At 40.4% G+C, this 124,091-nt stretch overlaps 4 protein-coding genes and 1 long non-coding RNA gene across 5 annotated transcripts; 3 read left to right on the top strand and 2 right to left on the bottom strand.

Moving 5' to 3' along the window:
- Nucleotides 1-15,099: 15,099 nt before the first annotated feature.
- On the top strand, nucleotides 15,100-21,849 carry LOC311089503 (uncharacterized protein; the record flags this gene model as incomplete). The annotated part of the gene is made up of 5 exons (XM_084124225.1): nucleotides 15,100-15,213; nucleotides 17,974-18,173; nucleotides 18,294-18,381; nucleotides 19,325-19,495; nucleotides 21,187-21,849. 5 exons carry the CDS (start codon nucleotides 15,100-15,102, stop codon nucleotides 21,496-21,498), a joined length of 885 nt encoding a protein of 294 aa, XP_083980351.1. The 3' UTR covers nucleotides 21,499-21,849.
- Nucleotides 21,850-22,035: 186 nt separating this feature from the next.
- Nucleotides 22,036-23,938, bottom strand: LOC311089097 (putative nuclease HARBI1). Its single transcript, XM_084123547.1, has 2 exons — nucleotides 23,616-23,938; nucleotides 22,036-23,113 (listed from the first exon to the last, which is right to left on the bottom strand). The coding sequence occupies exons 1-2, from the start codon at nucleotides 23,850-23,852 to the stop codon at nucleotides 22,082-22,084; spliced, it is 1,269 nt and encodes a 422-aa protein (XP_083979673.1). The 5' UTR covers nucleotides 23,853-23,938; the 3' UTR covers nucleotides 22,036-22,081.
- Nucleotides 23,939-25,816: 1,878 nt separating this feature from the next.
- Nucleotides 25,817-99,455, bottom strand: LOC311089108. The gene is made up of 3 exons (XR_014607637.1): nucleotides 99,328-99,455; nucleotides 27,514-27,548; nucleotides 25,817-26,575 (listed from the first exon to the last, which is right to left on the bottom strand). It is a non-coding gene; the product is annotated as an uncharacterized lncRNA (long non-coding RNA).
- On the top strand, nucleotides 96,805-100,450 carry LOC311089090 (extracellular calcium-sensing receptor-like; the record flags this gene model as incomplete). The annotated part of the gene is made up of 6 exons (XM_084123540.1): nucleotides 96,805-97,013; nucleotides 97,166-97,454; nucleotides 97,536-98,291; nucleotides 98,405-98,632; nucleotides 98,776-98,899; nucleotides 99,060-100,450. 6 exons carry the CDS (start codon nucleotides 96,805-96,807, stop codon nucleotides 99,968-99,970), a joined length of 2,517 nt encoding a protein of 838 aa, XP_083979666.1. The 3' UTR covers nucleotides 99,971-100,450.
- A 3,507-nt stretch (nucleotides 100,451-103,957) lies between these two features.
- On the top strand, nucleotides 103,958-107,206 carry olfch1 (olfactory receptor C family, h1; the record flags this gene model as incomplete). Its single annotated transcript, XM_084123534.1, has 6 exons — nucleotides 103,958-104,160; nucleotides 104,363-104,651; nucleotides 104,748-105,572; nucleotides 105,661-105,888; nucleotides 106,003-106,126; nucleotides 106,296-107,206. 6 exons carry the CDS (start codon nucleotides 103,958-103,960, stop codon nucleotides 107,204-107,206), a joined length of 2,580 nt encoding a protein of 859 aa, XP_083979660.1.
- Between the last annotated feature and the right edge of the window lie 16,885 nt (nucleotides 107,207-124,091).

The raw sequence follows: 124,091 nt of genomic DNA, 5'->3' as shown, positions 1-124,091 counted from the left end.
CCAAATGAAAGGAGCCAAAATGAGATTTAATATTCTGTAATTAAAATTCAGAAATATTACTTTTTGTCTAGTGGGTTTACAAGGAAAGGCTCCATCGACTCATTGTGCTCCGAATACATTATTTTAACTGGTAAACTACCTCCTTGCATTATTTTTATTGTGTGGACAAAATGGGCACTTTTGCCTTGGCAAGATAAATAATTATAAGGGACTAAGGAGAATTGGGCCTAAAAATAAGGGATGTTGCTGCATTAACAAACAAACAACAAGAGTTGATGTGAAGAACCAGAGACAGAGAATAGAAGGCTGACAAGTGTTACGTCCCAGGATGTATGGATTTGTGTTTAATAATTATGGTGTATGTGTCATTGATGTACTGTGTGTGCTGCCAATGGACCCAACGACTTGCTGGAAGTTGTAGTTTTTATTGTATGTTGTTGTATGTTCTGTCCATTTTCCTGTGCTCCTCCCTGTCCTAATCTAGATGATGGGACCTATATCAGCTACTCCTCATCAATGGCAAGAGGAGCCAGTATTTAAGCAGAGCCAGAGAGAGAGACGTTGAGAGATTTCTTCTCCTAAGAGCTTTAGACTGTTGATGGCGCCAGTCCCAGACTGTTGCTCTTATTGGTGTGTTTTAAGCTTAAATGTGGTGTTATGGCTGAAGTGGCAGCTTTATGTGTTAAGCTTAAACTCAAGATCAAACTTAAATGTGTTCTGGCTGTAGTGTACAGCTTTGAGTTATTTGCCCGCTATTGAGTGTTGGAGCAGTTGGGAGACGGGTGCCATTTTCTTTTGTTCTCATCTTCTCCTGTTTTTGTCAGTCAGGAAGTAAGGTAAGAGTTCTGTTATTTATTTGTATTTATTTTTTGTAGGTTACTTAGATTTCCTTCTACCAGGTAGTGATCTTTTGTTTGTTGTTTTGGCTTTACCCGCTCCTGAAGAACACGCTTCTCTCCTTCTTATTATGTTGGAATTGATTGTTTATAGTTCTTTTTGCACTGCATTTATGCTATCACTTGTTTATTGTAAATACATTTATTGGAAATCTTACTTTGTGTACTGTGTGCTGGGACTGAGAACAGATCAAACCTTCTCTTTGTCGCTGCTAAATTTTGCTTTAAAATCTTACTTCCCTTTTGCCCCAAGAAACCTAATTGGGAACATAACACAATTGATAGGCACATTTAAAACACTGTTTCACAAAGTTTTGAAACCTGTACAAATCTTTTGTTTCAAACAAGTGCCTCTGAGCATATAAATATAAAATATATCAAATCACTTATGTTACGTTATTTCAGCAAACTAGGCTTTATCAATTTCAAAATGTCAGTGCTTGATGCTGTGGAATTAATGTACCAGTTTTAATATGTAGTTGTAACTGATGTCAAGTCAGTTTTTATAAGGTTTATAAACGTTATAAAAATGGAATATATATAAAAATATTAGGAAAAGTTTAATTTTCTATGAAGCGCTTCACATTCTGTCTGTAAAATGTAGTTAGAAACCTGTATTTGTAGTAATTTGTAGTACTTAAAAAAAGTTTTTAAAATGTATTAAAAGCTCAATATTCTATAGTTAATTTATAGGCATAATTGTCATGCACTGGCTTGACTTGATAATCCACAAAAGATGATTGATGCAGAAGAACAATGAAAACATTTAATAAGCACCAGGAACCAAACCGAGATACATACCAGTATGAAACATTAACAAGACCAAGAACAGACGAAAACTGAGTGTTTAAATACACAAGATGACAAGAGGCTAAATGAAGGACAGGTGTAGGTGATTAGTTGGCATGGTAACAAACAAATGTAACTCTGGACAACAAACAAACAAACAAACAAACAAACAAACAAGATGAAAATGGAAACAGGAACTGAAACCAGAAATCAAGACAATAGAACATCAAAATAAAAGTCCTTTGGTTTAGGCCCGTGTGGGGAAAGTGGGCCTAAAAACCAAGGCGGAGCTGGCAGTTCAGGGTGTCATGGCCAAGTTGGCTGTTCAGTGAGCCAGGGTGGAGCTGAAGACCACAAAGTTGGAGCTAAAGGTGCAAAACACCACCAAGGCGGAGCAAATGACCACCACAGCAGAGCAGGTGGGACTGAAGACCCCGACAGCAGAGCAGAAGAACACCGCAGCGGAGCAGAAGAACTGTCAATGTTGGATAATAATAATAAATAATAATAATATGTTACATTTATATAGCGCTTTTCTGGGTACTCAAAGCGCTTTACATGGAAGGGGGAATCTCCTCAACCACCACCAATGTGCAGCATCCACCTGGATGATGCGATGGCAGCCATATTGCGCCAGAACGCCCACCACACACCAGCTTATTGGTGGAGAGGAGACAGTGATGAAGCCAATTCGTATATGGGGATGATTAGGAGGCCATGATGGACAGAGGCCAAGGGGCAAATTTGGCCAGGATACTGGGGTTACACCCCGACTCTTTTTTGAAGGACATCCTGGGATTTTTAATGACCGCAGAGAGTCAGGACCTCGGTTTAACGTCTCATCCGAAGTACAGTGCTTTTTGACAGGATAGTGTCCCCGTCACTATACTGGGGCGTTAGGACCCACAAAGACCACAGGTTGAGCACCCCCCTACTGGCCTCACTAACACCTCTTTCCAGCAGCAACCTGGTTTTCTCAGGAGGTCTCCCATCCAGGTACTTTCCACCTCCTCGGCCATGACAGGACAGACAGGGAGTTCAGATTCAACCTTCTTGGCCATGACTGGGTACACAGAGAGTTCATTTCGGCCTCCATGGCTGTGACAAGGCAGACAGAGAGTTCTGATTCAGCCTCCTTGGCCACGACAGAGATAAGAGTGAGCATAGGTAAAACACAGTTCACAAGTGGACGCCACCACCTCTGGAGGAACTGTACTAGTCGCCGCCACCTCGGGAGGAGCTGTAGCGGTGTGTGCGGCCAAAACACACAAGATGGCGGTAGCCATCACAGATAACAGTGGCAGTAACTCTGGGATCACCTGACTCATATACATACATTTTATTTGAAAGGCGCCTTTCTGACACTCAAGGTCACCGTACAGGCATACATAAAAGTTAATACATAAAACAAATGATAAAATAATGCAAGAAATAAATTAAAAACCAGTTCAAATCAATTAGAATTACAGATGAATGGATGCTACAATGAATAGGCTTGTTTAAACAGATAGGTTTTGAGTCCAGATTTGAAATGAGGGAATGAGTCCATATTTCTGAGATGAGGTGGAAGGGAGTTCCAAAGGCGGGGAGCAGAGCGGCTGAATGCTCTGCTCCCCATTGTGGTGAGACGGGCAGGTGGGACGGACAGGTATAATGAGGAGGAGGATCTGAGAGAGCGAGATGGAGTGGGAACATGGAGGAGGTCAGATAGATAAGGGGGTGAGAGGTTGTGGATGGCTTTGAATGTCAGCAAGAGGACTTTGAACTGGATACGGGACTGGATAGGGAGCCAGTGGAGCTGCTGGAGGACAGGAGTGATGTGATGGATGGAGAGGGTTTGGGTAATGATTCGGGCAGCTGAATTCTGGACTAATTGAAGTTTACGGAGGGATTTGTGAGGGAGGCCCAAGAGAAGTGAATTACAATAGTCTAGACGTGAGGTGACAAGGCTGTGGACAAGAATGGCGGCAGAGTGGGGGGTAAGGGAGGGGCGAAGACGATTAATGTTACGTAAATGGAAGTAGGCTGACCGGGTGATGTTATTGATGTGTGATTGAAATGATAGTGTGCTATCCAGGATGACACCCAGACTCTTAACCTGAGGGGAAGGTGAGACGGAGGAGTTATCAGTTGTGATGGAAAAACTGTTGGTTTTGGATAATGTGGATTTGGTGCCAATGAGGAGAACCTCGGTTTTATCACTGTTAAGTTTAAGGAAGTTGAGGGTAAACCAGGATTTTATTTCAGCAATGCAATCGGTGAGGGTAGTGGGTGGGAGAGTGACTGAGGGCTTTGTGGTGAGGTAGAGCTGGATGTCATCCGCATAGCAGTGGAAAGTAACATTGAATTTACGGAGAATATTGCCAAGGGGAAGAAGGTAGATGATAAAGAGAAAGGGCCCCAGGACAGAGCCCTGGGGCACACCTGTAGTGACGGGGGAGGGAATGGATTTGAATGACTTAAGCTGAATGAACTGAGTGCGGCCAGAGAGGTAGGATGTGAGCCAGTTTAGTGGAGTGTGGGTAATACCAATGGATGACAGTCTATTGAGGAGGGTGGTGTGACAGATGGTGTCAAAGGCCGCACTCAGGTCAAGGAGGATTAGGATGGTGAGTAGTCCAGAGTCAGCTGCCATGAGGAGGTCGTTGGTGAGTTTTATAAGTGCTGTTTCAGTGCTGTGGAGCGGGCGGAAACCGGACTGGAACTGTTCATAGAGATTGTTATGAGAAAGGTGAGAATGGATTTGAGTGGCAACTGTTTTTTCAAGGATTTTGGAAATGTAAGGTAGGTTGGAAATAGGACGGAAGTTGTTGAAATCGGAGGGGTCAGCGCCAGGCTTTTTCAAGATAGGTGTAATGACAGCAGTTTTGAAGGATGTAGGGACAGTTCCAGTGGTGAGAGAGGAGTGAATGATGGCTGAGATGATGGGGAGCAGAGAAGGGAGGCAGGATTTGACAAGATGTGTAGGTAGAGGGTCGAGTTGACGTGGACAGTTTGGATTTCTGGATGAGTTCGGTGAGTTCTGAGAGAGAGGGCAGGTGAAAAGAAGAGAGTGTGTGTGTGGGTGGGTGGATGAAGGTCAGCAAAGGTGTGAAGATGATGTGAAATGGAGTCAAGGTGTTGATGGATATTGTAGATTTTAGCAGTGAAGAATGACATGATGGAGTTACAGAAGAAAGTTGTATACAAATGGGGAGGCAAAGCGTCCTGTGGTTGAGTGATATTGTTTAAAATAGTGAAAAGTGACTTTGAGTTTCCATGATTAGCAGTGATTAAACTAGAGTAGTACTGTGTTTTGGTGGTGGCAATGGAATCCCTATAATGCAGAATATGGTTATTGTACAGTTCTTTGTGTATGGTGAGACCAGTTTTCCTATACAGTCGTTCCAGTTGTCGTCCTTTTGCTTTCATGAGTCGAAGATCAGCGGTGAACCAGGGGGCGGAGACAGTGAATGAAACAGGTCGAGTTTTTAACGGAGCGAGGAAGTTGAGAATGTTTAGAAGTCCAGTATTGTAATGAGAAACCAGATCATCAGCGGTGGAGAGATTGTGGATGTTGAAGGTGGCAGAAGAGTCAATAGTTGTAGTTAGAGTGGCTGTGTTAATGTTTTTTATATTGCGAAAGGTGATATGACGTGGTGTCTTGGTGATTGTGAGGGTGAGTTCAGCTGTAAATGAGATGACAAAATGATCCGTTATGGGGAGTTCATCAGCTGTAATATTGATGGGGGTGACACCAGAGCAGCAGATCAAGTCTAGAGTGTGGCCTTTGGAGTGTGTGGGACATGTTGTATGCTGGAGGAAACCAAAACTGTCCAGGCAGGAGGTGAAATCTTTGGTGAGAGGCAGATCGGGATTGTCCATATGAATATTGAAATCGCCCAGCAGTATTATATTTGATGATAAAGTAGATAAATAAGTGAGAAAAACAGCAAAGTCATCTAAAAAGTTACAGTTAGGTTTGGGTGGGCGGTAAACAGTGGCGATGATGGTTGGAATTGAACCAGAAAGTAAACAGACCATATGCTCAAACGAGCTGGAGACAGGTGTGGATACTGGCGAGACTTTCCACTTCTCGCGGAAAAACATTGCGAGACCACCTCCCCGGCCGGTGCCACGGGGTTGCGATTTGTAAACAAATCCAGGTGGAGCAGTTTCGTTGAGCAGTGAAAAGTCATTAGGTTGTTGCCAGGTCTCGGTTAAACAGATAAAATCTAACTCACGGTCAGTGATGAGATCCCGGATGATCTGTCCCTTGTTTGACAGAGAACGAACGTTGAGAAGAGCGCACTTGAGTGGAGTATTGTCAGAGCTGGAAGTGTTAGCCGACCGGCTTAGGCGGGCTAACATGTTGTGGTTGACAGCACGGCTGACAGAGCGTGGACGTCGAGAGTTGGACCAGATGGACTTTATGGCTATAGAGCTGTGAGAATTGAGATTCCGACGGGAGCCTCGGTGGTTGTATCTCCGCCGGGGATGGTAGATGATGTCCGGGTGGAGATGGAGTACAGATGGCGGGGGGCCAAGCAAGTGACGTCGAAGCCGGATCAGGTCAGTAATTGTGTACTGGTATAAACCCGTCACTGGCAGGTGAACAGGTAGCAGGAGGAACCAGACACAAACGAACCATAAAAACAGTTGTAGCGGCATCTTAGGTTCAAAATCAATACAAAATTGGATGAAAGTTCAAAGTTTTCCGAACGAGCAGCAGCAATAGGTCATGCCAGCGTTCACTCGTCAGTGTTATATTATATTATAATATGCGCTGAGACCACCGGACTTGAGGGCGTTGTTGGGACCACTGGACTTGAGAATGCTGGGACCACCGGACATGGCATGCTATCTGCTTGCACTGACCTCAGATGTGGATCCATCACACAAGCAGTCAGTCTCCTTCATCCCGAGACTGATCCCGAGACTGATCCCAAGACTGATCCACCCCCAGCGTTTAAATACAGCGCTTAAAAACACTGAGCAAACTAAAGAGCTCATTAACCCTCTGAGGTCGGCAAACGCGCCGGCGCGTTTTGCTGGATTTTCTTCACATTGTAGCACAATAAACTTAAATTACTCCGTCATTTATGGTCATACAGAAAAAAGAAATATAAAAAAAATAATCTGTGATATTTCTACTTTTGTATGTGTCCACTTACAATCAAATCAAAACATTGTGCTTTTGTAAAATAAAGAAAATAAACAGGGTGTGCTTTCTGCCTCCCCGTCGCGGTGAACTTTTTTTTCTTGAGCACATCTATAAACTGAAACCAAACTCAGCAAATACTTGTCACATTTATGAGCCATATACCTTTATAAACATTTAAGTATGTACTTTTAAATGATCAGATTCAAACTGAAAACAAATATTCTCTGTTTAAGTAATTTGTAAAAAAAACAAAACAAGATGTCCAGTATCTCAAACGCTTGCTCATTAGTTTTAATTTGACCACGCCCACACGCGCAAAAGAGATTCACATGCAAATCTCCACACGTTACCTCAAAAATAAAGCACGAAAAAACTTCACAAGTCTCTGCTTTTCGTCGAGTTTGAAAGACGCGCCGTGAGCTTACATTGGATTTACCTCAGAAGAAGAAGAACGCGATTTGAAGACAAGAAAGATGTAAGGTAAGAAATTCTTGCATTAGTTTGTTATTGTTGCATAAATTTCACATTGCAGTTGAACTGTTGCTAGATATATGGTGAATATTATAATATTTAGACCCGTGTTTACTGTTACTGTGTTTGTGGATATCTGCTCAAACTATATGTATATAGATATGTAGATATGTATATGGTAACCATAATGTTTCATATTTTGCAGCGCGATCGCGTTTGAATGTATCATATTTTGGAACGCGATCGCATTTGAATGTATCATATTTTGCAGCGCGATCGCGTTTGAATGTAATATATTTTGGAACGCGATCGCGTTTGAAAAGCAAAACGCACCAAACGGCTTCATGTTTTTACTATTATCTCATTTCATATCATCATAACGAATGGAAACATTTGAAGTAACATATGATAATCAATATATTTTTCTCTAGCTTAGTTGTTACTGAAATCTTTTGGAAGATTTACAGGCTGCAATAGGTTATTGTTATTATTATTTTATGCAGCACTGCGCATAGCCTATGCCTACAAGGCACAACAAACCTGGTGTTCATTATATTATATATTGTTGGAAACGTGTGTGTGTGTGTGTGTGTATTTTGTGAAGTTTAAAAAGCAATTTTAACCAGAAAAATCTAAAATTTATTCCCAAAATCGTGCAGGCCTTTCTCTTGATATCAGTATGTTCACTTTTTTTTTTTTTTCAGGGCCCAGATGCCACTGAGTCCTGCTGACTTCAACATTCACATGAGTCTCTGTACATGAACATGGTAAAGTGAAAATCAAACACCTTGGAAATGAAAGGTATGTACAATGTTTTTAGGAATGGCACAAAGGACTCTGTCTTTGGATCATTGTTTTCAATAAGTGCTTTTTTGTCATTTGTTTTGTATCTTTGGATTATGTTGTGTTGTAAATAAATCCAAACAATCAAACAGCCATTCTTTTTTAAATCTCCTCATTCTTTGTGCAAGGTTGCTCAGAATGATAGGGCCTGATAGCTCCTAATAGGGCCGTTAGGGGAGGGTCTTTGTCTTTCTCAGGTGTGAAAAGCTTACATATTAATGAGCTCCCGCATAAAGCTTTCTTACACAAAACACGTCGTTCAATTTTTAAATCAATATATTGTCTTATCTGAATGAGCAGTCAGGGTGATTTTCACATAGTTTTGGAGCAAATATTCTAGGCTACGTGATACAATTTTCAAAAGTCTTGTGAAGAAATAATCAGTATGGGTTTCATGGCCTTATTTCAGTGAGAATGTTTTTTAGTATTTTCACAAACCACGCATAAATGTCATTATCTCAAAACTACAAACTTTTACATACATGCTGCTGATATATTATTGTAGCAGAGTTTGTGCTGAATACAGTGTAATCAGACTTTAGCCATGAAAATGTCACAAGTAACAGAAATAAGCAAAATGTCAGAGCATGTCAGAACACCTCCAGGGCCCAGAAAACAGCTCAGACCTCAGAGGGTTAACTAGACACACCTGTACAGAATAATAAATAAATCAGAAAACATGGTGATAAACAGGCATGAAACAGAGAATGACAGAACTAATTAACAAACTTGAAAATTCAGACATGAACAGGACAGAAAAAAGAGATCCAAAACAAACTCTAAACATGAACAAACAAACTCAAAATGTGACAGTTGAATAGGATGTTTCACTCACTGGAACTGACTCGGGAATTTCACTCAATGGAACGGACTCGGGAATTTCACTCGCTTGGCTGGTGGCTGGCTCATTGTCCTTCTCCTTGCTCTCCACAATGGTAAAGGGGGAGGAAGCCATGGGGGAGCAGCTTGTACAGGAGGCCATGAAGGAGCAGGGAACACTGGAGGCACCAGCTGGGAGATGAACCACAGGAGTGCCGACTGAGGGACGGTCACCTGGAATGCCGGCTGAGTGATGGTAATCTGGAGTGCCAGCAACAAATCGTCCCTCTGGAATGTTTGCTGACTAGAGGATGATTGGAACAGACTTGACAGGCCTAGGAACATACTGGAACAAACAAGGGACACAAGAACAACCCTTAAAGGAGAACTCCGGTCAATTTTAACATTGAGCTCCTTTTTTTGTAAATTTGGAGTGCTGTCAATACAGAGAACAACAACAAAAATCGGTGTTGCCTACACCATGTTATCCTCTTTTTAAAATTTGCAGCCTGTTGACTTCAATGGGGCAAGTTTTAAACCTGCTTTTAGCCTCTTAACATCCTTGATGTGTCATTACAAGTGCACAGCAATGTGAGTGATTCCTTCAGAGTGAACACGGGTGAATCTGACTGCAGTAGATGTGAAAGATATGAATAAAAATGATGTTATTTCAGCCAGCGCACATACCTGTATTTACATCCTGTTTCGATTGTCGAGTTCACGCGCATAGGTTTAGTTACCTATGATCACGCGCGTGAACTCGACAATGGTGACGTGGTGGCCATGACGTGGCGAGGCTCTGGCGTGGTGGTGGCCATGACCTGGTGAGGCTCTGGCATGGCGCCTCTGACGTGGCGGCCATCTTGGCTGAAGACTCAGGCGTGGCGGCCATCTTAGCTGAAGACTTACTTGTCAAATATGCTACAATAGACATAAGTAACACTTTTATTGTAATTGTTTTTAGTTTTCTTATTAGGGGTGAAGCACCGAAGGGGCTGTAGCCCCTATTGAAATTGTTAGTTTTCTTATAAGGGGCCAAGCCCCTATTGTATCCGTTAGTTTTCTTATTATTATTTTACCCAATGGGAGTCAATGGAGACACTTGTAGTGATGGTTAAGAAAAGTAATTTAATCAACTTTGGAGTGTCCAAGACAAACTCTATAGCATTCAAAAATTAGTTGGTTTGTTCGTCCTTTTTCGTTACAATCTGTGGTAACTTCTGTAAGGAAGTCCATTGGCCGGAAAATATGCAGTAATCCACTTTTAAAAAAGTACTTTAAGGATCTGGTGGGATATTCATTGGTTTTGGGGAAGAAGAACAATTTCTTCCTCTTATTATGCATAAAGCCTTCTCCACTGGTCTTCAAAATTGTGTTTTTCATCAATGGGCCAAGGCAGGAATCAGTTCGATATCAGACTTAAATAATAGGAATTCTTTGTTGTGATTTCAACAGTTACAAGAAAAGTTTGGGTTGCCTTCACATAATTTTTTGGTTTGTTTTCTTCAAATTAGAAATTTTATTGAGAAAAATCTTCCTTTGCCCCTGGATAAAGATATGTTTATGGAGTTAGATTTATTTTTTAAGCGTTCTCCCAATACAAGGAATTTTATTTCTAAAGTTTATACTCTGCCAGTTTCAAATTCAAAAAAAATTTGGGGAGCTACAGGAGGATGAGAGATGGTTGAATGTTATGCGAAATATAAACTGTGTACTGCTGTGTAATAAGGCTCAAAAATAGTCTGTAAAATACTGCACAGTGTACATTGTACTCTTTGGGCCCTATCTTGCACCCAGCGCAATTGACTTTGTACACCGACGCATGTATCATTCCTATTTTGCACCCGCGCACAGCGGACTTTTCCCTCCACAGACGCACGTCGGTAAATTAGGAAATTAACTTGCACTCCCGGGGGCGGTTCAGCACAAAGAGGAGGCGTGTTCCGGCGCAAACGTTCCCTGGTGCTATTTTGCAGGTTTAGAAAACAATTCCACCACTGACCAGGAAAAACCTAGTCTAAAGTCAGTGGCGCGTTGCGCATGTTATTCATATGGTATTTTAAGGGCGCATGCTTGGCCATAATCAATGTAGTGTGTGCACAACGCGCATGCACTTTGCTTATCTCATCTACACACAGACGCAGCAGTTCTCATTTTTAGAAAACCATACATTATTACAAGGAAAAATATTAACACACGAGGGAAATCATTGTTGTGTCCAGCTAGCTTACACATTTACCCAAATTTTTATACGCCTGTTTAACCGAAGCTAATTTGGGTGGGTTTCTCCCATCCCCATACAATGTCACTTCTCTGTGTTTGTGAAAAGTCACAAAGTATTTGCTTATATTTGTGTGCGTGTGTGTGTGTGTGTGAGGCGCGGGCGCGATCGAACAGTGGAAACATAAAAACATACTCCAAGGTACTCCATACTCATTTTGTTTATACAGGACATCATTCAAACTGCAAAGTGTTTAAGTTACTGTTAATTAACATTTTAAGGAAAACAAATATATTAATCTGAAATGTAGCAAATTAATTTTCAATTCATTCAGGTACAATTACCAAACATATCTCAAGGTCTTTTTGTCTTTTTATTAATTTAATTAATAAACTAATTATATAAAACTATTGTCAGTGCACTACAAATAAACTGGTTCTATGCCTTTACTATATTAATAAAACTTATTTAAAAAATACAAGGCTTAAGAAATTTATTTTCCATTGGTGGTACAGCCTGAGACATGCACAAGTTTTGCTTTTCCCTCCATTGTACCAAACTCGTACCGAACCGTGATGTCTGAACCAAGGTATGAACCGAACCGTGACTTCTGTGTACCGTTCCACCCCTACTTAGCATGGTAATCCGGTAAACATCCTAAGTAATGCTTTCGTGTGCTCATTTTCACAATGAAGGTTCTCCACAGCAGCCTGGTGAAGTCTGTTAAGCTGCCTACCCCGAACCGTTTAGGTTGTGGGTTTGAATCCTGTGTGGAACATTCCCAAACCGCAAGAGGTACTGTGGCTAGAAGTGGTGCAAAAGTTGTTTCTGTTTGCAGACAGCGGGCCTCATTTATGAATCTAACATAGAAGCAAGCGCAGATCAGAACGGAGAAATCATCTTACTACAGGGTTCACAAGTGATTCATGAAATCCATCGTACGAATGATCGGATGTTGATAAATGTGGTGGCTGAAAACAATCGTCATTTAAATATTATGCCCCTAAAAATTCAGGGTTTAGAAGCCTCACCCCTGGAGTTTACGACATGGAAAAACGTAACTCGGGCAAGAAGAGGATGTAATCTCATGAAAGAGAAACATCTCGGTTACGTATGTAACCCTATTTCCCTGAAGAGGGAATGAGACGCTGTGTCGAAACGCTGCGGGAACGTCATGCGTCATGCGATTGCGTCATGAAGCACGTATGAAACCAGTCCACTGGTGGGACGGAACGTCATGTGACGTCATCGACCAGGAAACTATAAAGCACACCTGAACCAAACAGCGTCAGCTTCTGATAGGCTGCAGCAAGTCGATCACGGGCATGCCGGGAGTATGGCAGGGTGATGCAGCGTCTCGTTCCCTCTTCAGGGAACTAGGGTTACATACGTAACCAAGACATTCCCTTTCAATGGAACTCGAGCTGCGTCGAAACGCTGCAGGAACGCTAATACCCATGCCGCCATAAGAGCAAGTGTCCGTCTGTATGAAATCAGTGCGCACATCTAGGTGAAAGCACCTGCGCCCCTGGATTGGAGCCGAGGTCCAGCAAGTGAAGCCTCACGAATGTATGCAGTGAGGACTAGCCTGCCGCATCACAAACATCTTGGAGGGAAACTCCTGACAGTAATGCTTTGGAAGCAGCCATACTCCTAGTGGAGTGCGCCCGTACAGCCAAAGGTGAAGGCTGACTGGCCGACTCATAAGCAATTGAGATGGCCTCGACTACCAACTTGCTCATCCTCTGCTTAAATGCCGGGCACCCCTTTGTCGGTACCCAAAGCAAACGAACAGTGTTCAGACTTTCTCCACAGTTCTGTGGATGTAAGCATCTAAGGCCCTAATTGGGCAGAGCAGATAAGGTTTCTCTAGGTCTGATGTCTGGAGGAGGACGGAAGACCTGCAGTACTCTAGGTCTAACAATATTAGTAGGAACCTTAGGAACTTAACCTGGTCTTAGGGTGAAGAAAACCCTTTACCATACCAGGAGCAAATTCCATGCACGAGGGAGATACCGAAAGTGCTTGAATGTCTCCAATTCTCTTGAGAGACGAAATAGCGAGGAGAAAGACAGTCTTTAGAGATATTCTCAGAAACTTCCTCAATGGGCTCGAATGGAGCTAGGGAGAGACCTTCTAGCGCAACAGCCAAGTCCCATGTCGGCACCCTCGTGCAGACTGCTGGCCTCAGCCTCAAAGTGCCACAAAGGAAACAAGTTATTAGTGGGTGTCTCCCCAAAGATCCTCCACTCAAAGGGACGTGGTAAGCAGCTAGTGATGCCACATGCACCTTCAGTGTGAAGGGGGATAACCCTGCGGAGAAGCGCTCCTGCAGGAACTCCAGCACCGCGCCCACTAGGCAGTTAACCGGGTCCAGCTGGTGCTCTCCACACCAGGATGTAAAAAAGTCTCCACTTCAAGGCATACAGTTTCCTTGTGAATGGAGCTCTGGAGTGGAGAATGGTCTCAACAACCTCGGTTGAGAGACCAGAACTTATGAGCTGGGCCCCCTCAGAGGCCAAGCCCACAGTTTCCACAGTTCTGGGCGGGGGTGAAGGATCGACCCACTCGCCTGAGAGAGCTGGTCCCTCCTGATTGGAATCTCCAGAGGAGAGCCGTTGAGGAGAGACACTAGGTCCGCAAACCATACTCGGGCCAGCCAGAATGGGGCTACTAACAGTAGATTGACCCCATCCTGGCGAACCATTTCCAGAACTCCTGGAAGCAGTGTAATCGGGAAATGCGGAAAGACGTGACCTCGCCCATGTCTGCGCCATAACGTCCAACCCCACAGTCAAACCAAAGTTCTCCCAAAGGAGCTCCACCACCTTGGGGTGGAGTCTCCACTCCCCGTGCCTTGGCCCCTACCTCGACAGGATGTCTGCCCCCTGATTTAAGTACCCTGGGATATATCGCTTTCAAAGAAAGTAGCTTCCCCTGGGCCCACAGTAAGATCTAGTGAGCCAGCCTGTATAAGGGGCGCAATCGCAGCCCCCCCTGATGGTTTATATAGGAGACCACCGATGTGTTATCTGACCGAACAAGCACATGATGGCCCCTCAGGTCTGGGAGGAAGTTTTTCAGAGCCTGGAACACCGCAACATTTCTAGATAGTTGATATACCACGAGAGATGATGGTCCTGCGATGGAAAGATGGAAAGCGAACCTCTGGAACTTCCTGTGTTGTGGAAGGATGGAAATGTGGAAGTATGCGTCCTTTAGATCTAACGTGACAAATCAGTCCTCGGACCTGATTTGTGACATGACTTGCTTAAGAGTAAGCATCTTGATTTTTTTATTGAGCTTCCCTACAGCACAGATCTAAAATCAGACGAAACCACCCCATCCTTTCTTGGGACCATGAAGTACCGGCTGTAAAACACGGACTCCCTGCTGGGCGGAGGAACCCGTTCTATAGCCTCCTTTTGCAGAAGAGCTTTTACTTCTAGTTCCATAACCAGAGCCTGCTCGGGACAACCACTGTGGGTAGGACCCCGCCTGCAGGACCCAGCGAGATATATTTGGTAGAAGTTTCCAATCTGCCAGAAGATCTACTAAGGATACCAGCCTCTCGAGACTGGCCTCTGGTGTATTTCGAACAGCAGGCACAGTGCCCTGAAGCAGCGTACTAGCAGGGAACAACTGGCCTGACTGCTCTAGAGCCCCGCTTGGAGGGAGCGAGCAACCTTCGGGTAAAAACCCTCTGCGTCCCGGCATGAAGGCGGGGTTGGCAGACGGGCACCGTATAATGAGGTGGAAACCGTCTTCCCCACGGAGGGGTGGATTTCAAACAGCAGGCACAGTGCCCTGAAGCGACACACCGGCAGGGAACAACTGGCCTGACTACTCTAGACCCCTCCTTGGAGGGAGCGAGCAACCCTCGGGTAAAAACTCGCTGGGACCCTCTGCACCCCGGCATGAAGGCGGGGTTGGCAGACCGGCCCCCTGAGGGCACCAAAGGGAGACGGGCACCATATAATGAGGTGGAAACCATCTTCCCCAAGGAGGGGTGTACCCTCAGACACATCTCGGTAGGGGTGTACCCCAACACTGCTGGCGTCAGGGCTTCTTGGCCTACTTAGAGATAATAACGATGCTCAGATCCGTTTTATCATAAGTACTGATATTAGTAAGGGCACGAAGCACTCGCCGCGTGCCCTTACCATAAGCATGGATTTTAAAAAGTGCATAGTATTTTATACAGCTAAAAAGCCAGAAAAATATTTCATTTAATTTCTCAAAATTAAATAAAACCATAAACACAGATTTAGAAAGGGCACGAAGCACTCGGCGCATGCCCTTACCATAAACATTGATTTTAGAAAGTGCATAGTGTCTTAAGCAGTTAAAAGCCCAAAAAGATATTTTATTTAATTTCTCAAAATTAAACAAAACCATAAACATTGATTTTAGAAAGGGCACGAAGCAATCGGCGCGTTCCCTTACCATAAACATGGATTTTAGAAAGTGCATAGTATCATAGCTTGCAAACACACATTTTAGTTGTGATAATAGGAAAAAGAGAGAAAGGGAAACTCCTTGAGCTTAGTTTCCTCCGCATTCTAAATATATTGCGGACCCATAATATGAGATCTGAGCCGTAGATTCTTTATGTTGACCCATAATCTATGCACTGCCTCAGCAAGTGTGAGATCTGAGCTAGTTAAGACTCAACAGGGGCGGAGCTAAAACTTCCTTATAGTGCATACTTCCTTATAGTCTTTTTCTACACATAGCGAACATTTTTATGAAAGAAACTGTCAGCCCACACTGACGTGCATGCACCGCCCCCAAACAAACACTTTAACCGAGTGTATACCCGCTCGTAATGTAGTGAGGGCAGGGTGTAGGAACACGATTCAAAAGGCTGTTTGATTACATGAAGTGGTGAGTCTGTTTCGATAACTACAACATTCAGCTCCTCAGAACTGGATAATTGCAGTACCGGTACCTCATTCGGGGTGGAAGTAACCACAAGGCATGCTTCCGACCACGAGATGAGACACTGGACCTGGCAGGTGAAGGCAGAGAAAGGGCGAACCCCGTCTCTAACCCCTCTGCCAGATCCATTTGCGAACCTCATGACTCGAGCCGCCGCTCTGCCTCGGGGAACGCGAGCCGAGGCGTCCTCCTGAAAGAGCGATTGGCCGGAGCACAGCGTTCGCAACTGTCTCACAACAATGCTCATATTCAGCCCCCTCGAAGGCTGATTGAGCGGGCTGCGCTCCCAAACGAACAACACCTGAAATGAACAACGTATACCCACCCGTGATATAGATTAGGTAGGGACGAACACACTATTGAAATGTTGTTCGCTCGCCATTATAAAGTTCTTTTTTTTTTTAAATGTATATATATATATACAGTGAGGAAAATAAGTATTTTAACACCCTGCTATTTTGCAAGTTCTCCCACTTGGAAATCATGGAGGGGTCTGAAATTGTCATCGTAGGTGCATGTCCACTGTGAGAGACATAATCTAAAAAAAAAAATCCAGAAATCACAATATATGATTTTTTAACTATTTATTTGTATGATACAGCTGCAAATAAGTATTTGAACACCTGTCTATCAGCTAGAATTCTGACCCTCAAAGACCTGTTCGGCCCTGTCCCAATACCTCCCCTTACCCTAGATTTCTGCCCTAACCCTTGTTTTTGCGCGTTCTCGTGTAGGGGTAGGGTGTCCCAATACTCTAAAGAGCAAGGGGGAGTGCTATTCTCCCCTTAAAATCAACCCTCAAAACATAGTGCAGTCCGATGCAGGCTTAAAACGAAGTGGAAGATGAAATTACCCAGGATACCTTGCGGCCTCAGCAAGCCGGTAATTTTTTTTACACAAGATGGCGGACACCGCTGGAAAGGAACAATTGAATTGTAAGTATATTTTCGCAAATAAGCATGTTTAAATTTCTAAATATGTTGGAATATGTTAGTTTGATGAACATCCAATGGACTGTTAAGTTTTGAACACTAATATTAGAAAATATTTCGCGAAGCTATCTATCTGACGATGTTCACGATATCTGCCGAGTGCTTCGAGAGAGTCTGCCCATCAAATATACATCTGATTTGGGTAGTTCATCTAATTTTATTTTCGATTTTGGCTTCCAAGGATTATAAAAAGAAGATGTGAGGTAAAACTATTAAAAAATAGCTGCGTTCGTCTAGTGCTTCATCTTTTTCTTCACAGCGCGCTGTCACTTCTCCCTAACGTTAAACCCAAACAGCTCTGAGCACAATCAGTGATTGTTGTAAAATGCAGTGTCTGCTGATTCTAAATTGCGGGAGGTGTTTGATTGTAAAAAGAGCTATTATAAGCACAATTATCCGCGCAAGAGATGTACGTTGAGGGCGGCGGCGCGTTCGGAAACGGACTGCAACTAGACAAGCAAACTATTCTTTGGGTTTCATGTGCGCGTCTAAACGATCAAATACAGACAAAAATATGGCTAAATGACAGGTTTGGAGATTCACTTTAACACAGTGTATGTCTTAAATGGGAGTTAGTTGTGGAATAGTTGGGAGAAAATGTGTATTATTAGATCTGCATTCGGTCTTAAAGTGGCAGCGTCTAATAAACCTGCTAATGATTACACCTTTAATGTGAATAAAACAACTAGCCTAAAGGCGAAAAGAAAATTACTCCCAGCTCTTGAATGAATAACTTTAGCTTTAATAAGCATTAATCTATCTATAATAAACTATGCTGTGTTATTTTACATTTGCTTACTTTATTAGATTTCTAGCATATTTTTATGGATGCTTATATCCTGATCATAACTGGGATAGTTATGTGCATGTATTCACACTCATCAGATTGTATTGACCAAAAATCTGTTTAGTTCTCTCCTGTTAACTTGCAATTTACTTAGCGGCAACTGGTCTCTTATTTCAGGGACTGTCGAGCAGACCTTTGGCCTCATCAGGTTCTGGACTGAGAATGAGGAGAAGTTTACCAAAAAAAAATTTGCCTCCAAACTGTTATGGGAGTGAGTGACCAGATTGTACAATTCAATAACTGATAACAATATCAATGTCTGATAATGTTCTAGCCCCCAGGCAGCTACAATGCATTTTGACAGCTATTCTCATATTTGTATGTTTTTTAGGAAAGCAGTGAAAGACCTGGGCCTGGAAAGAAGGATTACAGGAGAGAAGGCAGGCAAGAAGTGGGAGAATCTAAAGAAGCGTTACAAGGTAATTCTTTGGATCGAGATCTGTTGCATGTCTTCATCACCTACATCTTACATCCTTTACACTAGGGCTGAACGATTTTGGAAAATAATCTAATTTCAATTATTTTTACCAATATTGCGATTGCGATTTAATATGCGGTTATTTTTTAAGCTCTTTATCTTTTCTATTATTCAACAAAGACAAGCAATAAATCTTGTAAAATATGGATGAGAATCTTTAGGCACCTCATGAGCCGATCAACTTTTTTTCTTATTAATTAATCTTATTAATAAAACTTAAAATATTTATTTAGTTACATATGTAGTTATAAGTAGGCTACTTTTGAAAAATAATTACACATTAAAAAAATAAATTAATACAATAACATGTTAAGAATTTTAAATAGGCTATATAAACGAATAGCTTCAAAACATAAAAGCTATCAATAACAAAGAGGGGAAAAAAACATTACAAGCAATAAACAAAGACTGCTTTCAGTATTTAAGAGTAGGCTGTCTAAACGTTTTTGCATTCAAGAACTGTAAGTGATTATTCTTTCTCAGTTTAGACACGAAAAGCTGCATTCACACTAATGCACAGATCTCTTTTGAAATATAAAATGTGGTTTGTCCTGTCTGTTTAATAACTTAAGATATAACTGACTGTTTACATTTTTGTGCCATAAAAGCATTTTGAGATTCAAGTACATTTAACCGCGTAGACGGAGTTGCTCACAGCCGCATGTGAGAGCGCTCTGCACAAAGTGCGTGTGAGTATTTGAAATTGAAAGCCTTTTGTTGATGGTTTTCATATTTTTATTTTTAATATACAGGCCAACTGCATTCCAAAAGACATATGCCTTTATAGAGCATTTGTAAGGAAAATACCGGCTTGGCCACCCTTTTGGCCACCCCTCTCACAACTGCTGTTTCTGTTTCTCTTTTTCTTTTCTTTTTTATTGTAGGACCTGAAAACACCAAAGACAGGCTCAGGAACAGAAAGTGGAGAAAAAACGGTATCCAACTGGCGATACTTCGAGGCGATGCATGCCGTTTTGGGGGGAAGGCCAGCTATAGATCCTCCTGTGATTGTGGCCTCTTTCAAGCCGGCAGAGGACCCCACATTATTGCTAATGGTAAGTTGATACTAGTAGGAACTAGGGCTGGGTATTGACACAAATTTCACAATTCGATTCGATTTCGATTCACAAGCTTGCAATTCGATTCGATTTTGTTTACGATTCGATTCGATTCAATATTGATTATTTTGTATATCAGGTACAATACATTGCAAATTTTCTCAAGGAAAACAAATCTCTTTCTATTATTGTAAACTATGGGAGTCAGTTGTAGCCTATAGGCTTCATTAGCCTACTATAATATTGAAGGTAAAAATTAACTGATTTGTATACAAACACTTAAAATACACTTATTTATTATTCACGCCACAGCGCCAAAACGGTAATTATGTTTTTGAATTTCATAAGAAACTAGACGCAATTTGAAATCTGAAACTTTGGTTCATATCAATAATAACAAAGCACAAAGATTATTGCGATTTATTGGATGGGATGCACGCAACAATGTTCCATTCATTCATCAACTGAAAACAGGATGACTAATCGATTCTTGGGATTAGAGCCAATTGGTAGGGGTGTGCGATATGACGATTTTTGATCGTGGACAATTAAAATGTCTCCACGATCTGCTTTTGAAGAAATATCGTAGTATCGCGCATTCTATCAGTTGCTATTCTGGCGCCCATCATTCTGAACAACGCGACGTATATTCACATAAAATGTTAACACAGCGGAAAGGGACACTGCAGTTCACAAAAGTTCATAATTTGCATGTGCTTTGATGCCTTGTCAGTTAAACATTTAATTCGCGTGCTGATGCACTGTTCTAACATGTGTTTCTCAGCGCGTACATCATGTGAAGCTCATATGCACTAAAAGCCTGTCTACCAGCGCCTGGATACTGGACTAAGTTATCTTTCGAGTCTTATTGTGCTAATACTGTCAAATACACACAAGGTTTACATAAACAAATTCGGTGATGTCTAAAGTGAAAGCAAACTTGAGAAAATTGAGAGAAAATCTGCTTGTCAAATGCGTGTATATTAGACACGTTGCGCGCAGCTCTTAAAGAGACAGTAGTAATAGTAAACACGTTGCAGACTGTCGTTCAGCCGCAGCATTAACGAGTCACATAATGGATTTAGATCGCTAAATAGTAGGTTTAAGAAGGCAGGCAGCAACTGATAATTGAAAATGGTTTGATGTAGCTTGATGGAAAGAATTTAAAAAGTGCAGGTAAAGGGATAAGCAAGCTGACATTGCAATTATAAGGTAGTTTACAAGGCAATGTAGGGACTAATTATATTTTGATGTTCCTCTGTTCTGTTGTGACAATAAAAGAAACAAGTTTCTTTTTAAAATGCAATATCATATCATATTATTTTAGTTAAAACTCATAAATAACTACAAATAACTAATGTTAGGGAAATCTGTTAATGTTTTGTTGCGCATTTCTGAAAAAAAAAAAAAAATATATATATATATATATATATATATATATATATATATATATCAGCCGATATATCGGAATATCGGATTTTAAAACCAACAAATATTTTTATCGGTATCGGCCTTCAAAATCCTTTATCGGTCGGGCTCTACTTGGGATTTAAGAATCGATATCGTTTCGTAAAAATGAGAATCGATTAAAATCGAGAAATCTATATTTTTTACCCAGCCCTAGTAGGAACTATCACATTTTCAAAAATAGCCTATGGTGCAATACTTGCAATACTTGTACCCCCCAGGCCATTGTCGCACCTGAACACGAACCCCTTGAGGAAGACATCTCTGAGCCCGTATCTACTCTTCATCCCACCACCCCAGTTCGTCCCACTACACCAACCACCACTTGTCCCACAACTCCAGCTACTACTCGTCCACCCACCACTCCAGCTACTCCGAGCTCCTCTAAGAGGAAGAGAGGAAATAATCTCATTCTGGATTTTCTTCAAGCAGAATCTGTTAAGGAGCAGGAAAGGCACAAAGAAACGGAGACCCAAACTGAGAGGTTTTTAACCCTCTTTGAAAAACTTGTGGACAAAATGCCCCAACAATAGTTATGTTGTGTTTGTGGACAAAATGCCCCAACAATAGTTATGTTGCGTTTGTGGACAAAATGCCCCAACAATAGTTATTATGTTGTGTTTGTGGACAAAATGCCCCAACAATAGTTATTATGTTGTGTTTGTGGACAAAATGCCCCAACAATAGTTATGCTGTGTTAAGATGTCATTAAAATGTTCAATATTTTTTTGCATGTCTAGATCATTATAAAAGAAACCATCACCAACATGTTTTCAAAATATAATTAAGTTTAATAGAACTAAAGTTAAAATGAACCATATGTACACACACAGTGGTTCCCAAACCTGTCCTGGCATACCCCCAACACTGCACGTTTTCTTTGTCTCCCTAATCAAACACACCTGATTCAACTCATCAGCTCATTATCACATGGGTTAATGAGCTGATGAGTTGAATCAGGTGTGTTTGATGAGGGAGACAAAGAAAACGTGCAGTGTTGGGGGTCCTTCAGGACAGGTTTGGGAACCACTGCACTAGAACAACCCAAAAGAACATGGGCATGTAAAAAAAAAACACTCAGAGAGTTGAACTATTTACAATTTTCATCAGAATTGTCTAATGAGGGGCTTGTGCGCTGATCAAGGCAGCAAGTCTGTCCCTTGTGGCATTCCCTGGTGTCTCATGTGCCTCAGGAGCTTCTTGTAGGGGAGGTTCTGGGTCCAGGATGTCCACTGCCACATCATTGTCAGGTTCCAGGACATCTCCATTGTCAATACAAACATTGTGCAGGAAAGCACAGGATGCGATGACCTGGGGTGCAAACGTAGGACTGACCTCCAGGGCCCTGAAAAGTGTGGACCTCCAACGAGTCTTCATGATTCCAAAGGCCCTCTCTACAATCGAACGTGCCCTTGATTGGTGGTAATTGAATTTCCTTTGCACTGGGCCATTCACAGGTTCCCTGTATGGAGTGATGAGGCAGATTGGTGTCTCCAAACAAGGATATCCGCCATCTCCCAGGATAAAGTATCCATTGGGTGGATAATTTCTGGCCAGATAAAAAGAACTGTTTTTCAAAATGCGTGTGTCGTGTACAGAACCAGGATAGCCTACAAAAATATCCAGGAACTTTCCAGCAGAGTCACAGATGGCTTGCATGTTTATGGAGTAAAACCCTTTGTAATTTAAATAGTCCAGGCGATGAACTGATGGGGGCTTAATTCTTATGTGACAGCCATCAATAGCACCTACGGCTTTGTTGAGGACGGGCGTTCCAGAACACTGGGCAAATCCATCAGCCACAGTGTCCAGGTCTGCAGGCTTCGGAAAGGCAATGGCTCTATGTAGATTATCCCAAATGAACTGTGCCACCTTGTGAATAATTCTGTGAACAGTGGATTTGGGCACACTGAAAACTCGCGACACCACACGATAGGAAAGTCCATGGGCAAGCCAATAGACATATATCAGGACTTCCAATTCATTGCCCCATCCATGGTCCTGCTCTCTCTGCATCAGGCGCTGCAGGGCATGCATGGCCTGCCTATTTAACCTGAAGTCATGTTTTATCTCTAACTCCACATCAAACCACAGGCGTAGGATGGGCACAAGGGTATTCAAACTGCAGTATGTCACTGGACGGTCACTCTGGAAAACAATGAACAACAAGTAGCCTAATAAAAACATGTTTTGCATTACACATTCCACAGTCAGTGTAGATTGGTGACATTTACAACAATAACATTTTTAGCATTTAGTCTTTTATTTGTAATAAACACTTTAAGTGGGCTATTTAAAAAGTGTTATTTATGTTAAATTACGTTTTTTTTTAAACATACACGCAGAGTGTTAACTTATGTAATATTGTGTTCATAGAAAAAAATCATCGGCAGCCACTCAAAAGTGTATGAATAAGATACATTTTTATTGTATCAGCACCCCCAACCTAAAACCACCTCCCGCACCCCTGGATTTAACTAACGTTATACGACCTGAATGTGTAGGTCGTGTTATTTTATCGACACAAACAACAGGTAAGTTAATTCTATTTGGGCTAGCGTTAAATCATCAACAGCTGAGGTAAACTTTTTTTTTTTTTTTTCCTGAGGTAAACGTATAACGTCAAAATATTTAAACAAATCGGACATACCTGAAATAAATCCTCAAGGCAAAGAAGACGGCGAATGCGTCTTCTATATTCCACATGTCTTCTCTGTTGATTCATCAGACGTAGATAAACGAACACAGCCCACACAACAGGCAACACAACAGCTGGAACCGGCATTTTTCTGAATGAAAATAGTAGTAGTAGACGACGCTGCGCGTGACGTAGTGAGGTTTCCCTCGTTTGCCGCGCTAATTTGCATATAGTGGTGTCCCATTTCATAGGGAAAGATCTTCAACTCCACTTCCCCTCGTTGAGGGGACTTACTTTCAAGGGCACTCAAAACCAAGTGGAAGTTTTAAGGGGGGAGAAATGGGACAGGGCCTTAGTCTGCCTTTAAAATGTCCACCTCCACTCCATTTATTATCCTAAATTAGATGCACCTGTTTGAGGTCGTTAGCTGCATAAAGACACCTGTCCACCCCATACAATCAGTAAGAATCCAACTACTAACATGGCCAAGACCAAAGAGCTGTCCAAAGACACTAGAGACAAAATTGTACACCTCCACAAGGCTGGAAAGGGCTACGGGGAAATTGCCAAGCAGCTTGGTGAAAAAAGGTCCACTGTTGGAGCAATCATTAGAAAATGGAAGAAGCTAAACATGACTGTCAATCTCCCTCGGACTGGGGCTCCATGCAAGATCTCATCTCGTGGGGTCTCAATGATCCTAAGAAAGGTGAGAAATCAGCCCAGAACTACACGGGAGGAGCTGGTCAATGACCTGAAAAGAGCTGGGACCACCGTTTCCAAGGTTACTGTTGGTAATACACTAAGACGTCATGGTTTGAAATCATGCATGGCATGGAAGGTTCCCCTGCTTAAACCAGCACGTCAAGGCCCGTCTTAAGTTTGCCAATGACCATTTGGATGATCCAGAGGAGTCATGGGAGAAAGTCATGTGGTCAGATGAGACCAAAATAGAACTTTTTGGTCATAATTCCACTAAACGTGTTTGGAGGAAGAAGAATGATGAGTACCATCCCAAGAACACCATCCCTACTGTGAAGCATGGGGGTGGTAGCATCATGTTTTGGGGGTGTTTTTCTGCACATGGGACAGGGCGACTGCACTGTATTAAGGAGAGGATGACCGGGGCCATGTATTGCGAGATTTTGGGGAACAACCTCCTTCCCTCAGTTAGAGCATTGAAGATGGGTCGAGGCTGAGTCTTCCGACATGACAATGACCCGAAGCACACAGCCAGGATAACCAAGGAGTGGCTCTGTAAGAAGCATATCAAGGTTCTGGCGTGGCCTAGCCAGTCTCCAGACCTAAACCCAATAGAGAATCTTTGGAGGGAGCTCAAACTCCGTGTTTCTCAGCGACAGCCCAGAAACCTGACTGATCTAGAGAAGATCTGTGTGGAGGAGTGGGCCAAAATCCCTCCTGCAGTGTGTGCAAACCTGGTGAAAAACTACAGGAAACGTTTGACCTCTGTAATTGCAAACAAAGGCTACTGTACCAAATATTAACATTGATTTTCTCAGGTGTTCAAATACTTATTTGCAGCTGTATCATACAAATAAATAGTTAAAAAATCATACATTGTGATTTCTGGATTTTTTTTTTTTAGATTATGTCTCTCACAGTGGACATGCACCTACACTGTAAAAAAAAAATCCCGTAAAAAAACGGTAAATCTCTGGCAGCAAAGTTTCCAGACGGATTCCGTAAAATTACAGTAAATAACCATTTCACAAAATTACAGGCAAAAAACGTAAAAATACAGAATTGACTTTACGGTCAAAATTAATTAAATTACAGTACATTACTGTTGATAATGGCTTATTAAACCGTGGAAAAACTGATAAATTATGTCAAATTACATAAAAAGAACATTTAACTTTAAGGTTAAACTGTAAATTTAGGGTTTTATGAAGTTATTTTATAATAATACTCTGTCTATCTACAGTAATTATCTTTTAATATATAGTTTTTCTGTGTAAAATAACTATGAAGTTATGTATAAAAATGCAATAAGTACATAAATTCAAATACAAAGTTTGTATATTTACAGCTTTAATTTTTGCAGATCCAGTTTCACAACTTTGACCAATCTCTAATTAAGTACTTAATAATCGCAAATGTACAGTCAATTTCTTTTAAATTAACTAAACGTACAAGTACGGAATACCTGCACATTTACAGTATTACTCATTAAACAAACACTGAACATCAAGATACGTGAATGATAGGAAATACAAGCTTAGTATATAATTTAGAACATGTAAAAATATCCACATTAAAAGACAATTGCTGTATACCTTTATACTCTAATATAACTTATTTTACACATTTACAATTACATTTTATCCAAAGTGACTTAAAATTAAAATTAAGAGAACAATAGAAGCAACAAGTGCAGTAACAAGTCCCAGTTAGTGTAGCACAGTACACAAGTTTTTTTTTTTTTTATTAAAACAAAGATTTAGTATTATTGGGTCAAGTGTTTATGAAAAGATGGATCTTTAGCGGTTTCTTAAAAATGTGTTGAGTTGGGCAGGTCATCCCACCAGCAGGGAACAGTCCAGGGAAAGGTCAGTGAAAGTGGTTTTGTGTCTCTTTGGGATGATGGCACCACAAGGCGCCGTTCACTTGCAGAACACAACTTCTGGAGACACATAGATCTGAAGCAGTGAGTTTAGGTCTTGCTGCAGCATCTGGATCAGTTGCAGAGGTTTGACTGATGCTGGAAGGCCTGCAATAGTCCAGTCTGGATAGAACAAGAGCTTAGACAAGGAGTTGTGTGGCACCGATAGGAAGGGCCGGATCTTTCTGATGTTGTATAAGGCAAATCAGCAGGATCGCAGCAAGGATGGTTTGGCTGAAACCATAAGCAGTTCTGTCTTGGCAAGGTTGAGTTGAAGGTGTCGGTCATTCATCCAGCAAGAATTTTCCATCAGGTAGGCTGAGATGTGAGCAGGAACCGTCAGATCCTCTGGCTGGAATGAAAGGTAGAGATATATGTCATTAAGTGATAGGAAAAGTCATGTTTCTAAATGACAGAACCTAGTTACAATACAAAAAAAAAATTAATAGATGGGTGTAATCTAACACAATCGTGGTCTAAAGGCTTTTTGCTGTTTTTACGAGCTCGCAGATGATTTTTTTCACTCGGGAGAAATCGAGTGGAATCGGTGATGCTCGCATGGTCGCGGCTCGCAGCATGTGAGAGGAATTACGAGCCGAGCCGAGCACGTTATGAGCACCTCCCCGACCTCCCGATCATTTTTAAACATGTTTAAAAAATTCGGGGAGTCGGCCCGATTTTCACCAGCTGTCCCCTATTGCTAATCATACACAACCACGTGGGGCTATACCTCAGTGGCAGCAACCATACAGCGTGCGCATACACTGTCACTGTCACACACACACACACACACACCTCTCTCTCTCTCTCTCTCTAGTTTTTATGTTGAAAGGAATGGCTACTGTTCTCTGCTTTACAACAAATCATTTGCACACACATTTCTGTCCTTTTTTCTATCTGAAGCTTTGCCTGCATGCAACATTGACGGTCTCTGTGTTTAGCGCGAAAGCTCACGTGATTGCTGCCGGCTCGGGATAAAATTCGTGCAGGACAGTCGTGCCGTGTACCAGCTGCTTTGACGCGATTATCAGTTAAACTGACTCGCAACGTGTGCAATATCTCACGACCTCCCGAGTGTCCGATCCTGGTCTGAACTCGCACCGTGTACGCCCGCCTTTACTGTAGTAAAACCAAACCTTGTGCAGCTCCAGTGGCCTCACAAGGGTCAAATGAATATTCACAAGGGAAAATACAGTATAAAATAAATTATATTTTCTGCCACTTTTAGTGCAATCATATGGAATCAGAAGACTCGACCATTACAATATTTTAAATGACTTCTTCCCATACCTTGTTTGCCATGATCATTCTGCTTTCCACTTGACCTGAAATCACAAAAAAAAAAAAAAAAAAAAAAATATATATATATATATATATATATATATATATATATATATTTTTTTTTTTTTTTTTTTTTTTTTTTTAACAACTCAGTATTACATTTACACATGTCAGAATATGTTCCACTGGGATAATGCAAAACCTCAACTGACTATGATCTGGAAGCTGAGCAGGAAAGGCTAACAGTGAAGTTTTGAGCTGAGACACCTAGGGGTGTAACTTTCTGTTCATCTGGATCAATGCAATTTTCATAACCAATGATCAAAAGTATCCTATGAAAAAGGCTACTATGATGACCCCAGGCCATCCAAAGTGTAGATAAGTTAATTTCTTCATCAGAACGTACATTCTATCATTTTTTATGTTATAAGCCTAATATATGCACATATATGCATTCTATAGCTACATTTTGGCAAACAGATGCAGCCAGAATATGCAATTTATCATGTTGTGTTCATATTCTAGTCTCATGTGCTTTCCTGTATCAACAAAAAGTACAGTATTTATTGAATTCGTTTTCTTAACAGTCTTGATAGCCACGTTAACCCTTACGAAAATTAACTATGGTTTAACCACAAAGAAAAAACAAACAAACATGGTAGGCCTATTTGTAGTATAACTGTGGTTATTAAAAATGGTAATACAAATCCGCCAAAAACGTGGTTACTATAATTTTACTATAATTAAAACCAAGGATATTTTTTAAGAGAAGAGTTTTCAGCTTCCAGACAGTGTTTCAAAATGTCCCGCCATTTAAGAGATTGATTTACTGACAGATACTATCGCGTATTAACGAAGATTTTACCCATATGAAAAAAACCTGCATGGTTCATATACAGCAACCATATATCTTCCTTACTTAAATCGGCCGGAATTACCTTCTGTGTTTCATATAAGGCCAATATATGTCCTATACAAAATCAGACCGATTATGGCCACTTTCATACTAAATAGCACACATACAACTTGTAGGGGATTTTTGCGTTATATATGAATACTGTTAAAAGACTTATATGAGTTTTACATGACAAAAGTATGCAAATGTGTATGGTATTAGTAGAAATATATAAAACTCATATAAAATCCATATATAAATCATTTAAAGTTCTCACATTGAATCATATGCTAGTCAAATTAAAGTCATATAGAATTTATACACATTTTGTGTCATTTGTTTATGTGTTTCATACAGATTTCATGTTTTGATGACCAACATCTGATTCACTTATATGCAGTTGGCAAATTTTTAAAGGGATACTCCACTTTAAAATTAAAATTCTGTCATCATATATTCACCCTCATGTTGTTTCAATCCTTTATGAATTTCTTTCTTCTGCTGAACAGAAAGGAAGATATTTAGAAGAATATCAGTAACCAGACAGTTTCTGGTCTCAATGACTTTTTTTCCTACTATGGAAGTCAATGAGACCAGAAACTGTCTGGTTACTGATATTCTTCTAAATATCTTCCTTTCTGTTCAGCAGAAGAAATTCATACAGGATTGAAACAACATGAGGGTGAATATATGATGACAGAATTTTCATTTTAAAGTGGAGTATCCCTTTAAATTGTACACAGTGCAGAAGCCGGTTCGAGGATTACTAGCTGTCAGAATATCACTGACCTTTATGAAGACTGTTAATTTTCCTACAGGATTTGAAAGAGCAGTTATAAAGCAATGACATTGTAAGACCGTGCATTTACATTAATTGTGAACTGTCTGGGCCTGTTGTTTGTGAACAAATCATAACATATTATTGCAAATGAACAAAGTTGAGTCAAATATGTTTCTAGATCAGTGATTAAAATGTTGAAAATTGGCTGGAATATGCTTTTGTATATGAACTCTGGTGGTGATGCACTCAAAAAACTTTTAATATTATTTACTAAATTTTTTTTGGTGAAACATTTTTACACTTAAAATATTGATTAGATTTTTAAGCAGTGAAATAAATTACATACACTGTATTAACTGAGTAAATGTAAGTAAAACTAATTAAATAGATCTGAGTAACTGCATTTGGTACATTAACAAATAAAATTGAGTAGAAATAATTTGGGGAGAACATTTAAAAACAAATATTTATGAGTAATATTAACTGTGTTTATATGCCAGTAATATTAACTTTTTTATTTCCTCTAAACCTTTGTAAAAAATATTCCATACAACCACCGGTATAACTACATGACATTGGCCTTTATTGTCAATGAGTAGCCTACAGCAATACAGCATATTTTATAATCTTTTTAACACGTATACAATATTTAAACTCATGCAAGAAACATTTTCGAAGTAAAAATTAAACATTTAGGCCTAAACATTCAAGTAATTCAAGTGTAATCAACCGGTCTGTTATCCAGTATCCACCGGATCAGCGCTGGTTCCCATCCCGGAGACGGACTCGCCTCTGCGGGGAAACTTCTAACTTTACACCGCCGTTCTGCGTCACTCACAGCCGAAATATGCTGCGACGCGACTGACTCCATCACCTGCCAATAAACAAACAGTGCACAGTTCTGAGGACATTTTATCATCCAAATTAGTTATATTCATTATCTTTAGGAATATAGTCGTGTGTTTATGCACGCCGTTACAATCATGTGAAAAGGCAGACGCGAGCCGACACTCGGTGAGTAACATTGCATCTCTGTATGTTCTTTCGCATTAAATAAAATGATTTAAAGCACATTAATGATTATACAGATCAAATAAAACATGCACACACCTGAATTTCACAGAGGAAATGCACCAATTCTGCGCTGCTGAGAAGAGAAGAACTCTCTGAAGACTGAAGAGAATTCAAACAGCGCGCTCACTCAACCGTTGAGCTGTCGTCTGGTCACGTCAGAGTGGAGGGGGGAGGGGGAGGTGCGCGCATTGTTTTAATTGAGTAAACTTAATTTCTTATGCGTGTTAAATATTAATAATATTGATTTTATTTAAGTAATATTTGTGGTTCTTGAAACAGATCATTTTAATTATCCATTCTCAAATATGGTGATGGAAATTTCACAAATATATTAGCTCAGTGTATTTTAAATAAATTATTGGTTAGTCAAATACTAAATTATTTTAGTGAAAAACTTCAAACTTAAATATAACTGTAAATTTCAGACAAAATTAATTGTTGGAGTTTTAGTCAATTAGCCTATTTCGGTATGTTCAACTCAAAATATCAAGTAAATGATATTCAGAGATTTTATTAAGTGAATAAAGTTAATTATTGCTGTGATATTTACTAAGCCACTGAATTATTTTTTTTAGAATTTATTTTTTATTTTACCCATAAGAATCACTTCGACATTTAGGAAAGTTATATGTTAAGAATAGAACTGCATGTTGTATACCATAGTAGGCATACTGTGATAATGTTTAGAGAAATTTTCACAAATGAAAATGAAATCTGGTGATGCAGGATTTAAAATGAAAACTATTTATATGTGAAATATGCAACTGTATCTTGTAGAACACACTCTAATAAATGTGTGCTTGTTAGTGTAGTTTAAATGTTGTGTTTCATCTAAGGCTGATTATACAGTAGGCCTATATACAGTAACCATGATTGACTACAGGCATAGGGCTTGACTTAGGACAAGATAAGAACAAGCATGAGTGAAGTACAGCCTTATACTGATTAGTAAACTGCACTGTTTTATACACATCCATGTTGGACATTCATATTAAATTAAATTAGCATTATTTTCCTATGTTTTTACATCATGAAAATCTATATGGCTTCAGTTGTATGTAGGACATATATGACATAATATGATTAAAAATACACTAATATTATACAATTTATGTATGTGGTTTTTGCAGCATATATGTCCCTTACAATATTCTGTTGGAACATATAAGAATCACAGGAGTTCCATATGGGTATACACATTTATTCGGACTTTGATATGTATAACAAGTCTACGAAAGCTTGTTTTAGGTATTTTGAGATGTGGGTTCAGCTGATCTTTCTTAAAACAGATGGATGGAAAATGTAAAGACGCATATGCTACATTTTCAGTGTTTTGCCCTCCAGCGTAACACAAATGTAATATAAATTAAAGCTGCAAGCAGCATTTATCGGGGTTCAAGCAGTTAAGGCCTTTAAGAAATTTAAGCACAAAAGCATCAAAAGTTATTAAGATTTATTTAGCAAGCATATAACCACTGACATAATAGATGGAAAAGACCATTTACAGCCAATACAGACAGTTTACCATGGGATATATATGGTTTTAAAGCTTTTTAACAGTTATAGCGCCACCTATGGTCAGATCTCCATAAAATTGTTTACTGTGACTTCAAATTGAACCCATACACATGTGTACTGAGTTTGGTGAAGATATCTCATTTTGAAGATATCTCATTTACTTCTTGAGTTATAGCCATTTTAGTAAAATAGGATCCTCCCACAACAATTTACCACATTCTAGTATTATTTACTGTGATTCTAGCATGATTTGCCATATTCTAGCATGATTTACCATGATATACTACATTCTAGTATGATTTAACATTGTTTACTGTGATTCTAGCATGGTTTACCATAGTTTATTATGATTTATCATAGTTTATCATGATTTATCATAGTTTACCATGATTTACCCTGTTCTAGCGTAGTTTACTATGATTTACCATGTTCTAGCATGATTTACCATGATATACCACATTCTAACATGATTTACCATTGTTTATCCTGATTTATCATGGCTTACCATGATTTATCCTGTTCTTGTCATGATCCTGGTTCTGTCCTTCTCTTTTTCTTTCCTTTGTCTCCCTCTGCTGGCTGTTTTACGTCTCACTACCTCCTCTCTCACACATTTACGCACACACTCATTAACGCATCACCTCATCTCTATCAGCTGGTTCTCATTCACATCCCTCTTACACACCTGTTCTCAATCTTTCTCTTTTGTCTTCGCTATATCTAGCTTTCTCTTTCTTGTTTGTGTTGTCGGATTATTGTTTGACTGTGATGCACGTCGATTGTTATAGCTCTGAAAAGAAACCTAAGTCCTGTCCTGTCCAGTCCTGTCGGGTCCTGCTGTTAACTGTGCAACTGTTATCATTTGCTGTGAGTTACCTATTCTGTGCTGTACCCAGTGTTCTCCATGGAGAATAGCAGAGGGTTCCACTGCTCACCTGCTTCCCAGTCCTCGCTGCCCAGGAGTGGCCAGATCGACAGTATCCTCAGTTTCTTCATTCAATGAGTTGATCTACAGCATCCTCTGTTTATTCATATTCTGAGAGAAGCAACGAACTAAGTCTTTGTTTCATTGTCTGAGAAGTGACTTTCTGTTATCAGCCTGCACGGCGTTATCTTGTTTCAATTAAAAGAGAACATTACCTGCTTTTCGTCTCTGGACCTCTCTCTGTTTTATCACAGTTCTAGCATAGTTTACCATGATTTACCATGTTCTAGCATGATGTACCATGATATGCCATGTTCTAGAATGATGTACCAGGATTGTAGTGTGATTTACCTTGATACACCACATTCTAGTATTATTTATTATGATTTACCATGTTTTAAGTGTGATTTACCATGATTTACCACATTGCTAGCAATTATGTGAAGTATCAGTAAAAATGAAGTGATAAACTCTGACAAAATATGTTTGTGCTACAATAGTAATTGTTATATAAGTGATTTTTTGTGTTTTATTGTTATATAAGTGATTTTAGTGTCTAATGAATGCAAAAGCATATGTGAGTAGACTTCATTAATGAGTAGAATGGCCAGCAGAGGGCAGTAGAAGACCACATATTGGCTCACTTTCACTTTAAACTTCTTGATTTTCACCATTTTTCTGCACTAAAGCAAACCAGTTTTTCCATTTTAACTCCATAATGCATGTTTACATACACACACACACACACACACACACACACACACACACACACACACACACACACACGACAAATGTTGTTGTTGTTTTTTCAATGCTATTGGGATATGTCATTATGAAAATATATTTGAGTGGTCTATAAACATTTCACAAAGTCTTTGCAAGCTATTAATCAGATGATTCAGAATTTATTCAGAAACCTAAGACTACACACACACATTATGTTGTAGATACAGACATTTGAACTGTATGATGTGATCAAACTGTCAATACTAATACTTTAACAGATGGATTTTGACTAAATGTAATTGTAAATGTTAAAATAGTGATTTTATAAAGTCTAAATATAAATTATAGAACAATATGACAAAATGACTATTTTGAACAGCAGGGGGCAGTAAAATACCACTTATTGGCTTAACATGCCATTATAATCATATCATTTTCACCTTTTCAACTGTTATAGAGGCAAATTTTGTCAGATCTGTCTGAAAATTTTCATGCATGTTCAGAGTGATATTTCACATGTTCTGACTTGTTTTTATGAAGGTTTGAACATTCATTAAAGAGATATAGGCTTTCGGGGACACTTGGTAAAGGCTACATTTTGAAGTGAACCTATTATAGCTATCCAAATGAAGTAGTTCAACTTTTTCTGACAATTATTGATCTAGTGAGTCCAGAGAATTCTATTGCACTAGTTTTGAACATTATGATATGAAAATTATATGATCAGAGATGGAAAAGACCATTTACAGCCAATACAGGCAGTTTACCATAGGAAATATATGGTTTTAAAGCCTTTTAACTGTTATAGCGCCACCTTTGGTCCAATCTCCATAAAATTGTGCATGCTTGTTTGTGATGTTATGTCACATATGCTCACCAATTTTTGTGAAGTTCTGAGTTTTCATTTAGGATTTATAGGCTTTTTAGTGTATTTTGCCACGCCCATTTTATAAATGACCCTATTACAGCCATACAAATACAAAAGTTCAACTTTTTTTTGATAATTATTGATCTAGAGAGTCCAGCGAATTGTCCTAGACTGGTCTGGTTCCGATCGGGCGAAAAACCAGGGACTAGTTCGCAAAAGTAGGTTTTGAACATATTCATGAATATTTAATGAACTGTTTGATTGACAGCAATGGTTCTAGAGGCAAAGTTGTTCATCATGAGCAGATCTATCAAATGATATGCATTTTGTGATAATATGTGTAACACCACGTGATTACAGAGCCATAAAACTCGTTAGCGCCAACTAGTGGCCGATTTCTTTTAAAATTCTTACAGACCTCCAGGGCCATGAGTCGAACATGCCCATCGAGTTTCGTTCCGATCGGCCTCCGTTAACCTTGTCTAATAGGTGCTCAACTTCATTGGCCAATGGCGGCCATGTTTTTTGAGATACGCCAATGTCCTCATAGACATACATGGCACCTTGGACCAAGACACTGCATACCAATTTTCAAGTCAATCGGACTAACGGTCAGGTGGTTATAGCCCTTTTCATGTTTTTTTCATATTATAGCGCCACCTAGTGTTCAATCGCCGCGATTTTTTTACTGTGACCCCAGACTGAACCCATACACATGTGTACCGAGTTTGGTGAAGATATCTTATTTACTTTTTAAGTTATAGCCATTTTAGTAAAATAGGCTCCTCCCACAATGTTTATTTTGCGCCCCCTAGCGACCAGGAATCGAAATTTCAACTTTTTTTCGATAATTATTTATCTTCAGACTCCAGAGAACATTTCTGCACTGGTTTGGTTCCGATCGGACAAAAAACCACGGACTAGTTCGCAAAAGTAGATTTTCGACAAAATTCAAAATGGCGGAAAATCTATCATGACGGAAATGAAATCGGAGATATACGTTTTGTTCGACGGGCTTCCAGCTTTCCAATGATATAAGACACTTGAGTCTACGACATACGGTCTAGGAGTTATGAGCTGTTTTGCGCTTTTGGTCGCTATAGCGCCACCTATGGGCCAATCGGGGTCATAATCTCTGAACCTCTCCTCGATTTTTGTACTACCATCTGGCAAAGTTTCAATGCTCTAGCCCTTACGGTTTGGGCTGCACGATGCGTTTTACGGCAGAATAATAATAATAATTAAAGCTGCAAGCAGCATTTATCGGGGTTCAAGCATTTAAGGCCTTTAAGCACATAAGCATTTAAGACATTAAGGTTTATTTAGAAAGCTTTTAACCACTGAAATAATAGATTGAAAATTCCATTTACAGCCAATACAGGCAATTTACCATAGGAAATATGTGGTTTTAAAGCTTTTTAACAGTTATAGTGCCACCTTTGGTCCGATGTCCATAAAATTTGGCATGCTTGTTAATGATGTTATGTGACATATGCTCACCAATTTTTGTGAAGTTTTGAGTTTTCATTTAGGATTTATAGGCTTTTTAGTGTATTTTGCCATGCCCATTTTATAAATGACCCTATTACAGCCATCCAAATGCAAAAGTTCAACTTTTTTTTGATAATTATTGATCTAGAGAGTCCAGAGAATTGTCCTAGACTGGTTTGGTTCCGATTGGGCAAAAAACCTAGGACTAGTTCGCAAAAGTAGGTTTTTAACATGTTTGCGAATATTAAATGAACGGTTTGATTGACAGCAATGGTTCTTGAGGCAAAGTTGTTCAGTATGAGGAGATCTATCAACTGATATGCATATTGTGTGGATGTATGCAACACCACGTGATTACAGAGCCGAAAAAACTCGTTAGCGCCAACTAGTGGCCGATTTCTTTCAAAATTCTTACAGACCTCTTGGGCCATGAGTCGAACATGCCCATCGAGTTTCGTTCCGATCAGCCTCCGTTAACCTTGTCTAATAGGTGCTCAAACTTCATTGGCCGATGGCGGCCATGTTTTTTGAGATACGTCAATGTCCTCATAGGCATACATGGCACCTTGGACCAAGACACTGCATACCAATTTTCAAGTCAATCGGACAAACGGTCAGGTGGTTATAGCCCTTTTCATGTTTTTTTCAAGTTATAGCGCCACCTACTGTTCAATCGTCGCGATTTTTTTACTGTGACCTCAAATTGAACTATTACACATGTGTACCGAGTTTGGTGAAGATACCTCATTTATTTCTCGAGTTATAGCCGTTTTAGTAAAATAGGCTCCTCCCACAACGTACGTTTTGGTGCCCCCTAGCGACCGTGAATCGAAATTTCAACTTTTTTTCGATAATTATTGATATTCACACTCCAGAGAACATTTCTGCACTGGTTTGGTTCCAATCGGACGAAAAACCTAGGACTAGTTCGCAAAAGTAGGTTTTTGAGAAAATTCAAAATGGCGGAAAATTTTCCCAGGCGGAAATGAAATCGGAGATATACGTTTTGACCGTCTTGAGCCAAGGATTACAGTGATATAAGACACTTGATTCTATGACAAACCGTCTAGGAGTTATGGCTGATTTCATACTTTTGCTTGCTATAGCGCCACCTATTGACCAATCGGGGTCATACTTTGATAGGTTCTCCCCAAATTGAGGACTACCATTTGGCTGAGTTTCAAGTCTCCAGCATTTACGGTTTGGGCTGCACGATGCGTTTTAGGGGAAAATAATAATAATAATTAAAGCTGCAAGCAGCATTTATCGGGGTTCAAGCAGTTAAGGCCTTTAAGGCATTTAAGCACAAAAGCATCAAAAGTCATTAAGATTTATTTAGCAAGCATGTAACCACTGACATAATAGATGGAAAAGACCATTTACAGCCAATACAGGCAAATTGCCATGGGATATATATGGTTTTAAAGCTTTTTAACAGTTATAGCGCCACCTATGGTCCGATCTCCATAAAATTGTTTATTGTGACCTCAAATTGAACCCATACACATGTGTACTGATTTTGGTGAAGATATCTCATTTACTGCTTGAGTTATAGCCATTTGAGTAAAATAGGCTCCTCCCACAACGATTTGCCACATTCAAGAATTATTTAATATGATTCTAGCATGATTTACTATCATATACCATGTTCCAGAATGATTTATTAGGATTCTAGCATGATTTACCTTGATACACCTCATTTCAGTATTATTTACTATGATTTACAATGTTTCTAGCATGATTAACCACATTACTAGCAATTATGTGAAGTGTCAGTGCAAATGAGGTGATGAACACTGACAAAATATTATTGTGTTATAATAGTTAGTTATATACGTGATTTTTAGTGTGTGTCCAAGTATGAATGCAAAAGCACATGTAAAATATTTCATTATTAAGTAGAATGGCCAGCAGAGGGCACTAGAAGACCACTTATTGGCTCACTTTCACTTTAAACCAGTTTTCTGCACTAAAGCAAACCAGTTTTTCCATGTTAACTCAATGCATGCTTACACACACACACACACACACACACACACACACACACACACACACACACAGCATAGTTAACCATGATTTACCATGATATACCACGTTCTAGTATTATTTACCAGGAGATAAACGACAATCTAGTATTATTTACTTTGATTTACCATGTTTCTAGCCTGATTTATCACATTACTAGCAATTATTTGAAGTGTCAGTGCAAATAAAGTGATTAACACTGACAAAATATGATTGTGTTATAATAGTTATTGCTATATATTTTTAGTGTGTATTCAAGTATAAATGCAAGCACATGTGGAAATATTTAATTAATAAGTAGAATGGCCAGCAGAGGGCACTAGAAGACCACTTATTGGCTCACTTTCACTTTAAACCTCATGATTTTGACCAGTTTTCTGCACTAAAGCAAACCAGTGTTTCCATGTTAACTCAATAATGCATACTTGCTACATATGCTACACACAATAATGCCACACACACACACACACACACACACAAATGTTTCAGTGATATTGGTGTCACATTCACCTTCATCACATTCACCTTCTGTCTTCATCACATTCACCATCTGTCGTCATCACCTGCACCTGCTCCTCATCACCCTCCTCATCATCACCTGCTCCTCATCATCATAACCGTCACCTGTTGTCCTTGTCTTGATCTGTGTATTTAAGTTCCCCTCTCATCCATTATCATTGTCGGTTATTGTTTGTGCACTAGCACTCTGTTATGTTTGTTTTCATGTTGGAAAATAAAACCTTTGTTATATTTGTACCACACACACACACACACACACACACACACACACACCATCATTTATCATGATTTACCATGGCTGATACCAATACCAATATGAGAAAATGACTATTTTAAACAGCAGGGGGCAGTAAAATACCACTTATTGGCTTAACATGCCATTAATTCATATCATTTTCACCTTTTTAACTGTTATAGAGGCAAATTTTGTCCGATCTGTCTGAAAATTTTCATGCTTGTTCAGGGTGATATTTCACACGTTCTGACTTGTTTTTAAGAAGGTCTGAGCATTGATTAAAGAGATATAGGCTTTCGGGGACACTTGGTAAAGGCCAGATTTTGAAGTGAACCTATTATAGCTATCCAAATGAAGTAGTTCAACTTTTTCTGACAATTATTGATCTAGTGAGTCCAGAGAATTGTATTGCACTAGTTTTGAACATTATGATATGAAAATTATATGATCAGAGATGGAAAAGACCATTTACAGCCAATACAGGCAGTTTACCATAGGAAATATATGATTTTAAAGCTTTTTAACAGTTATAGCGCCACCTATCGTCCGATCTCCATAGAATTTTTCATGCTTGTTAATGATGTTATGTCACATATGCTGACCAATTTTTGTGAAGTTCTGAGTTTTTATTTAGGATTTATAGGCTTTTTAATGTATTTTGACACGCCCATTTTATAAATTACCCTATTACAGCCATCCAAATGCAAAAGTTCAACTTTTTTTTGATAATTATTGATCTAGAGAGTCCAGAGAATTGTCCTAGACTGGTCTGGTTCCGATCGGGCAAAAAACCTAGGACTAGTTCGCAAAAGTAGGTTTTTAACATATTAATGAATAATTAATGAACAGTTTGATTGACAGCAATGGTTCTTGAGGCAAAGTTGTTCAGGATGAGGAGATCTATCAAATGATATGCATATTGTGTGGATATTTGTAACACCACGTGATTACAGAGCCGTAAAACTCGTTAGCGCCAACTAGTGGCCGATTTCTTTCAAAATTCTTACAGACCTTTAGGGCCATGAGCCGCACATGCGCATTGAGTTTCGTTCCGATCGGCCTCCGTTAACCTTGTCTAATAGGTGCTCAAACTTCGTTGGCCGATGGCGGCCATGTTTTTTGAGATACGCCAATGTCCTCATACACATACATGGCACCTTGGACCAAGACACTGCATACCAATTTTCAAGTCAATCGGACTAACGGTCAGGTGGTTATAGCCTGTTTTATGTTTTTTTCATTTTATAGCGCCACCATGAGGCCAATCGTCGCGATTTTTTTACTGTGACCCCAGAGTAAGCTCATACACATGTGTACCAAGTTTGGTGAAGATACCTCATTTACATCGGGAGTTATAGCCATTTTAGTAAAATAGGCCCCTCCCACAACGTACGTTTTGGCGCCCCTTAGCGACCGTGAATCGAAATTTCCACTTTTTTTCGATAATTATTGATATTCAGTCTCCAGAGAACATTTCTGCACTAGTTTGGTTCCAATCGGGCAAAAAACCAGGGACTAGTTCGCAAAAGTAGATTTTTGACAAAATTCAAAATGGCGGAAAATCTATCATGGCGGAAATGAAATCGGAGATATACATTTTGTTCGTCAGGCGTCCAGCTTTCCAATGATATAAGACACTTGAGTCTACGACATACGGTCTAGGAGTTATGAGCAGTTTCGCGCTTTTGGTTGTTATAGCGCCACCTATGGGCCAATCGGGGTCATAATCTCTGAACCTTTCCTCGATTTTTGTACTACCATCTGTCAAAGTTTCAAAGTTCCAGCTCTTACGGTTTGGGCTGCACGATGCGTTTTACGGCGGAATAATAATAATAATAATAATTAAAGCTGCAAGCAGCATTTATCGGGGTTCAAGCTATTAAGGCCTTTAAGGCCTTTAAAGGTTTTTAAGCACAAAAGCATCAAAAGTTAAGTTTTATTTAGCAAGCATGTAACCACTGAAATAATAGATTGAAAAGTCCATTTACAGCCAATACAGGCAATTTACCATAGGAAATATGTGGGTTTAAAGCTTTTTAACAGTTATAGTGCCACCTTTGGTCCGATGTCCATAAAATTTGGCATGCTTGTTAATGATGTTATGTGACATATGCTCACCAATTTTTGTGAAGTTTTGAGTTTTCATTTAGGATTTATAGGCTTTTTAGTGTATTTTGCCACGCCCATTTTATAAATGACCCTATTACAGCCATCCAAATGCAAAAGTTCAACTTTTTTTTGATAATTATTGATCTAGAGAGTCCAGAGAATTGTTCTAGACTGGTTTGGTTCCGATTGGGCAAAAAACCTAGGACTAGTTCGCAAAAGTAAGTTTTTAACATGTTTGCGAATATTAAATGAACGGTTTGATTGACAGCAATGGTTCTTGAGGCAAAGTTGTTCAGTATGAGGAGATCTATCAACTGATATGCATATTGTGTGGATGTATGCAACACCACGTGATTACAGAGCCGAAAAAACTCGTTAGCGCCAACTAGTGGCCGATTTCTTTCAAAATTCTTACAGACCTCTTGGGCCATGAGTCGAACATGCCCATCGAGTTTCGTTCCGATCAGCCTCCGTTAACCTTGTCTAATAGGTGCTCAAACTTCATTAGCCGATGGCGGCCATGTTTTTTGAGATACGTCAATGTCCTCATAGGCATACATGGCACCTTGGACCAAGACACTGCATACCAATTTTCAAGTCAATCGGACAAACGGTCAGGTGGTTATAGCCCTTTTCATGTTTTTTTCAAGTTATAGCGCCACCTACTGTTCAATCGTCGCGATTTTTTTACTGTGACCTCAAATTGAACTATTACACACGTGTACCGAGTTTGGTGAAGATACCTCATTTATTTCTCGAGTTATAGCCGTTTTAGTAAAATAGGCTCCTCCCACAACGTACGTTTTGGCGCCCCCTAGCGACCGTGAATCGAAATTTCAACTTTTTTTCGATAATTATTGATATTCAGACTCCAGAGAACATTTCTGCACTGGTTTGGTTCCAATCGGACGAAAAACCTAGGACTAGTTCGCAAAAGTAGGTTTTTGAGAAAATTCAAAATGGCGGAAAATTTTCCCAGGCGGAAATGAAATCGGAGATATACGTTTTGACCGTCTTGAGCCAAGGATTACAGTGATATAAGACACTTGATTCTATGACAAACCGTCTAGGAGTTATGGCTGATTTCATACTTTTGCTTGCTATAGCGCCACCTATTGACCAATCGGGGTCATACTTTGATAGGTTCTCCCCAAATTGAGGACTACCATTTGGCTGAGTTTCAAGTCTCCAGCATTTACGGTTTGGGCTGCACGATGCGTTTTAGGGGAAAATAATAATAATAATTAAAGCTGCAAGCAGCATTTATCGGGGTTCAAGCATTTAAGGCCTTTAAGCACATAAGCATTTAAGACATTAAGATTTATTTAGAAAGCTTTTAACCACTGAAAAAATAGATGGAAAAGTCCATTTACAGCCAATACAGGAAATTTACCATAGGAAATATATGGTTTTCAAAGCTTTTTAACAGTTATAGCGCCACCTATGGTCCGATCTCCATAAAAATTTCCATGCTTCTTTAGCATGTTATTTCACATATGCCCATCAATTTTTGTGAAGTTCTGAGTTTTTATTTAGGCTTTATAGACGTTTGAGTGTATTTGGACACGCCTATTTTATAAATGATCCTCTTATAGCCAACCAAAAGCAAAATTTTAACTTTTTTTTGATAATTATTGATCTAGAGAGTCCAGAGAATTGTCCTAGACTGGTCTGGTTCCGATCGGGCGAAAAACCAGGGACTAGTTCGCAAAAGTAGGTTTTTAACATATTCGTGAATAATTAATAAACTGTTTGATTGACAGCAATGGTTCTAGAGGCAAAGTTGTTCAGCATGAGCAGGTCTATCAAATGATATGCATTTTGTGATGATAAGTGTAACACCACGTGATTACAGAGCCATAAAACTCGTTAGCGCCAACTAGTGGCCGATTTCTTTCAAAATTCTTACAGACCTCTAGGGCCATGAGTCGAACATGCCCACCGAGTTTTGTTCCGATCGGCCTCCATTAACCTTGTCTAATAGGTGCTCAAACTTCATTGGCCGATGGCGGCCATGTTTTTTGAGATACACCAATGTCCTCATAGATATACATGACAGCTTGGACCAAGACACTGCATACCAATTTTCAAGTCAATCGGACTAACGGTCAGGTGGTTACAGCCTGATTTATGTTTTTTTAATGTTATAGCGCCACCATGTGGCCAATCGCCGCAATATTTTTACTATGACCTCAGATTGACCTCTTACACAGGTGTACCGAGTTTGGTGAAGATACCTCATTTACTTCTGGAGTTATAGCCATTTTAGTAAAATAGGCTCCGCCTTCTTTAAACATTTTGGCGCCCCTTAGCGACCGTCAATCGAAATTTCAACTTTTTTTCGATAATTATTGATATTCTGACTCCAGAGAACATTTCTGCACTGGTTTGGTTCCAATCGGACACAAAACCAGGGACTAGTTCGCAAAAGTAGGATTTGGACATAATTCAAAATGGCGGAAAATTTGCATACCGGAAATGAAATCCTTGAGGCCTTTTTTGTTCGGCTTGACCCAAGGATTCCAATGATATAAGACACTTGAGTCTGTGACAAACGGTTAATGAGATTTAAGCAAAAATATGATTTTTTTTTGTTTTTTGTACTGTAGCGCCACCTATGGGCCAATCGGGGTCATATTTTGATAACCTCTCCTCGATTTTTGTACTACCATCTGGCAAAGTTTCAAGTCTCTAGCACTTACGGTTTGGGCTGCACGATGCGTTTTACGGCAGAAGAAAAATAATAATAATAAAAATCAGTACAATTACAATAGGGTTTCAGCACTTCGTGCTTGAACCCCTAAAAATCAGAGCAATTACAATAGGGTTTCAGCACTTCGTGCTTGAACCCCTAATTAAAGCTGCAAGCAGCATTTATCGGGGTTCAAGCATTTAAGGCCTTTAAGCACATAAGCATTTAAGACATTAAGTTTTATTTAGAAAGCTTTTAACCACTGAAATAATAGATGGAAAAGTCCATTTACATTTCACAAAGTCTTTGCAAGCTATTAATCAGATGATTCAGAATTTATTCAGAAACCTAAGACTACACACACACATTATGTTGTAGATACAGACATTTGAACTGTATGATGTGATCAAACTGTCAATACTAATACTTTAACAGATGGATTTTGACTAAATGTAATTGTAAATGTTAAAATAGTGATTTTATAAAGTCTAAATATAAATTATAGAACAATATGACAAAATGACTATTTTGAACAGCAGGGGGCAGTAAAATACCACTTATTGGCTTAACATGCCATTATAATCATATCATTTTCACCTTTTCAACTGTTATAGAGGCAAATTTTGTCAGATCTGTCTGAAAATTTTCATGCATGTTCAGAGTGATATTTCACATGTTCTGACTTGTTTTTATGAAGGTTTGAACATTCATTAAAGAGATATAGGCTTTCGGGGACACTTGGTAAAGGCTACATTTTGAAGTGAACCTATTATAGCTATCCAAATGAAGTAGTTCAACTTTTTCTGACAATTATTGATCTAGTGAGTCCAGAGAATTCTATTGCACTAGTTTTGAACATTATGATATGAAAATTATATGATCAGAGATGGAAAAGACCATTTACAGCCAATACAGGCAGTTTACCATAGGAAATATATGGTTTTAAAGCCTTTTAACTGTTATAGCGCCACCTATGGTCCGATCTCCATAAAATTGTTTACTGTGACCTCAAATTGAACCCATACACATGTGTACTGAGTTTGGTGAAGATATCTCATTTACTTCTTGAGTTATAGCCATTTGAGTAAAATAGGCTCCTCCCACAACGATTTGCCACATTCTAGAATTATTTAATATGATTCTAGCATGATTTACTATCATATACCATGTTCCAGAATGATTTATTAGGATTCTAGCATGATTTACCTTGATACACCTCATTTCAGTATTATTTACTATGATTTACAATGTTTCTAGCATGATTAACCACATTACTAGCAATTATGTGAAGTGTCAGTGCAAATGAGGTGATGAACACTGACAAAATATTATTGTGTTATAATAGTTAGTTATATACGTGATTTTTAGTGTGTGTCCAAGTATGAATGCAAAAGCACATGTAAAATATTTCATTATTAAGTAGAATGGCCAGCAGAGGGCACTAGAAGACCACTTATTGGCTCACTTTCACTTTAAACCAGTTTTCTGCACTAAAGCAAACCAGTTTTTCCATGTTAACTCAATGCATGCTTACACACACACACACACACACACACACACACACACACACACACACACACACACACACACACACACACACAGCATAGTTAACCATGATTTACCATGATATACCACGTTCTAGTATTATTTACCAGGAGATAAACGACAATCTAGTATTATTTACTTTGATTTACCATGTTTCTAGCCTGATTTATCACATTACTAGCAATTATTTGAAGTGTCAGTGCAAATAAAGTGATTAACACTGACAAAATATGATTGTGTTATAATAGTTATTGCTATATAAGTGATTTTTTTAGTGTGTATTCAAGTATGAATGCAAGCACATGTTGAAATATTTCATTAATAAGTAGAATGGCCAGCAGAGGGCAGTAGAAGACCACTTATTGGCTCACTTTCACTTTAAACCAGTTTTCTGCACTAAAGCAAACCAGTTTATCCATGTTAACTCAATGCATGCTTACACACACACACACACACACACACACACACACACACACACACACACACACACACACAGCATAGTTAACCATGATTTACCATGATTTACCACATTACTAGCAATTATTTGAAGTGTCAGTGCAAATAAAGTGATTAACACTGACAAAATATGATTGTGTTATAATAGTTATTGCTATATAAGTGATTTTTAGTGTGTATTCAAGTATAAATGCAAGCACATGTGGAAAAATTTAATTAATAAGTAGAATGGCCAGCAGAGGGCAGTAGAAGACCACTTATTGGCTCACTTTCACTTTAAACCTCATGATTTTGACCAGTTTTCTGCACTAAAGCAAACCAGTGTTTCCATGTTAACTCAATAATGCATACTTGCTACATATGCTACACACAATAATGCTACACACACACACACACACACACACACACACACACACACACACACACACACACAAATGTTTCAGTGATATTGGTGTCACATTCACCTTCATCACATTCACCTTCTGTCTTCATCACATTCACCATCTGTCGTCATCACCTGCACCTGCTCCTCATCACCCTCCTCATCATCACTTGCTCCTCATCATCATAACCGTCACCTGTTGTCCTTGTCTTGATCTGTGTATTTAAGTTCCCCTCTCATCTATTATCATTGTTGGTTATTGTTTGTGCACTAGCACTCTGTTATGTTTGTTTTCATGTTGGAAAAAAAAACCTTTGTTATATTTGTACCACACACACACACACACACACACACACACACACACACACACACACACACACACACACACACACACACACACACCATCATTTATCATGATTTACCATGGCTGATACCAATACCAATATGAGAAAATGACTATTTTAAACAGCAGGGGGCAGTAAAATACCACTTATTGGCTTAACATGCCATTAATTCATATCATTTTCACCTTTTTAACTGTTATAGAGGCAAATTTTGTCCGATCTGTCTGAAAATTTTCATGCTTGTTCAGGGTGATATTTCACACGTTCTGACTTGTTTTTAAGAAGGTCTGAGCATTGATTAAAGAGATATAGGCTTTCGGGGACACTTGGTAAAGGCCAGATTTTGAAGTGAACCTATTATAGCTATCCAAATGAAGTAGTTCAACTTTTTCTGACAATTATTGATCTAGTGAGTCCAGAGAATTGTATTGCACTAGTTTTGAACATTATGATATGAAAATTATATGATCAGAGATGGAAAAGACCATTTACAGCCAATACAGGCAGTTTACCATAGGAAATATATGATTTTAAAGCTTTTTAACAGTTATAGCGCCACCTATCGTCCGATCTCCATAGAATTTTTCATGCTTGTTAATGATGTTATGTCACATATGCTGACCAATTTTTGTGAAGTTCTGAGTTTTTATTTAGGATTTATAGGCTTTTTAATGTATTTTGACACGCCCATTTTATAAATGACCCTATTACAGCCATCCAAATGCAAAAGTTCAACTTTTTTTTGATAATTATTGATCTAGAGAGTCCAGAGAATTGTCCTAGACTGGTCTGGTTCCGATCGGGCAAAAAACCTAGGACTAGTTCGCAAAAGTAGGTTTTTAACATATTAATGAATAATTAATGAACAGTTTGATTGATAGCAATGGTTCTTGAGGCAAAGTTGTTCAGGATGAGGAGATCTATCAAATGATATGCATATTGTGTGGATATTTGTAACACCACGTGATTACAGAGCCGTAAAACTCGTTAGCGCCAACTAGTGGCCGATTTCTTTCAAAATTCTTACAGACCTTTAGGGCCATGAGCCGAACATGCCCATTGAGTTTCGTTCCGATCGGCCTCCGTTAACCTTGTCTAATAGGTGCTCAAACTTCGTTGGCCGATGGCGGCCATGTTTTTTGAGATACGCCAATGTCCTCATACACATACATGGCACCTTGGACCAAGACACTGCATACCAATTTTCAAGTCAATCGGACTAACGGTCAGGTGGTTATAGCCTGTTTTATGTTTTTTTCATTTTATAGCGCCACCATGAGGCCAATCGTCGCGATTTTTTTACTGTGACCCCAGAGTAAGCTCATACACATGTGTACCAAGTTTGGTGAAGATACCTCATTTACATCGGGAGTTATAGCCATTTTAGTAAAATAGGCCCCTCCCACAACGTACGTTTTGGCGCCCCTTAGCGACCGTGAATCGAAATTTCCACTTTTTTTCGATAATTATTGATATTCAGTCTCCAGAGAACATTTCTGCACAAGTTTGGTTCCAATCGGGCAAAAAACCAGGGACTAGTTCGCAAAAGTAGATTTTTGACAAAATTCAAAATGGCGGAAAATCTATCATGGCGGAAATGAAATCGGAGATATACGTTTTGTTCGTCAGGCGTCCAGCTTTCCAATGATATAAGACACTTGAGTCTACGACATACGGTCTAGGAGTTATGAGCAGTTTCACGCTTTTGGTTGTTATAGCGCCACCTATGGGCCAATCGGGGTCATAATCTCTGAACCTTTCCTCGATTTTTGTACTACCATCTGTCAAAGTTTCAAAGTTCCAGCTCTTACGGTTTGGGCTGCACGATGCGTTTTACGGCGGAATAATAATAATAATAATAATTAAAGCTGCAAGCAGCATTTATCGGGGTTCAAGCAGTTAAGGCCTTTAAGGCATTTAAGCACAAAAGCATCAAAAGTCATTAAGATTTATTTAGCAAGCATGTAACCACTGACATAATAGATGGAAAAGACCATTTACAGCCAATACAGGCAAATTGCCATGGGATATATATGGTTTTAAAGCTTTTTAACAGTTATAGCGCCACCTATGGTCCGATCTCCATAAAATTGTTTATTGTGACCTCAAATTGAACCCATACACATGTGTACTGATTTTGGTGAAGATATCTCATTTACTTCTTGAGTTATAGCCATTTGAGTAAAATAGGCTCCTCCCACAACGATTTGCCACATTCAAGAATTATTTAATATGATTCTAGCATGATTTACTATCATATACCATGTTCCAGAATGATTTATTAGGATTCTAGCATGATTTACCTTGATACACCTCATTTCAGTATTATTTACTATGATTTACAATGTTTCTAGCATGATTAACCACATTACTAGCAATTATGTGAAGTGTCAGTGCAAATGAGGTGATGAACACTGACAAAATATTATTGTGTTATAATAGTTAGTTATATACGTGATTTTTAGTGTGTGTCCAAGTATGAATGCAAAAGCACATGTAAAATATTTCATTATTAAGTAGAATGGCCAGCAGAGGGCACTAGAAGACCACTTATTGGCTCACTTTCACTTTAAACCAGTTTTCTGCACTAAAGCAAACCAGTTTTTCCATGTTAACTCAATGCATGCTTACACACACACACACACACACACACACACACACACACACACACAGCATAGTTAACCATGATTTACCATGATATACCACGTTCTAGTATTATTTACCAGGAGATAAACGACAATCTAGTATTATTTACTTTGATTTACCATGTTTCTAGCCTGATTTATCACATTACTAGCAATTATTTGAAGTGTCAGTGCAAATAAAGTGATTAACACTGACAAAATATGATTGTGTTATAATAGTTATTGCTATATATTTTTAGTGTGTATTCAAGTATAAATGCAAGCACATGTGGAAATATTTAATTAATAAGTAGAATGGCCAGCAGAGGGCACTAGAAGACCACTTATTGGCTCACTTTCACTTTAAACCTCATGATTTTGACCAGTTTTCTGCACTAAAGCAAACCAGTGTTTCCATGTTAACTCAATAATGCATACTTGCTACATATGCTACACACAATAATGCCACACACACACACACACACACACACAAATGTTTCAGTGATATTGGTGTCACATTCACCTTCATCACATTCACCTTCTGTCTTCATCACATTCACCATCTGTCGTCATCACCTGCACCTGCTCCTCATCACCCTCCTCATCATCACCTGCTCCTCATCATCATAACCGTCACCTGTTGTCCTTGTCTTGATCTGTGTATTTAAGTTCCCCTCTCATCCATTATCATTGTCGGTTATTGTTTGTGCACTAGCACTCTGTTATGTTTGTTTTCATGTTGGAAAATAAAACCTTTGTTATATTTGTACCACACACACACACACACACACACACACACACACACACACACACCATCATTTATCATGATTTACCATGGCTGATACGATACGATTACGATACGATACGATTCAACTTTATTATCATTTAGCAAAGTACAGGTACAGGGCCAATGAAATGCAGTTGACATCCATCCAGAAGTACAAAGAAGCATTAAGTACCAAGTACAAGTTGAGTATGTCTGTGTAGACAATAAATATGAATTTATAAATAAATAGAGATAAATAATGTACAGTGTATAGTTGGACAATACAAGTTTTCCAACCGACATGTCTACCAATATAAGTGGCAGTATAAACAGGTAAACAGTGCAGTAATAAAAAGTAAACAGGTAAACTAGCTGAAGTGCAATACTAGACAGGGGGTGAAGTTTTATTCAGCAGAGTTACAGCCTCTGGAAAGAAGCTGTACCTGAGCCTGCTGGTGCGAGAGCGCAGGCTCCTGTAACGCCTGCCAGATGGAAGTAGACTGAAAAGACCATGGTTTATGTGGGTGGGATCCTTAACAATGGATTTTGCTTTATTTGTACAGCGTTTGTGATATGTGTCGTGGATTGATGGGAGTTGTGAACCAATAGTCCTTTGAGCAGATTTCACTACTCTTTGTAGTGCCTTGCGATCAGCAGTATTGCAGTTGCCATACCATACAGAGATGCAGTTAGTGAGTATAGTCTCGATGGTACAACGGTAGAAGTCTGTTAGAATCTTAGGGCATAGGTGTGCTTTCTTCAAAGTTCGTAGAAAGTGAAGGCGCTGATGTGCCTTCTTCACCAAACTGGAAGAATTGAGAGACCATGAAAGATTTTCAGTAATGTGTACTCCAAGGAACTTAAAGCTAGACACTCGTTCCACCTCAGCACCGCTGATGTGGAGGGGGATATGTGCCCTGCTCTTTGCTCTCCTGAAATCCACAATGATCTCCTTGGTCTTCTGGGTATTGAGTGCCAGGTTATTGTTTTTGCACCACAGAGCTAGGTGCTGCACTTCATCTCTATATGCTGTTTCATCATCCCCTCTGATCAGACCCACCACTGTGGTGTCATCTGCGAACTTGATTATAGCATTGGAGCCATAAACAGGGGCGCAGTCGTGGGTGAAGAGGGAGTAGAGCAAGGGGCTCAACACACAGCCCTGTGGCACACCAGTGTTCAGGGTGATGATGGATGAGGACAGACAACCTAATTTAACAGTCTGGGGTCTGTTAGTAAGGAAGTCCATGATCCAGCTACAGAGTGAGTTGCTGATGCCGAGCTGGCTGAGCTTGCAGATCAGCTTAGAAGGGATCACAGTATTAAATGCTGAGCTGAAGTCAATAAACATCATCCTGACATATGTATTGGGGCTGTCCAAATGAGTGAGTGCCAGATGGAGTGCTGTGGTAATGGCATCCTCTGTTGATCTATTGCGTCGGTAGGCAAATTGATATGGGTCCAGTGTAGCAGGCAGACAGGATTTCAGTTTTGAGAGGACCAGCTTCTCAAAACATTTCGCAATGATGGGTGTCAGTGCAACCGGACGGAAGTCATTCAGTTCTTTGGCTGTAGAGTGTTTAGGCACCGGAACAATAGTCGCAGATTTAAAGATGTGTGGGACTGTTGAGTGTGTCAGAGACATGTTAAAGATGTTGGTGAAGACACCAGCCAATTGCTCAGAGCAGGCTCGCAACACACGTCCGGGGACTCCATCAGGGCCAGCAGCTTTCCGAGCATTCACCCTGCCCAAGATGTTGCATACCTCTGAGGTGGAAAATTGGAGTATGTCCTCGTCCGGTGAAACAACTGGCTTACAGGCAGTCTCATTGTTTTCTCGGTCAAATCGAGCATAGAAATGGTTCAGCTCGTCTGGGAGGGAAATACTGGAAATTAGAGGAAAGTTACAAGGGGATTTGTTGGTAATTGCATGTAGGCCTTGCCACATACGCCGGGGGTCAGAGGAGCTGAAGTGCTCTTCAATCCTTTTCTTGTAGTGGAGTTTGGCCCTGGATATTCCTTTCCTCAGGTTGGATCTGGCTGAGCTGTACGCCTCCTGGTCCCCTGACCTGAAGGCTGCATCTCTAGCCTTGAGGAGAAGGCGAACTTCTTTGTTCATCCATGGTTTCTGATTAGGAAATAATTTTACTGTTTTATGTGTAGTCACTCCCTCTACACACTCATTGATATAATCCAAAACAGAAATAGTATATGTGTGAATGTTTGTTTGGGAGTCTATAATGGCGTCAGCAGTAAACACATTCCAGTCAGTGTGCTGGAACTGTTGTTGTAAAATGAAGTCTGCATCTTCCATCCAGACCTTAACGGCTTTAGTTGTTGGTTTCACACGTTTGATGACCGGGGTGTACTTGGGCAGGAGAAACAAAGAGAGATGATCAGACTGACCAAGGTGGGGGAGGGGTGTGACTTTGTAGGCACCAGTCACATTCGTGTAAACGTGGTCCAAGGTTTTATTGTCTCTAGTGAAGCATGAGACATTTTGGTGAAATTTAGGTTGCACAGTCTTTAGGTTGCAATGATTAAAGTCCCCAGTGACAATAAAAGCCGCGTCTGGATGTTGAGTCTGAAGCTTGTTAATGGCAAAAGAAAGTTCTTTCATTGCTGCTTTGCTGTTTGCATCAGGTGGTACATACACAGCAATAGCAACAATACAACTGAACTCACGTGGAAGGTAGAAGGGCCTGCATTTGATGACTAAATATTCCAGTTCAGCAGAACAATGGTTACTAACAGTGACGCAGTCTGTGCACCAAGTTTTGTTTACATAAATACATAAACCGCCTCCTCTGCTCTTACCCGAAGCCTCCGCTGTCCTGTCCGCCCTGAATACAGAACGTCCTTCCAACTCCACCACGGAGGTTGGAATGTCTTTGTTAAGCCACGTTTCAGTAAAAAACATGATGTTACAGTCCATAAGTCGTTTCTGTGTGAGGGTCCAGATCTTAAGTTCGTCCAGCTTATTTAACAAGGAACGCACGTTGGCAAGAAATATGCTGGGGAGTGCAGTTCGGTGCGGGTTAAGCTTTAGCCTCAATCGCACTCCACCACGCTTTCCCCGTTTCTGTTTACGATCGCGTCGCCGGCGGTGAGCATTACCGCTCGGGATGAGTTGTTCCTCTGGCCGCGCTTGTCTGATTAACTCCAGAGGTATTTGATCGAAGCTGAATGGATGATCCAAAACAGAGTTCTTGCAGCTTTGTTGAATATCCAATAGAATGTATCTGCTGTACGTACGGTTCGCCCGAGTGTTTCGAGTGAAAACAAGCAAAATAGCCAGGTAAATAAACACTAAATTGTAAATACTGGAGAGACGTCGAGCCGCTGCGTCTGTACGCGCCGCCATGTTCCTAAAAAACATGGCGGCGCCATGTTTTTTGATACCAATACCAATATGAGAAAATGACTATTTTAAACAGCAGGGGGCAGTAAAATACCACTTATTGGCTTAACATGCCATTAATTCATATCATTTTCACCTTTTTAACTGTTATAGAGGCAAATTTTGTCCGATCTGTCTGAAAATTTTCATGCTTGTTCAGGGTGATATTTCACACGTTCTGACTTGTTTTTAAGAAGGTCTGAGCATTGATTAAAGAGATATAGGCTTTCGGGGACACTTGGTAAAGGCCAGATTTTGAAGTGAACCTATTATAGCTATCCAAATGAAGTAGTTCAACTTTTTCTGACAATTATTGATCTAGTGAGTCCAGAGAATTGTATTGCACTAGTTTTGAACATTATGATATGAAAATTATATGATCAGAGATGGAAAAGACCATTTACAGGCAATACAGGCAGTTTACCATAGGAAATATATGATTTTAAAGCTTTTTAACAGTTATAGCGCCACCTATCGTCCGATCTCCATAGAATTTTTCATGCTTGTTAATGATGTTATGTCACATATGCTGACCAATTTTTGTGAAGTTCTGAGTTTTTATTTAGGATTTATAGGCTTTTTAATGTATTTTGACACGCCCATTTTATAAATTACCCTATTACAGCCATCCAAATGCAAAAGTTCAACTTTTTTTTGATAATTATTGATCTAGAGAGTCCAGAGAATTGTCCTAGACTGGTCTGGTTCCGATCGGGCAAAAAACCTAGGACTAGTTCGCAAAAGTAGGTTTTTAACATATTAATGAATAATTAATGAACAGTTTGATTGACAGCAATGGTTCTTGAGGCAAAGTTGTTCAGGATGAGGAGATCTATCAAATGATATGCATATTGTGTGGATATTTGTAACACCACGTGATTACAGAGCCGTAAAACTCGTTAGCGCCAACTAGTGGCCGATTTCTTTCAAAATTCTTACAGACCTTTAGGGCCATGAGCCGAACATGCGCATTGAGTTTCGTTCCGATCGGCCTCCGTTAACCTTGTCTAATAGGTGCTCAAACTTCGTTGGCCGATGGCGGCCATGTTTTTTGAGATACGCCAATGTCCTCATACACATACATGGCACCTTGGACCAAGACACTGCATACCAATTTTCAAGTCAATCGGACTAACGGTCAGGTGGTTATAGCCTGTTTTATGTTTTTTTCATTTTATAGCGCCACCATGAGGCCAATCGTCGCGATTTTTTTACTGTGACCCCAGAGTAAGCTCATACACATGTGTACCAAGTTTGGTGAAGATACCTCATTTACATCGGGAGTTATAGCCATTTTAGTAAAATAGGCCCCTCCCACAACGTACGTTTTGGCGCCCCTTAGCGACCGTGAATCGAAATTTCCACTTTTTTTCGATAATTATTGATATTCAGTCTCCAGAGAACATTTCTGCACTAGTTTGGTTCCAATCGGGCAAAAAACCAGGGACTAGTTCGCAAAAGTAGATTTTTGACAAAATTCAAAATGGCGGAAAATCTATCATGGCGGAAATGAAATCGGAGATATACGTTTTGTTCGTCAGGCGTCCAGCTTTCCAATGATATAAGACACTTGAGTCTACGACATACGGTCTAGGAGTTATGAGCAGTTTCGCGCTTTTGGTTGTTATAGCGCCACCTATGGGCCAATCGGGGTCATAATCTCTGAACCTTTCCTCGATTTTTGTACTACCATCTGTCAAAGTTTCAAAGTTCCAGCTCTTACGGTTTGGGCTGCACGATGCGTTTTACGGCGGAATAATAATAATAATAATAATTAAAGCTGCAAGCAGCATTTATCGGGGTTCAAGCATTTAAGGCCTTTAAGCACATAAGCATTTAAGACATTAAGATTTATTTAGAAAGCTTTTAACCACTGAAATAATAGATTGAAAAGTCCATTTACAGCCAATACAGGCAATTTACCATAGGAAATATGTGGTTTTAAAGATTTTTAACAGTTATAGTGCCACCTTTGGTCCGATGTCCATAAAATTTGGCATGCTTGTTAATGATGTTATGTGACATATGCTCACCAATTTTTGTGAAGTTTTGAGTTTTCATTTAGGATTTATAGGCTTTTTAGTGTATTTTGCCACGCCCATTTTATAAATGACCCTATTACAGCCATCCAAATGCAAAAGTTCCACTTTTTTTTGATAATTATTGATCTAGAGAGTCCAGAGAATTGTCCTAGACTGGTTTGGTTCCGATTGGGCAAAAAACCTAGGACTAGTTCGCAAAAGTAGGTTTTTAACATATTCATGAATAATTAATGAACAGTTTGATTGACAGCAATGGTTCTTGAGGCAAAGTTGTTCAGGATGAGGAGATCTATCAACTGATATGCATATTGTGTGGATGTATGCAACACCACGTGATTACAGAGCCGAAAAAACTCGTTAGCGCCAACTAGTGGCCGATTTCTTTCAAAATTCTTACAGACCTCTTGGGCCATGAGTCGAACATGCCCATCGAGTTTCGTTCCGATCAGCCTCCGTTAACCTTGTCTAATAGGTGCTCAAAATTCATTGGCTGATGGCGGCCATGTTTTTTGAGATACGTCAATGTCCTCATAGGCATACATGGCACCTTGGACCAAGACACTGCATACCAATTTTCAAGTCAATCGGACAAACGGTCAGGTGGTTATAGCCCTTTTCATGTTTTTTTCAAGTTATAGCGCCACCTACTGTTCAATCGTCGCGATTTTTTTACTGTGACCTCAAATTGAACTATTACACATGTGTACCGAGTTTGGTGAAGATACCTCATTTATTTCTCGAGTTATAGCCGTTTTAGTAAAATAGGCTCCTCCCACAACGTACGTTTTGGCGCCCCCTAGCGACCGTGAATCGAAATTTCAACTTTTTTTCGATAATTATTGATATTCAGACTCCAGAGAACATTTCTGCACTGGTTTGGTTCCAATCGGACGAAAAACCTAGGACTAGTTCGCAAAAGTAGGTTTTTGAGAAAATTCAAAATGGCGGAAAATTTTCCCAGGCGGAAATGAAATCGGAGATATACGTTTTGACCGTCTTGAGCCAAGGATTACAGTGATATAAGACACTTGATTCTATGACAAACCGTCTAGGAGTTATGGCTGATTTCATACTTTTGCTTGCTATAGCGCCACCTATTGACCAATCGGGGTCATATTTTGATAGGTTCTCCCCAAATTGAGGACTACCATTTGGCTGAGTTTCAAGTCTCCAGCATTTACGGTTTGGGCTGCACGATGCGTTTTAGGGGAAAATAATAATAATAAAAATCTGAGCAATTACAATAGGGTTTCAGCACTTCGTGCTTGAACCCCTAATTAAAGCTGCAAGCAGCATTTATCGGGGTTCAAGCAGTTAAGGCCTTTAAGGCATTTAAGCACAAAAGCATCAAAAGTCATTAAGATTTATTTAGCAAGCATGTAACCACTGACATAATAGATGGAAAAGACCATTTACAGCCAATACAGGCAAATTGCCATGGGATATATATGGTTTTAAAGCTTTTTAACAGTTATAGCGCCACCTATGGTCCGATCTCCATAAAATTGTTTATTGTGACCTCAAATTGAACCCATACACATGTGTACTGATTTTGGTGAAGATATCTCATTTACTTCTTGAGTTATAGCCATTTGAGTAAAATAGGCTCCTCCCACAACGATTTGCCACATTCAAGAATTATTTAATATGATTCTAGCATGATTTACTATCATATACCATGTTCCAGAATGATTTATTAGGATTCTAGCATGATTTACCTTGATACACCTCATTTCAGTATTATTTACTATGATTTACAATGTTTCTAGCATGATTAACCACATTACTAGCAATTATGTGAAGTGTCAGTGCAAATGAGGTGATGAACACTGACAAAATATTATTGTGTTATAATAGTTAGTTATATACGTGATTTTTAGTGTGTGTCCAAGTATGAATGCAAAAGCACATGTAAAATATTTCATTATTAAGTAGAATGGCCAGCAGAGGGCACTAGAAGACCACTTATTGGCTCACTTTCACTTTAAACCAGTTTTCTGCACTAAAGCAAACCAGTTTTTCCATGTTAATTCAATGCATGCTTACACACACACACACACACACACACACACACACACACACACACACACACACTTACCATAGTTTATCATGATTTACCATGGCTGATACCAATACCAATATGACAAAATGACTATTTTAAACAGCAGGGGGCAGTAAAATACCACTTATTGGCTTAACATGCCATTAATTCATATCATTTTCACCTTTTTAACTGTTATAGAGGCAAATTTTGTCAGATCTGTCTGAAAATTTTCATGCATGTTCAGAGAGATATTTCACATGTTCTGACTTGTTTTTAAGAAGGTTTGAACATTCATTAAAGAGATATAGGCTTTTGGGGACACTTGGTAATGGCCACATATTGAAGTGACACTATTATAGCCATCCAAATGAAGAAGTCATACTTTTTCTGATAATTATTGATCTAGAGAGTCCAGAGAATTGCACTGCACTGGTTTTGAACATTATTATATGAACATTATGATTATAGATGGAAAAGACCATTCACAGGCAATACAGGCAATTTACCATAGGAAATATATGGTTTTAAAGCTTTTTAACAGTTATAGCGCCACCTTTGGTCCGATCTCCATAAAAATTTCCATGCTTCTTTAGCATGGTACGACACATATGCTGACCAATTATCGTGATGTTCTGAGTTTTTGTTTAGAATTTATAGGCTTTTGATTGCATTTTGCCACGTCCATTTTCTTTATGACACAATTATACCCATGCGAAAAATGCAAAAGTTCAACTTTTTTTGATAATTATTGATCTAGAGAGTCCAGAGAATTGTCCTAGACTCGTTTGGTTCCGATCGGGCAAAAAACCAGGGACTAGTTCGCAAAAGTAGGTTTTTAACATATTCGTGAATAATTAATAAACTGTTTGATTGACAGCAATGGTTCTAGAGGCAAAGTTGTTCAGCATAAGCAGATCTATCAAATGATATGCATTTTGTGATGATAAGTGTAACACCACGTGATTACAGAGCCATAAAACTCATTAGCGCCAACTAGTGGCCGATTTCTTTCAAAATTCTTACAGACCTCTAGGGCCATGAGCCGAACATGCCCATTGAGTTTCGTTCCGATCGGCCTCCGTTAACCTTGTCTAATAGGTGCTCAAACTTCATTGGCCGATGGCGGCCATGTTTTTTGAGATACGCCAATGTCCTCATACACATACATGGCACCTTGGACCAAGACACTGCATACCAATTTTCAAGTCAATCGGACTAACGGTCAGGTGGTTATAGACTGTTTTATGTTTTTTTCACTTTATAGCGCCACCATGAGGCCAATCGTCGCGATTTTTTTACTGTGACCCCAGATTGAACTCATACACATGTGTACCAAGTTTGGTGAAGATACCTCATTTACATCGGGAGTTATAGCCATTTTAGTAAAATAGGCCCCTCCCACAACGTACGTTTTGGCGCCCCTTAGCGACCGTGAATCGAAATTTCCACTTTTTTTCGATAATTATTGATATTCAGACTCCAGAGAACATTTCTGCACTGGTTTGGTTCCAATCGGGCAAAAAACCAGGGACTAGTTCGCAAAAGTAGGTTTTTGACAAAATTCAAAATGGCGGAAAATCTATCATGGCGGAAATGAAATCGGAGATATACGTTTTGTTCGTCAGGCATCCAGCTTTCCAATGATATAAGACACTTGAGTCTACGACATAAGGTCTAGGAGTTATGAACAGTTTCGCGCTTTTGGTTGCTATAGCGCCACCTATGGGCCAATCGGAGTCATACTCTCTGAACCTCTCCTCGATTTTTGTACTACCATTTGACAAAGTTTCAAGTCTCCAGCTCTTACGGTTTAGGCTGCACGATGCGTTTTACGGCAGAAGAAAAATAATAAAAATCAGCACAATTACAATAGGGTTTCAGCACTTCGTGCTTGAACCCCTAATAATAATAAAAATCAGCACAATTACAATAGGGTTTCAGCACTTCGTGCTTGAACCCCTAATAATAATAATTAAAGCTGCAAGCAGCATTTATCGGGGTTCAAGCTATTAAGGCCTTTAAGGTTTTTAAGCACAAAAGCATCAAAAGTTATTAAGTTTTATTTAGCAAGTATGTAACCACTGAAATAATAGATGGAAAACACCATTTACAGCCAATACAGGCAATGTACCATAGGAAATATATGGTTTTAAAGCTTTTTAACAGTTATAGCGCCACCTTTAGTCCGATCTCCATAAAATTTGGCATGCTTGTTAATGATGTTATTTTACATATGCTCACCAATTTTTGTGAAGTTCTGATTTTTCATTTAGGATTTATAAGCTTTTAAATGTATTTTGCCACGCCCATTTTATAAATTACCCTGTTACAGCCATCTACATGCAAAAGTTCAACTTTTTTTTGATAATTATTGATCTAGAGTGTCTAGAGAATTGTCCTAGACTGGTCTGGTTTCGATCGGGCAAAAAACCTAGGACTAGTTCGCAAAAGTAGGTTTTTAACATGTTCGCGAATATTAAATGAACGGTTTGATTGACAGCAATGGTTCTTGAGGCAAAGTTATTCAGCATGAGCAGATCTATCAAATGATATGCATATTGTGTGGATGAGTGTAACACCACGTGATTACAGAGCCGTAAAACTCGTTAGCGCCAACTAGTGGCCGATTTCTTTCAAAATTCTTACAGACCTCTAGGGGCTTGAGCCGAACATGCCCACCGAGTTTCGTTCCGATCGGACTTCGTTAACCTTGTCTAATAGGTGCTCAACTTTATTGGCCAATGGCGGCCATGTTTTTTGAGATACACCAATGTCCTCATAGACATACATGTCACCTTGGACCAAGACACTGCAAACCGATTTTCAAGTCAATCGGACTAACGGTCAGGTGGTTATAGCCTGTTTTATGTTTTTTTCATGTTATAGCGCCACCTAGTGTTCAATCGTCGCGATTTTTTTATCGTGACCCCAAATTGCACCCATACACATGTGTACCGAGTTTGGTGAAGCTATCTTATTAACTTTTTAAGTTATAGCCATTTTAGTAAAATAGGCTCCTCCCACAATGTTTATTTTGCGCCCCCTAGCAACCATGAATCGAAATTTCAACCTTTTTTCGATAATTATTGATCTTCAGACTCCAGAGAACATTTCTGCACTGGTTTGGTTCCGATCGGACGAAAAACCACGGACTAGTTTGCAAAAGTAGATTTTTGATAAAATTCAAAATGGCGGAAAATCTATCATGACGGAAATAAAATCGGAGATATACGGTTTGTTCATCAGGCGTCCAGCTTTCCAATGATATAAGACACTTGAGTCTACGACATACGGTCTAGGAGTTATGAGCAGTTTCGCGCTTTTGGTTGTTATAGCGCCACCTATGGGCCAATCGAGGTCATAATCTCTGAACCTCTCCTCGATTTTTGTACTACCATCTGGCAAAGTTTCAATGCTCTAGCCCTTACGGTTTGGGCTGCACGATGCGTTTTACGGCAGAATAATAATAATAATAATAATTAAAGCTGCAAGCAGCATTTATCGGGGTTCAAGCAGTTAAGGCCTTTAAGGCATTTAAGCACAAAAGCATCAAAAGTCATTAAGATTTATTTAGCAAGCATGTAACCACTGACATAATAGATGGAAAAGACCATTTACAGCCAATACAGGCAAATTGCCATGGGATATATATGGTTTTAAAGCTTTTTAACAGTTATAGCGCCACCTATGGTCCGATCTCCATAAAATTGTTTATTGTGACCTCAAATTGAACCCATACACATGTGTACTGATTTTGGTGAAGATATCTCATTTACTTCTTGAGTTATAGCCATTTGAGTAAAATAGGCTCCTCCCACAACGATTTGCCACATTCAAGAATTATTTAATATGATTTTAGCATGATTTACTATCATATACCATGTTCCAGAATGATTTATTAGGATTCTAGCATGATTTACCTTGATACACCTCATTTCAGTATTATTCACTATGATTTACAATGTTTCTAGCATGATTAACCACATTACTAGCAATTATGTGAAGTGTCAGTGCAAATGAGGTGATGAACACTGACAAAATATTATTTTGTTATAATAGTTAGTTATATACGTGATTTTTAGTGTGTGTCCAAGTATGAATGCAAAAGCACATGTAAAATATTTCATTATTAAGTAGAATGGCCAGCAGAGGGCACTAGAAGACCACTTATTGGCTCACTTTCACTTTAAACCAGTTTTCTGCACTAAAGCAAACCAGTTTTTCCATGTTAACTCAATGCATGCTTACACACACACACACACACACACACACACACACACACACACACACACACACAGCATAGTTAACCATGATTTACCATGATATACCACGTTCTAGTATTATTTACCAGGAGATAAACGACAATCTAGTATTATTTACTTTGATTTACCATGTTTCTAGCCTGATTTATCACATTACTAGCAATTATTTGAAGTGTCAGTGCAAATAAAGTGATTAACACTGACAAAATATGATTGTGTTATAATAGTTATTGCTATATATTTTTTGTGTGTATTCAAGTATAAATGCAAGCACATGTGGAAATATTTAATTAATAAGTAGAATGGCCAGCAGAGGGCACTAGAAGACCACTTATTGGCTCACTTTCACTTTAAACCTCATGATTTTGACCAGTTTTCTGCACTAAAGCAAACCAGTGTTTCCATGTTAACTCAATAATGCATACTTGCTACATATGCTACACACAATAATGCCACACACACACACACACACACACACACACACACACACACAAATGTTTCAGTGATATTGGTGTCACATTCACCTTCATCACATTCACCTTCTGTCTTCATCACATTCACCATCTGTCGTCATCACCTGCACCTGCTCCTCATCACCCTCCTCATCATCACCTGCTCCTCATCATCATAACCATCACCTGTTGTCCTTGTCTTGATCTGTGTATTTAAGTTCCCCTCTCATCCATTATCATTGTCGGTTATTGTTTGTGCACTAGCACTCTGTTATGTTTGTTTTCATGTTGGAAAATAAAACCTTTGTTATATTTGTACCACACACACACACACACACACACACACACACACACACACACACACACACACACACACACACACACACACACACACACACACACACACACACACCATCATTTATCATGATTTACCATGGCTGATACCAATACCAATATGAGAAAATGACTATTTTAAACAGCAGGGGGCAGTAAAATACCACTTATTGGCTTAACATGCCATTAATTCATATCATTTTCACCTTTTTAACTGTTATAGAGGCAAATTTTGTCCGATCTGTCTGAAATTTTTCATGCTTGTTCAGGGTGATATTTCACACGTTCTGACTTGTTTTTAAGAAGGTCTGAGCATTGATTAAAGAGATATAGGCTTTCGGGGACACTTGGTAAAGGCCAGATTTTGAAGTGAACCTATTATAGCTATCCAAATGAAGTAGTTCAACTTTTTCTGACAATTATTGATCTAGTGAGTCCAGAGAATTGTATTGCACTAGTTTTGAACATTATGATATGAAAATTATATGATCAGAGATGGAAAAGACCATTTACAGCCAATACAGGCAGTTTACCATAGGAAATATATGATTTTAAAGCTTTTTAACAGTTATAGCGCCACCTATCGTCTGATCTCCATAGAATTTTTCATGCTTGTTAATGATGTTATGTCACACATGCTGACCAATTTTTGTGAAATTCTGAGTTTTTATTTAGGATTTATAGGCTTTTTAATGTATTTTGACACGCCCATTTTATAAATTACCCTATTACAGCCATCCAAATGCAAAAGTTCAACTTTTTTTTGATAATTATTGATCTAGAGAGTCCAGAGAATTGTCCTAGACTGGTCTGGTTCCGATCGGGCAAAAAACCTAGGACTAGTTCGCAAAAGTAGGTTTTTAACATATTAATGAATACTTAATGAACAGTTTGATTGACAGCAATGGTTCTTGAGGCAAAGTTGTTCAGGATGAGGAGATCTATCAAATGATATGCATATTGTGTGGATATTTGTAACACCACGTGATTACAGAGCCGTAAAACTCGTTAGCGCCAACTAGTGGCCGATTTCTTTCAAAATTCTTACAGACCTTTAGGGCCATGAGCCGAACATGCCCATTGAGTTTCGTTCCGATCGGCCTCCGTTAACCTTGTCTAATAGGTGCTCAAACTTCGTTGGCCGATGGCGGCCATGTTTTTTGAGATACGCCAATGTCCTCATACACATACATGGCACCTTGGACCAAGACACTGCATACCAATTTTCAAGTCAATCGGACTAACGGTCAGGTGGTTATAGCCTGTTTTATGTTTTTTTCATTTTATAGCGCCACCATGAGGCCAATCGTCGCGATTTTTTCACTGCATACCAATTTTCAAGTCAATCGGACTAACGGTCAGGTGGTTATAGCCTGTTTTATGTTTTTTTCATTTTATAGCGCCACCATGAGGCCAATCGTCGCGATTTTTTTACTGTGACCCCAGAGTAAGCTCATACACATGTGTACCAAGTTTGGTGAAGATACCTCATTTACATCGGGAGTTATAGCCATTTTAGTAAAATAGGCCCCTCCCACAACGTACGTTTTGGCGCCCCTTAGCGACCGTGAATCGAAATTTCCACTTTTTTTCGATAATTATTGATATGCAGTCTCCAGAGAACATTTCTGCACTAGTTTGGTTCCAATCGGGCAAAAAACCAGGGACTAGTTCGCAAAAGTAGATTTTCGACAAAATTCAAAATGGCGGAAAATCTATCATGGCGGAAATGAAATCGGAGATATACGTTTTGTTCGTCAGGCGTCCAGCTTTCCAATGATATAAGACACTTGAGTCTACGACATACGGTCTAGGAGTTATGAGCAGTTTTGCGCTTTTGGTTGTTATAGCGCCACCTATGGGCCAATCGGGGTCATAATCTCTGAACCTTTCCTCGATTTTTGTACTACCATCTGTCAAAGTTTCAAAGTTCCAGCTCTTACGGTTTGGGCTGCACGATGCGTTTTACGGCGGAATAATAATAATAATAATAATAATTAAAGCTGCAAGCAGCATTTATCGGGGTTCAAGCTATTAAGGCCTTTAAGGGTTTTTAAGCACAAAAGCATCAAAAGTTATCAGGTTTTATTTAGCAAGCATGTAACCACTGACATAATAGATGGAAAAGACCATTTACAGCCAATACAGGCAATGTACCATAGGAAATATATGGTTTTAAAGCTTTTTAACAGTTATAGCGCCACCTATAGTCCGATCTCCATAAAATTTGGCATGCTTGTTAATGATGTTATGTCACATATGCTCACCAATTTTTGTGAGGTTCTGAGTTTTCATTTAGGATTTATAGGCTTTTTAGTGTATTTTGCTACGCCCATTTTATAAATGACCCTATTACAGCCATCCAAATGCAAAAGTTCAACTTTTTTTTGATAGTTTTTGATCTAGAGAGTCCAGAGAATTGTCCTAGACTGGTCTGGTTCCAATCGTGCGAAAAACCTAGGACTAGTTCGCAAAAGTAGGTTTTTAACATGTTTGCGAATATTTAATGAACGGTTTGATTGACAGCAATGGTCCTTGAGGCAAAGTTGTTCAGGATGAGGAGATCTATCAAATGATATGCATATTGTGTGGATATTTGTAACACCACGTGATTACAGAGCTGTAAAACTCGTTAGCGCCAACTAGTGGCCGATTTCTTTCAAAATTGTTACAGACCTCTATGGCCTTGAGTCGAACATGCCCATCGAGTTTCGTTCCGATCGGCCTCCGTTAACCTTGTCTAATAGGTGCTCAAAATTCATTGGCCGATGGCGGCCATGTTTTTCGAGATACGCCAATGTCCTCATACACATACATGGCACCTTGGACCAAGACACTGCATGCCAATTTTCAAGTCAATCGGACTAATGGTCAGGTGGTTATAGCCTGTTTTATGTTTTTTTCATGTTATAGCGCCACCATGTGGCCAATTGCCGCGGTTTTTTTACTGTGACCTCAGATTGACCTCTTACACATGTGTACCAAGTTTGGTGAAGATACCTCATTTACTTCTGGAGTTATAGCCATTTTAGTAAAATAGGCCCCTCCCACAACGTACGTTTTGGCGCCCCTTACCGTCCGTGAGTCGAAATTTCAACTTTTTTTCGATAGTTTTTGATAATCCGACTCTAGAGAACATTTCTGCACTGGTTTGGTTCCGATCGGGCGAAAAACCTAGGACTAGTTCGCAAAAGTATGTTTTTGACAAAATTCAAAATGGCGGAAAATCTATCATGGCGGAAATGAAATCGGAGATATACGTTTTGTTCGTCAGGCGTCCAGCTTTCCAATGATATAAGACACTTGAGTCTACGTCATACGGTCTAGTAGTTATGAGCAGTTTCGCGCTTTTGGTTGCTATAGCGCCACCTATGGGCCAATCGGGGTCATACTTTGATAGGTTCTCCCCAAATTGAGGACTACCATTTGGTCAAGTTTCAAGGTTCCAGCTCTTACGGTTTGGTCTGCACGATGCGTTTTAGGGGAAAATAATAATAATAATAATAATAATAATAATAAAAATCAGTACAATTACAATAGGGTTTCAGCACTTCGTGCTTGAACCCCTAATAATTAAAGCTGCAAGCAGCATTTATCGGGGTTCAAGCAGTTAAGGCCTTTAAGCACACAAGCATCAAAAGACATTACGTTTTATTTAGCAAGCATTTAACAACTGCCATCATAGATGAAAAAGTCAATTTACAGCCAATACAGGCAGTTTACCATAGGAAATATATGGTTTTAAAGCGTTTTTACAGTTATAGCACCTTCTTGCCTGAGTCTTCTTACAGTCTTGCCTGATCTCCACCACTTTTATTAGTAGTACTCAAAGTGTGCCCATATATATGTGTCAAATTTGTTGTAAATATGTAATTTTGATAAGGAGTTTAGACAATTATATTCAGTGGTGTAACGAGCCAACACCGGGCCCTTAAGTAGGATTATCAAGGCGGGCCCCTTGATGACGCAATTGATGACATTGATGACGCAATGTCCGCGAGTAGGCTACCATGAATAGGGCAGGATATGATCATACACAGCATATAAGAGATGAGATGACTAACAAAATCAGGAGGAGCCTACGCTCACCAAAAAAAAACACAAAAAAAAAACACTGGTGACAGCGCACCATAACACATTGTTAGGCCTAGGTCCAAATACATAAAAAAGATGCTCTCTTACATTATAGCGGGATTTTCCGGGCTTTCCTATGTGCAACTGCAAAGTTGTCGATTAGATCAGGATTGTGCGCACGAGCATTCTCAATTGACCCTTCGCAGGGAGTTTGATTTACAGGTGATCTGACTAATCATAATCCGCCATTTTGTCCCACAAAGCAGTCAGGAGAGTTAGTAGATTAACTTTGGAGGATTTAAATTTGAAAAACAAAGTGTACTGACGTCTTAGCACTTTAAAACAACATTCCTTTTATGTTCATTCATGTTTATTTTAATGCTATAAATGAACTAGAAGGAAGAGATGATCGGTTCACGAGCAGCTTTAACTGAGCCTTGAGTCTACAGCGATCTGTCAGACACATTAAAGAGTCACAAAACGGTATTTATTGTTTAAATGTCTCTAAAAATGACTACATTTGAAAGGTGAGACTTTTGCCGCTTTTCCATTACCAGTACCAGCTCAACTCAACTCGACTCGACTCGACTCGGCTCGCTTTTCGCTCCGTTTTCCATTGCAGATAGTACCTCCACAATAGTACCTGGTCGTCATAGCGACGCCGCAGGAAACTGCCGTGACTTAATCTTCTACGCGAGATACATCCGCTGCCACACACAATGGACAATGGAGGAAATCGAGTGTATGCTGTTTTTGGATGTTTTTGTTTTTGCTGTTTTTTATTCAGGATACTCCGTCTGGCGCGTGCAATGATGACGCAGTGAATAGTGACAATTCTCTCTGACCAATCAGCAGTCTGCCGTGTTTTCACGTCACATTTTAGTATCGCCTCAGCTTGCCCCAGCTCACTTAGAACCTCGCCGGAGGTGGTACGAAAAAAAGTACCTGGAAGCAGGTACAGGTACAACTTTTACACAGTGGAAAACCAAACAAAGCCGAGTCAAGCCGAGCCGAGCCGAGCCGAGCCGAGCTGGCTGTAGTGGAAAAGCGCCATTTGTTTCATATCAAAAGTACTTGTCTGTCAGCGCGCAGTCTCCTCTCTGATCCGCAATGTATTTTTCACTGCGTGAGAACTTGGTGTGGTGTGAGAGTGGCGTCGCTTGACAGACATAGCAACAGTAACTAAAGTGGGCGGGTCTTTGCGAATGGTCATTGACAGTATGGACGGGGATTCGCCAGTCCCAATTCAAAACAAATTTCATGACAATCCATCATTGTTTGTTTCAAACATGTGAGAGCATCAAAATGATCCATGGGTGAAATTGATTGGATTTAATTCATTTTTTTGTCAGTTCCTATCATAATTTTAACATTTTGGCGTTATTGTTTAGCTATTTACCTATGTTTTCAAATTTCCTGTGTTTTTTTGTTGTTGTCTCGATCGGACTAACGGCTTTGAAGATAAACACAATTTTGTAAAGCTCTAAATGACACTTGCAAAAACCATAAGGCGAAACCTGGCATGTTTGGTATTGTTGGACTCTGCAAGGATTCAGGAGTCTTAGGAGGTCACTCCTGTGAAAAAACACTGGCTTGAAACTTCTAAGGCTCCTTCAAGGCATTGTGCCAATGACGTATACTGAGTTTTTTGAGATACACCAATGTTCTCATAGACTATCATGGCACCCTGGACAAAGACAATGCGTGCCAATTTTCTGTAGACTAACAGTTGGGTGCGCTTATAGCTATTTTCATGATTTTTTTCACTGTTATAGCGCCACCAAGTGGCCAATTGTCACGATTTTTTTCATGTCAACTCAGATTGAGCTTATGAACATGTGTGCCAAGTTTAGCGAAAATATCTCTTTCCGCTCACAAGTTATAACCATTTTATAGTGCCACCAAGTGGCCAATTGTCATGTCTTTTTTTCACGTGACCTCAGAATGAGCTCATGAACATGTGTCCCAAGTTTTGCGAAAATATCTCATTCCGTTCACAAGTTATAACCATTTTATAGTGCCACCAAGTGGCCAATTGTTGCGATTTCTCTCAAGTGATCTCAGGTTGAGCTCTGGAAGATGTATCCCAAGTTTAGCAAAAAAATCTCTTTCTGTTCACAATTTATAACCGTTTTAGTAAAAGTGGCCATGGTGCCATCAAATATTTTGGTTCCCCTTATCGACCGTTAATTGAAATTTTGAATTTTTTGGATGATTATTGATTGACAGACTCCAGAGAATACTCAGGCAGTGGTTTGGTTCCGATCGGGCGAAAAACCTAGGAGAAGTTTGCAAAAATAGGTTTTTCAAAAAAATGCAATTTACTCGAAATTGGCGAAGGGCGAGCAAATCGGAGATAGCCATTTTGTCCGCCTCGAGCCAAGGATTCCAACGATATAAGACACTTGATCCTGGGACAAACGGTCTAAGAGTTATGAGCGATTTTGAACTTTTGGTTGCTGTAGCGCCACCTATGGGCCAATCGGGGTCATACTCTGATAGGTTGTCCCCACATTGAGGCCTACCATCTGGCCAGGTTTCAAGTCTCTAGGCCTTACGGTTTGTCCTGCACGATGCGTTTTACGAATCCTTACAATTACAATAGGGTTTCAGCATTTCATGCTTGAACCCCTAATAAGAATGAAGGCTTTTTGCCAGTTATAGCGCCACCTATGGTCCGATCTCCATGAAACTCTGCATGCTTCCTCACCGTGTTCTGACACATATGCTCATCAATTTTGGTGAAGTTCTGAGTTTTCCTTTGGGATTTATAGGCTTTTGAGTGTATTTTGCCACGCCCCTTTTCTAAATGACCCTGTTACAGCCACCCAAATGCCAAAGTTCAACTTTTTTTTGATAATTATTGATCTAGAGAGTCCAGAGAATTGTCCTAGACTGGTTTGGTTCCGATCGGGCGAAAAACCAGGGACTAGTTCGCAAAAGTATGTTTTGGACAAAATTCGACATAGCAGAAATGTTTCCCTGCCTACATCCAAATCGGAGATAGCCATTTTGTCCGCCTCGAGCCAAGGATTCCAACGATATAAGACACTTGATCCTGGGACAAACGGTCTAAGAGTTATGAGCGATTTTGAACTTTTGGTTGCTGTAGCGCCACCTATGGGCCAATCGGGGTCATACTCTGATAGGTTGTCCCCACATTGAGGCCTACCATCTGGCCAGGTTTCAAGTCTCTAGGCCTTACGGTTTGTCCTGCACGATGCGTTTTACGAATCCTTACAATTACAATAGGGTTTCAGCATTTCATGCTTGAACCCCTAATAAGAATGAAGGCTTTTTGCCAGTTATAGCGCCACCTATGGTCCGATCTCCATGAAACTCTGCATGCTTCCTCACCGTGTTCTGACACATATGCTCATCAATTTTGGTGAAGTTCTGAGTTTTCCTTTGGGATTTATAGGCTTTTGAGTGTATTTTCCCACGCCCCTTTTCTAAATGACCCTGTTACAGCCACCCAAATGCCAAAGTTCAACTTTTTTTTGATAATTATTGATCTAGAGAGTCCAGAGAATTGTCCTAGACTGGTTTGGTTCCGATCGGGCGAAAAACCAGGGACTAGTTCGCAAAAGTATGTTTTGGACAAAATTCGACATAGCAGAAATGTTTCCCTGCCTACATCCAAATCGGAGATAGCCATTTTGTCCGCCTCGAGCAAAGGATTCCAACGATATAAGACACTTGATCCTGGGACAAACGGTCTAAGAGTTATGAGCGATTTTGAACTTTTGGTTGCTGTAGCGCCACCTATGGGCCAATCGGGGTCATACTCTGATAGGTTGTCCCCACATTGAGGCCTACCATCTGGCCAGGTTTCAAGTCTCTAGGCCTTACGGTTTGTCCTGCACGATGCGTTTTACGAATCCTTACAATTACAATAGGGTTTCAGCATTTCATGCTTGAACCCCTAATAAGAATGAAGGCTTTTTGCCAGTTATAGCGCCACCTATGGTCCGATCTCCATGAAACTCTGCATGCTTCCTCACCGTGTTCTGACACATATGCTCATCAATTTTGGTGAAGTTCTGAGTTTTCCTTTGGGATTTATAGGCTTTTGAGTGTATTTTCCCACGCCCCTTTTCTAAATGACCCTGTTACAGCCACCCAAATGCCAAAGTTCAACTTTTTTTTGATAATTATTGATCTAGAGAGTCCAGAGAATTGTCCTAGACTGGTTTGGTTCCGATCGGGCGAAAAACCAGGGACTAGTTCGCAAAAGTATGTTTTGGACAAAATTCGACATAGCAGAAATGTTTCCCTGCCTACATCCAAATCGGAGATAGCCATTTTGTCCGCCTCGAGCCAAGGATTCCAACGATATAAGACACTTGATCCTGGGACAAACGGTCTAAGAGTTATGAGCGATTTTGAACTTTTGGTTGCTGTAGCGCCACCTATGGGCCAATCGGGGTCATACTCTGATAGGTTGTCCCCACATTGAGGCCTACCATCTGGCCAGGTTTCAAGTCTCTAGGCCTTACGGTTTGTCCTGCACGATGCGTTTTACGAATCCTTACAATTACAATAGGGTTTCAGCATTTCATGCTTGAACCCCTAATAAGAATGAAGGCTTTTTGCCAGTTATAGCGCCACCTATGGTCCGATCTCCATGAAACTCTGCATGCTTCCTCACCGTGTTCTGACACATATGCTCATCAATTTTGGTGAAGTTCTGAGTTTTCCTTTGGGATTTATAGGCTTTTGAGTGTATTTTGCCACGCCCCTTTTCTAAATGACCCTGTTACAGCCACCCAAATGCCAAAGTTCAACTTTTTTTTGATAATTATTGATCTAGAGAGTCCAGAGAATTGTCCTAGACTGGTTTGGTTCCGATCGGGCGAAAAACCAGGGACTAGTTCGCAAAAGTATGTTTTGGACAAAATTCGACATAGCAGAAATGTTTCCCTGCCTACATCCAAATCGGAGATAGCCATTTTGTCCGCCTCGAGCCAAGGATTCCAACGATATAAGACACTTGATCCTGGGACAAACGGTCTAAGAGTTATGAGCGATTTTGAACTTTTGGTTGCTGTAGCGCCACCTATGGGCCAATCGGGGTCATACTCTGATAGGTTGTCCCCACATTGAGGCCTACCATCTGGCCAGGTTTCAAGTCTCTAGGCCTTACGGTTTGTCCTGCACGATGCGTTTTACGAATCCTTACAATTACAATAGGGTTTCAGCATTTCATGCTTGAACCCCTAATAAGAATGAAGGCTTTTTGCCAGTTATAGCGCCACCTATGGTCCGATCTCCATGAAACTCTGCATGCTTCCTCACCGTGTTCTGACACATATGCTCATCAATTTTGGTGAAGTTCTGAGTTTTCCTTTGGGATTTATAGGCTTTTGAGTGTATTTTGCCACGCCCCTTTTCTAAATGACCCTGTTACAGCCACCCAAATGCCAAAGTTCAACTTTTTTTTGATAATTATTGATCTAGAGAGTCCAGAGAATTGTCCTAGACTGGTTTGGTTCCGATCGGGCGAAAAACCAGGGACTAGTTCGCAAAAGTATGTTTTGGACAAAATTCGACATAGCAGAAATGTTTCCCTGCCTACATCCAAATCGGAGATAGCCATTTTGTCCGCCTCGAGCCAAGGATTCCAACGATATAAGACACTTGATCCTGGGACAAACGGTCTAAGAGTTATGAGCGATTTTGAACTTTTGGTTGCTGTAGCGCCACCTATGGGCCAATCGGGGTCATACTCTGATAGGTTGTCCCCACATTGAGGCCTACCATCTGGCCAGGTTTCAAGTCTCTAGGCCTTACGGTTTGTCCTGCACGATGCGTTTTACGAATCCTTACAATTACAATAGGGTTTCAGCATTTCATGCTTGAACCCCTAATAAGAATGAAGGCTTTTTGCCAGTTATAGCGCCACCTATGGTCCGATCTCCATGAAACTCTGCATGCTTCCTCACCGTGTTCTGACACATATGCTCATCAATTTTGGTGAAGTTCTGAGTTTTCCTTTGGGATTTATAGGCTTTTGAGTGTATTTTGCCACGCCCCTTTTCTAAATGACCCTGTTACAGCCACCCAAATGCCAAAGTTCAACTTTTTTTTGATAATTATTGATCTAGAGAGTCCAGAGAATTGTCCTAGACTGGTTTGGTTCCGATCGGGCGAAAAACCAGGGACTAGTTCGCAAAAGTATGTTTTGGACAAAATTCGACATAGCAGAAATGTTTCCCTGCCTACATCCAAATCGGAGATAGCCATTTTGTCCGCCTCGAGCCAAGGATTCCAACGATATAAGACACTTGATCCTGGGACAAACGGTCTAAGAGTTATGAGCGATTTTGAACTTTTGGTTGCTGTAGCGCCACCTATGGGCCAATCGGGGTCATACTCTGATAGGTTGTCCCCACATTGAGGCCTACCATCTGGCCAGGTTTCAAGTCTCTAGGCCTTACGGTTTGTCCTGCACGATGCGTTTTACGAATCCTTACAATTACAATAGGGTTTCAGCATTTCATGCTTGAACCCCTAATAAGAATGAAGGCTTTTTGCCAGTTATAGCGCCACCTATGGTCCGATCTCCATGAAACTCTGCATGCTTCCTCACCGTGTTCTGACACATATGCTCATCAATTTTGGTGAAGTTCTGAGTTTTCCTTTGGGATTTATAGGCTTTTGAGTGTATTTTGCCACGCCCCTTTTCTAAATGACCCTGTTACAGCCACCCAAATGCCAAAGTTCAACTTTTTTTTGATAATTATTGATCTAGAGAGTCCAGAGAATTGTCCTAGACTGGTTTGGTTCCGATCGGGCGAAAAACCAGGGACTAGTTCGCAAAAGTATGTTTTGGACAAAATTCGACATAGCAGAAATGTTTCCCTGCCTACATCCAAATCGGAGATAGCCATTTTGTCCGCCTCGAGCCAAGGATTCCAACGATATAAGACACTTGATCCTGGGACAAACGGTATAAGAGTTATGAGCGATTTTGAACTTTTGGTTGCTGTAGCGCCACCTATGGGCCAATCGGGGTCATACTCTGATAGGTTGTCCCCACATTGAGGCCTACCATCTGGCCAGGTTTCAAGTCTCTAGGCCTTACGGTTTGTCCTGCACGATGCGTTTTACGAATCCTTACAATTACAATAGGGTTTCAGCATTTCATGCTTGAACCCCTAATAAGAATGAAGGCTTTTTGCCAGTTATAGCGCCACCTATGGTCCGATCTCCATGAAACTCTGCATGCTTCCTCACCGTGTTCTGACACATATGCTCATCAATTTTGGTGAAGTTCTGAGTTTTCCTTTGGGATTTATAGGCTTTTGAGTGTATTTTGCCACGCCCCTTTTCTAAATGACCCTGTTACAGCCACCCAAATGCCAAAGTTCAACTTTTTTTTGATAATTATTGATCTAGAGAGTCCAGAGAATTGTCCTAGACTGGTTTGGTTCCGATCGGGCGAAAAACCAGGGACTAGTTCGCAAAAGTATGTTTTGGACAAAATTCGACATAGCAGAAATGTTTCCCTGCCTACATCCAAATCGGAGATAGCCATTTTGTCCGCCTCGAGCCAAGGATTCCAACGATATAAGACACTTGATCCTGGGACAAACGGTCTAAGAGTTATGAGCGATTTTGAACTTTTGGTTGCTGTAGCGCCACCTATGGGCCAATCGGGGTCATACTCTGATAGGTTGTCCCCACATTGAGGCCTACCATCTGGCCAGGTTTCAAGTCTCTAGGCCTTACGGTTTGTCCTGCACGATGCGTTTTACGAATCCTTACAATTACAATAGGGTTTCAGCATTTCATGCTTGAACCCCTAATAAGAATGAAGGCTTTTTGCCAGTTATAGCGCCACCTATGGTCCGATCTCCATGAAACTCTGCATGCTTCCTCACCGTGTTCTGACACATATGCTCATCAATTTTGGTGAAGTTCTGAGTTTTCCTTTGGGATTTATAGGCTTTTGAGTGTATTTTGCCACGCCCCTTTTCTAAATGACCCTGTTACAGCCACCCAAATGCCAAAGTTCAACTTTTTTTTGATAATTATTGATCTAGAGAGTCCAGAGAATTGTCCTAGACTGGTTTGGTTCCGATCGGGCGAAAAACCAGGGACTAGTTCGCAAAAGTATGTTTTGGACAAAATTCGACATAGCAGAAATGTTTCCCTGCCTACATCCAAATCGGAGATAGCCATTTTGTCCGCCTCGAGCCAAGGATTCCAACGATATAAGACACTTGATCCTGGGACAAACGGTCTAAGAGTTATGAGCGATTTTGAACTTTTGGTTGCTGTAGCGCCACCTATGGGCCAATCGGGGTCATACTCTGATAGGTTGTCCCCACATTGAGGCCTACCATCTGGCCAGGTTTCAAGTCTCTAGGCCTTACGGTTTGTCCTGCACGATGCGTTTTACGAATCCTTACAATTACAATAGGGTTTCAGCATTTCATGCTTGAACCCCTAATAAGAATGAAGGCTTTTTGCCAGTTATAGCGCCACCTATGGTCCGATCTCCATGAAACTCTGCATGCTTCCTCACCGTGTTCTGACACATATGCTCATCAATTTTGGTGAAGTTCTGAGTTTTCCTTTGGGATTTATAGGCTTTTGAGTGTATTTTGCCACGCCCCTTTTCTAAATGACCCTGTTACAGCCACCCAAATGCCAAAGTTCAACTTTTTTTTGATAATTATTGATCTAGAGAGTCCAGAGAATTGTCCTAGACTGGTTTGGTTCCGATCGGGCGAAAAACCAGGGACTAGTTCGCAAAAGTATGTTTTGGACAAAATTCGACATAGCAGAAATGTTTCCCTGCCTACATCCAAATCGGAGATAGCCATTTTGTCCGCCTCGAGCCAAGGATTCCAACGATATAAGACACTTGATCCTGGGACAAACGGTCTAAGAGTTATGAGCGATTTTGAACTTTTGGTTGCTGTAGCGCCACCTATGGGCCAATCGGGGTCATACTCTGATAGGTTGTCCCCACATTGAGGCCTACCATCTGGCCAGGTTTCAAGTCTCTAGGCCTTACGGTTTGTCCTGCACGATGCGTTTTACGAATCCTTACAATTACAATAGGGTTTCAGCATTTCATGCTTGAACCCCTAATAAGAATGAAGGCTTTTTGCCAGTTATAGCGCCACCTATGGTCCGATCTCCATGAAACTCTGCATGCTTCCTCACCGTGTTCTGACACATATGCTCATCAATTTTGGTGAAGTTCTGAGTTTTCCTTTGGGATTTATAGGCTTTTGAGTGTATTTTGCCACGCCCCTTTTCTAAATGACCCTGTTACAGCCACCCAAATGCCAAAGTTCAACTTTTTTTTGATAATTATTGATCTAGAGAGTCCAGAGAATTGTCCTAGACTGGTTTGGTTCCGATCGGGCGAAAAACCAGGGACTAGTTCGCAAAAGTATGTTTTGGACAAAATTCGACATAGCAGAAATGTTTCCCTGCCTACATCCAAATCGGAGATAGCCATTTTGTCCGCCTCGAGCCAAGGATTCCAACGATATAAGACACTTGATCCTGGGACAAACGGTCTAAGAGTTATGAGCGATTTTGAACTTTTGGTTGCTGTAGCGCCACCTATGGGCCAATCGGGGTCATACTCTGATAGGTTGTCCCCACATTGAGGCCTACCATCTGGCCAGGTTTCAAGTCTCTAGGCCTTACGGTTTGTCCTGCACGATGCGTTTTACGAATCCTTACAATTACAATAGGGTTTCAGCATTTCATGCTTGAACCCCTAATAAGAATGAAGGCTTTTTGCCAGTTATAGCGCCACCTATGGTCCGATCTCCATGAAACTCTGCATGCTTCCTCACCGTGTTCTGACACATATGCTCATCAATTTTGGTGAAGTTCTGAGTTTTCCTTTGGGATTTATAGGCTTTTGAGTGTATTTTGCCACGCCCCTTTTCTAAATGACCCTGTTACAGCCACCCAAATGCCAAAGTTCAACTTTTTTTTGATAATTATTGATCTAGAGAGTCCAGAGAATTGTCCTAGACTGGTTTGGTTCCGATCGGGCGAAAAACCAGGGACTAGTTCGCAAAAGTATGTTTTGGACAAAATTCGACATAGCAGAAATGTTTCCCTGCCTACATCCAAATCGGAGATAGCCATTTTGTCCGCCTCGAGCCAAGGATTCCAACGATATAAGACACTTGATCCTGGGACAAACGGTCTAAGAGTTATGAGCGATTTTGAACTTTTGGTTGCTGTAGCGCCACCTATGGGCCAATCGGGGTCATACTCTGATAGGTTGTCCCCACATTGAGGCCTACCATCTGGCCAGGTTTCAAGTCTCTAGGCCTTACGGTTTGTCCTGCACGATGCGTTTTACGAATCCTTACAATTACAATAGGGTTTCAGCATTTCATGCTTGAACCCCTAATAAGAATGAAGGCTTTTTGCCAGTTATAGCGCCACCTATGGTCCGATCTCCATGAAACTCTGCATGCTTCCTCACCGTGTTCTGACACATATGCTCATCAATTTTGGTGAAGTTCTGAGTTTTCCTTTGGGATTTATAGGCTTTTGAGTGTATTTTGCCACGCCCCTTTTCTAAATGACCCTGTTACAGCCACCCAAATGCCAAAGTTCAACTTTTTTTTGATAATTATTGATCTAGAGAGTCCAGAGAATTGTCCTAGACTGGTTTGGTTCCGATCGGGCGAAAAACCAGGGACTAGTTCGCAAAAGTATGTTTTGGACAAAATTCGACATAGCAGAAATGTTTCCCTGCCTACATCCAAATCGGAGATAGCCATTTTGTCCGCCTCGAGCCAAGGATTCCAACGATATAAGACACTTGATCCTGGGACAAACGGTCTAAGAGTTATGAGCGATTTTGAACTTTTGGTTGCTGTAGCGCCACCTATGGGCCAATCGGGGTCATACTCTGATAGGTTGTCCCCACATTGAGGCCTACCATCTGGCCAGGTTTCAAGTCTCTAGGCCTTACGGTTTGTCCTGCACGATGCGTTTTACGAATCCTTACAATTACAATAGGGTTTCAGCATTTCATGCTTGAACCCCTAATAAGAATGAAGGCTTTTTGCCAGTTATAGCGCCACCTATGGTCCGATCTCCATGAAACTCTGCATGCTTCCTCACCGTGTTCTGACACATATGCTCATCAATTTTGGTGAAGTTCTGAGTTTTCCTTTGGGATTTATAGGCTTTTGAGTGTATTTTGCCACGCCCCTTTTCTAAATGACCCTGTTACAGCCACCCAAATGCCAAAGTTCAACTTTTTTTTGATAATTATTGATCTAGAGAGTCCAGAGAATTGTCCTAGACTGGTTTGGTTCCGATCGGGCGAAAAACCAGGGACTAGTTCGCAAAAGTATGTTTTGGACAAAATTCGACATAGCAGAAATGTTTCCCTGCCTACATCCAAATCGGAGATAGCCATTTTGTCCGCCTCGAGCCAAGGATTCCAACGATATAAGACACTTGATCCTGGGACAAACGGTCTAAGAGTTATGAGCGATTTTGAACTTTTGGTTGCTGTAGCGCCACCTATGGGCCAATCGGGGTCATACTCTGATAGGTTGTCCCCAAATTGAGGCCTACCATCTGGCCAGGTTTCAAGTCTCTAGGCCTTACGGTTTGTCCTGCACGATGCGTTTTACGAATCCTTACAATTACAATAGGGTTTCAGCATTTCATGCTTGAACCCCTAATAAGAATGAAGGCTTTTTGGCAGTTATAGCGCCACCTATGGTCCGATCTCCATGAAACTCTGCATGCTTCCTCACCGTGTTCTGACACATATGCTCATCAATTTTGGTGAAGTTCTGAGTTTTCCTTTGGGATTTATAGGCTTTTGAGTGTATTTTGCCACGCCCCTTTTCTAAATGACCCTGTTACAGCCACCCAAATGCCAAAGTTCAACTTTTTTTTGATAATTATTGATCTAGAGAGTCCAGAGAATTGTCCTGGACTGGTTTGGTTCCGATCGGGCGAAAAACCAGGGACTAGTTTGCAAAAGTAGGTTTTGGACAAAATTCGACATAGCAGAAATTTTTCCCTGCCTACATCCAAATCGGAGATAGCCATTTTGTCCGCCTTGAGCCAAGGATTCCAACGATATGAGACACTTGACCCTGGGACAAACGGCCTAAGAGTTATGACCGATTTTGAACTTTTGGTTGCTGTAGCGCCACCTATGGGCCAATCGGGGTCATACTCTGATAGGTTGTCCCCAAATTGAGGCCTACCATCTGGCCAGGTTTCAAGTCTCTAGGCCTTACGGTTTGTCCTGCACGATGCGTTTTACGAATCCTTACAATTACAATAGGGTTTCAGCATTTCATGCTTGAACCCCTAATAAGAATGAAGGCTTTTTGCCAGTTATAGCGCCACCTATGGTCCGATCTCCATGAAACTCTGCATGCTTCCTCACCGTGTTCTGACACATATGCTCATCAATTTTGGTGAAGTTCTGAGTTTTCCTTTGGGATTTATAGGCTTTTGAGTGTATTTTGCCACGCCCCTTTTCTAAATGACCCTGTTACAGCCACCCAAATGCCAAAGTTCAACTTTTTTTTGATAATTATTGATCTAGAGAGTCCAGAGAATTGTCCTGGACTGGTTTGGTTCCGATCGGGCGAAAAACCAGGGACTAATTTGCAAAAGTAGGTTTTGGACAAAATTCGACATAGCAGAAATTTTTCCCTGCCTACATCCAAATCGGAGATAGCCATTTTGTCCGCCTTGAGCCAAGGATTCCAACGATATGAGACACTTGACCCTGGGACAAACGGCCTAAGAGTTATGACCGATTTTGAACTTTTGGTTGCTGTAGCGCCACCTATGGGCCAATCGGGGTCATACTCTGATAGGTTGTCCCCAATTTTGGTGAAGTTCTGAGTTTTCCTTTGGGATTTATAGGCTTTTGAGTGTATTTTGCCACGCCCCTTTTCTAAATGACCCTGTTACAGCCACCCAAATGCCAAAGTTCAACTTTTTTTTGATAATTATTGATCTAGAGAGTCCAGAGAATTGTCCTAGACTGGTTTGGTTCCGATCGGGCGAAAAACCAGGGACTAGTTCGCAAAAGTAGGTTTTGGACAAAATTCGACATAGCAGAACATTTTCCCTGCCTACATCCAAATCGGAGATAGCCATTTTGTCCGCCTTGAGCCAAGGATTCCAACGATATAAGACACTTGACCCTGGGACAAACGGCCTAAGAGTTATGAGCGATTTTGAACTTTTGGTTACTGTAGCGCCACCTATGGGCCAATCGGGGTCATACTCTGATAGGTTGTCCCCAAATTGAGGCCTACCATCTGGCCAGGTTTCAAGTCTCTAGGCCTTACGGTTTGTCCTGCACGATGCGTTTTACGAATCCTTACAATTACAATAGGGTTTCAGCATTTCATGCTTGAACCCCTAATAAGAATGAAGGCTTTTTGCCAGTTATAGCGCCACCTATGGTCCGATCTCCATGAAACTCTGCATGCTTCCTCACCGTGTTCTGACACATATGCTCATCAATTTTGGTGAAGTTCTGAGTTTTCCTTTGGGATTTATAGGCTTTTGAGTGTATTTTGCCACGCCCCTTTTCTAAATGACCCTGTTACAGCCACCCAAATGCCAAAGTTCAACTTTTTTTTGATAATTATTGATCTAGAGAGTCCAGAGAATTGTCCTGGACTGGTTTGGTTCCGATCGGGCGAAAAACCAGGGACTAGTTTGCAAAAGTAGGTTTTGGACAAAATTCGACATAGCAGAAATTTTTCCCTGCCTACATCCAAATCGGAGATAGCCATTTTGCCCGCCTTGAGCCAAGGATTCCAACGATATGAGACACTTGACCCTGGGACAAACGGCCTAAGAGTTATGAGCGATTTTGAACTTTTGGTTGCTGTAGCGCCACCTATGGGCCAATCGGGGTCATACTCTGATAGGTTGTCCCCAAATTGAGGCCTACCATCTGGCCAGGTTTCAAGTCTCTAGGCCTTACGGTTTGTCCTGCACGATGCGTTTTACGAATCCTTACAATTACAATAGGGTTTCAGCATTTCATGCTTGAACCCCTAATAAGAATGAAGGCTTTTTGGCAGTTATAGCGCCACCTATGGTCCGATCTCCATGAAACTCTGCATGCTTCCTCACCGTGTTCTGACACATATGCTCATCAATTTTGGTGAAGTTCTGAGTTTTCCTTTGGGATTTATAGGCTTTTGAGTGTATTTTGCCACGCCCCTTTTCTAAATGACCCTGTTACAGCCACCCAAATGCCAAAGTTCAACTTTTTTTTGATAATTATTGATCTAGAGAGTCCAGAGAATTGTCCTAGACTGGTTTGGTTCCGATCGGGCGAAAAACCAGGGACTAGTTCGCAAAAGTAGGTTTTGGACAAAATTCGACATAGCAGAACATTTTCCCTGCCTACATCCAAATCGGAGATAGCCATTTTGTCCGCCTTGAGCCAAGGATTCCAACGATATAAGACACTTGACCCTGGGACAAACGGCCTAAGAGTTATGAGCGATTTTGAACTTTTGGTTGCTGTAGCGCCACCTATGGGCCAATCGGGGTCATACTCTGATAGGTTGTCCCCAAATTGAGGCCTACCATCTGGCCAGGTTTCAAGTCTCTAGGCCTTACGGTTTGTCCTGCACGATGCGTTTTACGAATCCTTACAATTACAATAGGGTTTCAGCATTTCATGCTTGAACCCCTAAATATCGTTCACATGTAACTTAGTATAATGAGACTCTTACCTCAGCCGGTGATCGGTTGGCATGATGTCCGCTGTGACGAACCAGGCTCACTGAAAAGGGCGTTATTTCCGAAGAATCCAAACGGACTGACTGACAACAGAACTCTGCTCACGGCTGCTCGATTGCTTTGAACCACTGTTGATCTCACAAATTAATCCACTTCACAAGAGTAGACTGAATTCAAATCTCCCGCTTGCCCAAACTCGACTGATCAGCTAACGTTAACCGTTGTGGGCGGGAGTAAACAGCGGAAAAGTAATGGCGGCGAATTTGAATCTGCGTCATCGCGCGCGCACGCACACACACACAAAGCCCTGAATGTGCAGCAACGGAGATTTGGAAAAATATTCATAAAATATACATGAAATTATGGTAGAATAAGACAATGAAATGATGATCAAAATGAGTATAAAATAAAATGTGAAATAAAAAATAATTCAATACAGGCCTACTGTAGCCTATGTAGGGTACTGTATGTACAAATACTATTATTTAACCTAAAAAAACCCTCACTTTAACCCCCACATGCTTAATAATCTGTAAGGAAAACATTGAATAGATGCAGATTTCCGCAGTTATACCTTCTTTTCTTTGTTTTCTAATGTAGCAACACTGGGTTGTACATTAACAAATAGCTCAAATGATCTATAGGGAAGTTTAATAATTAATCATGACTATGATTAATATTTTGCATATTACAGTTACATTAATTTATTCGAAGTTGAAAATAGATCGATTTGTATATATGAATAATCAATCACAACGAATTATAATTCATCATTCATATATCAATAATCCTATTTCAGATCGATTATGAGATAACCCTTAATGGAAAATTAATGTAATTATCGAACCGTTGTTTGTCCCGCAAACGACCATAAGATTAACTTACCAACTTTCTCAATAAAGTTATCACTTCTTATAATTTCAAAAAGGAATAGCTTCTGGCCATGAAACCATTCTTTTTGTCCTTATAAAATTTAGGTTACTAAACCATAATCAAATTGTAAAGCCTGTAGCTAGATCAAACATTTCAGGGACTCGTAATGTGAGAATTATAGACAGGATCAATCAAGTATATATGGAATTTTAATAATTGGACTAATACATTGAACTAAGGAATACAAAATACTACAATTTACACGAGTAAATATGTATGTACAGGACACGTAAACAAAATACAAGACTAAACGAATAACAGATGAGAGAGGGAGAGGATGAAAGGGAGAAAGTGAAACTAAAGTTCAGGATGAGAGAGATCACCGAAATGATCTCAGCATGGCAAAATCACAGGCAATGTAACCTTGAGAGACAGCAAGGAATCAAATCACATTAAAAGTTCAATAAACTTATCTTGCAAAATGGTTCTCTTTGTTGCTGAAGAACGCAGAGTCGTGCGTGTGTCTCTTTAAGAAAGCAGGGCTTGCTTCGGTGAGCGCGGCCGTGGGATGTTCAAGTCTCTTTAAAGTTGAGGTTGCCGGCTACGTTTGCTTCGCTGAACGTAGGGAGAGTCCGAAGACGAAAATAAAGAAAAGACTTAAAGAGAAAGGAAAACGGAGAATGCTCCCAAAAAGGGAGCCATATGGATCTTCTCACTGACGAAGAGGGTTCGTAAAAGTGCTCCCGGAGAGACTTCGGTGTCAGTCTCTTATGGAGAGGATGGGTTCACGCCTCTGTTCGCACGAACAACCAATGAACGTCCAAAGATCTGAAGCGGGAAAAAGTTCCTTTGTCTCTGGGGGAGACACCCACTCGAGGGAGTTATGGTGTTGTCAGAATTTGAGCCTTTATACTCTAGTAAGACAATTCATATAGTAATAATCATATCATTGCAATCTATTATCGAGATTCAACTCCGTTAAGTCTCAAGATTTAAAATGATATAAAACATGTCATATGAAAGATTATAGGAATACACAAAGTTACATAAGATATACATAAGCATTTTAAAGTTTGTTACATGGCTAGAAATAAGGTTTATCCAAACTGTGATGTGCACTAGGCTACAAATGGAGATTAAGCTTGAAGGACTAAACACGGTACACACCTGATTGGTCTAACCTTATTACCAGAGTTTACAAGAATACACAAACTACACCACGTAAAAGGAAAATGATGAGATGGGAAATTACGTCCATGTTTACACATTTCTCAAGTGGTTATACATATAGAAAATGTAGGATTTAAGTAGAAAATGTAGGATTTAAGTAGGAGTAAAGATTAACACTTTAATGCTGCTCCACTCCTAAAATCTCAGTTGCTTGACATTCCATTAGGCAATAAAACAAAGTGGGGGGGGGAGGCAATTGCCAGAGAATGTTGGTGAACATTCTCTAACTAAGACACTATTGATTAAGGAATACATTTCAAAACCACACCTCTATTATAAAGCAAAACTAATCACACATACATATCGGAAGGTATACATTCAAGAGCCATATTTCTATATGAAGTTGCACCCAAAGGATGTTTTGTGTGTGTGTGTGTGTATGTCACATAGAAAGTTTCGTTATCACTCTGTGGGTCCTTTTGAAGCTCCCCACAGGGAAGAAGAATGTTGGTTTCAGGTTTCTGGGGTATCTCTGAGGTGCAATTAAGTCTCGGGGGAGCCGTAAAAGTTGCCACAAGCGCAGACCTAGTGGCTCCAGGGCTATGAGTTACATTTACAGGTTAAACGTTAAAAGTTTTCCCAAAATTTATAATGACAAGGCTTCTGGAGTTTTGTGTACAGGGAAAACAGAATCATGATTCTTGCACATTCGTTACACTAATTTCACAGAATAAATCTGTAAAATATTACTTAATAATTTCTGTAAAATTACACATAACTCTGTAAAAATACAGACAAGTTCCTTTTAAAAACCGTAAAATTGATGTAAAACCAAAATACAAGCAATTACCTGTAAAATTAACAGTGGACCTTTAAATTACAGCAAATGCCTTTTATTTTACAGATATTTGCTGTATAATGACAAAACGGTAAAATTCTGTAAAAAAATACAGACAATTACCTGTAAAATTACACTTTTTTTTTACAGTGTACGATGACAATTTCAGACCCCTCCATGATTTCTAAGTGGGAAAACTTGCAAAATAGCAGGGTGTTCAAATACTTATTTTCCTCACTGTATATAAGCCTTATATATAAAACAATTTGCAAGCATACGCAATTTGTGGAAAAAGACAAAAAAAAAAATTCAAGTTATTTCAAACTCTGAACCAATTCTGTAGTGTGTGTATATATATATATATATATATATATATATATATATATATATATATTTATTTATATACACACTACAGAATTGGTACAGAGTATTTTGAGTCTCTTTTGCACTGATAAGAAAAAAGCAAGCCTATCGGGTTAGCTGACCCCAGGGGGTTAAAGTCAATGCTGTGCACTTATTGTGTTGAAACGGGTAAAGAGTGGGTGGATGGACAACCCTTATTAATGTTGGCCATAAGGAGCACAGTGCAAGAGTCCTTAGGGTTCAGTCCAGCTGAACTTGTGTTCGGACACACAGTTCGAGGACCCCTGAAATTGATAAGTGAACAGTTTCACTCCTAAGATCCTCCCTCCGTACCAATTTTAGAGTATGTGAGTTTGTTTCGTGAACAACTCCACAACGCTTGGGAGGTTGCTAAACAGCATCTTGTTGAGTCTCAATCTAAGATGAAGTGCATACTCGGTTTTCTGGTCCATAAAAAATAGAGAAAAAACTGAGTGATACTAACTACACAGTTCTAACTCCTGATCGACGACGCAAAAGCAGAGTCTGCCACGTAAATATGCTAAAAGCGTATGTTTCCAGAGATGTGCCTGATGTTAACCCTGTAGTTGAAACCGTGTCTGCTGTTAATGCTATTGATCTGCCTTCCATTTATGTGTTAGAGACAGATGGTTTAATTGGAAAGGATGCTCAAGCCTCTTGTGGGAGACTTTCGAACTCTGCTATTCTGGCCAACTTGCTGTCTCACCTCTCTTATTTGTCTGAGAATCAGTGCAATGATATTGTTGAATTGATTTACAACTATCCTACGTTGTTTAACGATGTTCCTTCCCAGACAAATGTGTTAAAGCATGATATCGAGGTGGGTCAAAGCACACCAATTAAGCAGCATCCATATCGTGTTAACCCGCACAAACATCAAGCCATGAAAGACGAATTTGGGTATCTGGTGCATAATGGTTTTGCTGTTGCCAGCCAGAGTCCATGGAGCTCGCCTTGTATACTTGTGCCCAAGTCTGACCGCTCTTTTCGATTCTGTACTGATTTTTCTGAGTTAATAATGTTACCAAAGCTGACTCATTTCCTCTCCCCCGAATGGAGGACTGTGTTGATCATGTAGGTTCTTCACGATTTGTAACCAAACTCGATCTCTTAGCCTGTTATCTGCAACCCCACTTTTGAAAAAAACAGTTCATGAACCCTTGGTACTAAAAGCACAAGTATGATCTCATTTGAAAGCTGACACCTGGCAGTTTATTGTAAATGTAGAATTAATTATTGTCATAATGAAAAAAATTGTTATAAATAGCTTCAAAGTTTTGTAAAGTTATTAGAAATTTATTTTTATAAAACATCTTCATGAAAATAAAATTGAAGTTGGCACTGTATCAATCTAGAAATGCACTGCAGCTAAAGCCACATGTCTGACCATGTTATATTTAAAATCTGAAGATGATAAGTCTAAAACTCTGTATTTAGTTAAATGTTTTTCAAGATCATGTCATATGACTTTATTTTGATTAGACTCTAAAATGCTACTGATGTTTAGTCATCATCTAAGCATCCATTCAGTCTATTGTCTCTATTGTTTTGTGGTGCAAACGAGCCCCATTCAGTCTCAGTTTCCCCATGCACACATTCACACCTCTCCAGCCTGGTTATGGCTCTAAATATGCATTTATTTTGTCTGCATTATAATTATTAATGACTGGCTATTCACAGGCTATTCATAGGGTTTCAATCCCTAATTTCTTTTATCAAAGTTCCCACTTCACATTTGAAACTGTATAAAATGCCCTTCTGGAATAAAGAAACATTTCAGTAAGCATTCCTATTTAGAAAAAAATCATAAAATAACTGCTAGGTGGCAGGTGCACCTTGGGCTAGCTAGCATGTTAGCTTAGCACACCATCAATACACGACAATTTATGAGATTAAAACCATGTTTGTGCTCCAAACTTACTTTATAGCGCAAGTCGAGTGTTTTAAATAATCTTCTGTGATCTAATTTGGCTTCAGATAAAAAAAATCTGACAGAAAATATATTATTTTATAGTATTGTGCACGATGATAAAGTCTATATCGATTAGCATTACATAATAAATATAATCTATTATTATGAAAATACCTGACATGGCTCGAAGAACACAGCCAAATCAAATATCATTGCAATCATGTTTATTGTCTTCAAAACGTCTTTATCTGCATGTTACAGCGATCTCTGTTAGCTGTGTATGTGTTCGGGGCTTCCTGGAATGTCACATGATTATGGCTCTTCTTCATCTGTTCTATATATGGACTAATACTGTGCATATGGTTGCCCTCAGGCTGCTGGTATGGATTGAAAACACAGTACATCAGAGTATCAAGCGCTCATAATGATTACATCGACGCATTTGGGTATAAATTCAATAAATATTGTTTTTTCTACAGTAAACAATCTCCTGAGGCCAAAATCATCTTTATCCACTGAAACCACAGTGGAGCGATGCAACAGCTTCATTGACTTTTTTAGATCTAAAGTCAATAACATCCGCTCTTCAATATCTGGCTCTCCATTACTGTCTCCACCGTCCTCCAACCACCTGTCCGGCGGATTGACAATCCTGCCATACTTTACCGAGGTTCAGCAGAGCCATGTTGAGGAAACCATCAATAAAATGAAGCCGTCCGCCTGCATCTTGGATCCCATCTCGACTGTTTTGCTCAAGTCACTCATTCCCAGTGTCAGCTCAATTATCACTGAGTTTATTAATCTCTCACTAAAAACAGGTGTTGTCCCTCCTGCCCTTAAAGCTGCTGTCATTCGTCCGATACTTAAGAAAACAACCCTAGACCCAGAGGTCCTGGGAAATTACAGGCCAATCTCTAACCTCACCTTTCTGTCAAAGGTTCTTGAGAAGGAAGTCGCCATTCAGCTTCACAACCATCTATAACACAATAACCTATATGAGGTTTTTCAATCAGGCTTTCGTTCGGCCCACAGCACCGAAACAGCTTTGCTAAGGGTGACAAATGACCTTCTCATGGCAGCTGATTCAGGATCACCATCGCTGCTCATTCTACTCGACCTAACAGCAGCATTCGACACAGTGGACCATACCATCCTTCGGGACCGCCTCCACAATACAGTTGGACTATCGGGAACAGCACTGCAGTGGTTTCAGTCCTACCTTTCTGGCAGGACTGAGCGAGTTATATTAGGAGAATGTGAGTCCAGGCAGCGCCCTGTTACATGTGGTGTTCCGCAGGGGTCGGTTCTCGGCCCTATCCTATTTATTCTATACCTGCTTCCCCTCGGTTCTGTCATCAGCAGACATGGACTATCCTTCCACTGTTATGCGGACGATTTGCAACTTTATGTTAAAACTGCTCCTAGCCCCTCCACAACCTTGGCGCGACTCAACACATGTCTTCTGGAGATAAAGGAATGGATGGAAAGCAACTTCCTCCAGCTTAACTCCGGAAAAACTGAGGCACTACTTGTTGGAACCCCGCACCAGATCCAGTCCTCTCCCGTATCTCAGTTCATCTTGGACGACCAAGCCATCACTTTCTCCTCCTCAGTTACAAACCTAGGGGTTAGGTTTGACCCGCAGCTGACCTTCAACGAACACATTCAATATATTTGCAAAACCTCCTTCCACCATCTTCGAAATATCTCCAAACTACGTCCTCTTTTAACTCTTCCGGATGCAGAGAAACTTGTTCATGCTTTTATTTCCACCAGGTTGGATTATTGCAATGGCCTCTTCAATGGGATTTCTGCCAGAAACATGCAGAAGCTACAATATATCCAAAATAGCGCTGCCAGAGTCCTCATGAGAGTCCGAAAAAATGATCACATAACTCCCATCTTACACTCACTCCGCTGGCTCCCTATTTCATTCCGGATCGATTTCAAAATTCTGTTGTACACACACAAATGTATCACTGGACATGCACCACCTTATCTACAAGAACTCATCACCTTGAAATCCTCCTCCCGCACTCTCAGATCATCAGGCCACCTACTTCTTCAGGTCCCGTCCACCAGACTTCGTACTATGGGGGACCAAGCTTTCTGTTCAGCTGCACCACGGCTTTGGAACCACCTCCCGAGTGAGCTGAGAGAAGTACAGAGCTTGGACACCTTCAAGGCAGAACTGAATACTTTTTTATTTAGAAAGGCTTTTATGTGCTGATTGTTTTATTGTTTTTATGGTTTTTAGTATTCTGTAGTTATTATTGTTGTTCTTTTGTGTAGCACTTTGAGATTCTTTGGAATGAAAAGTGCGTTATAAATAAAATCTATTATAATTATTATTATTAAATATTATTCCTGTCTATAGAAATCTGATGTAAACCTATGAGAATCTATCAATATTTCTCCAAATCTGCACATTTTTGAGCTAAAGGCCCTGAGGGACGTTGTTTTGTCAAGCGCTGTCATGACGACAGCACAGGAGTTTTTTTCTGAATGGGAGCGGCTGACGCTCATAATTCATATTAAAGGTATCGACTAATTTTTTCATTTCATAACTCCTGACACAAATTAAGACATAACTGTCACTATAAGTTTCTCAGAATACAATAGTGGTCAATAGTGGAGTTGAGGCATTTCTTGGGAATGTCTGGATACTACAGGGGATTCTGTAGGAATTTTGCCGCAGTGGTTGCACCCCTTACTGACCTTTTAAGTACTGAGCAGAAATTTGTGTGGAACGAAGTATGTGAATCTGCTTTTTGTTCCGCTAAAGATTTACTGTGTAATGCTCTTGTGCTTTCTGCCCCGAATTTCGCTCAATCTTTCAGCCTGCAGGTGGACGCGAGTGCTCATGGCGCTGGTTTTTACGTGGCTGATGCAAGCAGATAACGCTGGTATCGAACATCCAGTGAGCTATTTCTCAAAAAAATTGACCCGGTGTCAGAAAAACTATAGCACAATAGAGAAAGAAGGCATTACTGGCGTTACTGCTGGCCGTCCAGCACTTTGAGGTGTATCTAAGTTCTGGTGACCGCATTGTGGCGTACACAGATCACAACTCTCTAATATTTCTAGCTTGTATGTCTAACTCTAACCAGCGTTTAATGAGATGGGCACTCATCTTACCTGAGTTCAACTTAGACATACGCTATTAAAAAGGTGCAGATAATGTCGTAGCTGACACATTGTCAAGGGCTTATCCTGGTGATGCTTAATTGATCGTTGAAAATGGCATGGATGGTGATGTACCCCATTAATTTGTTACAAATCAGGTTTTGCAACTAAGGGTTGGGGTGTTACGTCCCTGGACGTAATGTGTTATTTCTCTGTTATTTATTTGATTTCTTGATGTTGTGACCTGTTATTGTGTGCAGTTCGATTTCTCCCTCTTTTTCTCCCTCTCCCTCTGTGCAGGGCTTGATTGGGTTCAGCTGCGGCAGATTACGTTGAGGAGTGGGAGTGCTTAAATGCTATTTAGCCCATGTTGTTAGTGCAGTAGCTGTTGGTGTGTTGATCTTAAGTGAGTTGTCCCTGTGCGGTGTTCTCACGGTTGAACCATGAGGACACCTTTTCTTAATTTGTGTATCGTAAGTTTTTCTTTAGTTTAGCAATAGATAGATATTTCTTTGTTTACTGATCTTGTCGCTGATTTATGTAATTAGGTTAATATTTATTTATTCATTTTGGAAGGAGGTTGCCATTCTTTTTTGTATGAATCGTTTTCTCTTGTTTATTGGTCAGTTGGGGAGTAAGGGAAGGCTTTTGCGTTTTATTTGGGATTTTTCTTTTGTTAGATAAATTACATTTAATTCATCTTTAGCTAGTTTTACTTTTGTTTGTTATTTTGGCCTGAACTACTCCTGAAGATTCATGTTTCCTGTTATTCATTTCTGTGTGAATAAAAAGCTTATTTTTGTTTCGCTCTGTAGTTTTTGTGTGTGAGCCGGGACAGGAGAAGGGATATATCAGTCGAATTATTTTTATTTATTTTTTGGTCATCGGCATTCCTAACCCTAGACGGGGAGGTCATGACAGGGAGTAAGAGGCTTACACAGGGCTTTTTGCTTCATTCTTTTACATCCTACAGCATCACAAATTGGCAATGATGATACCTTGCACTGCAGTTTTGTTTTGCTGTTACTTTCAGAATGTCTGCAATGTTTTTGCTCTGTCCGGGGAAACAGCGTTGACATGTGGCTGCCTATTTTAAATAACTACTTACTAGTGATCTATGCGATGGGAGATGCTTGGCCAGATGTCCACAAAATAGTCACATTACTCCATTGTTTGAGAACAGAGGGACAGCAGGTATTTTACACTCTATAAGAAACTGATCAGTTATGCCTCTGCTGTCAGTGCACTAGAGAACATTTTTACTCCAAAAGTCAATGTTGTTGAATGCTATGCATTCAGAAAGCGAGCTCAATTTCAGTTTGCAGCAACCTGTGGTTTTGACAACAAATCTGATGACAGAAGTGATCAAGTTTTCTAGTAGTTGATCACTTATCATGCAAGATTTATGGTTGTGTCCAGTGTTAGGTCTGACTTTAGTAACAGCCTTTATCTAATACTGTCAGTTACTGAAGTCAGAACTAACACTGGACACAGCCGTAAATTTTGCAATTCTTGCATTTCCAGTACAAACTCTGCACACTAAATTGTACAAAACTACAAACAAACAGCACCACCGCTCAGCTAAGCCACATGATGCGGCCACTTCTTACTGTAGATACAGGCTCTGCAGTCTCTATACTACCACACCATGTCTATAAACAATATTTCAGCTCCACTCCCTTGTTTCCAAATTCTGCTAGATTTGGTGACCTACACACAAACATACATGCTTGATGCGTTTTTGTAAGAAACATATTCATATTTATAACTTTATAATCTAGAATCACTGGCTTCTGGTAATGGCCGCAAATGAGTCGAGTTCCAGACGAAGAGTGAACCTGCCGCATGACGTATTGACGAACGTGGAAACGCAGAGGATAGTGCAGAACAAAACACTTGTCACGAATTATAAGTCTTAAACGATCATTTTTAAAGAGAAATGTCGGAGGAGCTTAAGTTTGTTGCCAAGCCCTATTTGAACTGCGAGAGATGTCTACTTTCACCTAAGCTTACTCTATTCTTACATCCTACATCATGTGTCGGGTCAGATTTCACTCTTCGGCCGGAACTCGACTCATGTACGGCCGTTACCGCAAGCAAGTGATTATAGTTTCTAAAGTTATAAATATTGTAAGCCCATTTATCGGTCCAATGGTCCTCCAATGGCCCATTTATCGGTCCTTTTACGCAACACAACAAGATTAAATTAAATACATTTTCTCATATGTATTACCTCGTTATTTCATCTGACTCCATAAATGAAAAAAGGTTTTAATGATATCTGAGCATCATCAAGTGAGTGAATGTTTGATTATTCTTTTTAACTCTTTAATTATGTTTTACCCGCTCAGATTAGGAAATGATGTCGCTCAGAGGTCCTAGCGTCTTCCACGGGTCTCACGATCATAATGTCATCAGTTTTGATCATCAAACAGAGGTAATTGCTATATACCTGAGATTGGTCACATTCACGTTTACACAATCAAAGACACTTTGGTATAGCCCCCATGGAATTGCATACACTTGAATTTAATTTAAACGTTTACTTCAGTAGAGGTATGGCCACTATTACAGATATAAGTTGACCAACATTACTTCTCTTATGAAGCTTTGGATTGGCCAAGAAACATTAAATTAAAACAGAGGTAAGACACACCCAAATTTAGATTGGTCAAGCAGCATTTGCTGTTCTAAACGGAAATTCACTTCTTGTCTTTGCAAACCAAGTACACTTGAATTGATGTCAAATATTAGTCGTCACTAATCTGACGCAGACTTGCGGGAACATACAAATCTGTTTAATCTACTTAGGAAAACAATTTTAGAGTTAGTCAGAATAAAATCAAATGTTTACAAATCATTGGTCAATCAAATATAACAACAACAATTCGGAAATCGAGTAATTATAGCAATATTTACCTGGCAATGGAAAACTACACATAGCGATCGTGTGACTACACACCACTCTGTGGTCCATCTCGGATATTGCTGTTACATATGCAAGAGAGAGTTCAAATGTTAATTCTCAGGAGAGCCTTTTGTTTTCTCGAGGGGTAGCTCAGACTTGCTGTCACCCGCCTTACAATATGAATATTTTCTTTAAAAAAAAAAGTATCGCTTCACTTCAGAAGGCCTTTAATAATTAACTCTCTGGAGCCGTATGGATTACTTTTATGATGGATGGATCTGCTTTTTTGGGCTTCAAAATCTCAGTTACTATTCACTCCCATTTATAAAGCTTGGAAGAGCCAGGATATTTTTGAATATAACTCCATTTTTTGGTGAACTAACCCTTTAATGCTGACACAGTTACTACCTCAGATGCAAAGCTAGCAAATTCTGTTCTGTCCACAACTACTGCTGCACCTCCCGTTACCCCTCCACCTGAGATAGGGTGTGTGAAACAATTTGTACACAAGGTCAAAATTGATCATACAGTACAAACTATGGCATTTGCCTTTGCAGTTAGGGATGCTATCTCAGCTGAACTCGATCGTCTGCTGAAGACTGGAATTATAGAAGAAATTGATGCCTTTGCTTGGGGTTCTCCTATTGTAGTTCCGAGAAAAAAGAATGGCATACGAATGTGCACCGACCTTCATGAACCAAACAAGGCTGTGGTCACTGATTGTTACCCTCTGCCACAGGTCGATGAGCTTTTCTCTAGCCTGCAAGGTGCTACACTTTTCTCTACTATCAACCTGGTCAATGCGTACTGCCAGGTGTAACTCCACAAGGACAGTAGAGACATTACAGCCTTCATTACACACAATAGCCTATTTAGATTTTGTCGGGTTCCATATGGTATGACATCAGCTACATCGGCTTTTCAAAAAGTGTCAAACATTTTGGAAGGTTTAGCGGGTGTCAAAGGGTGATCTAATTGTTTACGGTTCCACTACTAATGAGCACGATAAGACTCTCCATACTGTCCCTTCTAAAACTGAAAGAGGCGGGACTGGTTCTAAATGATGAAAAGACCACACTATGCTTTCTTGGCCATGTCATTACTGCAGATGGTATGTTGCCCGACCGAGAGCAGGTTTAAGCGGTACTTCAAGCTCCCTCACATCTGACACTGCTGCCTTCAGATCCTTCTTGGGCCTTGCTTTATGGTACTCAAAAGTTTATTACAAATTTTGCAATGGTGATGGCTCCCATGCATGAATGTGAACGCTTTACTTTGCGCACAGACAAACAGGAACTTACAACCTTTCTCACTACCAAAGGAATGAATAGGGCTGGACTGCACAATGCCCGATGGTCGTTAGGGGTGGGGTAAAAATCGATTCTTAGATGCATCGCAAAAGGCGCCTGTACAGTCTGTGACGTGCAGCCGTGCACATAACAGGGATGCATGATGGTTGAGCGAGAAATGGCACCCGCGTTCAGACCCCTGGAGAAGTCCAGGCTGGTCCTAAAAGTGGATGCGGAGGTTCAGGTGGTTACCGCAGGAATATGTGGTGGTCACCATCACTTCTGTGAGAGCACCCCCTAAGAGGAAGTGCTGCTTTCTCCGAATAGAAGTGGAACCTATTCGTTGAGTGAGTCTTCTCTCTGTGAGGAGATCCTGAAAGCGTTCGGCCATTTCAGTGCTCTCTTTCCTGCAAGATGGGTTGGAGTGAGGGCTGAATCCTCCACCCTCAAAATGATGTTGCCTCTATTTTTCTTTGACGCACATCATAATGCAGTAGCTGGGAAGCACATCCTGATCGCCATGTTCCTGAGGGAGTAGGTAACTAAAAGCCTTGCACCTCTCTTTATCCTCTTGGGCCTTATCTCTGGTGCTACTGCACTGCAGAGACAGCCCCTGAGCCACTGCAGGCAGTGAGTTAAAAATTCTGTTTTAAAAGAAACAGTTCTCCTGCTTGCATGGTCTCTACTAGAGGGTAGGGACTTGTTCGTTTTCCGTCCGTGTCATTGCGGTTATACATGCAAAGAATGCAAGCCTTAGGACCTCAGACCAGCTCTTGTCTGTTAAGGAAATCAGCAGAAAGGGAAGGCTGTTTCCAAGCGAGGTTGGCCCACTGAATTGTGGCTGCCTTCATCTTGGTGAAAAACCCGAGATGCACGTATCCACTTAGGTGGTGAGCTCCTCTGAAGTGAGTGTGTGCTCCCGCCTAGGGAGTGCTTCGCTGACAGATATTCTAGAGTTGGGGGCTGGGCGACAGCCAATGCTATAGTCGAACCAATGCTTCTTGTGGGCTCCCTTCTCATGAATCCAGTTTCACTTGAGCCCGGTTCGAAGTGTCGGCTTGCTGCGCTATTCCCCTCCAATGGACTGGATACATGCGCAATTCTTGCTCCAGTAGAGTTGCCTCTTAAACCGAACCCTGTTGAGTTCCTCCACACCCTCCGGTGACGGACGTGGCGGAGCGTCCGAAGCCAGGCCTACCACTCGTATGCATTGGTGGAACTTGTGCTAGGCTGGGTCCATATGTTGCGATCCCCACAGTGATCCCATATGTGTTTTCTTCCACGATACGGTGAGCCCATGTCTTCCCTTGACAGAGCTTTCTGCCGTCACAGTCCGGTGAGTAGCTCCCCCTGGTTATAGACTGAAGCCTCCCCAGTGACATTCCATATGTTATACTGCCCGTCAATTCACCCAGTCCATATGTGTATTCTCCACATGTATCTCCTTGTGAGCAGGATGTGGCTTCCGCAGCGTCCCTTCCTTCTATGTACGGGGAACGCTTTCCCAGTGGTCCTGTAGGAACAGCAGTGACTTCCCTGGCCTAAAGCCCTGTCCCTTCTCCGCCTTAATTCGCGGGGGGATCAGGAGGCTTCTGTCTATGCACTGGAATGTGGCTGTACTAGTGGCGCTTTCAATAGATCCACATTCAGTCGATGTCGACTACGTCCTCCGTTCTCGACTGAAAGGGAACGTCCTGGTTGCGTATGCAACCCACCGTTCCCTGAAGGAGAGAACGGAGGACGTAGTCCCCTCGCCATTACTGCTGGAGCACCGCTGACTACAGGGGCCACTCGGCTCCTCAGCGAAAAAGCAACTACATGCGTCCACAACCGTGTTTATACCCGCGCTGCAGGGCGGAGCATGTAATCACGCACGCCAATGTTGAATTGGCTTAATTAAATAGTAGTACGAAGAAGACAGGCTCCCTAAGCGTGATCCCCATTCAGTCGACGTCGACTACGTCCACCATTCGACGTCGACTACGTCCACCAATGGTCTAACCATTGCTTCAGGTCTATTTATTAAGCCTATCACAGCTAAAGGCGGAGCATATATACCTGCTTTGTAATGAATCACGTCACAGAGCTTCTTCCTTGTTTTTCCGGTTCTGCATGCTGAGTGGCATGCGGAAAATTTGTCTGTTTGGTTCCTCGTAAGGCATGTAGGAGATCGAGTACTGTTTCCCACGGCTGGCATTCTTGTGTAGACTCTCCACAGCGTGCGCATTGATTTTGCACTTCGGACTGCCGTGACTGGGATTCCTCGCACCCCAAAAGTGCAGTGTATTCTGCCGAGTAGCGGGGAGGATTCCGTTGCTGGGGTTACCTGTCATTCGCTCGTTGATCACGGAGCGCTGCTGTTTTGCTGCTGTCTCAACTAGATATTAAAACGAAAGGATTTGCATCAATTTCATTCCACTCTGGCTGTGGCCGAACAAGAAACTGTTAGTGCTTTAATTGTGTATGCAGGTTGATAGGAGGAATATCGCCGCCCTGCAGTTTTAGTGTGTTTGTTTGTGTGTGTGCGTGTGTAGGCTACGTGCGTGTGTGTATGCGTGTATGTTTACAAGGAGAGTGTTGTGTCTTGTTTGGTAATTGTATTGTTTTCTTTCAAATGTTTATTGTTTAGCTAATTTTTGTATTTTTGTTATTTTGTATCCGTGTTTCTACCATGAACTGTGTATTTAATCATTCTATGTATGTGTTTTGTCGTTTGATTTCATTAGGGGTTGATTGTTCAAAAGCAAAAAGAGGTGGGGCTTGACTTGTGGATTATTTTTGGGCTGTGTATGGGCATCAGTGTGTGAAGGTGATACTAATTTTGTTATTGTTTTGGTTTTCTTTTGCATTTCTTGTGCTACTTACTGAGTGTTGTGGTGCTCATTAACACATTTGTGGTATTTTTGATTTGTCACAGACAACCATCTATTCTACTTTAATTTTAATTTTGACATTCTAATCTAGTCGTTTAATGGTTAATGAGCGATTAATACGCTTTGGTTATCGGATTCGTCAGGAAAATAATCTAAATGAGCAAAATGCTCTCATTACAATTTTCCACCAGATTTACTATGCTGAACGCAAGTTCACGCTAACTCAAAAACTTGCGTACACGAGCTGAGACCTGACATGATCATAGCCAACATCTGATCATAGCCAACGCTCACGTCTATTTTGATAAAAGCCAAGATTGCGTGGAAACGGCCGTATGCCCAGTTTTCCGTTCGTTTCATAAATGAGGCTCATTGTATAGATAAAATTTAACCTAAGATCTTAATATTGAAAAAGTTACATCAGACCATCAAATTAGCTGAATTCCACTCCTCCTTCGACTGACTCCTGTTCTGCCCTGTGAGGCCATTGGTTACACTCCAAATCATTCATCCATTTTAATTATGTTTATAAAAGTGCATAGACTGTATCAGGTCATTTACATTTGGCAGTCGCAGTGGATTTCAATCTCTAGGATGCTTGTCTTTCTTTTTGCGCTCCTGCTTTGTCATAAACCTTATACAAAGGCTGAAAACCCTCTTTGTCCAAATATGGGAGACCCTAAGTATGCACTGCTTTTCAAGGATGGAGACGTAACTATTGGAGGACTTTTTTCAATCCACAGTATAGAAATATTGCCTTCATTTGATTTTATAGAAAAACCTCAGCTTCTATCATGCTCCAGGTTTGTAACATTGTAAACTATTTGAGAAATATTATAGCAGATAAAGTTTTCAATATCAGTAGACTTTTAATGAAAATATATTGCAGATTATAAAATCATGTATTTTGAATTTATAACCACGAACTACCATACAACCTGGAATATTATGGCAGTGTGAATTTGAGAGATTTCCGGATGGCTCAAATCATGATCTTTGCCATTGAGGAGATAAACAGAAGTAAAAGTTTGCTCCCAAATGTTTCTATTGGTTACAAAATCTATGATAGCTGTGGTTCAAGACTATCTTCTATGAGTGCAACTATGGCACTGATGAATGGTCAAGAGTTTGCAGGAGGGGACAGATGCCATGGACAGTCTCCTATACATGCTATTATAGGAGAAACTGAGTCGTCTGCCACAGTGATTCTGTCCAGAACTACAGGACCATTTAAAATCCCAGTGGTAAGGAGCAAAAACATTAAATACTTGACATAATTACCATACTGATGACTGTTTCAATGTTCCCTCTGCTTTTTTTCCTAGATAAGTCACTCAGCCACATGTGAATGTCTAAGCAATAGAATAGATTACTCCTCATTCTTCAGGACTATTGCTAGTGATTATCACCAGAGCAGAGCTCTAGCATACATAGTCAAATACTTTGACTGGTCTTGGGTGGGAGCTGTGAACAGTGACAACGATTATGGAAACAATGGAATGGCCATATTTCTTAAAACAGCCCAGGAAGTGGGGATTTGTGTGGAGTACTCTGTGAAATTCTATCGAACCGAGCCCGAAAAACTCCAGAAAGTGGTAGACACCATGAAAAGAAGCACCACAAAAGTGGTTGTTGCATTTCTTTCCCGTGTTGAGATGGTTAATCTACTTGAGCAACTAAGCATTCAGAACATTACAGGCCTCCAAGTAATTGGTGTGGAAGCATGGACAACTGCAAAAAGTTTGATCACTCCAAACAGTTTTCGTGTTCTGGGAGGGTCACTGGGGTTTGCAGTGAGAAAAATCAATATTGAGGGGTTTTCAGATTATGTTATAAAAGCATTCTGGGACACAGCTTTTCCATGCTCACAGACTGGGGGGAATTTTCCTCAAGATAATTTAAACTGCAGCAGATATAAGGATCTACTTGTGCTTAAAAATTACAATGAAGATGTGCCTGAGCAAAGATATGCAAGCAATGTCTACAAAGCAGTTTATGCTGTTGCTCATTCACTACACACTCTACTCAAGTGCAAAGAACAAGAAGGTTGTGAGAAAAGTCTGACAATACAACCACAGCAGGTAAAACAACTAAAACAAAAAAAACAAGAAGAGAGATTTGGCGAGAAAGAGGGTAATCCCATTTCTGTTTAACAATGTGTTAAAACACCTAAATGTTCATGTATATTTATTAGGTGGTTGAGGCTCTGAAAAAGGTCAATTTCTCTGTAAAGTTTGGAGATCATGTGCGGTTTGATAGCACTGGTGCCACAGTAGCCCAATATGAAGTTGTGAACTGGCAGCAGGACTCAGTTGGATCAATCCAATTTAAACCAGTGGGATACTATGATGCATCATTACACCCTGACCAGCGCTTTGTGGTTAACACTAAAAACATAATCTGGGCTGGAGGACAGCTGGAGGTAAATAGTAACATGTTGGATTGAAAAAAGCTAATGTGGCTTGGTTAAAAAAAAATCAAGGACTATATTCAGAGGAAAGGGGAAATAACTTCATGAGATTAACTGGCATTTAAACTGTATGTACAATGTACTTTTTAATGCAGAAGCCAAGGTCTGTGTGCAGTGAGAGCTGTCCTCCAGGCACTAGGAAGGCTGCACAGAAAGGAAGACCTGTCTGCTGTTATAACTGTATTCCATGTGCAGAAGGAGAAATCAGTAATGAGAGAGGTAATCTTCAGCCCATCTCACACTTTAAAAGAAAATTAGTTAGTTGCTATTTTTGTGTTCTTCTTCTACTCTTCAGGATGCAGTTTATTATCAAAGGAGTTCATATATAAAATAACTTTCTTCTTATCTCTAACTATAGTAAACACAACTTCCTTTCCAGATTCAAATAACTGCAAGCAGTGTCCAGGGGAATACTGGTCTAATGCTGAGAAAAATGAATGTGTGTTAAAGACTGTAGAGTTTCTGTCATTCACAGAAGTTATGGGTATAGTGCTAGTCTTTTTCTCACTGTTTGGAGTAGGATTAACTGCACTGATGGCCATCCTGTTTTACAGCAAGAAGGACACCCCCATAGTAAAAGCCAACAATTCAGAGCTGAGCTTCCTGCTACTCTTCTCACTGACTCTGTGTTTCCTCTGTTCACTTACTTTCATTGGTCGGCCAACTGAGTGGTCCTGTATGTTGCGTCGCACAACGTTTGGGATCACTTTTGTTCTCTGTATCTCCTGTGTTTTGGGGAAAACAATAGTTGTGTTAATGGCATTCAAGGCTACACTTCCAGGAAGTAATGTCATGAAATGGTTTGGGCCTTCTCAACAACAACTAAGTGTTCTTGCCTTTACACTTATACAGGTTCTTATCTGTGTACTTTGGCTAACTTTATCTCCTCCATTTCCCTACAAAAATATGAAATATTATAAGGAAAAGATAATTCTTGAATGCAGTCTTGGTTCTACTCTTGGTTTCTCTGCTGTACTGGGTTATATTGGCCTTCTGGCTGTCTTGTGCTTCATTCTGGCTTTTCTGGCACGCAAGCTGCCTGATAACTTCAATGAAGCCAAGTTCATCACATTCAGTATGATCATATTCTGTGCTGTATGGATCACATTTATTCCAGCTTATGTCAGTTCTCCTGGAAAATTGACTGTAGCTGTGGAGATATTTGCCATTTTAGCCTCAAGCTTTGGTTTACTGTTATGTATATTTGCACCAAAATGTTATATAATTCTGTTCAAGCCTGAAGAAAATACAAAGCAACATCTGATGGGAAAGATTTCACATATGTCTTAATAAAAAATAAGCTTATGAAATATAATCTTATGATAACATATGAAACTAAATAAATGAATGAAAAACTGTTCATGAGAAGGCCACCAGTGGAAGGCTGGAGTTATATATATTTAGGTTTCTTCAAGCTTCTTGGAGATGTTGCCACAGTTCTTCTGGATTTCTTCATGTAATTTCAGATGGACTCAATGATGGTGAGATCAGATCTCCATGTGGAGCATATCGGCTGTCGTCAGACTCCTTGTGTATACAAAATTTTCACTAGAAACCTCCACCCTATTTTGAAAATACAAAAAAAGAAAGAAAAAATAAATAACTTCCACGCATTCATCTCTGCTTGGATGTTGTTACTGGACGCATCTGAGCCATACTAACTGCATAGAACACATAAGAAGATTTACAGCCTGTCACATTTTGTCTGTGATTTGGTTCTTTATCTGTTTTGAGTCCCTGTGCCCTTGGTTGCATTAGTTGATTGATCAGTCCAACCTATGCCTTGTCTTACCCCTCTTTATATTCTGTATATTGTGTTTGTTCTCATCAATGTAAGGTGTGGTTTTCTGTGATCGTGTCTTCCCAAGTGGTTGTTGAGGAGATTCCCCCCTTCTATGTAAAGCACTTTGAGTGCAGAGAAAAACGCTATATAAATGTAAAAATGTAATGAATTCCCAGATCCTAGTGTTTGTTTTCATTTAATAAACTCATCCATCAGAGTTAAATCACTACAGGCCTGCATCGTTAACCTCAATCATAATGAAATGTTTTGAGAAAATGGTCAAAAACATTATGCTTCCATATGTTACACCATTTCTAGATTGTCTCTAATTTGCATATAAGCAGAAGAAAGGTACAGATGATGCAGTGGCTTGTCTCTTGCATTGTCTACTTCAGCACCTAGACATCTCTGGAAATTAAGCCAGACTTCTTTTTATTGACTTTAGTTCCACTTTCAATTCAATTCAGCATCATCAGGTAATAAGGAAACTACAGTGTCTGCAAGTTCCATCATCACTAATACATTGGATTAATAATTTATTTCAATAGACCACAAGTGATAAAGGTAGACAATGCATTATCGCCAATTATTGTTCTTACTACTGGCGACCCCCAGGGGTATATAGCCCATTTATATTCAAATGGCGGACCCCAGATTGGTTCCATCCGGACCAAGGGATAATTGCGCCATTTCATTTCTATAGTTTAAAGTGAGCAGTGCTTCAAAACAACGGAGCGGTTCACACCACAAGAGCTCATGGCCATTCATGGTAATGATCTTTCGGCACTACAAACTGTAATATATTTTATCTGGAGACAAATGCGCTTCATTCAAGCTCTTTCTGCTCCGTGCGTGTTGCTTCTCTCTGATGACGCGGTTATTTTAACAAAAGTAGCAGAAACACAGGGAGCAGAAAATTAGATAGGTTACTTTTGCTGAAACACTGCAGAAAACAAGAATGCAGCAAATACAATTATTTTTATCTGTCATACAGATGATTCCAACTGTTTCACTAAGCCAGGTTTGTGACAAGTTAATGCGTGGCACCTTTAGACATTTTTCCTTCCGTATATTTAGCATAATTAATCAGCAGAGCATTTCACTATAAAACTGATGGCAAGGGAAGGCAAAAAACTTTGAAATTACTAGTTAACTTTTTTTGTGTGCTCATGATGAGAGTTTCGATTATTGTATTATGTACATTGTTTGTTTTTAGTTGTTTATTACTTTGTGCAAAATATAAAAGTTGTCCATACTTTTCTTATGAGGTAAACCCTACACCATCAGTGTGTTTTCTCAGTCCCTAAGGCTTCTACACTGAACAAAATTATAAACGCAACACTTTTGTTTTTGCCCCCATTTTTCATGAGCTGAACTCAAAGATGTAAGACTTTTTCTATGTACACAAAAAGCCTATTTCTCTCAAATATTGTTCACAAATCTGTCTAAATCTGTGTTAGTGAGTACTTCTCCTTTGCCGAGATAATTAATCCACCTCACAGGTGTGGCATATCAAGATGCTGATAAGACAGCATGATTCTTGCACAGAGAAATAGGCCTTTTGTGTACATAGAAAAAGTCTTAGATCTTTGAGTTCAGCTCATGAAAAATGGGGGCAAAAAATGGGGTGTTGCATTTATAATTTTGCTCAGTGTATGTGGGCCAGTTTAGCACACACACTGGTTAGCCAGTGCTGACTGTGCCGTATATTTGCCAAATGTGGCCCAAATTTTGGGTAATGTAATTGGGCCATTTTTGCTATGCCATGTGTGGGCCACTTTAGGTTCACATTCAGATTTACCAGTGATTACTGTCCCACATCTTTGCTAAAACTGGCCCAGATATGTTTTAAGACAACTGGGCCACATTTGCTGTATTATATGTGGGCCAGTTTAGGCTCACACACTGGTTAACCAGTGCTGACTGTGCAGTACATTTGCCAAATGCAGCCCAAATTTGGTGTAATGTACTTGGGCCATATTTGCTATGCCATGTGTGTGCCACTTTAGGTTCACATTCAGATTCGCCAGTGATTACTGCCCCTCATCTTTGCCAAAACTAGCCCAGATATGTTTTAAGATAACTGGGCCACATTTGTTGCATTATATGTGGGCCAGTTTAAGATCACACCCTGGTTAGCCAGTGCTGACTGTGCCGTTCATTTGCCAAATGCGGCCCAAATTTGGTGTAATGTATTTGGGCCATATTTGCTATGCCATTTGTGGGCCACTTTAGGTTCACATTCAGATTCGCCAATGATTAATGTCCCACATCTTTGCCAAAACTGGCCCAGTTATCTTAAAACATATTTAAAACATTAAAACACATTTGCTGCAATATTCATTATTTATCATATAGGCCACTTTAGGCTCACATTCAGATTACACAATGCCATGAGTGCTGCATCTTTGCCTAAAAAGGCCCACATGTGATTTAAAATATTTGGGCCATATTTGCCATTTTACATGTGGGCCACATCAGGCTCACATACATTTTGTCCGGGCCATAAGAAGGCCTGCAGTGCCTGAAGTGGTCCACATCCATCTGCTATCTGGGATCTAGAATATGAAAATATAGATCCTTTTCCTATTTAGCACCCAAACTCTGGAACAGTCTTCCTGGCCTTGTTCGGGAAGCTGACACACTCTGTCAGTTTAAATCTAGACTAAAAACATATTTTCACTCTAAAAACACACTATTTAACCTGGCATACATATTACACACATTACAAATTATAATTTTTTTTTTTTTTTTGCATCCGTTTTTATCAGGCTGCCTAAATTAGGTCAGTCGGGAACACTTCCCATAACAGCCGATGTACTTGTTACATCATACGAAGAATGGCATCTACACTAATATTAGTCTCTCTGTTTATCACAAGCTTGATGCAGTCAGCTGTATCCAGTCCAAATCCAGATCAGATGGTGGACCTGCACCTAGACACAAACTCAACACAGCACTGAATGTCAGCAGAGATCCTGTCAACTAGACAATCCCCTGTGAAGGCCTCGTCGACACGACAGCCATCGGCACAGATCCTCAGCAAAGACCACAAGAACTAGACAATTTCTCTGCCCAGACCTATGACCAGCCTCATTTCCATACTGGTATGATGAATCCAATCTTCAAGCAAAAGAAACTGGATGAAATATTTGAATACTATCGAATACTAATCTGATTTCTGACTTGTGATGCAGCCTGAATCATAATCACACCGTGTTAGTTTGTTGGCCTGCGGAGAACTGGCCCAGCGAATGAGTCTGCTTTCTCATTTGGCCTGAGTTTTTGTTGCATTTCACTGTTCTGACCAGCAGGGGTCACCAGCGTGTGGCGTTTGGAATGCTTCGAAACAGTGAAACATTGGGCTGGTGACTGGAGAACTCACCATATGATTACATAACTTTGTTCATTATGTGCTCATGATGAGTCTGACAAACACTATATAAACAAACTCATTGTCATCAGAAGAGTATGGGAGGTCCAGAGTCTCTGTGATGCTTGTCTTTGGGTTCTTGCTGCTCTGCAGCATTAAAACAAAGGGGGAAAAGGCTAACTGTAGTATTATAGGGCAACCAGAGTACCCCCTGCTGTCCAAATATGGAGAGATAATCATCGGAGGAGCTTTTTCAATTCACAGCAAAATAAATGTGGAAATGCCATCATTTACAGAAAAACCTCATCGTCTATTGTGCACAAGGTTTGCAACTTCTCTGCTTCTATTTTATTAATTTAACAGTGTAAATATTATATGTCCTATGGAATTGATTTTATTTTGTGAAATAAGACATTAATTAATATTTCCAATAAGACAATCTTCCAACCTTACTGCACATATTTTTTTAAATATTTTTGTGAAATCTCTCTCTCTCTCTCTCTCTCTCTCTCTCTAAACAAATTAGCCTTAATTTGAGAGAATTTCGCTTTGCTCAGACCATGATCTTTGCCATTGAGGAAATTAACAGCAATCAGATGTTGCTCCCAAACATTTCGTTTGGATACCAAATATTTGACAGCTGTGGTTCCACATTAGCCTCTATGAGGTCATCAATGGCTCTGATAAATGGCCAGGAGTTGACAGCAGAACACACCTGCTCTGGAAAAACAGCAGTTAAAGCTATTATTGGAGAATCTGAGTCTTCCTCAACCATTGTACTGTCCAGAGCAACAGGGCCCTTCAAGATTCCTGTGGTGAAATAAATATATATATAATTTGTCCTATTGTAAGTTACATGTGGATAAAAATAAATATAGTTTCCTATTCCTTTTATCTGTTCTGTTTGACAGATTAGCCATTTTGCTACCTGTGCCTGCCTGAGCAACAGAAAGCAGTTTCCTTCTTTCTTCAGGACTATTCCCAGTGATTACTACCAGAGCAGAGCACTGGCTCAGCTAGTCAAACACTTCGGCTGGACATGGGTTGGTGCCGTGAGAAGTGATAATGACTATGGAAACAATGGCATGGCAAACTTTGTAGAGATAGCCGAGAGAGAAGGAGTATGCATCGAGTATTCAGAGGCCATATCGAGGACAAATTCCAAAGAGAAGACCGCTAAGGTCGTTGAAGTAATAAAAAAGGGCACTGCTAAAGTTCTTGTGGCATTTCTGGCACAGGGTGAAATGGATGTGTTACTGGAGGAAATTATCAGGCAAAATGTAACTGGGCTACAGTGGGTAGGCAGTGAATCCTGGATAACAGCGAGATACTTGGCAACTGAAAGAGTTTCAAAAGTTCTCGGTGGAGCAGTTGGCTTTACAATTAGCAAGTCAAAAATCCCAGGGCTGAAAGAATTTCTGTTTAAAGTTCATCCATCTCAGAACTCTTCAAATGCTCTTCTGAGGGAATTTTGGGAGATGACATTTGGATGCCATCTCTCTTCGACAATCAGTTCTAAATTTGAGTATGAAAAGTTTTGTGATGGTTCTGAAAATCTGAGTAACGTGAGTAATGCTTTCACAGATGTATCTGAGCTACGGATTTCAAATAATGTATATAAGGCAGTCTATGCTGTAGCTTATGCACTTCAGAACACAATTGCTTGCAAAACCTCAAACAGTTCATACAGTGAAAACATAACATGTGGAAATAAGGATTTAATGGTTTCCAGCCAAGTAAGTAAATCTTGGAAATATGTAATTTTATGTTTTTATTTATTTATTTATTATTATTAACACATTTTGGTTTTAAAAATGTTAACAGATACTGCATTCCCTTCAAAATGTAAATTTCACAATGGCTTCTGGCCAGACAGTATACTTTGACCAAAATGGAGACCCTATGGCAAGATATGAGCTAATAAACTGGCAGAAAAACGGAGCAGGGGAAACAAATTTTATCACTGTAGGACACTATGATGCCTCACTACCCAGTGAACAGCAGTTTGTCATGAATTCTATCAATATAATTTGGGAAGGAGACAGTTACACGGTATGTACAAAATAACATTAGGATGTTGAGTGCCTGATATATGTCAGTTAAGTAAGAAAAAAAAGAAAGAAAAAAAACTCAAAATAACAAATTAAGAATGTGTAAACATGGCAGAAACCGAGCTCAGTGTGCAGTGAGAGATGTCCGCCAGGTTTCAGACAAGCTGTGATCAAAAGGAGACCAGTATGCTGCTTTGAATGTTTGCGGTGCCCTTCTGGAGAAATCAGCAACACTACTGGTGAGATGACTATCACTTTGATAGAAAGTGACAAACACATTATAATGTGCAAATAAATGAAAGACACAAATAAATGGATGTACCTATTCCCACAATGTCATATATACCAGATTATGCTGAATGTATGAGGGAAAAACATAATAATGTTATGCTCTATTTGTCTTTTTAGATTCTGCTGAATGTGTCAAATGTCCTTTAGAGTACTGGTCAAATGAAAACCACAGTATGTGTGTTCTTAAGAAGATGGAGTTCCTTTCATTCGAGGAAAACATGGGAATAATGTTGACTGCATTCTCATTAACCGGGGTGTCTTTAACAATTGCAGTAGCACTGGTGTTTTACAACTTCATAGACACCCCTCTTGTGAAGGCCAGCAATGCAGAGCTGAGCTTCCTGCTTCTCTTCTCATTGTCTCTGTGTTTTCTTTGTTCACTTACTTTTATTGGTCGGCCTACTGAGTGGTCCTGTATGTTGCGTCACACAGCATTCGGGATTACTTTTGCCCTTTGTATATCTTGTATTCTGGCAAGGACCATAGCAGTGGTAATGGCTTTTAAGGCCACAGTGCCTGGATCAAGTGTCCCTCAGTGTTCACTGCCCTTACAAAGAATTAGCGTTTTCTGTTGTACTCTTTTTCAGGTAATAATATGTACCCTGTGGCTGGTATTAGCCCCTCCAATGCCATTTAAAAATATTACTCATTCATTAGATAAAATAATAGTAGAATGTGATCTAGGCTCAGCTATAGGTTTCTGGGCTGTACTGGTTTATATTGGGTTGCTCTCTGTCCTATGTTTCATTTTGGCTTTTCTGGCTCGAAAGCTGCCAGATAACTTCAATGAAGCCAAATTCATCACATTCAGTATACTTATTTTTTGTGCTGTTTGGATCACATTTATCCCAGCCTATGTCAGTTCTCCTGGAAAATTCACTGTAGCTGTGGAGATATTTGCCATCTTAGCTTCTAGTTTTGGTTTGTTATTCTGTATATTTACACCAAAGTGCTACATTATCTTACTCAAGCCAGACCAAAACACAAGGAAACATATCATGGGCAAAACCCATAATAAATCACAATAAACTTATCCACTTTCAAAGCAATTTACTCTAAGAACTATGTAATTTAACTTTAAATACAAGTGTAATATTGTATCACTTTATTTTGATAGTCCACTTTAGACATTCTATAAGTAACTGCCAGTCATTAGAGTATTAGTAGACCGCCTGTTTAATATCTGCTAACCCTTTATTTTGATGGTCCCCCAACTAACATTCTACTGACTTTGCAAGTACATGTCAACTTATTCCACTGACCCTAACAGTCTACTAAAACCCTTATGAGGACAAGAGTTACTAAAGTTACAAGAGTAACTAACTCAACAAGAGTTAGTTGGCATGTACTTGCAAAGTAAAAAAGAAAGAAAGAAGGATTCACTCAAATATGTAACTAAATTAATAAAATTTGAAGCGCGCACACACACACACACACACACACAAGTCAAATAAAAAATGAAAAAAATATAAATACACTAAAAACACTGATTTCCCACTTTATAATGAATAACTTGCAGTATAACACTTGTTATTTCCAAAATATAGGTCTGAAAATACTGCACTTGGGGAACTATTTTTCTGATTTAAATATATAGTTCAAAACTCCAGCTTATGTGTTTGTATCTGATTATTTCCAAAATATTTTATGCATTTATTCTGATATTCGTAAGCAGGACACCATCCTCCTGCCAGACAAATACACCAACATCCTGAAGAAGCATGGCTCTGTGTATGTGTACGGGAAGGACTGGGAGAGCTTTGACCACAAAGCTGCAGCCAAGGCTCTCATGCAGTCCACGCGGTCTTACAAGATCAGCGAAGCCCGGGTGCTGGAGATCGATGGCAAAGGGTTGGGGGTGAGAACCACCTTCAGCGGTCCCACCTACCAGCACATTCTCCTGAAGAGAGGCAACAACTGGGGCCAGTATAAAGCAGATCCCCTGCCCATGATGACCACAGTGAAGGCTGTGAAGAAGAATGACATCATCAGCCTGCTTAAAGCCATTGGTGCCCCAGCAAACGTCGAGGCCTTCTACAATCACGCTTTGGCTGTGACCAGTGATGTCCACAGGGGGGAAGAGTAGACTAAAAGGCACACACTGGCATCTGAAGCCCATGTGACACTCAAGAAAACACACACACACACACACACAAACAAAACATTGATTCACTAGCTTTTCTTAATGGTATTACAGTAGTAGAATATAGCCTAAGGTGGATATATAGCGTTTTGCAAAAAAAAAAAAAAAAAAAAAAAAAAATGTTATGTTGTGTATGTTCTGGCCAAAACTAACTCAGAATCTTATTATTATTAATCAATCTTTGTATATACTATTCCATGTATTTATGATGTATTGTTTTTTTAACCAATTTAACCCTTTCATGCATGAATTATTATAACCTCAGTCAGGATTTTTTTCCTATGTGTTTTTATTGCTCTTAGGGCATGAAAAACAAGAATTGATTTTTATTTTATTTTTTTACAAATTTTTCAAAGAGATCTTCAGATGTCCACTTGAGTGGACAGCATGCAGTTGGTTTAAACTGAAGATATACTGTATTAAATATAAGACAATAATCAAACAGATAAAGTATGTGAATTTAACAAACTAATCAATGCAATTATATCAAATAATGTGAAAACTATAAAATATATACAAAAAATATAAATGCAAAATATTGCAATGGCTTCATACAACTTCATACAAGTTGCACTTCGCATATCTATGATATCAGAACATGAGGACGTGATTCCATCAGAATTTTCTACAGCCTGTCAAGGTACAACTGTGGAAACCACTCAGATGCTCCCTCCAGTGCACCAGAGTATGGAGATTTACCCTTATTAGCTGATAATTCTGATTATGTTCAAGATGGACATGCACATTTCTATCATAGCCCTCCTCTGAGAAAACCTAGCGATACGTTTTTTCAATCTCATCTGAAATGATCAGTGTTGGGGGTAACGCATTACAAGTAACATGCATAACCCATTCAGATTACTTTTTTGATGTTACAAGTAAAGTAATGTGTTACAAGTAACATGCATTACCTAATCAGATTACTTTTTGATCTAACAAGTAATTAACTACAAGTAATGTGCATTACCTAATCAGATTACTTTTTGATGTAACGAGTAAAGAAACGCATTACAAGTAACATGCATTACGTAATCAGATTTCTTTTTGATGTTATGAGTAAAAAAACGCATTACAATAACGCACATTACATAATCAGATTACTTTTTGATGTTATGAGAAAGGAAACGCATTACAAGTAACATGCATTATGCAATCAGATTACTTTTTGATGTTGTGAGTAAAGAAACGCATTAAAAGTAACATGCATTATGTAATCAGATTACTTTTTGATGTTATTAGTAAAAAAACACATTACAATAACATGCATTATAAAATCAGATTACTTTTTGATCTAACAAGTAAAGTAATGCATTACAAGTGTCATACATTATGTAATCACATGACTTTTTTCGATGTCAATGGAAATTACATTCTAATAATACAAATACATTTATTTACAGTAGAAAAAGTCAATGCATATTAAGTTTTTAAGTTTTAAATTTCAAAAACAATATTCACATTATAATTATGAATTGTAGCTGAAAAATAGCCATTGCATGCATGACGTCCACTACAGTGGACATGTGATTAATCAGAGTTTTCTCTCAATCTAAAATCAAAACTTGGAAAATTTTACTGTGATATGACTCATTAGATATTGCTTTATGCTGCAATATTTTTTTTACCTACAAGAGTCTCCTAGGATAGAAGGAATGGGTGGATATTCTGGAGCAACTTGGCATGTCTGACTGACCCTTGGCCATCTTGGTTTGGAGGGGGAAAAAATCGAAACGCAAAGGCTTGCCACTTGGTTGCAATTTATAGGATGATGCACCAGGGTCCAATGAAGAGATTGATGTGCAACTTTGCCATAAAAACCCATGCAAATTCAAGAAAATGCTTTTTTAATAGCTGTCCACTGTAGTGACCACTATGCGTGAAAGGGTTAAGATGTTTGACAATGTTAAGATAAATATGTTGCATTTTGGCATGGTTTTTGACTTATTTATGAACTATTTATGGACATAAAATTAAATAAAAAATATCCTGGATTTGAAGAATATTGTGTCCCTGGCCTTCACTGAGCTCAAGTAATAGTTTAATGTACAAAAAATTGTGAATGAACTTGACTGTTGATGTCTTAAATAATAATGTCAAATAACCAACATTTCTCAAAATGGATATATCTCGTTTTGCAACGAAACTCTTCATATATATATATATATATATATATATATATATATATATATATATACATACACACTCACCTAAAGGATTATTAGGAACACCATACTAATACTGTGTTTGACCCCCTTTCGCCTTCAGAACTGCCTTAATTCTACGTGGCATTGATTCAACAAGGTGCTGAAAGCATTCTTTAGAAATGTTGGCCCATATTGATAGGATAGCATCTTGCAGTTGATGGAGATTTGTGGGATGCACATCCAGGGCACGAAGCTCCCGTTCCACCACATCCCAAAGATGCTCTATTGGGTTGAGATCTGGTGACTGTGGGGGCCATTTTAGTACAGTGAACTCATTGTCATGTTCAAGAAACCAATTTGAAATGATTCAAGCTTTGTGACATGGTGCATTATCCTGCTGGAAGTAGCCATCAGAGGATGGGTACATGGTGGTCATAAAGGGATGGACATGGTCAGAAACAATGCTCAGGTAGGCCGTGGCATTTAAACGATGCCCAATTGGCACTAAGGGGCCTAAAGTGTGCCAAGAAAACATCCCCCACACCATTACACCACCACCACCAGCCTGCACAGTGGTAACAAGGCATGATGGATCCATGTTCTCATTCTGTTTACGCCAAATTCTGACTCTCTCAAATTCTGACTCTTTTTCCTATTTGTAGTGGAGATGAGTGGTACCCGGTGGGGTCTTCTGCTGTTGTAGCCCATCCGCCTCAAGGTTGTGCGTGTTGTGGCTTCACAAATGCTTTGCTGCATACCTCGGTTGTAACGAGTGGTTATTTCAGTCAAAGTTGCTCTTCTATCAGCTTGAATCAGTCGGCCCATTCTCCTCTGACCTCTAGCATCAACAAGGCATTTTCGCCCACAGGACTGCCGCATACTGGATGTTTTTCCCTTTTCACACCATTCTTTGTAAACCCTAGAAATGGTTGTGCGTGAAAATCCCAGTAACTGAGCAGATTGTGAAATACTCAGACCGGCCCATCTGGCACCAACAACCATGCCACGCTCAAAATTGCTTAAATCAATTTTCTTTCCCATTCTGACATTCAGTTTGGAGTTCAGGAGATTGTCTTGACCAGGACCACACCCCTAAATGCATTGAAGCAACTGCCATGTGATTGGTTGATTAGATAATTGCATTAATGAGAAATTGAACAGGTGTTCCTAATAATCCTTTAGGTGAGTATATATATAGCTTTTAATTTATTTAGAATATAGTTAACAATATAATCCAAATATAAATGAAAGTCAAAAGCACATTTTGAGTACACAGTCATACCTGGAAACAAATCCTATTCAGATTGGCTAAATGGGCCATTCTACAGAATTGGCTCAAAGTTAGAGTTGAAAACGCCTCGGTTACGACTGTAACCTCGGTTCCCTGAAGAGGGAACGAGCGTTGCGTCGAGAATGACGCTATGGGGAACGCTTTGCGTGATGACGTCTTGAAGCACATGTAAAATCAGTCCAATGGTGTGGCGGAACGTCAGAGGCGGGTGACGTCACGTACCAGGAAACTATAAAAGCCGGCCAGAAACAGAAAACGAAAGCTTCGTAAAAGTCTGAAGTCGAGCTGACAGGCATGAAGGAGATATGGCAAGGCGATGCAACGCTCGTTCCCTCTTCAGGGAACCGAGGTTACAGTCGTAACCGAGGCGTTCCCTTTCAAGGGAACTCCCGTTGCGTCGAGAATGACGCTATGGGGAACGTCTATACCAACGCCTCCATAGCTACGAATGTCTGTCCTGTGTGTAATCTGGAGAGCAGCACTAGGAAGACAAAACATGAGACCCTGGAGCAGAGTCTAGATCCAGAGAGTAAAACCTGACGAAAGTGTGCGGTGAGGACCAGCCTGCCGCATCACAGACGTCCTGTAAAGAAACTCCTGAAATAAGGGCCTTAGAGGCCGCCATACTCCTCGTCGAGTGCGACCGGACAGCCAAAGGAGAAGGCTGCCCAGCCGCCTCATAAGCAAGTGAGATAGCCTCGACCACCCACTTGCTCATCCTTTGCTTAGACACTGGACCTCCTTTGTTAGGGGACCCAAAGCAAACAAATCATTGATCACTTTTACGCCACAGGGCAGCTCTGTGGACATACGCGTCTAACGCCCGCACAGGGCAAAGCAAATTATTAGCCTCCTGGTCAGCATTTTGAAAGGGAGGAGGACAGAAGGCCTGCAGGACAATAGGTCTGACCACATTAGTGGGGACCTTGGGGATATAACCCGGTCTTGGATGAAGAAACGCTTTAACCATACCCGGAGCAAACTCTAAGCATGACGGAGCAACCGGCAATGCTTGAAGATCCCCTATTCTCTTGAGAGAAGAAATAGCAAGAAGAAAAAGAGCTTTCAGAGTTAAAAACTTCTCAGGAACCTCCTCAATGGGCTCAAAGGGGGCCAGGGACAGGCCTTGTAATGCAATGGACAGGTCCCATGGCGGAACCCTAGAGCGAACTGCAGGCCTCAGCCTCCAAGTGCCACGAAGGAAACGAGATATCAAAGGGTCTTTCCCCACAGACATTCCACCCAAAGGAATGTGGTAAGCACCTATGGCCGCCACATAAACCTTTAAAGTGGACGGGGTCAGACCTGCCGTGAACCGGTCTTGCAGGAACTCCAGCACTGTACCAATTGGGCAGTTAACTGGGTCCAACCGACGGTCACTACACCAAGAAGTGAAGACTCTCCACTTCAGGGCATAAAGTTTCCTCGTGGAGGGAGCTCTGGACTGAAGAATGGTCTCCACAACCTCAGTTGAGAGACCTGACTCTATGAGCTGGGCCCCCTCAGAGGCCAAGCCCACAGGTTCCACAGTTCTGGGCGGGGGTGAAATATCGAGCCCTCCGCCTGGGACAGAAGGTCCCTCCTGACGGGTAGCTCCAGAGGAGGCCCGTCGAGGAGCGACACAAGATCGGGAAACCATACTCTGCCCGGCCAGCGCGGGGCTATAAGAAGCAGGCAAACCCGGTCCCTGCGAACTCTCTCCAGAACTCCCGGGAGCAGAGCAACTGGGGGAAAAGCGTACAGACGTAGCCTCGGCCACGTCTGCACCATAGCATCCAGTCCCAGAGGAGCTGGATGCGTGAGGGAGAACCAAAGTGGACAGTGAGACGTCTCTCGAGACGCAAACAGATCCACTTGAGCTTGGCCAAACTCCCTCCATATCAGCTCCACCACCTCGGGGTGGAGCCTCCATTCCCCGGGCCTCGGCCCCTGTCTCGACAGAGTGTCTGCTCCTATATTCTGGACCCCGGGGATGTAAGCTGCCCTGAGTGACAGTAACATCCCCTGGGACCACAAGAGGATATGGCGTGCCAAGTTGGATAACGGGCGCGAGCGCAAACCCCCTTGGTGGTTGATATAGGCGACTACCGACGTGTTGTCCGTGTGTACTAACACATGGTGTCCCCTGAGATCTGTGATAAAGCTCCTCAGAGCCCGGAAGACAGCTAACATCTCTAGGCGATTGATATGCCAGGAACGATGATGGTCTTCCCACAGACCTTGAGATGAGCGACCCTCCAGGATCGCTCCCCAACCCGTGAGGGAAGCATCCGTCGTTAGCAGTTTGCGACGACAAGGAGCTCCCAACACTGGGCCCTGGGACAGGAACCAAGGTTTCTTCCACATAACCAGGGCACGTAAGCATCGCCGCGTGACCTTGATTGTGCGAAATGGGTTGCCCCTCGGGGAAAACCCCCTGGTCCTGAGCCACCACTGCAGGGGCCTCATGTGCAGCAGTCCAAAAGGTATCACGTTGGAAGCTGCTGCCATGAGACCCAACAGTCTCTGGAACTGTTTGACAGTGAGTAGCTGGCCTAGCTTTACACTTTTCACAGCTGCAAGGATGGATTCTATACGTGGCGGTGACAGGCGCGCCTGCATCGACACTGAGTTCCAAACCACGCCTAAAAAAGTGGTCCTCTGGAGTGGAGAAAGCACACTCTTCTTGGCGTTCAGCCGTAACCCCAACTCTTTCATGTGGGCGAGAACAACATCTCGATGTTGAACCGCCAACTGATGCGACTGAGCTAAAATCAACCAATCGTCGATGTAGTTCATGATGCGAATACCCTGGAGGCGCAGCGGCGCCAGAGCTGCATCCATGCATTTGGTGAAAGTGCGGGGTGATAAAGCTAGGCCGAATGGAAGAACACGATATTGGTATGCTTTGCCCCCGAAAGCAAACCTCAGGAACTTCCAATGACACGGACGGATGGAAATATGGAAATATGCGTCCTTGAGGTCTATCGTGACAAACCAGTCCTCGGACCTGATCTGTGGCACGATCTGTCTCAATGTTAACATTTTGAACTTGAGCTGCATGACTGACTCGTTCAGAACTCGAAGATCTAAAATGGGACGCAATCCCCCGTCCTTCTTCGGAACTATGAAGTACCGGCTGTAAAACCCGGTTTCCCTGTTGGAGGGGGGTACACATTCTATGGCCCCTTTCTCTAACAGAGTGTTTACTTCCTGTTCCATAACCAGAACCTGCTCGGGGCCCACCACTGTGGGCAGGACCCCCATAAACCGAGGTGGGCGTTTTTTGAATTGTATCTGATACCCTTTTTCCACGGTCTGCAGGACCCAACGAGAAACATTCGACAGTAGCTTCCACGCTGTCAAAGATTCTACTAGAGGTACCAGCCTCTCGAGACTGGTTTCTGGATTTCGTTGTTGTTGAGTAGTCAATTCGTCGCCCTGTAACGGCGCACCGGCAGGGAACGACCGAACAGACTGCTCTAACACCCTCCTCGGAGGGGGCGGGCATCCCGAGGCCACTACGTTTCCGGGTGGTCCTTGAGATATGTGCTCGCCGGAGACCGCTGCGCCCTGTAACACCTGAGGCGGCAGGGTTGGCAGAACGGTCCCCTGAGGGTACCGAAGAGAGACGGGCACCGTAAAAAGAGGTGTTAACCGCTCTGCTTCGGGGGGGACTACCCTCATTTGTCCTGAGCCCTCGGACGTCAGGACTTTTTCCCAGCAGCCTTCTTGGCGGTAATGACGGTCCGCAGATCCGTCTTACCCCTCAAAGACTGCTGGGTTTGAGCGCGCCCTCCGTGTCCCCGTGACTTTTGTGGGGGAGCACGGGAGGACACACTCTGTTTTTGAGTGGCACGATGTTCAGCGCTTTTTTTAGAGGAGTGAGGCTGCTCCCGCTCAGCAGCCTCATAAAAAGAACGGCGGGGAAGAAGTTTTTGAAGAGCTGCTGCTTGCTTAGAAGCTTCTTGAGATTTTACAACCGCACTGCTGACTGCATCGCCAAACAAACCAACAGTGGAGACCGGAGCATCTAACAGAACATGCTTTTCTCTATCCTTAATATCGCTCAGATTGAGCCACAGATGCCTCTCAGTGGCCACCAGGGCTGCCATAGACCGCCCGATTGATTTAGCGGTCTCCTTGGTGGCCCTGAGAGACAAATCTGTAGCCCTGCGTAGTTCTGCCACAGTATCAGGACCAATTCCCCCGCCCTCCTCTAAATCACCCAACAATTCAGCCTGATAGGCTTGCATAATGGACATCGTATGCAGACACGCTGCTGCCTGACCAGCGGCTGCATATGATTTATGAACCAGGGAAGATGTCATTTTTACTGGTTTAGATGGAAGTGTAGGAGTCTTCAGGGAAGATGCCGTTGCTGGAGAGAGATAGCTCGCGAGCGTCTCTTCCACCTTCGGCATCTCCCCATAACCATGCTCTTTATATTTATGAATTGAAGAGTAGTGGGACGTGTGTGGTGTAAAAACTCTATATGACACTGGTTTCCCCCACGATCTCGACACCTCGGTGTGGAGATCGGGGAAAAACGGAAGACTCCTGCGCTGGGGCTGCGCACGAGATGGCAGGAAGCGTTCGTCAAGTTTGCTTTTAGAACGAACGTCCTGCCTATCCTCTGGCCACTCAATGGAAAGTCTGTCAACCGCTCTAGTGATCACATCGAGCAGTTCCTCAAACGCGTGAGACTGAGGTGGCGAATCCTCAGACTCAGCTTCAATACTCACAACATCCAACTCCTCAGAGCTGGATAGTTGCAGTACTGGTGCCTCCACCGGGGGGGGAAGAAACCGCAGCGCGTGCTTCCACACCCTGATGAGAGGCACTGGATCTGTCAGTAAGAGGCTGAGATAAGGCAGAGCCCGTCTCAACATCCACTGACAGATCCATTTGCGAACCCCAGGTCTGAGATCGCCGCCGAGCCTCAGCCGCGGCGGGACCCGAGCCCTGGGGAACGTGGTCGGGATTGAACCGAGCCAAACGGGATCGGAGCGTACGCAATGGAAGCGCACAGCAATGCACACAGTCACCACCCTCGAGTGCTGACTGGGCATGCTCCTCTCCCAAACAAACAACACAAAGAGTGTGTGTGTCACCTCCCGTAAAATAACGCGGGCAGGGATGAACACACACTCGATACTGCTGCTTGCTCGCCATATCTGAATAAATATATATATATATAGACAGACAACACCAAATAACAAGGACAGATTTCAACACAGAGCGCAACTGAAGACTCAGAAAGCTTTCGTTTTCTGTTTCGGGCCGGCTTTTATAGTTTCCTGGTACGTGACGTCACCCGCCTCTGACGTTCCGCCACACCATTGGACTGATTTTACATGTGCTTCAAGACGTCATCACGCAAAGCGTTCCCCATAGCGTCATTCTCGACGCAACGGGAGTTCCCTTGAAAGGGAACATCTTGAAAAAAAAAAGTCTTTTCCACAAATTTTGTATGCATGCAAATTGTATAATATCCAAGGTAACCATTTCTAGTAATTGTGCAGTTAATTCTCATATTGTATTTTCAGAAAGTCTTGGAATATTTATCCCCTCCCCAAATTTGTCACTAATAAAACACAATAATAAATAATTTAATGAGAAGGCTTATATTGACCTATTAAGATTTTGTTTACATCTACCTTGTAAATATGTTTTTTGCTATTTTATTAAAAAGTTTTCACATGTAAATAAACAACAATTACAATTTTAACAATATTTCAAGTGTAATCTTTCTTTGTAAAAAGCATACATTTTAGCATACGTATTTCAAAGTTAAGGATTCATTAGTTTGAATATACATTGGAACAAACACTATAATAACATCTTAGTTGATAACTCAATATACCTACTTTATTCTTAACAAAACATCCCATACTATAGGCTATATTTAACATATGAGCATAAATTGGCAAACAAAAGCTTATTTGATGTGGCGTAGTCTATTTTACAGTAAAAACTTTATAATCTATCTAAACTAGTCAACAAAATCGTGTCTAAACATTCCTATTTCGTCTGTAACATCATTTTTATGATATATTAATGTAGGGCATGTAATAATTAATAATTAATAATGTAATTAATTTGCAGTTTAATACGTTGCTTATACAAAGACATTTTATTTCAACATTTCAGTCGATTTTAACTCATCTCAGTGTAGCAATATAGTTTGGGAAAAGCTAAACTAGTAGATGTGTTCATTTTCATGTAAAAATAGCATGTTTACTAATGTAAGTGCCTGTAGTAAACAATAGCACGCATTCTGTGCCATTCATTCACACATAGACACATGATTCAAATTTAAACAGTCTTTTTGCGGTTTACACAATATCGTGATTAGAACAAAGCTCTTAAGAATAAAGAACTTACTATTCACAATCCTCAGCTGGATCCGTTGGTCCTCGAATTACTCCTGTCTGACTTGCTGCTGAGTAGTTTGTGTCTGTGTGCTCCGTACAGCTTTCTGTTTTGAATCTTTATTCACTATCATACCTTGTTGTTTATATTGCTAAATATAACTTACTCATCACCACACATTACCTTACATTGCTAGCTTCAGTCTAAATCGTTATCACTAGCACAACACGCTAGTAATTCGCTAGCCTGTTAACGTGCCATCCGTGCCTGTCGTCTTTATTTATTATTTCGCTCGTGCCATCTGTACCTGTTGTCTTTTTTTTTTTTCTCGCCTTTTACGAGTCCATCAAACAACTGTGGTGAGTATTATCAGTCAACAAACACGGTGAGTCATGTCATCTTCTCCTCTTATTGTCACTTGCACTTCGTGTCACATGTATAGCATAGCCTTTTCTGTCAGCACTAAACTACGCATCCAAACTTTAATTGAGGATAGTAAGAGTGCAAGGGCTTTAGATACTGCTTTGGATGCAACTAGCTTAGTGAACTCTGTACATTGTTCGGTTCTGGCTGTAGAGCCCATACAGCAGGGCAACTGGGTGACCGTGAGACGTTGTTGTCGAGGGACAAAACACTGCTCTTCCGTTCCGATTACCATAACAAATAGATTCTCCCCACTCATTGAAACACCCACTGTTAATCCTGTTGAATGTGCCCTAGTTATTGGCGATTCTATAACACAGAACGTGAAAAAAGAGCCACCAGCCACCATAGTCAAAAGTTTGCCAGGAGCCAGAGTGCCTGACGTCAAAGCAAATTTAAAAGTGCTGGCTAATGCTAATCATAAATTCTCTAAGATTATTATTCACGTCAGCACTAATGATGTTCGACTTCAACAGTCGGAGATCACTAAAATGAATGTTAAAGAGGTGTGTGAACTTGCAAGTACAATATCAGGCACTGTAATTTGCTCTGGCCCCTTCCTGTTTGCAGGAGTGATGAGATACTTAGTAGATTGTCCTCACTCAATGACTGGTTGTCTAAGTGGTGTCCGCAAAATAATATAGAATTCATAGACAATTGGAAAAGTTTTTGGGGCAGACCTGACCTGTTGAAAAGAGATGGTATTCATCCCTCCTGGGATGGTGCTGCTCTTCTCTCTAGTAATATGGCACATTGTCTTAAAGCTCAAGCATGAATTGGGGCTCAGGTCAGGAAGCAGACAGACTGGCTAAACCGACCGTCTGCTAGCTGTCTGATGTCACCAAGGTCAGATAAATCCCATCACATAGAGCCTCTTTCACCTAGATATCATCATATAGAGACTGTGTCTGTTCCCCGAATTAGGACATACAAAAAACTTCCAAACCCATCTAAGCTAAAAAACAGATATAATACAAATGAGCAAATGATAAAGCTTGGGTTGCTGAATATTAGATCCCTTACTTCAAAAGCACTTATTGTTAATGATATGACTATAATCTAGATGTGCTGTGTTTGACAGAAACCTGGCTAAAACCAAACAATTACATTACTTTAAATGAGTCCACCCCGCAAGATTACTGTTATAAACATGAACCTTGTCTGAAAGGCAAAGGGGGAGGTGTTGCTGTAATTTATAGTAATATTTTTAGAATTACTAAGAAGTCTAGTTTCAAATATAATTCTTTTGAAGTGTTGGTGCTTAATATAGCAATATATAGTGTAAATGATAAATCATGTTTGAGATTTGTGCTGGCTACTGTATACAGGCCACCAGGGCACCATACAGATTTTATCAAAGAATTTGCTGACTTTCTATCAGAGTTAGTACTGGCTGCAGATAAAGTCATAATTGTTGGTGATTTTAATATACATGTAAATAGCGAAAATGATGCATTAGGATTGGCATTTAAAGACATTCTTAACTCTATTGGAGTTAGACAACATGTGTCAGGACCTACTCATTGTCGTAATCATACTCTAGATCTAATATTATCACACAGAATCAATGTTGATGCCGTTGAAATTCTACAGCAGAGCGATGACATCTCAGATCATTATCTAGTCTTGAGTAAACTTCATTTAGCCAAGGCTGCAAAACCGACTCCGTGTTACAAATATGTTAGACCTATCACTTCTGCCACTAAAGATTGCTTTATTAATAAACTTCCTGATCAGTTTCATCATCTCAGCGTCCCAGATAGCTTAGAAGAACTCGATATTGCGACAGAAACTTTTAACTCTCTCTTTTCCAGCATTTTAGACACAGTTGCTCTGTTGCGCTTAACCCTCTGGGGACGGATTGGGCGGTACCGCCCAAAATGGCATCCTTTTACAAATGTGTAATTATCTTAAAAACTGTTAATGATAGAGAGATGCGGTCTTTTTTGCCGTCTTCCTCAGATGCCGCTGAAAACAATGGTATATGGCAGGGATAGGCAACTCCGGTCCTGGAGGGCCACTGTCCTGCAGAGTTTAGCTCCAACCCTAATTAAACACACCTGAACAAGGCAATCAGTGTTTTCAGGATTACTAGATAGATACAGGCAGGTGAGTTTTTATCAGGGCTGAAGCTAAACTCTGCAGGACAGTGGCCCTCCAGGACCGGAGTTGCCTATCCCTGGTATATGGTATACACACTTCCTTGTTGGGTAATACCACTGCGTATAAGGCCAATGAAATCGATGTTGTTAGGAATATTCCACACGCAAAGACCAATGGAAAAATTGCCGCTGGGAGGAATATTTTTCTTACCCAATCAGAAGAAGGTTACCATGACTTATTCTAGCTAATCAGAGGACTCTGTAGCCTTCAAGGGGTGGTACTATAGTAAGTGATATGATGCAAACAGCCACGTCGAGTGGAGAAGGAGACAGAGAGCGAACGGAGCAGCGTATTGCACACAGAGATGTAAATATGAGAGAGAGACAGAACGATTATAATATTTATATATATTAGCAATATTTAATATTTATAGCATATTAGCAATTATAGCATTATTATTTTATTGTTTTAGCACTTGTATGATGGCAAGCAGTAAAAGATTTACCTCAGAACAAGCTCTGGAACAATTAGCAGCTACTGGAAAGTGACGAGGAGAAATCCGAAGCTGACAGCTTTTTGAAAAAACGCTGTATATAAAGTTAATTATTGCATTGTTCTTTACACTTTTGATTGAACAATTACAAATATCTGTCTAGCAAAGGGTTTGAAAAATATATTTTTTGTTCAAAAACTGTTCACTATTGTTGTGTGAGGTGTGATTTTCAGTAATAAATGACTAAAATAATTTTTTTGTTTTTGAAATTCTCTAGTTTATTGTACATTTTTTACTCATACTTCCTTTATAAACACATTACATGCATTCTTATGTTAGCTTAGGGTCTTCTGAATCCATAGATACCAAACACATGGTGTTTCATCTCCATTACATATGGTTTATAAGCCCAAATGTAAAAATAGAGAAAACGGACCAAAAAGGGCTTAGTCCCCAGAGGGTTAAGGAAGATTAAAGAAAATAGTCCAACGCCGTGGTACAACGAGCACACTCGGGCCCTTAAGAGAGCAGCCAGAAAAATGGAGCGCAACTGGAAGAAAACAAAACTAGAGGTATTTCGTATTTCGTGGAAAGAGAGCTCGATTGCAAACAGAGAGGCCTTAAAAGCTGCTAGATCTGGGCTGAGTTTCCCGATAATGTTGTCTCTTAGCGCGCTACGAAGACTCTTAAGGTATAACTTAACTAAAGGTATACCATTTCTAGGCGTGTTCCCCGAACTATACCTTAGGAAGCTGCTTAAGATATACCTTCTTACGTGCAACGTTACCCGGTGCTGTCCGTGGCAATGGTGCTGAATTGGTTGATATCGATGGCTCGCGAATCAATTATTCTCTCGTGCAGGGGCTGTTTATGTGAGAAAGCGGTGTTCTTTATAAAAGAAGCACTTAACAAAGTTGAAATTGCATTTATTAGGACTCATGGGATATTATAAAAATAATCCAAACTATAATAGCCTATAATAGCTTAGCCTACATATTTTTAAATTGTATCATATATTGCTGCTATGATAACCATTTAAATTTTTTATGAGCTTTCTTCTCTTTCCCATTTTGTTCGCTGAGGTGGAGCTGCGATGAAATATTGTTCTTGGAAATACTTTCCAGCATTTCAGTAATAAAAGTGTACATCTTACGTACGGTGCTCTGCAGTGATCAAAAATGATTTAAACAGTGGATTTTGAATCTCTTCTTGGAAACTCAGAGATGTGGATTCGGACGGCACTAAAATCACCGACTTACCCCTGTAAATGTTTAAAATACCGGACGAGCCCATGAGAAAAAATTAGCGTCAGAATAGGACTTAACTGACAGTAGCCTATGCTTTCACTGGCCTTTAAAAGCGCTCTTTAATTAAATGAATAATATTGTATAATAATATAATTAAAAATCTAACAACACTCAGTGTAATGAATTTTATTCTTTGCATGTTTATTTGTTTATTCACAGAACACAATAAGTTCACATTTACAGATTTAAAGAAGATACCATTCTACCATTCATCAAGAACGTTTCGGGAAACACGTATTAACGATAAGGTACAGCTTAAGGTGTAACTTAAGAATGACGTAGCGTTAAGAAGGTTTCGGGAAACCCAGCCCTGCTTATTTTTCAACCCTATTAGAAGAAAATAAACAAAACCCTAGGTATTTATTTGAAACAGTGGCTAAACTAATGAAAAATAAAGATTCAAGCCCAGAAGTTTCCAAGCAGCACAGCAGTAATGACTTTATGAACTTCTTCACTTATAAGATTGATAATATCAGGGAGAAAATTAATAGTATGCTACAGTATCGCATCAGGCAGTGCATTGTAGTCTCCCTAAGGAAAAATTTGATTCATTCATTGATACAGAAGGGGAAGAATTCGTTAAACTCGTTAAATCATCTAAATCGACAACATGTATGTTAGACCCTATACCGACTAAGCTACTGAAAGAGATGCTTCCAGAGGTCATAGATCCTCTTCTTAATATCATTAATTCATCTTTGTCATTAGGATACGTACCAAAAACTTTTAAGCTGGCTATGATTAAACCGCTTGTTAAAAAACCACAACTTGATCGTACAGAATTAGTCAATTACAGGCCGGTCTCGAATCTACCTTTTCTGTCAAAGATACTAGAAAAGGTGGTATCCTCACAACTATGTTCCTTTTTAGAAAGAAATGATATCTGCGAGGATTTTCAGTCAGGATTTAGACCGTACCATAATACTGAGACAGCTCTCACTAGAGTCACAAATGATTTGCTCTTATCATCCGATCGTGGTTGTATCTCTCTAATACTAGAATACTGTCTAACACTTGATGGCTGCTCTGTCAAGTCTTCGTCGTCGGTTAGGAACCTGGGTGTGCTCTTTGATACCAATCTTTCATTTGAAAGTCATATGTCTAGTTTTTCCATCTTAAAAATATATCTAAATTACGTCATATGCTCTCATTGACAAATGCGGAAAAATTAGTCCATGCGTTCATGACATCAAGGCTAGATTATTGTAATGCTCTTATGGGTGGTTGCCCTGCATGCTTAATAAACAAATTACAGCTGGTCCAAAACGCAGCAGCTCGAGTTCTTACCAGAACCAGGAAGTATGACCATATTAGCCCAGTTCTGTCAACACTGCATTGGCTCCCTACTAAACATTGTATACATTTTTAAATATTGCTGATTACTTACAAAGCACTAAATGGTTTAGCTCCGCAGAACTTGAGCGAGCTCTTAACGCATTATAGTCCTTCACGTCTATTGCGATCTCAAAATTCCGGCCAGTTGATAATACCTAGAATATCAAAATCGACTGCTGGCGGTAGATCCTCCCAGCTAACAGGGAACGTTCCCAGAACTTTCACTAACGTTCTTTAAAAGTTGTGTAAATGTTAGCACAAAACGTTATTAAAATAATGTTTTTCGGAACGTTCATACAACGTTATTAACGTTCTTGTAA

The sequence above is a fragment of the Abramis brama genome, assembly GCF_963993115.1.
Source record: "Abramis brama genome assembly, chromosome: 9".
Taxonomy (NCBI): Eukaryota; Metazoa; Chordata; class Actinopteri; order Cypriniformes; family Leuciscidae; genus Abramis; species Abramis brama.
The sequence above is the reverse complement of the archived record's forward strand: the minus strand, read 5'-3'. Positions and strand labels throughout refer to the sequence as shown.

Coding starts and splice junctions, on each gene's coding strand:
- LOC311089097 (XM_084123547.1), bottom strand. CDS start 23,852: ATGAAATGGGACACCACTATATGCAAATTAGCGCGGCAAACGAGGGAA. Junction 23,114..23,615: donor GCCTTGAGGATTTATTTCAG/GTATGTCCGATT, acceptor ATTGTTTTCCAG/AGTGACCGTCCAGTGACATA.